Source organism: Pollicipes pollicipes, unplaced genomic scaffold (assembly GCF_011947565.3).
Source record: "Pollicipes pollicipes isolate AB1234 unplaced genomic scaffold, Ppol_2.1 Scaffold_7262;HRSCAF=8765_pilon_pilon_pilon, whole genome shotgun sequence".
Taxonomy (NCBI): domain Eukaryota; kingdom Metazoa; phylum Arthropoda; class Thecostraca; order Pollicipedomorpha; family Pollicipedidae; genus Pollicipes; species Pollicipes pollicipes.
In genome coordinates, this window is record NW_023597055.1 from 19,462,376 (window position 1) to 19,606,554 (window position 144,179).

Genomic DNA, 144,179 nt, shown 5'->3' on the forward strand with positions numbered 1-144,179 from the left:
ACGTTTAGTTACATTTGACGTAGTGGCAAGTACTAAGTACGCGGCATACTTGTCCCACGGCATAAACAGCTTGCCGTCACCTCACGAGAGAAGAGGGCAAAGCCAGCTCAGTTCTGAAGACATCGCGCTGGAGAAGGAGTCAACGCAACCACCGTATCTTGAAAATCTTAGGCTAAGGTGGACCAGGTGACACCCATTTTATAGCGCATTTTTAACTCTAACTCGTCAGGTAAACTAGAAGGCTGAATGAGTATCCCAGAACATTGGCACTTGCTTGGTTGTTTGTTTTATACCGTCCAGCTATGCCAAAACACCGCTCACAGTGGCAGGCCGGCTCGGAGTGTTCCATCACCAGTGCAAACACCAGGACCTTGGCTCGACTCTCAAGGAACGATTCCAGTTAATATTTCGATCTCAGAATCTGCTGGTGTCTGGAGAATCAGCGGATTGGATGAGGAGCTTCGGACGAGATCTGCCGAAGTGGAAGCCATCACATGCAGAAGGCACCAATCTGTTGCAGCTGCGTCGCGCCGCTGGATGACAGGGGCCTGAGGTCAGCACCAGGCGACAGTAGAGGTCTTCGAATGGAGATGACTCCAACTTTTTTCGGATTTACGCTCTGGCTGGTCGCATCATTGGTTAGGCATGGAAGAACATGCACGGCGTGAATGACCAGGTTGACACTAAATGCGATGCCTACGTTGAAATTAGATGGTAGGTGCCTCTCTCTCTTTCTCTCTCTCTCTCTCTCTCTCCCTCTCTCTCTCTCTCTCTCTCTCTCTCTCTCTCTCTCTCTCTCTCTCTCTCTCTGTCTTTGTTTTTGTCTTTGCCTTTGTCTTTCCGCTTCTTTTTCTCTTTCTCTGTCTCTTTCTCTTTCCTTCCCTATTCCCAATCTCACTGACTCTTTCCCAAACATAGTACCCATTTCCCTTTCCCTTTCCCCATCCCTCCCTCACTCACTCCTTCACTCCCTTTCTCCATCCATGGCGTCCCGCTACGTATGCGAAACTGGAGTTTCAAAATCAGAGTTCGGTAACGCATGATGGGAATACATTTCCAGTTCATAGGTTAATGTTCATATGCAGATTATGTAAGCTGCAGCTCAGAGGACGAACTTGTTCAACAATGAATACCACCTTGTCGGGAATCGGTCACCAAATATCATCATACATGACACTCCTTTTGTCTTTGTCTCTTTTCCTGTCTACAGACCGGTTTGGCAATGCGTGAAATTTCATTACTTCGCCAGCACATCTCCAGCGCCGCTGCGAGTCCAAACATTATCCCCCGGCTACTTCTCCACACATCCCCGCTCGCCAGTGCTACTTGGAAGTCACCAACAAGCCCTTGGAGCGTTTCTCCGAAGCGTTAGGCAATCTGGGCCGAGTGCCCGGCTGCGTCCCGGCGGCGCCTCTGTTGACGCCGGCGCGCAATCCCCGTCGCGACACTGCGCTGCGGCGTCATCACGGAGCGATGACGGCGCGACGCAGCGTGGTGCGTGTGTGTCATCACCACTGAAGCTGGTGCCAGCAGCCCTCAGCCGGTCGGTAACTGTTCCTATAATACACGTGATTTCGGAGTTCTTATGATAGCAGTACTCGAAGTTCAATATACCAGACAGTTCTAGTCAACAAGGATCTAGCTCAACAAGGTTCACCAGAATCGAGGCGAATTGGACTCCCTTACCTTACAAGTGTAGTCACGTACCTGGCGCACGCCCATGCGATGTGATGCGATGATGCAGCGGAGGCGGTGCTGAGCTGCAGCCAGGAGGCGTGGAGCGGCGGGAAGCGTCATAGTACGAAATTACGCGGACAATGCATGACAACTAAACCGGAAACGGCAATCACATATCATAATATAGCGATTGAATCGCGTGCTTTAAAGGAAAAAGTTCTGGTAGGGAAAATTCTCTATAAATAATGAAAAAAGAGTATTTGGGTGCCTATTGAATGTTTGTGTACAGTGTTAATTTTTTGTTTAAGGACGACCAGAACACTCAACTTTGCATTGCGTTTCTTCGCAACGTGTTCCTCCGTGCTTGAGGTATCGTACACCAGGTTTTGTACGCAGACGTTCACACACTAGCATTCGTTACGCATATCGGCGTTAACAAATATTCACATTCAATTAACTACATGCGCGAATCCTCGCGCCCACAAATCTCCATGTCCGCAGCATTTGGATACATGTCTCTTCGTATCGCAGTTCTTCGTAAGCGCCTTTCTTCGCATGCATCCCTTCGTACACGCATTTCTTTGTATCCCATTTATTGCTTCACGTATCTCTTCCTACTACCTTTTTCACGCACGCCCGTGTCGCATTTTGTGCATGTCATGCTTTGTATTGCATTTTTTCGTGTTCTTCTTCGCAGAGGTATTTATTCACATCTCACTTTCCGCGTACTCAGTTATTGGCATGTAATGCCTGTTATTGAGAAAACAACTTTTTATGCGTAAAAACTTAGTTATTGGACGAAGTTCACTTATCATTAACTTTTCCGCGATGACCCTTTCATGACCCTTGTGATGTGCACGCACACCGAAAATGACTCCACTCAGTGTTGTGATCGAGAGTTGGTGTGGAGTTCGGCGTTTCTGTTTCTGCCGTCGCTTCTGCATTCCACATCTCCCCTCATATCTAACTTGTTATACATGTCATACATATGTGGCCACATTACCCCACTGCGTCTAAAGTGATGTGCAATCCATAACTTGGCTGATTGGGATTTTCTAACACACCATTCCTACCAATTCCCATCAGCCCATGTTATGCATCACTTCTGACGCAATGGGGTAGGGAGGTCAGTGATGTATGCCATCTTGGACAAGCTAGACATTAGGAGTGATGTAGAATGCAAAAGAAACGGCAAGTCTCGCATACCAAGCATCAGCATGACCAAATGAGGGATGCATGAATTAATCCGTGCCACCAAGAGCAACGTTGGGATTTATCCTGATCCGAAACACAGGGTTTGTAAAGCAGTGTATTGGCCAAAGCTGTACATACATGCACAAAATCGCGGCTTAATGGTCCATCAAGTGCAATGAAAGAGTAAACGCCAGCTGATCTCCTCGAAGCAGCCACAAACAAAGTGAATGTGACTTTGACAGCTGCCTCGTTGCTTGCTGAGTGCCGGACCAGGCCAAGATGTAGTGAGTTGGTGAAGTGATGAAGCAGTGTAGTGACATAGCTGTGCATTGATGCAGCAGCACAGCAGCAGTGTAGTAAAGGACGGAAACCTCGTTATGCATGAAGAAGGTGACGGACAAGCTACCAGCGCCATACACTGGATTTTTTTTACTGCATTACCTGTCAGGAACATACCCCGATGGAGGATATGTGTTGTGGCCGCACCTAGCAGCCGCACGATGTGTCTGTGAGGTACTCCAGCTCATGGAAAAGTCTAGAGTCCTCCCCCAAAGAAACGACTCAGTTTCAGCCGTTCCAAAACTTCTAGGGCTTAGTATAACAGAAAATGGAGAGGGAATTTGCTTCGTCCGACAACGAGCTGAAGTGCCGAATTCGTCGGTTGCTGGCCGCCACTGACGAAGGGGTAGCGCGCGGCAGGAGGAGGGCAGGAGAGAGCGCGCGTACGGCACGGCACAACGGCACTGCAGCACGCTACTCCATGCCGCCGCGGCATCCAATGAACCGTGGTTTTGATGGTCTCATATCCTTGTTCTTGATGATGGCATCCAATGAATCGTGTTGCTGATGTGCGACACTCCATACTGTCAGGGCATGAAGTTCCCTGACGTTAAAAGGCAACGCAGCTCCTATTCTTTGAAGGTGATCCAAAGAGTAAGTACCTGCTTGATATTTGCATTTCCTCACCGTTGACCCGTTGCTTGTTTTCAATATTTCTGAATGTTTTGGTCTCCACCTGGTGGGTGTAGCTTGTGAGATCTTGGGAACATAACTCCCATTCGGACACAGGCGTATTGTCCGAATGGGCCAAAGCCTTTCGGACGCAGGCGTAGTGTTCAAAAACTAGGTTTGAGGGAAGAGTGCGCGGTGGTTACATCCCCAAAGTATAAAACGGACCTCTCCACCAAACTGGCCCATATTTACCTCAAAGTTCGTGGATAAGGCTAGAGCTACCCGCCCAGCCGTCCAGAAAACTAACATCCCTGATTTCAGGTTCGCCTGCCCCGGCGCGATCTCTGGGACCTGCTTACGCCAGTGCTTGACATATGACCTCGCGTGCCCAGTAAATGGTCAGTAAATGGTCAGTAAATGATCAGTAAATGGTCAGTAAATGATCAATAAATGGTCAGTAAATGGTCAGTAAATGATCAATAAATGGTCAGTAAATGGTCGGTAAATGGTCAGTAAATGACCAATAAATGGTCAGTAAATGGTCGGTAAATGGCCAGTAAATGATCAATAAATGGTCAGTAAATGGTCAGTCTGTCCTCTGATGTTTTCTGTCGCTGCAGCTCACCTCATAAAGCGTGAGGCACCCATTTGTGCCACACACTTGCATAAAAAATAAGGTTGTTCCCGCACGAACCGCACGACCTAAACGTTCGGTTGCCATGTCTAGACTTGCGCGCCAGCTTGCCCACTACCTGACCACACACATTTAAGCCTCTTCAGCCAAAGATATGCTTGAGATGGTAAAAGAATGGGCGCTCGAAAACATACGAGTAAGATATGAATGATAGCATATACGATGAGATGCAGTACGAAAAACCGCGAGCGTAAATTAATGTGACACGTAAAATGCGGGAAGAATACGTTAAACCTGTGCTTACGAGCATACTTGGTGGGATTAATTGCATGAGCGAATGTGTATGCGAAGAGATATGATATGAAACAGCGTGTGTGAGAAGAACAGCTTTGTTAATAATTAGCTCTGCGCGGTTTGCAGGTACGAAGTTTTCCGTTACGAAGATTTGCCCGTAAAATTATTACGTTTACGAAGATTCCCATCTGCGAAGATTTGCATACAAAACCATGTTATTCGACAAAATCCAATAACCTGGTTACAAAGTTTTGCTTACGAACAAAAATGTCAAAAAGTAATGTGATACGAAGGTATGTTGTAAGACCTGGCTTCCATTGCTGCTTATAAAAATGTCAATAACCTAAGCGAATCATGCCGGTCCAAGTATCATACCGAATGTGTACGCGGGCGTACGTTGAGGCTGATTCAAAGACCACATCGCCTATTTCAGGACAGAGACGGTGGAAGCGAGATAGGGCTGGAGGGATGACAAGGCAGCTGCTCCTTCTATGTAACAACAACATTGATTACATGACGTTAGATGGAAAGAACAGGCTGTGACCAAAGATACGAGAATGACATTTCCCGTGTTCCATTTTCCATTTTCCCATTTTCCCCTCCAATTTTCGAGAATATTTATGGCACCATGATGATCGGCTACATACCAAACAGAATCAAATTCACTGAGATTACTACGCCAGCGAATTGGTGCCGCAGGCGGAGGCCATCAACAAAAGAGGAACGGAAATATGTCAATGGGTGACCAGGTTCTTCCCAACGCGCCTGTTCGCAGGATTCGGGTGAAGCCGACCGTCATTCGCAGCTTCGGCTCTGAAGATCTGTTCTCGGCCATCTGGCCTGTAGTTCGGAATTGGCCCGATGGACTTCTTCTTTTTCGGATTCTAAAAAGCATCTCCAAGGATGGAGGTACACTGATGATAAGTCTTTGTGCGCGCAGCTTCCATGGAGCTGCTGAAGAGAGGCTAGGGAGCCAACCTGGGCAGTTATTTTCTAGAGGCATGAGAGGCATTAAGATCATTAAAGAGAAATGAAAGTAGTGAGGTACTCTCATGGATATCCCTCTCAAGTACATTGATCAATGAACAATTTTCTTCCGGTCCGTAAGTTTTTTCCGTACATTTCACTGTTCAACATGTTTGATCAACCCATGTACACATCCCGTTAACTCCACTCTCATTTGCTCAGGCGATCCGCTGTCACAGTTTTAGACACACTTGATGGTGATGGTTAACTGAGGGCAGATGCCATGGCTGATTGATTGATTGACTGATTACATGACATGGAATTAACCTGACTGACGGGGAACAGAGATATTCTATGCTTCTCGCTGTAGTCTGACAGTATTTTGTGGTCATTCTCTCTAGATTGAGAGCTCGAGCGCGCTGGCGAGCGGAGAGAGCGTAGCTAGAGCGAGACGAGAGACCTCAGCGGGAGGCGCAGAGCGAGATTCGAGAGCATGGCTCTCGCTAGAGGATCTCTCTCTCTCTTCCTCTATCTCTCTCTCTCTCTCTCTTCTCTCTATCTCTCTCTCTCTCTCTCTCTTCTCTTTCTCTCTCTCTCTCCCCTCTCTCTCTCTCTCCTCTCGGCATAAGATTGGTATCGTTTACAAATAACACGCGCCTGGTTGGCCGGCTGAATGCAACACGATAGAGTGCGGGTCAGTTTAACACCACCTGATGCATCAAAAAGTGAGAGAGCTAGATAACAAATGCACAGAGTAGGTAGATCTGCATTTAATCCCACTTTCTTCAAATTTTCAGAACCGAAGATAACGAAATTTGGGTGAAAAAGGCCAAACGAAAGCAAACACTGGATCGGTGTTCGAAGCGCCCGCATGCTTCCGCAGGCAACTGTCTGCAGCATGGATATCTCTTTGAAGCGAAATGCCACTAGTTTTCATTTTGGCTGGAGACCTGATTTGACCTCCACAAGGTCATAATTATCATAAGCCTTCGAGATGTTCTTATTTTTTGTTTCTGTTGGCGCCAAGGAGCGCGCTAGGAGATCACACATCTGTTGACATTCCTGTGATGAAGAAATTCGAAACGGTGTAAAAAAAAATACTGCAGAGAGCAAGGTCCGAGCAAACAAGTTCCACCTTCGATCGAAGGCCAAAAGAATAAGTCATAATCCTAATCCCAATGCTCTAGTTTTCGGAGAATTCGTCTCGATGATGTATGGCTTCGTCTACCGCTCCGTTGTCGCATGAGATTGAACCATTCTCAAGCAATTTCCTTCGCTGACAACCGTGGCCTGATCTTAAATCGGCATGTCTCAGTAATCCTACATGGCCCATCAAATTTTCTATGCCGAAAAAGTCGGCCCTTGGTGCCACTTCATCGTAAAACCAAAAGGCCGTTGACCAACATGCACGTAAGCGAGCGGCGAAACCGGCACCGAGTGGGGGCCTTTTGAGTTACACTGGTCGGGTATAGGTGGAGCTAGTTTCGCCGCCGGCTGGGGATCTAACCGGGATGCTCGAAGCGGACACCAAGTTCCCTACCTGAAAGTTGAAAAGTACTCTGAAGAGATAGTCAATTTACCCAAGCGCTGTGAGACGTATGCTATTATTGTGAACTATATGCACTTTACCTAAAGACATAGATTCGTTGAAGCTATACCATCATGCGACTGCCTCAGCATCAACATTTTCGAATGCATAAAACCAAAAAAAGAAGCGATTCTGCCATGGTTATTAATTATCGGCTCAACATGGAAAAGTTTCCACAGCGCACCCAATTGGACTTGGCATTAACATGCTGGCTTTGAATTACTTTTCCTTTCATTCAATTCATTCACTTTCAGATTTACAGCCCTCTTCCGTGGTTTTCCTTTACTAGAGACTTGAGCTCATGCATGCATAAGATAATGTGCCTGCAAACGCCTTAATGTAGTGGTGTCACCGGTCTTGAATTAATCTGGACTGCGCTTCCGACACAAATGTTTTTGGTGATTTTCGCCATCATGCCGAAGCTCCGTACGAAGATCCTTGATAAGTTCAACAACTATTTTTGCTCTCACAAAAACCATTACTCTTCATGTGTTCACATTGGTGGACAGACGTAGAAGACATCATCGCATTTGATAAACAAAGGTAAAACAGACCCACTCTCGTACCACTGAAAAGCATGCAGTGAGGCCGTGGCACGATGACCGATCGTCCTTGACTGCAACAGCCGATCACTTGGAATCAGCGGAACCTATACCATCAAAGAAAAACGCCGAGGACACCCATGTTACCATAAGTTTTTAGCGCTAATTTCACAAAAATCCCGGCATTCAGACAATTTAGAACCTTTTTCGTAGGAAAATGGCTACCCACTTCACTTTTACAGAGACATGACCCCGATCATGATGTCCATCTTACACCTGATGATCATTTATGTCATCTTATCATGATCATCTTACACCATCTCACACCTGTGCACCTGGGATGATCATTTATGTCGCTCGCTCGGGGACATCACGAATGCAATATTAATCGCTAGTCGTACATACTACTACCAGCAATGCAGACGATAATTTGTACCAATACTGCATGACAAAATAGCAGACGAATAGTAACAGTCCAAACAGTTATTCCAGTCATGGTACCAGACCTCTTCCCCATCCTTCCATACAGGCTCTTAGAGGTATCATTAACATCTGTAACGTAAGCGTAAGAGTGGCAAGCATCATCTGGGTATGAAACACACGCTTGCATCGGTGTACCTGCCAGTGTCTTTTCCTGAAACTGGGAAGCCCTGGCATACCTGTCAGGCAGGTTTGCGCTCGGGCTGCCACACCACAAATGAGATTGACACCATGGATTGCAAACTTTGCGACAAGTGCGAGTACAGGCATATTGGACAAGCTCGCCGAGAAGTCCGGCTCACGTGCGTACACTGAGCATATCAGAGTCGCACAAAACACAAAATGAACACATTCCTTCAGGGCCCCGGTTTCAGGTGCCATCGGCCTTCGTCAGAGGCAAGACTCTGGCGGATGTCACATTTTGGGTGTGGATCTACATATAGTAGCAAGATCACAATACAACCTTGGATCTTTCAAAACTTGACTAGGAGAGACACACGAATCCCGTTGCATTAGTGGCATTGGACCTATTCTCAACAATCAAGCCTCACTATAGTCGATCATTAATTGATTCGCCATCGGAGCCCTGCCCAACGTCGGTTTTTTTGGCTATCCACTGTTGCTCAGGTTTGCTTAATTACTCTGTTTCTTCACCGAGTTTGCAAATCAGATCGCTGGTGACTCCAGTCAGTGCATTTCAGTTTGAAGCGTTCTTGTGCGCTTCACGTGCCTACGTTTGCACACATTTTGAGTGTGGATCATTTGTGTGTAGAAACGCAAGGGTCCGTTGGATAGGTCGATGCGGGTTGCATAATGGCTCTACCAAATCAATTGCAGATACATGTTCAGTACATCTGATTCCGAATCACTGTTGAAGTCTTAAATCTGCAATGAAGTAGATAATTGTCCGCACACCTAATGCAACATTATCTTCCAGTCAATTGGTAGAGAATAAATTTGCATACCGTACACAGGGAAAACACTGTCAGCCTTCCTGGGAGCGCATTCGTATAATACCCCATCTGTACCGCATAAGAGAAGCAAAATTTGCCATGGTAATTAGCCGCTGTCACAACTGAGGAAGGGGCATGCCGGAATATCTAGTGCTTGAACTTCAAGACGCGCTCGGATAGGGGCTCAATTCGACCCCCAAAAGGCTTTCCCGCTATGGTTTTCGAACGGCAAGGCGTAGCCACACCACGTTTTGCACAGCTATAGAAAATTAAATGACGGATCATTTGGTGCACAAAATTTGTCTTGGAATATACATTGTACGGTCGCTGACCTACGGAATGTCAAAGCCAGACCATGAATTTAGTGATGTCGATTTTTAAGAAACCGTTTAGTCTGATGCAACAACGGAGTGTTAAACGAAGCCATACACCCCTGAGATGCTTTCTTAGGCCACACAACAGTTGAATAAACAAATTCCATTGGCTTAGGGTCAGGTGCGAAGGCCAGACCTAGGTCAAAGCTAGCCTGCTTTATTACTCCAGGTCTCTGGTGCTCATTTCAAATTTATCGACAACAGCAACCGCATTATGCATCTTCTATCGACTTAACACGCGCTCGGTTGAGGATCAAATTGATCCCCAAAAGTTTTCCGGATGGTTTCCAAAGGGCACGGCGTAGCCGCGCCAAATTTTGCAAAACTATAGACAGTTGAACAGTGGATCGTTCGGTGAAAATAATTAGATGTGCATTGTTAGTACACAATGTGATGTACACAGTTAGATGCTCATTTCGAGTTTATTGATAGCAGGAACCACATTCCACACCTTCCATGGACATCTTAGAGGTCAAAATAGGCCATTGACCTGAAATGACCCAGGTCAACATTTGATTTTAGGAGCATACTGCCTAGTGTGAACCTTGTCGCTTATTCAAATGCAAAACTCAGAGCAGTCTTGTATGATTTTGCTCACCATAACCTTCAAAGGGTCAAACAAGGTCACTGACATTAAATGAACATTTTAACTTTTGCTTAGAAATAGTTATCTAGCTTCTGGGGGCACTCTGGAGACCAGCCTGGAATTTGACTTATTTGACCCAAAGGTCATGACCTAGAAACCTCAAACTTTGATCTGGGTGAGATCACACACAGGTCAACATACCCTGTTAACCTGCTCTCCCCTAGCTCTCATAGTTCTCAAGATATCGAGGGGGGGCTCAAATTGACCCCCCCACCAGAGTGAAGGGCATCCAACCGGCCACCCTGGCGGGTGTTAAATGACCCAGTTCACTATTTGTTTTTAGTAGCATTCTGCGTACAATTATCTTTGCCGCGTATTCAAATGCAACACTCAAAGCAGCCTTGTATGATTTTGGTCACAGTGATCTTCGAAAGGTCGAGCAAGGTCATTGACCTTAACGAGCATGTGACCTCTTGCTTAGAACAGGTATCTAGCTTCTGGGGGCAGTTTGGAGGCCAATCTGGAGTCTGCCCTTGCTTGGCCCTATTTGCCCAAAAGGCCATGACCTAGGATCCTCAAGCTTTGACCTAAGTGAATTCACTGCACAGGCCAATCACGTCTGCGAATTTGGTGTATAGAAAGCTGTCTTAGTTCCTGAGATCTCAAGGAGGTCAAATTGACCCCGACCGGAGCAAATGGCATCCATACCGGTCTCTCGGGACGGATAAAAAGTACAAAATATTCTTCCCATTGATAAGAATAAGATTATACAACGCATCTTTATTACTAGCATACTGATGACTATTAAGAAAACGTTTAAATGCATTTCGAAATGGAGATACGAGCCATCTAATTGTGTCAGTCGCAGAACGATATCTCTGAGGTTAGTGAAGTGGCAAGGCCCCTATTCATCCCATTTGGTAAGGTCCTACCAAGTGTGCGTAATATGTCATGGTGGTGTAAGCGATGCTGTAAATTGGCAGATGGCGTGTAGCATTTGAGCAGAGAATTACCAGCAGCTATTTGAGTCCAGCATGACCGCTAGAAGAAAAAAAACAACCCGAAACAATTGTTTTCATTGTGTTGTGATGCAAATTTCATGGGCTGTCAGCTTAAGTCAGCTGCTGTCAGCTGACTGAGGCAGTCGTGTTTTGTGTAGCTCCTGCTTCTTCACCTTAAACAGTTCATGTTTCGGGGGCTTTACATTACCCGTAATAGGTTCGTGTGATTATGGCTAATATCCAGTGGTGTTTTGCGCGTTGGTTGGAGATCAGAACAACGACTGAATTGCGAGCACTGTATTTTTTTTCTGCAGAGATCTTATGACGTTGCAGCCATAGCTCCATTTACATTTATATTCAAATTAAGGATCATTACCCAGGCATCATACATATTTTTAGGGGACCTGTCGGCTTCCAAAATCAGATCAGCCTTCTAAAAAAAGAGAAAGTAAAAACTCAACATGACATGATAACGTGTCTGACCATGCCAATAGCTGAGATGGCTGTCGCGCTCAAACAAGCCCAAACAGATAAAGAGGCAGACATGCTCGACAACGCACGCGCTGATATAGCCGATCATAAAATGATCATGAGACGGTTTGACAGTGATCTCTTAGAGATGAAAAGCAACACGGGATTTGTCAAAATCACACAAACTTAGTCCAGGAATTAGGTACGTAATATGGAGTTGCCTATGAGTGCTGCTGAGAACAAACTGGATGCGGGGATGAATAAGAGGCTGGGTAGATTGAACCACGAGGAGGACTTTCAAGAGATAATGAAAGGACATTCTGTCGAGGAACCAGATGTAGTGGACTGAATGTGTCACGACATTAACAGAGCTAATGCAAGGGAAAGGTTCGACGAAATCAAATCAGCAAAGACAAGAAAAACGGAAAGTGAACGAAAAGATGGTGCCTGGACAGACACGATAACAACTCACGTGAAACACTTTAACGGGCGACCAGGAATGAAAGGTGGTAATCCCGATGAGCAGATAACCCAAGCTGAAGATGAAGAGGGCTGGGGTAAGGGATGGGTTCACGTAGAGAGGAAAAAGAACGACAACAGACAAAAACGCGGAGCGGTCCTGATTGGTGGCAGAAAAGTAAACCGGATCAAGGCTGTGGCCATGGATGAATTTGTCTTCGACCAAAATATGACATTTGTAGCAGCCACGACTGATGCTGAGGAGTGCCTGCAGAATGCAGCGAAGCGAAACAAAGGAAGACATATTGACGTGGTACTATATTTAGGAGCTTATAACGTGCTGGAGCATGGCGTGGATTATGTGCTAGAAAAATTAGGCAGTGGAGCAGAATTTGCACAACGGGTAAATAACACGAAACAAGTATCTGTATGTTTGTTTGAAGAGAGACGAGACGCTGGCTTCGTGGTGCATAAAACGACATACACATTTAGCTCAGAACTTAACCAGCTATGCGCCACGCATGGTGGCCAGTTCATAGCACTGCAGCCACCAATGCAATCCTGTCTTTTGCGTGGACATAACAAGACAAGCATACTCTACGCTTTTGAAGGTGCGAGAAGTGGATCCCAGTATATCCTCAGCCAGTCGGCCGGTTTCGTAGATTAAAGCAATCATTGACTTTTGACTATTCGGAAAAGTGCCGGAACATGAAAGCACCGGGACCGCCACATACATCCAATAACCTAAATTTTCTCCCTACCAACGTAAATGGTAGCTGTGCCAACACTAAACAAGCTGAAGTCAGCATGCTGTTGCATATCTATAAAGAAGATGCTTCAGGTATTACAGAAACTCACCTAAACGAAACCGTAGATGATGAGCAAGTATTCCAAGCAGGATTTCATGCATTGCGCCCGGACAGAAAGTTTTCGACGGTAAACAAAAGCAAGGGCGGGAGTATTATTACGCGTCTGAAGAATGGCTTGTGCATTGTGCCTAACATCCAAGTCCTAGATGAATTGGACTTTTGCTGGAACATCCTTCGACCGTCTCAAACAAAACATGATGCTAGCTGGGCTCTACCTTCCACCCGATGCAGTCGTGGCTCGCCGACAAGCACTGGCTAATCATCTTCTCGGCAGTGTCTACTTACTCAGATGTTTCCGGTCAAGAGCAGGGACTATCCTAGGGGATTTCACAGCGCATTTGATGTGAACTCACTGGCCGGATAGCTCAGCCGCTGACAACTAGTGCAGAGTCCATCAGAGGATCAGCGATTCTTGATAAAATATTAACTGGCGTTGATTCTCTACAGAAACCAATATATCTCCCCGCACTTGAAACGATGAATCACATTGCTGTAGTGTGGATCAATTGTAACCGGACAAAAGAGACTGGCCAAACACGTTTCGTAAGGACACTTACAGATTCATCTGTCACACAGTTTTGCAGATGAATTTGTTCCTAGGACTGGCAGCATGTCACCGACATGCATAATAAGCCTGCTGAGATGCTTGCAAAAAAACTTTAGCTGACTAATGAGTAGTGTTTCCCCGAATTACGTACCAGTGCAGAATAAATGAGCCCCTTTGATGACAAGGCGACTCAAAATGCTCACCGCTCATCAAAACAGGGCACACAACCGTCACCAGATCGACAAACTAAATAAGTTGAGAAATGTATGTCGGGAGATATACGCTGTAAAGATCATTTGGTACAAGCCACGGATGGCAAAAATTTCTAGGGACGGAAATGGGTCTTGAAACATACAAGCAAGACATTTAAGGAATGAACAGCACGCTCCTTAGTGCCTGGAATCACCTGAAACTGTAGATTGCAACACTAAAGCTGAGTTTGTCAGTCACAGAAGTATGTACAACATACCAGCCACTTCGTACTGAACAGCTGCCGTGTTTTTTTGCCAGCGGACGAAATTTCATTCAATCTACATTCATGGTAGATAGCCTATAAATTATCATACAACCGAGAGAACATGACTGTGCCGTCTGATGAACTACCACTGCAGCTGCTGAATGAATTTCGTGTTTTGTGTGAAGGGGCTTCTGTGGCACCACCTCCCACCCACGTATTTTCTCGACCGCTTAAGAAGGGTCAGGTCCCATCGGTTTGGAAGAAGGCAACCATTATTCCAGTTCCTAAAAAAGCGAGACCGAAGTTGTCAAGAGATCTGCGGCGTATGAACCTTACATCTATGTTTAGCAAACTCTTGAAACAGTCGTTGTTCCCCTTGTTCTGGCGGACAAAAGCCGCAAAGACATAAACGCCTATGCGGTAATGTAAAAGGCACCTCGACGCCCCACTTCTTGATAAGATTGCTGTACAATATACTCTGTGAGTTGGATAAGCCGGACTAGCTCTTTTCTGCAGCTCTCTATGATTTCAAGACGGGATTTGACCTCATTGGCTATGCACAGTGGTTGCCCTGATTTCTCCAGGACCGAAAGCAGAGGGTAGAGATGCCGCATGCAACGATTAGTGGCTGGAAATTAATAACTTGTGGCATGCCGCAGGTTATCCTGGTTAGACCGCCTACCTTCTTAGCTATGGTCAGCCGTGCGGTTTCTGAGCCAGAACACGTTTTGGAATATGCAGATGATCTCATGATATACCAAACACGTACAATAAACCGGATAGAAGGACACAGCCAGCTGCGAGACAAAGGTGACAAGATATGTGGGTGGGCAGCTGCAAATAAGATGACACTTAATGCTGAGAAGAGTGAGAACATGCATGTTTTTACTGCTAAGAAACCCCTGATGCTCCGAACATCGTAATAAATCGGATCAGCTTACCAATTGTTAGCAGTGCTAAGCTTTTAGGAGGAACATTATCTAGCGATACGACTTGGCAGGCACATGTCGGTAAAATTGCTAAGAGGAGTTTGAAGGCTTTATATATGTTTCACGTTACGCAGGAACTCCGTACACCACAAGATCAATGGTAGAAATTTACCTCACGTATGTGAACCACTGCTTCAATGATCTGCGACCGTTTTTAAGCCCAGGGCCCACCGGCCACCAAGCCCAACAACTTGAACAAGTACGGAAGCGGGTTCTCAAAATCATTGCCGGGTATGGCAAGGCTTATCAACGGCCTATACAGACTGAAAATGGAAATACTGGCAGACAGGGGGAAGACGCTGTATTCACGGTTTGGATAGCAAATCCTGAGACCTCCAGGGTGCTCCTCCAGGACCTCAAAAACGTGCTCCCGCCAACAAGAGAGGCGATCTCAGGAAGAAGCAGCCGATATGGTGACACGCTGCTGGCCTTTTGTTGTGGCGCAAGGCTGCGAAAATCAAGCGTACCTAGTAGTAACTAGCATCGAGTAGCCCTCTCTCTCTCTCTCTCTCTCTCTCTCTCTCTCTCTCTCTCTCTCTCTCTCTCTCTCTCTCTCTCTCTCTCTCTCTCTCTCTCCCCCCCCCTCTCTCTCTCTCTCTCTCTCTCTTTCTTTCTTTCTCTTTCCCTCCCTCTCTTTCTCTCTCCCCTTCTGTTTTTCCGTATTTTTTTATGGTTTCATCGAAAAAATTAATCCACCAAAGCAGTAACTGGTGAGAATACCGTGCTTTAACGAAGATAACTGTTCGCCAGCTAAGATAATTGCTGTCTTACTCTCTTCCACCTAAGGAGGGCAAACAAGCTCGGACGAAATCAGTTTTGGACAACAAAACCTTTTTAGCTGTGTTTTCGGCTGTAACACTATGGGCTGCAGGAATCCCTCAATGGAAGTACCTCATCGTCGGGCCACGCAAGTGCCAGCGCTTAGACCATCATGTCACATAATTTTTTTTGCGAAGCAAGGCGAATGCTCCTGGTAAAAGGAAAAAACACCGAGGAAACAGAAGTGCATGCATACACTTAGCACGCTTTTGTAAGTTTTCGATAAAGGCATGCTGCCGAATCCCAACTCTATCTATTCTCCTGATTCTTCTCAAAGGAATAAAGCTATTTCTACTGTCTTAGCACGCTTTTTACCTGAAATATCTTTTCGGTGGACCCAAGGCGATATTGACCTGGTGAAACCGTGTTGACAGCGCACTTCTCGGCAAATATCCCTGTTTGACATCACCGGTGATGCACCTTTGACGCTGAGAATGCCGCACGCGTGATAAAGGCCATGAGGGATTGCACGTATTACAGTGCGTTTGGTGGGCGGAATGATTCGTAAAGTCAAAGTAAATATGAGTGAATGAAAACACCTGACAGTTGTGCCTGATTATGATGGCGTTTCAAGGACCGAGACGGTAATATAGGACCCAGCAAGGAAGCTATTCGAGGACGATCCACCGCGTTTTACGCCAAAGAAGTGCTTGGCGGCAGAACTTACGTATGACTTTGGAAGCACCAGATGGAATAAAAACTGCATTTTCGGGTTACCAGTCTATTCGTGCATCAAAACTGCCACTTTGCGGGGTACCTTCCCCAGTCAAATCCATGGAACTTCTGAGCTCCTGTTGGAGTTTGGATTGGGCCCCGGTTTGGCATATCACGCGACAGAACACAACGTTCGCATTGATGTAACCTAAGCCGGCTTATCAGAGCACGCGCGGGCGTATCTCCCACCTCCCTGGCTGGAAGGCGTCTCAAGCTCATCGACCGGGGAACCCGACCCGGACCTGGCCAGGCACATTTGCGCAGCTCAAGCTAACGGGGATAGTCAAGTCAATGCACACTGGGGCGTAGTCATTCACTAGAGCTAGGCCCTGACGGTTGCTAGTTTCATAATGCAAGAGGTACCGCTGGTTTGCTCCACCTTTGCCTGGCAAATACTGGATGCGACTTGCTCAATCATTAATGAAATGTAGCCTAAGAGCGGATCTCAGTCCACGTCCATAACCTTCTGGCTATTCATAATGATAAGAGCGCATCGCAATCCACTCCCATAACCTTTAGGCTATTCATAATGATAAGAGCGCATCACAATCTACGTCCATGACCTTTTGGGTATTCATAATGAATGCAGTGAATCAACTAACAACGATATTCCTCGTTTGACAGCAGGCTTGAATTATATGACTGTCAGTGCAATGTTATTTCGCTGTCGCAGAAGCGGGATCTGATGCCCTCCAGCGGGTCTGTGGTCTTCACCGCCAGTTTCAGCACCCGGAGTGCCGCATGGGTGATGCCAACATCGAGCTGGAACTCTGTAGCCGCGCATCCACCTTGATAGTGTGCTGTTGGAATGTAGGGGGACGGCCATGACATGCTGGGCGGATGTATAGGTCTTCCCGCAGACGGAGCGTAGTGCGACGGTATTGGCGACGTCAAATCCCTCCATCGACCCCTGACCAGTCGATGCTGGCTGAGTTGCTGAGTTGAGTGACTGAGTTGCTGCCGGCTGAAGACGCCGTCGGTCTGAACGTGCTGCAGATTCCGAGTATTCCGCAGGAGCTGGCACACCTGGCGCAGTGAGCGAGCGATCCCCAGGACCAGCACAGACGGTAAGTTCGGTGCTGGGCATACGACTTCATCCAAACGCTAGTATGAGGGGTCCGTACTGTCCCACAGATTCCCTAATCGATTTGATGTCCCTCTGACTAGCCTTGGAGGCCACGGCGATCGGGCCCTTGATCTTTGGTTACGAGGGGCCATTGGGCCTTTTTTCTGCCCCCTCGAACAAAACCCGCGACGGACTCGGGAACATATACCGACACATCATCCACTGATAAGCACAGTGAACCCATGACCGACACAGGGGCCCAATCATTGATTCAGGCACCCAGAACAATGCAAATTGCCCCGCCCTGTTTTTACTCGGAGAATAGGATCGCAGGGTTCAGGCCGACACGTAGCCAACTGTTTGGTGTTACAATGCCTCGGGGGTCCTCAAACGGTAAAAAGGCCCCCTTTCTAATATTGCAGGCCACGGTCCTACGGACCGTGATCCTTAATGTGACCTACAGCCAGCCCTTCGGGCCCTTACGCCCTCCAATCAGGTTCTTGATTGCCAATTTCGGTGAGCCCCCGGGCCCCTCTTCGGACCTCATTGAACCCTGCTTTTGGTCGACTCGGGACCCCTTGCCAACACGTGAACCGTGTTGGCAAGGGGTCCCGTTTTCGTTTTGAAAGTGGGCCCTCATGCCCATACCAACACGGCGCCGACCGCACGGCACTGGCGGTGCCAGACTCAGGTAGCAGGGTCAGTGGCAAGGGCCAGTGCCAGACTCGGTGCCAGACCCTTATCGCCGCAGAAGTCCCCGTACGGCGCAAAGAATCCGCTGTCATCTGAGGGCCGGCCCCCACAGGTCGGGTCCCTGAAGACTTCGTCTAGCCCTTCGTGCCCTTGGGCCGTCCGACCAGATCCCTGGTCGTCGGCCCGATGGGCCCTCCTGGACCTTCAGAGGTCGAAACCTAAGGGGGGGGGGGGAGGGGGGGAGGGCTTGTTCCCCTCATACCCCCTTCCTTCTGCATGCGCCACTGGTGCTACATTTGGCTCGATTTACACATGCCATGATATTTGACACACAGAAAGGATAGAAAATGCAGGGTTTCGAGCAACAATGCTCCGCTCTTTCCTAAATGCAATCCGCCAGCCGGGAGCCAAGACACTAGTGGTTCCTCCTGCGGGCGGCGGATTGGAGGGGCAGACCCTTCACACTTAACTTCGGGAAACACTTAACATCTGAACATTAAACAACAGCTCTTTGACGGTGCGTGGATAGAAACGAGGTGCAAATCATTACGGTACGAATCGCAAGTGTAAATCGAGTCCCCCGCCCCCTTCATAAATATTCTACCGCTACTTCTTCTTTCCAAGGCAAAGATCGCGTTATACCTACAGCACACTGCATAATACATACCTGCCGTCGCCACGATAAAATGGCTGGAGATTCGAAACAACATTCCTCACGATGTGTTCAATACTAAATGAAATTTTCACTCACTATTCAGTTCTCAACCGTCCTTGGCATAGGCGTAAGCACGTTTCAAAAAGTGTGGGGGAGGGGCAGGCTCAGGGCATGTTTCAGGAGTTTTTCTGGAAAGCAAGCCCGACGACCGGGGGGAGGGGAGAGATATAGATGGAGGTTGATATCGCTCTTTATTCCAACGTCATGGCTGTTTTGCTAGATATGCACCTAGAGCTGTTTTTCATTCGTACACGATCTTGCCTGCTGGACTCATCGATGCCATTCGGAAAATGAGGCTGTCCAGCTTCCCAGATCTATTTGTCCATCATTTCAGCATTTTCTTTCCTGGGGAGACGAAATTCCACCCGCGAGTAGGCATTTTGGGTTATTGAGGAGCCATTTGCCTCCACAGGATAAATGCCAAAATATGGCCTGGGCATAGGTTGGTGAGAATTTGGAAAGCGAATCGATGGCTCACAGTGCGACGAATTTTGTATGCGCCTTCATTTCGCTGGCTGATTTTCAAAAGATAAGACTTGTTGCAGCATTTTAGGCGAAAAAAGTCGGCAGCTTGAAACTGTCAAAAAACAGGATGATAAAAGCCACAAAACTGAAAATTCTCCTCTAAAAACGAAGCCATAGAATGAAGACCCCTCTATCATATATTTCTTACCTGGGCCCAACTACCGTCCGCCGTCGGCGGCCACTGCTTTGGGCTGGCTGTCTCCCGCATGGCTGACTGCGAACTGATCGTATAGCTGCTTTGTTGCATACTTCTGGATCAGCATTACTACTAAGGGGTCTGTAAAACATATGTTAGGCGCCTGCAACAGCATCTTTTTCCGAATTATCTTCTCTTGCACCACACCACCGCAGAAGAAACCTCCGGGAAGCTGCCTGCCTCAGGTATAAATTGGCCCAACAGACATTTAATTGCCCATCATTCAACTGAGACGACATGATCTGCTTTTGTGTGTAGGCAGTGGTGTAGCCAGAGCCTACGCCTACACCAGAGCCTTAAAAATTCCCGGATATAGCTTCTTTGTTAGCAAGGGGCACAGTTTTCTTCGTTTTATTGCTCTTTTTACTTTGCAGGCAGAACAAGAAACAGAAACTACCGTGAGATCAATTCTGTTTATACTTTAAAGTGAATTAACTGTAAAAATCAATCGTTGAACGACCGCATGAAATAAATCACGGGAGCCCTTAATTTATAATTGTTTATTGGACTGTTTCTAAAACGATAGAAATCAGAAGCTTTGTCAGATTTTTTGTCTGTGTTCTGCAGACGTCAAGAACTTCTCAACGGTAGATTGTAGACCGATATGTTTGATCGAAATTTGAAGATGAAAATTTGATTGTAGATCGAGTGATCAACAACGTGTGTTAACATAACCAAGCCATATTTGGTTGGAAATGCCCAACGTTCAGTCAGAATCGATTAGTGATACAAGTTATGTAACGTGATTTTTTAACATGCGCGCTCGCAAATCTTGGCAACAAAAACCTCCACACCAGACGTTGCAGCCTTCATAGTCCACGGAACGTTAACCCAGTGACTAACTTTTAACCGTGGCCCATCGGTGGACGAAAATGATGACTCCTTATCTTTAGACACTTAAATCTATTAGTGATGCAGGTTATGTGACGTAATTTTGAGCATGCGCACTCGCAAGTCTTAGCAACAAAAACCTTGACGGCAGGCGTTGCAGTCTCCCCATGCCGCGCAGAGCCGGCCTAACAACCAATACCAAGCCGTGGCCAGCGGGTTTTCGGAAATGATGACGCTTCTGAAACAAGCACCTTTGAACGCTTGAGGACATCAAACCTTGCATTTAAAAGACCGTCTGGGCGCATACTTCACTTGCGCGATTTTTAGAATAATGATAAGAACGGATTGGCATTTGAGCACCACAAAGTGATACTGGAATCTGGTGGTAGAATGGGAAGAGTAAAGGTAGAATCTCTATTTTCCGCGTTTCCTTAACCTGTTCAGGAGACAGATTACCACGGCGCCGGTCGCCTGGTGACGCTTGCAGTGGCTGACGGCGTTCGGTTTTACGGAAGCTCCAACCCAGGCCATCGCTGTCCTCGCGCTCGAGGTTGTGGGTGGGTACGTTCAAGCATGTCGATGTAATTTGTTTTTCTAATCTATTCTGAAAAAAATGAACGCTTTCAGGCAAACATGGGGTGGCATTGTGTTTTTTATCATTCAAACCCACTCTATTCAACAATAATGAGACAACCATCTCTTTCCCTCCAGGCAAGGGACCCTTGAGTAGAACACCCGGGTCACATTAACGTTTCATGTCAAGGACTGGAGGGCCATTCCGTCCCATCGCAAAGTGCCTTCTTGCTGTCATTCTGACGACAGGGGGCGGGATCTCCTGGTTGATCCGGAGGCCATTAGAAGGATGTCTCATATCAAATTGTTCCCCTCCCTGACACGGAAGGCCTTCTGACCCGCGCAGTTAGCCCTGGCTCAGCACAGAAACCCCCACTAACGCAACAACATCCCTGATCGCCGCAGGAGGTCCAATAATTGTCACCTAGACTCTGGTTCCATTTTTTGTTGTTGCGTGTGTGTGTTTTTCAGAGATATTAAGAACTCCCTGAAGGTAGATTGTAGACGAAATGGGGTTCCAAACTCGTGTTAGCAGGGCTAATTCATGTTCGTCTTCAAATATTCGGGATTCAGTCAGGATTGATTGCTGATAAAAACTATGTAACATGGTTTGAACTTGTGCGCTTGCAAGTTATGGCAGCGACAGCCTCGATACCCAGCGCTGCAGTCTCCATTGGCCATCGGCGTTGAATTCAAATGAATGTCATACCCACATTTTTCACGAAGCCCTCAAAAAATTGTGTACTGCATCATAATGACAGCATGCATTCGCTGATAGCAGACAGTTCAGGATATTCCATGGGAAAATGGTAGACAAAACATCTCATCCTCGAACGCATGGAAGTTTGATAAAGGATCCGGGACGATTGGGCTAATAGCACTGACCATATCGCGAAAGTCGGAAAATTCAAGGCGTATCGTGCACAGAAGCTTTGACCCGGTACGCCCTGTGAGTTTGGTTTCTCTACACAAAAAAGGTCAATTGATCGCATGAAGAAAATTTGACAATATTCTTTGTGGTGCAAGGCTTGTCGAAATTGGTATGACAAATTCGGTAAACACGCAAACTCTGCGGGCTGGTGGGAAAAGTACGTCATAGAGCGGCTGTACTACCAACGTGCTTCGGTGGGGGAGGATAGCAATGGATGAGATCCGAGCAGTATGAGAAACGAAATAAGTAATATCCCTCCAAGTCATCCCGACAGTACAATGCTTCTGGATTCGTACAAATTACTTGCTTTTGTCAGTGCTTGGCGTAGGCAACTCCACTGTTTATTGACGTAGATATATATATATATATATATTTTAATTCTATATATATAATATATATATATATAATTCTATATTATATATGTAATATATATATATATATATATATATAATATATAATATATATATATATATATATATATATATATATATATATATATATATATATATATATATATATATATATATATATTGTTTACAGCTTGGCGTATCGTGGTGTGAGAAAGCCTTGAACCTTGGTGAGAAATCCTGAGGTTATAATTCCTTTCCCCTACAGCCAGTTCCCCATTAATTTGTCAGAAATCCCCAGGTAAAAATGTAGTTAGCATATTAGCATATTTTGCTATTACATATAACCATACAAAAAGGGGTTGAATGATGCTGACCATTCGTTTTTGGGGAAACTCAAACATTAACGCGCGGTGGGGTGGAGGTTAGCCAATTTGACCGCTGGGAAGATTTTGCAGAATGATTTCGAAAGACGCGGCATGGTCGTGCCAAACCGTGCATGGCTGTAGGCAACTGAATAGCGGATCCGTTGGTATGACAAAAGTAATGCACCTTGCAAGGTCCATGAACTTTGACCGGTCAAAATCAGGCCATAGCTGAAAGGAAAGGCAATTACTAAAGAATCATCCAATCTGATGCGACAACGAAGTGTTGAACGAGACCATACATTTCTGTTATAGTATATTTTACGTTATACCACACAAGAGAATCATCTGATAGGGTGTCTGATTCTGGTGATAGTTAAGACAATTTGATTCAAGACTGTGACAAATTCCACCGATCTTCGATCAAGTATAAAGGCCAGACCGAGCTCAAAACCAGCCTGCTTTTTACTGAAGAGCTTGTTTTATGAGATGGGTTCTAAAAGTAATATCGCTTTTATTGATGGCGGGGGCCACAGCAGACATCTTCCATGGACTTTTATAAAGTGAGGGTAGGTCACTGACTTGAAATGAGGCAGCTGAACATTTCATAATAAGAACATGCCACCCACCGCAATTCTTGACATTCAAATAAAAAACAATCTAGTTGGTTTTTGATCACCATTAACTTTTAAAAGGCGAAGCAAGGTCACAGACCTAAAAGTAACACGCGTAAACTTAGGCTTAGAACAGGTATCTAGGCTCAAGGCGGATGCATAAGGAGGTCTGGGTACTCTTTGAACACCAATTTGGAGGTTAGTCTCCAAAGGGCAAAGGGTTCTAGGCGTTTGAGGTCCAATGGAAGGGGGGGGGGGAAGGTAATCTTACTGGACCCGAATATTACTGTGGCCCAGGAGCTTTGAAATTTGGGCAAGAAAGCTTACCTACAGACCAGCCCTCCCCTGGCTATGGTGTTTCTAGCTTCCTAACTTTTAAAGATCTCAGCGGGTCAAATTGACGCGCATCCGAGTGTGTGGTATTTAACCAGCTACACGGCCGTGCGATAATCCTATGGTGGGGCATGGGAATAGCTAGATTGAAAATACCGTTCCATGGCAATAATTGACCATGGAATGTGGCATATCCACAGACCCACCTGACGTTCCGATGCATCTGCTCCGATTGCGCTGTATTTGGCTCCGCATTATCGAGATACGCGTTTGTAAACATTGAGCTTATGCCATTTAGCATGCATAATTTTTGTAACGTCAGGGCGTTAGTGGCATTACTGACATACTGATAAGTAAAGAATAATCCCAAACATGCCAATGATCGCGCTTTTACAGAAAAATATTTTGGTTTTGGTTTTTTTTTTGTTTGTTTGTTTTGATTTTGTTTGTCACCGACAAGGTTTTGGCCGCTGGCCATTATTTAGTCCATTGATATGCCACGAGGTTATTGCCACACGTCGAAAGCTTGCCAATTTTTGGCTTTTTTATTGTCTACATACAAACAAGTATTGGCTTGATAAAACACACTTTGCTTTACGTTTATCAAATTGTCAGTTCGTCTCACAACTATCTCGCAAGCATTTCGAGTACTGCATTTCATGTCAAAGTTGATGAGACACGTCACGGGGATGCATCCAAACTGATGCTGGGACAGCTGAAGGACACGAACAGCGGGAGCGCTGAAGCGGCTGGCACTTAAGTTCAGGCCAGGTCACGTGAGGGTGATCGCGGTGATTTTGCCGCTACGTATGACCGGTCTTCTTCGATTTCAGCTGCCGCTTCTAGCGCTGAATGCTGCAAACAACAGCACGTTTCTCCGACGCCCTCCTCCCCACTGTGGCGGCGCGTCGTCTCTCTGGGGCACGTAACCCCAAGCTTCAGTCGCCTCGGTTCAGCGACCTGAGCCGGCGGGATCGACCGACAAAACCCGGCCTTAGGCCCCCCCCCCCCCAGTGGGCTACAGCGCCTCCCAGTCCTGACAGACCGTCTGGTATGTATTGATCACCGCATACCGGCGGCCGTACATAAACCATGCTCTGTGACGAGCCAATACCGGCTAGTTGCATCAACAGGGGTGACAGCCGCGGACTCGGCGTCGCGCGTGTTTCGTTGTCTTGAAAATCCTTCCATTGAGACATCTGTGTATGACAACAGTAGAACAGTCTGCTGAGATCATTTGTATTTCTGTGAATAATGCACGAGGTTCAGTTGCAGGCAGCTCTGTAGCACTCGTCGCACTTTACCGGCTGGCAAGGTAGAGATGGCTATTCTCATAATGCGCTGCTTGGTACCTGCAATGCAATGTAATGTAAATCTAATTGTCATGACTAGATCAGACAATGCCCCCGACCATTGCCTGATATGGTCATTCTATGAATGTGACGACGCACAAGCTGATAAAAGGAAGCATTGTTATTTCGTGGGGGGGGGGGGGAGTCAAAAATCTGTGTTCTGTCTGTCGTATGGACGGCTCGGACATGAGCTCGTTTACGAGGTGAATGCCCGCCGCGCAGCCATCACCGCATGCTGTTGGCATGGGATCGCCATACAGCCAGACAGTCCGTGGCGTATTCCAGACCGGCAATGCTCGAGACGAGGTGCGAGAACCACGTGCTGATAGTCAGATCAGACGGAAGCAGCCGCAGACGGCCGACAGAAAAACAACTGTCAGCTGCTGGCAGGGCAGCCGTCGTGACACCCAGCCCATACGCCCTCCTCGCTCAGACACCGAGCCCGTACGCCCTCCTCGCTCAGACACCGAGCCCATACGCCCGCCTCTCTCAAATCCGGTCAGCCTGTACGTTCTGTTTGCTTTGATACCTGCTTCTATAAACGACCCCAGTTTTGCTGCACTAATCTGCCCGAAACCGCATTTTCCAAGCAGGCTCGGCAGAGCTAACGGCATCGACCGCGATGGAGCTTGGTAGGCGAGCTGTGGGCGCCTGCTGAACGTTGCGGGTCGCCGGGGAGCAGATCAATTTCCGAAGTCTTCCACGCCACCGCAGCCCTCCTCCCCTCCCCCCTCGGGGGCCAATGTCGATCGATAGCGCGCTGTGTGCCACGCTCGACATGTTCAGGGTGCTGCATTCCGCAGCACTAATTGGCCTATCGATGTCGTGATCATTGATTATGTAACTGGTCGGCTGGCTGCTCGCGTCCCGCAAATTTGATTGGCTTGCCGATACTTTGGGCAGCTTCCGGTGATTCGGCATGGGTGGGCCGTCATTCTGTCGACGATTAATGGGGTAGTCAGTATGCTGTGCGCTGATATCAACATATGTGTCAGTTCCGAGGTGAAAAATCCCAGCGGACGACGTACATTGATCATTTGCGTTTTAGCCCTCACTGGCTGATATGAGCATAATTGTGTTTAGGCTTTATCGTAGCGATCAATGACGACCAGATGATTTTGTTGCACAGCTTTGGCTAGTTCCCCACCTACTGACGGAATGTAGATTCGTAGGCGTCATCATTGGTTCTGGCACCATCGCTGACACCACAGCCACGCTTCCTTTCACCAATGGTGCCAGCTGGACCTCTGAGTCGACGTGCTATCGTTTCCCCGCACCCGGAGCTCCAACGGAACCCCGCATTTCCCTTGCTGAACATCGTATGCCTGATGTGCTTCAATATGCGTATGTATCGCACTGCGCTGGCTTTGTTGGGGCGGAGTTCGCAAGTGGCTGGGGCAGTCACACTCGGCACAACAAGTTGTAAGGAGTACTTCATCGCCACAAATTTTCGTGGCTGGTCAGTCAGCGTTTAAGCAGGTATCATTCCCATGACGTGTCATGTGCAGTTTTTATGCTGTATTATGTATCTGAAAAAAGAACAACAATCGCCCGATCCTGGTGCGTTTTTTTGTGTTTTGTTTGAGGGGAAGGTGGAGCAAGTGCCGACCACGAGACCTTCGACAGTTTCCAATCAGCCATGTATAGGCCAGCCTTTCCGTACATGGCCCGCCCTCAGTCGGCGGGGAGGGGTAGGGGGAGGGGAGTGACAGGTGAGAGGTATACATTTGCCAATATAATTGGGCCGGCTGCAGGCGCTGATTGTGTCGTCGTCGTCGTCGTTAACCGGATGATACGTCGCGACCGCAACTGGCCTTAGATATGCCCACACTCTGCTCATCCAGTCTATTTTGCTTACGCATTGTCCAACCGCTTATCAATTTGTAGAGTTTTAGCGCTGAACGTTACAACTGATGAACAATGAGAATGTGTTTTGCATCTTTTCTTCATGCCAGCAGTCGGTATTTTACACCTTCTAACGATACCCATATGCATTACGGGCGTACGCATTACACTCATGCAATTATCCACACCCATCATCCATCGGATATTTCCCACAAGCAATGCACTTCTCACCCCGCTCGGCCGTCGGCCGCCTCCGACCCATGGATCAGCCAGATCGTGGTCAGAGCGGTGGCGTGGGCAGCCGAGGCGGGGCGCACCAGCGGCCTGTTGACCGTTGTCCCGCCGACCAGCCCCGGCGGCGGCGAGGTCACAGGCAGCGGGGGCTGCACACCGCGCGGTCGATACTGCCCATCGGTACCGTGTCCCTCGCCATACCCCTCACCAAGCCTGCTCAGGCGCGTTCAGGGTGCTCAGGCTGCTCACTGGACGTTTTAAAGCGATTTTGCTTGTACCAGTTCTGTCTTTTTTTTGGGGGGGGGGGGACTTTCACTGTTGATGTTAGTCCAGCGGCGGATGATATAGCACTGGCGTGGATATATTTTTTAGAATTCTTTCCAATTCCGCCTGGCTTTCCAGACAAACACCCGCTCACCAGCTCGCGTTTTTTATTTGAGCCCAATCCTGTCCGGTCCGGGTTATATCTCTGAACATGTGGCATAAGCTAGGACGTCATTAAGAATTTCTGATAAAAATCACACGTGCAAGTTCTGAAGTTGTCCTTCAAATATCCCTGAACTCACAGAGCTGACAAGTCTTGAGGGGATTGGTACACGCACGATTTGTTCTCCACGCCCTGTTTCTCGTCTATAATATGTCATCGGGGTGCTGCAAATTTTTCGAACGTAGGAACTGGAGGCATCTGCCCCCTCCCCTTCTGTCCCTGTAAATCAAAATATCTGAAGTGGCCAGTAAGATAGATACTAATCTGACCTCAAATAGGCTCCCTGACGTGTGTTCTGTCCTCAGCATCTCAGCAGAATAAAGGGCCGAGATCGAGCTCCTTACCCCTGCTAGCTAAATGTAAGCTAATACAAAATTGGCTAAATTCCTGACTCGCAGCTGGCAATACCCGCATAGCCCATGACCTTCAAAATACATGGAATAAGCACAGAAAGCTGGAGAAAAAGACTTAAGTGCAATGGCTGCTGCAGAAGTTGCATCACTTTTGAATACCCCTCCCCCTCCCACACTCTGTGTACTTCAACGGCCACTCGGACGCGTGTTAACAAGACGCCCAACTGACGGCTTCCAGCGGCATGAAACTATTTTATTGATTTAAGTTTTAACTTCGTATCCTAATGCAAATTTCCCTGCAAATAACAACAGCGCACAAAAAAAAAAAACAAGTTGAACCGCAAAATATTGGAAAGGGTGCATACTGCATGCATATGATGCTTGCTGTTTGCAGCACTGGGTGAAATAGCATCAAAAACGCTGATAGATTACCTAATTTTACCAATCACGTTGCTACTGGTATGGCTGTGCATTATGCTTTCACTACGTGTCAAGGAGACCCTGCTAGCAGTCGGCTATGGCTCACCCTGCTATATGCATAAGTAAATCATATGACAGGATAATGACAGAATAACCATCTATCAAACTGCTGTCATTATCAGGTAGGAATATCCCACTCCTAATATCCCACTTCCACTCAGGGAATCCCCTGTTAGATACTGTAGGTCCTCATCCGACACAGGGTACTCCTCATTGTCTCAGGGATCTGGGTCGATGTAATTCAAGCGCGACCTTGTCCCAGTATAAGAAATGGGTTCTGAAGGCCCAGACAGACACGGAGCCGACTACACGGCGTTGGTGGCCTGTGACCGACATAAGGACTCATGATCCCAGGGGCCTCGATCTGCGTAGGAGATCTTCTGACTGACATGCTAGTGGCCTATCTTGCGGACCGGGGCCCCTGAAAACGGCCCTCAGCCGGCCTACCGTACCCTCCAATGGGACCCTTCGTCGTCGGCCCCGAGGTGCCTTTCACGTCTCTCGGGACATGAGGGAAGGGAAAGGCCATGCCCTTTTCCCTCTTCCTGCGCGGCTCCGAGGTGCCTTTCACGCCTCTCGGGACATGAGGGAAGGGAAAGGCCATGCCCTTTTCCCTCTTCCTGCGCCCAGTGCGTGGGCTGGCAAACGGCCTCGTCGAGAGAGGGTTAACATGCGTTTGGCTGTGGGACGAATTTGACTCCTGAAGGTTTTAACAAAAATAAATTAGAAAGGTGCGCTGCAGCTGCGCCAAACTTTGAATATCTGCACGCAGTTGAATAGCCAATCTTTTGGCGTAAAAACTAAATGAGTCTCGTTAGACCGATGACCTATGGAAGGTCAAAGTCAGACCGAGGCTGTCAGGGGATGTAATATCTGTTGAATCGCTCAATCTGATACGACAACGGAGCGTTATGCGAGTCCACGCCTCTTTGGGAGACAGTTTTTTAGGCAATAACACAATTGAATTTGGGATTACAGCGAATTCCATTGACCTGGGGTCAGATATAAAGGTTGGACCGAGATCAAAACAAACCTACTTTTCTACTGGAGTGCTTGCTTTATGGAGTAGCTTCTGATGATAATTTTGCATTTTTTGATGACTTCTGTTCAGATGGACTTCTCAAAGATGAGATCTCGTCACTGAACTAAAATTATCTATGCCAACCCCTTGCTTTTGAAACGATCCACCTATCTTTAAGCAATTTAAAAAATCAAAGCTTCCTCATAAACTTCTGGTCACCGTGATTGTTAAAGGTTAAGAAAGGTCACTAACCTAAAATGGACGTCAGTAACCTTTTACCATCTAAGTTCAAGGCGGTTGCATGAAGAGGTCTGGGGCAATTTGAACATCAATCTTGAGTTTGATCCTGTTTGACCTTATTAAACGCAAAGGTCATGATCTATAGGTATCAGATTTTGACGCAAGTGAGTTCATATGCAGACTTACCCACTCTGTGAATCCAGTATCTCTAACCCTCTCTCCGTGCATAAAGTTTTTGTTTGATGAGACGTATTTATCTTCTATACGAATCGTCAGGTTTGAAATAAATCCAAAAGCTAATGCATCAGTTCGTGACTGAGCTGGTTATTTTGAGTTTTCCCCGTTAACTTGGCTAGCACGCGGTCTGATCATGACTACGCCACCGGACGAAAGGCATACGTACAATTTTTTCCATCCCGAATGCATTTAGCTAACGTCATAGCAACCATTTCCTGTGAACTTGCAACATATTAGACGTTTGTTGGACAACGCAACAGCAAGAGCGTTGTGCGACACTACGATGCAATTTAGGCAACCGAAATTTATTTGAAGTGAAAGGCTACAACCAAAGAGGAAATCGGATTTCCAGGTCTGGGTTGAGGCACATACAAAGGCCCAGCCGATTCGACTCGGCGAAGCCCATGCCAGACGTCACCGTCAGCAACCGAGCGCATTACTTACCTGGCTTCACATTATAGTCTCGCATTTCCCATCATGCAAATCTAAGCATGTTTGGTGCCTCTACAGGGACTACACAATTATATGGTTGCCATATTGTGTACCGTGCCGTGTACCGTGTCGAAGTAATCCGATGCTTGCGAACGTCTTTGAGTAAGAAATGGCCGGACCTGGGATGGAACTAGATCGTGCACACATACCCATAATGCATATTGAGCAACCACCCCATTGGGCGCGGCGTCTGTGCGCATAAATCACATGCTTTGTATCGTTGCAACATATGCGGTTGACATTTTCTTTGAAACATTGCGACTTTTCATCTCACCAGTTACGAATGATATCATCAATGGCATCAATGAATGACAATGAGATCATCGCTGCCTGTATATGAGAAAAATCTGCTTACCGAGCTCATTGAGATGAAAACACATTGGATCTCACGAACCAGGGTATGCTTTTACCGCTGGAGCCTTGTTGCTTGGTTGCCCCAGCCCTGTTGCTTGGCTCGTTTTCGGAGATGTTCAGGGAGGGAACCCTAATCGCCGTTTCCAACCAAGGACACGGTCGTAAATGCCGGATTGACCAACAGTATGTGACCAGCTTAGCTAGCATCCCTTTGACTCTGGGGCTCTGTGAACTTCGTTTTGGAGGATGACCGACGATGTCCGTGATTGCCGGCGGAGATGAGTTTCCATAAGCACATTCACATGTGCTCGAGCTCGCCGCGAGCAATCGACTCTGCTCACCTGGCCCTCGGTCACGGCCACCTACAGCCGGCACCAGGCGGCCATGAATTCTGCAGCACTCATTCTGTTGACGCCAGGCGTCGCCATGACGACACGCCCTCAGAGGCCCGCTGGCGGTAACCAGGCCGTGGGCAGATCGATGGTGGAGTCCGCCGTGCGGCCACCTGGTCATATTGACGCTAACCGGTGCTTTGTCGGGTGTGTCGCGTCGGTGGCTGATCAGTGCGGACCGTGAGGCTGGCAGACGGCGAGTGGCCCTGATTTTCCGGGCGCGGCGCGAGGAGCGCAAGGGTGAGACCGCGGCGAGAGACTGTGTGCAGCCTCTGGAGAGACTAACTCGGCGCCCGCAGCCATGTCGAAGAAGAAGGAGGCGAAGGCTGACGACATGTCGTGGGTGTTCGACTCGCTGGTGGACTTTCTACGGGGGCCGATCTGGAACATCCCTATGATCAACTTCATCGAGCAAAAGTCGATGATCTTTGAGCCGGACGGCGACAACCAATGCGAATACCGACGCGTGCACGAGAATTACAAGAACCTGGTGGATCTCATGCTGGGTACCTACATGGAGGACATCGGCATTACACCGCTGCAGTTCGAGAAGGCCTGCAGCAAGTCCTCCAGCCGCCTGAAGTCGCAGTTTCACCAGATGCTGTTCGAGCAGCTTTGGGCGGCCGATGACTTTGACATGTTCCAGCGCATGATGGTGCGCACCAACATCGAGCTGCAGCTGCAGGCGCTGGAGCTGCTGCAGCAGCGCTATGGCCTCACGCCGGCCAGCTTCAAGGCGGAGGACACTGAGGTGAGCGAAGAAGAGCGGCGCGTGCTCGAGGAGGTCATCCGCCGCTCCATGCTGGAGCACCAGCAGGAGAAGGAGCGCATGGACCAGGAGACGCGCGACCTGGAGCGCACGATTGCCGAGACGGGCGCCGAGCGGCAGCGGCTAGAGGCTGAGCGCAGCCGTGAGCAGGAGCTCATCCGCGCCACCATGCAGCTGTCGGTGAACGAGAGGGCGTCCGACGCCGCGCCGGCCGCCGCCGACGACGGCAAGATCAGTGCCGGGGAGATCGCGAAGCGTCAGGCCTACTTGCGTCAGCAGCGCGACAAGCTGCTCGCCATGAAGCGCTGCGAGCGGCAGAAGCTGCTGGAAAGCTCGGAGAAGAAGGAGGCGACCAGCCGTCCCAAGTCGTCACGCGCCGCGCGCTCTGCGTTTGCTGGCAAGATTGACGCGAAGACGCTGGAGATGAGGAAACACCTGGCTGACGCCCTGCGGCGAGAGGTGGTAAACAAAAAGTAGCAGTACCGACGGTAGATGGCGGGAGTGGCTGTTCGTCGGGCCCAGGAGGCATGGCCGTGATTGATATTGGGATGATGGCTGAGAAGGGTTTGCTAGACTCTAGATTACTCGGTAGTTCTAGGCGGTAGTTTTCAGTTGTGTTTTTCTTATGGTGCTTTGCCTGAGCTGTGTGCGCGCGAGACACGATCCTCTTATAACTAATCAGTTTTTTAGCGCAATGGTGATTTGATGTCCATAGATGTTGACAAGCCAGAAGGCAGAGCAATGGTGGAACTTACATATCTTGTTTTTGATGGAGATATTCCTTCTCACGCTTGTCTCTGCTGAATCTTCAGGAAGTAATACACTATGCAAGTACATGTCAAAAAACAGTGGCATATTTATGCCACCTATTCTGCGGCGTGGCGTGTCAGAAGCCGTTGGTTGTCCATTCGTGTCGGTCATTCAAACACGTTGTGCACCACGTCTGTGATGTTTCGCTGCCGATTCCTGATTGTCGCTGCTGCTGTCACCGAGGCGACTAAAATCTTTATTTGATCTTGCCGCGAGTACTTCATGTTTGGCCGGGCGAGACGGTGCAGAGACACAAGAAGAAAAAAAAAACGCTGGATCGTCGTGTGCCGTATCCAGGCATTCGATCGCGGCAAATATGTGAAGCTTTCACCGTCTCACCACCTGCTCACACGAACTGACGTATATGGCGGGAGTGAGAAAAAGGCCAGGGGGGGGGGGGGAGGGGAGAACAGTCCGGCAACAATTCATGGCCCATTTTACCTGGGACGGAGAGGTGTCGCTAAAGCGAGATGATCAGACCCGTTTTTGAAGCCAATCCTTTTCATTCATCACCGGTAGATCAATGGTAAACTGAGCGACTATTGAGTGGCCTGACCCACGTGCTTGCAAGTTCTTAATCACGCACGCCAAGACAACATGTTCGAATCGGCCGGACGGTGCTGATTGTACGTGACGTCACAAGGGCTTCATGGCGCTCAGCTCGCTCAGCCTACACACAAGAAACCGGGCGGCGTTGATTGTGCGTGACCTCACAAGGGCTTCACGTCGCTCAGCTCGCTCAGCCCACACATGAGAAACCTCACGGCGAAGATCCCTACGTGGCATGTTATGAAGTACGTGCCGGATCTCTGGCTATATTTGGCACTAGAACGGACAGTCAGCACGCGATACCGAGGATCCGCATACGCAACCACCCCATCGGGTTTGAGCTTGCCCAAGGCAATCACGCAATCATCAGTGGAGAATGAATTATGGTGTACTTGTTAGCACTGCTAATGAAGCTAAGTGAAATCTACAGAGTTCCCCTTGTGACTGGAAGATGTTCGATTCGGCAGCGTTATCACGTAATATGCCATGAGCACTTTCATCACCTGTGCGCATGATCACGAGCGTCAAGCTCAGGAATGAAAAAGCTACCTATGTATAGGATATGGTCAGTGATAAAATGGACACATATACAAACAACTTCATGAAAAAGTCTGAAAATGGAGTCAGCCTACAATAGAACATCCCAGTTAGACGAAACTCGAAGCTAAGTATTGGTCTGTACTCACCGTATGTGTGTAAAGCATATGTCGAAGCATTGAAGGCTCGCTTCATGAGCAAGTTGGGCCACAAAATGTCGCCAAACGCAGTATCTTCGATAAGAGTACTTTTTAGACGGTGACTAACATGTACTCAAAACTATATTATATCAGCGCTGGTATCACAGATCAGTGGTGACACAGTGCTTTTCTTACGACACTCCGATCAGCGCCCTTCGTTGATTTTCCAACCAAGGCTCACTTCACATGGCCCAAACGGAATAAAATGCCAGATAACACTAGTCGTAAGAATCGTGGTATCAGCACGCTCCAACGGACGTGATCAGTCTGCTATGCGGCGTCTTAAAGCGTCGCGCCATTTGGGGCAGGTGGCCTCGGATGGTCCATACGCGTCCGTGAATCGGGTTCACTGCAAGGCTGTAGGCTGTCGTTAGTTGCGTTTGCGTCTTAAGAAGCTCACCGGATTGAAAGACATAGCTAACTGTCAGTTTTTAAGGCGCTGTTCGTCTCTTCTAAAGATCTCCTATGGAAGGTGTCCCTGGTAATGGCCTAAAAAGCTCTACCGATCTAGGAGGCTCGCTTTTGTGGATACCGTAACTGTAGCTTCAGAGGTCATCTTTGTGGATACCGTGCCTGTAGCTTCAGAGGTCATCTTTGTGGATACTGTAACTGTAGCTTCAGAGGTCATCTTTATGGATACTGTAACTGTAGCTTCAGAGGTCATCTTTGTGGATACTGTAACTGTAGCTTCATAGGTCATCTTTGTGGATACCGTAACTGTAGCTTCAGAGGTCATCTTTGTGGATACTGTAACTGTAGCTTCAGAGGTCATCTTTGTGGATACCGTAACTGTAGCTTCAGAGGTCATCTTTATGGATACTGTAACTGTAGCTTCAGAGGTCATCTTTGTGGATACCGTAACTGTAGCTTCAGAGGTCATCTTTGTGGATACTGTAACTGTAGCTTCATAGGTCATCTTTGTGGATACCGTAACTGTAGCTTCAGAGGTCTTTGTGGATGCTGTAACTGTAGCTTCAGAGGTCATCTTTGTGGATACCGTAACTGTAGCTTCAGAGGTCATCTTTGTGGATACTGTAACTGTAGCTTCATAGGTCATCTTTGTGGATACCGTAACTGTAGCTTCAGAGGTCATCTTTGTGGATGCTGTAACTGTAGCTTCAGAGGTCATCTTTGTGGATGCTGTAACTGTAGCTTCAGAGGTCATCTTTGTGGATACCGTAACTATAGCTTCAGAGGTCATCGGAAGATTTTAGATTGGCGCATGTTAAGCATTCATCCTACGGCTGCTACCGAGAGGGACATCGGCTTTGGAGCAGAAGGCCAACTATTACTGACATATGTCTCGTACTCTGGCCGCCGCACCTCTGATTTAGCGCGATGACCAGTTGACAGGCGTGAAATAAAATGCTTGTAATTATGTGGTCTATGGTGCCCAATAAATGTAACAGAAATGTTCAAAATTTCTTGAGCAACTGCTGATAACCACATTGCATGGATTTTGTACTAAATTCCGCTGAGGGAGACAATGTCAGAATGTACAAGGCATACGACAGTAATACCAGATATGTACATAGATAGCACAAGTCGCCAACACTGCCACTAATTGCACGATTTCGTCGCATTACCAAAAGTGATATAATTTTCACGTACTCTTAGAACCATGATAATCGGTAGTGGTATGGCTACAGTGGTATGGCTACAGTGATGCAGTTTTGCAAACTGCGTAGGGGTGTGGGAGGAAACCCAGCAAGAAAATGGCTAAGCCTGCCGCTGAAATGCAATTGAAACAGCTTTTTGTCCAGATTTGACCCACTTTCGTTTCATAGCTGCGAGCAGGGACATAGCCAGGGACAAGGACATCTTCCGTATGCCTTTAAGCGCCGAGTGGAGGAGCAGCTGTCGGCGGAAGCAGACGCGAATCCTGGAGCCGTTGAGGACATTGGACCAGGTCTACCAGATCGCGCCAGTGGTGGAGCCAGACGGGAAAATCCGTCGGAAACTGAGGGCAAACGGCAAAGCGCGCTATCCGTGTTGATAAGTATCCACTGCCTCGTGTTCAGGACTTATTCGCTCTGCTTGCTGGAGGTCTCACATTTGCCCAGCTCGACATGTCCTGTGCGTGCCAGCGGCTCACCACACCAGAGCACCAGCGCCATCTGTTGCCCGTCAGCACTTATACGAGTTAATACCGCCAAAGACGCTTACCATGTGGCGTTAATGCAGCTGTACGACTATTCCAGCGAGAAATGGAAAAACTGATGGTGGGGCCGCCGAACGTCTTCGTTTTTTTCTGGACGACGTCCTGGTATCTGACCGGGACGAGGAGGATTTGCTCAAGACAATAGAACAAGTGCTGTCTCGCCTCCGGAAAGCCAGTATGCGGGTAAGAACTGGCGAATGCAAATTGTTAGCACCGTCTGCTGAGTATTTGGGTCACGTAATTGACAAATATAGCATCCGACCTACCAAGGCCAAGATCGGAGCCATCGCTGGAGTGCAGGCGCCGAGAAACGTCAAGGACTTGCCATAACTCTTGGAAATGGTTAACTTCTACGCCGAGTTCATTCCAAGTCATTGCCATGTCTTCATCCCTGTTTTTGCACTCTTCAAGAAGATCATTTTGAGCAAAACGGCTTTGCTGAATGCAAACGGCTGTTAAACCCGGGCTTACTGCTGGCACATACTAGCAAGGCTTCGTCCTGAAATTCCCCACGCTAACTGTCTTAGCAAACTTCCAGTCAACGCTGGAAGATTTACGGAGTTGGCGGACGAAACCGAAATCTGCTTCTGCTCGCTTGCCACTTCGAGGACAGTCACAAAGCCTCAGTCCCAAAAAGCTGAGGATGATGACAGCGCGTCACCGAGTTCTTAGTCAAGTCCTACGCTGTGTTCTAATGGGCTGGCCACAAAATTCTGGCGAAGGCTTTCGATCGTACAGTTGTCACCAAATTAAGTCGCACGCGCTGGGCAACGGCACTATGTTGAGCATTAGTGTAGTTGTTTCCCTGAAAATTCGAAAAAAATCCCGAAAGCCTCTGAACTGCATGCATGACATTTTGGCGCAGTTAAGAAGAAGCACTTGGTGAGATCATCAGTTTGGTGGTCTGACGTAGACAAGGAGATCGGGAGTTTGCTATCTAGTTGTGACATCTGCCAGCTTCATCGTCAGGACACAGCGAAAGAAAGCCTTCTCCCATGACAGTGGCCACGACTGACGTTGGCGTCAGGACGAAAGACATCGGACGGAGCAGGCAACCGAATCAGCAATCCATGCGTCATCAAGTTCGCCGTCGCCGCCTGAGCCTCGGCAGAAGAACAAACCGCTGCCCTGCCAGTGACACCTGCCAAAAGAACGGGTGAGTCCAGAGCTGGCTGTTCTCATCATGCAAGCAGTTACCTCCAGTCTGGGTCCACACGCAAGTGAAGTATCTTACAGCCATGAGACGATTGGACGACCAGAATTGCAGCGTCTAGCAGAAGTCACCAACAAAATAAAGATGATGTCCGATCCCATTGTCCCACTTATCGTTCACTGGAACGGGAAAATTGTCTCCGACTTCAGCGCAAGACGGTCTATGATTTCACAATCCTCGAGTCCTGCGAACACATCGATAAGCCTTTCGCTGCGCAGAAGCTGCACGCCAAGCGGAAAGCTGCGCTGGACATGTTGGCCATCTGCGGCATTGCGGAGTGGGTCGTCAGGCTCAGCTTTGACCCTACGGCTTCCGACGTGTCTTCCAGGGAGCTTACGTCTTCATCGAGTGAGGCTTTCACCTCAAGCTGCTAAACTTGGTGTGCCGGCATCATGCGCGAACACCTAATTCGAGAAGCCTTTGAATGGCCAAGAAGGCTGTTACCGAGTGCCTGGTCTTCTCTCGCCCCGACATTCAGATACTAACACACCTGACGGAGCACTGCCAGCTCGTGTGCACCGGCCAGTTCTGCGCCATCTCCGAGAAGGACGGCATCAAGCCGCCGCTCGAGGCACGCGACCATCTGACCGCGAGTTTCCAGTGTCATATCAGCAAGGGCCAGCCGCGCACTGACTACCGAGGGGTCCTGAAGCTGGCGATCATCGCGCTTGTTTGAGTCCTCACCAATACGTGCGTGTCATGCCACCTTCTTCTTCCCACCTTCATGTTGATGTCCATCGATTAAAAAGGTATCCACATTGGGGATAGTATCACTCCAGTCAGGCGTACATTGCACAAACAAGTGACAGGTATCTACACAAACACAATAAAAACGGTCAAGGTTGCGATGCATGCAAACAAAAAACAGCATGGGTATCCGATGGCCATGCATACCGTGTGAGCCATGCCCATGACAGTTGGAAACATACGCGTGGTTGAAGATTTATTGGTGACGTTCAGAAGCCGAGTCCCGCAAAACACCAAAACGCTTATTCGCGGCATGCAGGGAGCGTCATCCGTACCGGCTGGCTTCGGTGACCTCATGCGTTCGATGGCCTGTGACAGTTCTAGCAGAGTTGCAGGGCACAGCATGAAGGGAGCGTCATCTGTACCGGCTGGCTTCGGTAACCTCACGCGTTCAATGGCCTGTGACAGTTCTAGCAGAGTTGCAGGGCACAGCATGAAGGGAGTGTTATCGGCACCTGCTGCCTTCGGTGACCTCATGCGTTCGATGGCCTGTGACAGTTCTAGCAGAGTTGCAGGGCACAGCATGAAGGGCTGTGACAGCTCTAGCAGAATTGCAGGGCACAGTACAAGCGCTGTTGACCAAAGACGGGATGGTCTCGGCCCGAGCGACCCCGGAACGCCGAGCGGCTTCGGCCCGAGCGACCCCGGAACGCCGAGCGGCTTCGGCCCGAGCGACCCCGGAACGCCGAGCGGCTTCGGTTCGGGCGACCCCGGGACATGGGATAGCCTTGGTTTGAGCGACCTGGGAACGCTGGTGCGCTCTTCGCAATGTTGCGCCGACACTGGTATTCGCAGTGACTCTCAGGGGCTCTGATGCGGCTCCAGGTTCGCCGGACCTCGTCGCGGTCCTCTGTCGCCGGCGTCAGCTCGGATTGTTGCGCAGCCACAAGCACCCCGGTCGACCTGCGGGTAGTGCTCGTCGGTCACTGCATCCCACACCGCCATCAACTCTTCGTCGGCCATCTGTGCGTTGTAGAGCGGTCAGCCGTCAGGAGGCTCAGAAACATGAGGAACCAGTTGACACGCTTCCAGCGCCTCCTCGTGACCAGCAGCGGTGGCGGGGGCGCTGTATGCACACTCTGGCGCGGAGTGATACCGGTTGGTGGGCAGCAGATGGACCCGGCAGCACGGCGACGGATTCAAGAGTCCGTCAGGCTGGTCATGACCGGTTTCAGCACCGAGAATGTCTGGTTGAGGTGCATCGGCTATCACACCAGCTGCGTGATGTCGAGGTCGCTCGGGATCCGCTGGGGGCCTCGTGAACCGATTTCATGCATTCTTGGTGTCCTGGAAGGGCGTTGGCGTTGCAGAAGCTGCACGTCGGTGCAGATGACTTGGTAGCGCCGCCGCCGGCCGCCGTCGGCTGCAATACCCGAAAGGAATAACTCTGGGTCAGACTTGCAGGTGACACTAGGTCACGTCTCGACAGGGGCGTCACGCAGCGCCTGAGACGCCCGGGCGTGCGTCTACTGCCTCACATTCAGAACCCCCGGGAACAGCGCCGAGTCTCGGGGGTTCCAAGTCACTCTCACTTCGCCGCGACCAGTGGACAGCTAAGGAGATCAACACCATTTTACTCGAATACCGCACTGAAAACATGTCACGTCATGGCAAAGCATAATAAGGTCAGAGTAGGTCACGCGAGGACGTACAAGGTCGTATGAGATCATTCAAGGACAATGATCGCCGTTGCCAGTAGCGGGAAGCCACGTGCAAGAGTGACACGCGAGACCACCCCTATATCGTGTTTGTAAAGTTTATGACTATAATTTCATATACCACCATACCCGTTCTCAGGTTGTTAAAATACATTGCCAGGCTTCGATAAGCCTATGTACACTCTATGGAACTATACAATCTTGAGTACCTGTAGATGCACGACACACGGTTTCTGACTGCACGAAAACAATGCCCTGGCCACTTAGACCAGGTTAGCACTGTAGATATTCATTTCATGGTTTATAAACCGACGTTGGTTGACCTCAAAGTCAGCCTAAACTGGTATTTGTGTGCTCGGGATGCTTTTTCATGCAGCTGCATCTAACAAAATAAAGTTAGCCGGATGCATATTGTGAATGAAAACAAACAAGGATCGCTTTTGAGCTGCTGGTAGACCATTCGTGAACGATGACCAAACACGACCTGCTCCTTTTGGGGGGTAGGAATAGTCGGAATGGACTATGGTTAAAGGACAGAGGGGCCCGCCTTCATAAAATGACTCAGATTAATATTGTGCTTTCAGGAACATACCGCGTAGTGTAAACCTCGGTCTTATTCAAATTCAAGAATGAAAACAATATTGTAGGCTTTTGGGCGCAACGGCCTTCTAAAAGCCAAATTCACTGGTTTAACTTGTACACCAGTGACTTTTTTTCTAGTAACAGGCATCAAGGTTCAAGGAGGTTCCATGAGGAGGTCAAGGGGCGATTTGAACACCAATCTTGATTTAGACCTTGCTTGACCTTATTTTTACTCCAAGGTCATGACCTACAAACCTTACGTGTTCACACAACTGTTTTTATATGCTGGTCAATATACCCGGTGAGTTTTGTCACTCTAGCTCTTTTATTTTTTAGATACGGGGATGGGTGTCAAATTCAGACCCTAACCAAACCAACCAATCAAGCCAAACCAAAATCTTAACTCACCTGTGTGGAATACAATCAGCCACCCAGGCGCCTGCGCTTGCGGGCCGGCTAAGCGGTGGTTTGTACAAATGAAGCGACCGGTTTTGGTCAACTTTACTCATGCGAAATGTGCAGCCTGGCGCACACAATATCGTTGTGGATGACGCATATTGTATTGTTGATGTCTTGTGTCTTCAGGAAATATTGTTCATGTCGGATTACGTAGACTTATAGGGTCGTCCATGCCTTAGCGATCGGCTGATGACAGTGTTCTAGAATTGCCGGCTTCGGGTGTAAAGCAACACCCTATGAGGAGAAATTTTCACTCCTTTTCTCATATTTTACGTGAATTTTTCACTCCTGCCTGACACTGTCTAATCGCACATGCAAAACACATAATTCCCTTTCTGAGGTTTTCAGATGTCATCCAAAACCGAGCTCACTTGAAGCCACCAAGCATAAACAAGGCTACACAGAACCTGGACACCTATGGCTATGTCCTGCCTCACCTTTATCTAAATCATGTCGATGTATGCACAGAGCAAGGGCGCCAGGTACCTTCAAGCCCAAGACCCCCAGCGACTCCAGCCGCTTGCACGCATCAACTTTGGTTTGTTTGCAAAATGCGTCACAATTGGCAGGAGTGTGCCAAATGCAAGGTTTTCCCGCATCCCCAATTTTTTGTTTCACCACCACACCGCGAAAGCAGAGCTTGGTGCAAACACAAGCAAGGCCTGGTAGGTAATTTTGCTCCAAGTAGTTCTTTTACCCGACCATTGACCATTAAATTGCATCACTCCCGAAATGCAGGAGTGAAAAATTTCAGAAATGTCTTTTAGATAAAATTTACAAATGAGTATCACCATTTGAGCACTTGTTTTAACAGGCTTTAAGTCAAATAAGCTGAAAACAAAATCTTTCCAAAGAGGCATCACTTTATATATATATATATATATATATATATATATATATATATATATATATATATATATATTTAACTACTTTTATTTTTCTTGGTGTCATGCGAGTGTGATACCACTTTATTCTTCCTTGCTTTCCCATTGCTTTTAGAGGTACCATCTGTTGCTTGAAATGTTGACAAATTTCTCTGCAAGATGCTCCAATTGTAAACTTGCACGATTTTATGCATAAAATGGATTAATTCGCCAGCCGCCCAAACATATTTGATATGCAACCAAGCGTTGACAATTCACGGGGAATGAAGGAGACAATTTGAAACACGGAACTTACTTTTAGCACCATTTTTGCCCTGTTAAACCCTGGGTTGGCCATTTTTTGGTTAATCACGGTGCTCGATAACAATGAATCTAAGCCTTTCGAGTGTCTAACTCACCAGGCCCTCCGACAAGGCTATCCTTATGCTGCCATATAGAGCTTTGAGGCAGACCTGACGCAGCTAATACAGAAATGTTTGATGGCGAAATTCTGTCGTCCAGCGATGTTTATCATGCACACCTCTTACTTGTTTCGCATTTTAATTTCGTAGGTTGGTGGACGTAATCGATATTTATGTTTGGGGTGTGAGTGGGATGGCTCTGTCTGTCAGCAAACTGTGCAAACTGTGGTTCTGACTTTTTGTTGTGGGGACCAGGAAGAAGTGTGTCCCGAAAAAGCCAGCAAATCTCCTGTGGACCAAATGAATGCTTACCTTACCTACTTTCGACCCATTATTTGTAACCAGAGTTAGCCATTTTCTGTTTTAATCTATCGAGTTTTGTCATAAGACAAATTATGCTACCACAAGGAACGCAATGGGCTCATTTTGTTCCATATTCTTGATTATTTGCCCCAAATTTTGTGGAGTGGCTCCCCCATGGACCACCTCTTATCACGCTTTAACCGGATGTTTCCCATAGTTTTGGTTTGGTCTAGTTTGCTGACTGGCAAATAACTGTACTGTATATCTGCACTATATTTTTAACACTGTGTTATTCTAAGCTGCATAGCAGTTATAATATGAGGCAAATATCAGCATTAAGCAAATCGTCAGACCATCCCATTTAAGATGTGAAGCCAACATCTCAAACTATGTCATTAGGTATGAATACGCAACCCTAAATAGACACCTTTGCTGCAGCTGAAAAGGCAAGCAGCAAAACTGGCATGGTCATCTAAAAGCTATGTCACTTTTGCAGACGAGTGACTGTTTTGTGGAGCATACTCATTATTGACCTTGACAGAGGTTAACCATGACAATCAGAATAAGCTGCTCAAAGTGATTTAAAGTGTTGTGTGTTGTCAACTTTGTCTGATGTCAACAAGCATACAAAAATGAACTGAATAAAAATGCAGGTTGAAACCAGCCAAAACATGACCTTTTTCATGTTATTATTACAAGTACTGCTGTCAACAGATAAGTGAGTTGAGATGATGTTCAACATATGGGCTACTCTAAGTTAGGTTAAGTTGGTTAAGTGCACAGCGAATGACAATAGGAATTGTGCGGGGATCAGTAACTCACAACTGCTGCTGTGATACCAACAGGTTAGACAGGATGAGATGAAGTAAGGCCTCTTAAGGTTAGGCATAGTGAGGCTACTTTCATGGAAATAAGCATTGGTATTTTGTAGGAAACAGTGACAAAATGTTTGTTTTCCCTGACCCCATCTTAACAGAAGCCAGAGGTATGTGTATTTTGTTTGGCTTGGTGATGGGCTGATGTGGAGGACTCCAAGGTTTTTCTGTTTGAGTTTTTCATGCTTGTTGAATTTTCTTTTGTTATTTTGTTGTTTAATTCCTTTGCTTTTTTTGTTAAAAATGCCGTGGAAGTGAAGTGCAAAGTGCGGCATCAAATTAGTAGTGTTAATGAATTTCTATGCTCACTACACTGTCATGAAGTTGCGATGCTTTAATGTATTCTGTTTCACTTTAATGGCCTAAGATGTTAACAAACCAAACAGTTTTGTCAGCTTTATGATACTATGTCCATGCCAACCCGAAATAGATGTCTTTGTTTGCTGAAGCATCAGTCACTAGCTCATAAGTTCCATCTTTTTTAAATTGAATTTTTCACTCCCGGACGGTCGTTTTGCGATGAAATTTTCACCCCACCCTAGTTAAAAAATGATTCTAGCTCACTGGCTGATGATCGGTTGCGGACCGTTGCCCTCGCCGGCAGAACATTTGCCATCATTTAAAATTGTCTCAACTAAGAACACAACGTGGTAGGCACACGTTTTTGTCTCAAAATGGCGAATTAAATGGCCGAGGGGCCGGTAAAATTTGAGCGAAATTAAACGACATACGGATGAAATATTGGCAAACACTATGCAGAGGGAGGAGGACGCGTGGGTTTACTTTGCTATCTGGTTGAGGGTTAGCGCACTAACAAATGAAACCACCCAAAGTGTTATCAATCAGCTTGCAGTGCTTTGGACTGAAGCCTGTCCAATCCTGCGTCCGACTCGATGATTTCTCCAAAGCAAGCATGGTTCTCCAATCGGTACTGAGTTAATCCGGGGCCCCAGGCAACGGCGTGGTGCGGTGATTGCTTGGTTCAACGCGCGTCTCAGTTGACCTGACGTGCCCTTCCTTGTTGTCGAGATGTCCTACATGTTTCGGTGAGTATGGCCTATGTTGACCTGGTCCACGCTTGACGCCCGAGGGCCCTGGAGCCGCAGGTGCACCAAGTGGCCGTGGCGCCACTCGGCGCACTACAGAGCCCTGGACACTTTGGAGCACTAAACTTGCAGGCAGCTGGCCGTATTGGCAGGAGACGAGTTAGTGACAATGGGAATGTATTACTTTGAGCAATTCGCAGGCTAAATAAAGTTGCCGACGGCTGGAGAGAGGAAGCCAGCTTGCTGACTCCGAGTCCTGCTTCATCCCATGTCACTACTGCACAATATATGGAATACTTATTGCACGACGACTTGTTCACCGGTTCTCACCGAATACTGCTGCTCGCGAGTCAATTATTTGCGCTCATTTGGTACCATAGACCAGCATTGCTGGTCGCTGAACCTTGTGTCCCTATGTGCATCACTCTGTGTTGACGGTTATGGCCAAGTAATCTCCGCACTGTTGTTCAAACCTTGCACTTCCGGGAATGAGCCCTTCCTTGCTCGCGTGTGATCGATGATGACGTGACCCAGAGTCACGTCATTTAATCGACGCTATGGAAACGGCAAATGCAAGCAGTCAACAGCGCATCGCCGAGCTCGGCGCTGCAGCGTGCCGCACTCGGCTGGAAAAGCTGGTCGACGTAAGCCGCCCGGATCAAGCAGCGGAATCGATCGTCGTCCGACAAACAGCGTAAAATAGAATAACGCGTCGTCAAACGAGTTGGGTAAGTTTCCTCTGAAACGAGCTCTGCTCCAAAGGCGTGGCAATGTGCTGAGTGTACACGTTGTACTAAAGGCGTGGCAATGTGCTGAGTGTACACGTTGTACCAAAGGCGTGGCAATGTGCTGAGTGTACATGTTGTTCCAAAGGCATGGCAATGTGCTGAGTGTACACGTTGTACCAAAGGCATGACAATGTGCTGCGTGTACACGTTGTACCAAAGGCGTGGCAATGTGCTGAGTGTACATGTTGTTCCAAAGGCATGGCAATGTGCTGAGTGTACACGTTGTACCAAAGGCATGGCAATGTGCTGAGTGTACATGTTGTTCCAAAGGCATGGCAATGTGCTGCGTGTACACGTTGTACCAAAGGCATGACAATGTGCTGAGTGTACACGTTATACCAAAGGCGTGGCAATGCGCTTTCCATTCCAATTTACCTCTCCTTTGACCTTGTAGTGCTCATCAAACTTCGAAAGCTAGCAAATGCCCTGTGACTATTTTTTACGAGGGTTTGGTGTGTATGGAGGTGTGTGTGTGTGTGTGTGTGTGTGTGTGTGTGTGTGTGTGTGTGTGTGTGTGTGTGTGTGTGTGTGTGTGTGTGTGTGTGTGTGTGTGTGTGTGTGTGTGTGTGTGTGTGTGTGTGTGTGTGTGTGTGTGTGTGTGTGTGTGTGTATGTGCGTGTGCGTGCGCATGTGTGTGTGTGTGTGTGTGCGCGCGCGTGTAAGGTGATTAGTGATTCCGTCGGCCGGGCGGTGATCTCGCGTCCGCGAGCACATAGCAGATGCATTAGTAGCCGCGTTAAACTATTCGCTCGATTATGCATGATTTTATAGAGGTGGCGTATTCCCGTCAACAGCTTGCTTCCATGTGGCCTGTGACGTCATTTGTGATATCAACAGATTCCCTAAGATAAAAAAACAACAAAAAACAATGGTGACCTGAGACAAAGTCTAGGTGACAATTATTTGCGCTGCACTAACGAACACGGAGCATTTTTGCTCCGCTATAACTAATGGAGTGAAATGGTGACTGGTGGCCATTAGACCACTGGCGGCCATTAGGCCACTGGTGGCCTGAGCCGATTCTCTGATAACCCACCGTCATGACGACAGGCCGTTTGGCAGGCGCCATATGTAAATGCAAAGTGCCGACTGGCTGGCAGCACCCGTTTGGGGCTGAAATTTGCCCCCTGCCTTTGGAGCGCTGTTTTACTGTCTTTGTGAGCTAGTGTCAAACCTGGAGTACTTATGTTGACACGTGAGAATTGTGTGGTAGGTATGGCGGCAAATGCACCACAATGGTAAAGTCGCATTTCCGAAATAATATCAAGCGATGCTGAAATATCGTAACTTGTATTTTGGAGAGCCCATGCCGTCTTTCCGCGTCTCAAAACTCCCGTTACGTGGTGGTTTATGCTGTCTTGTCTGGCAAAGGCTAATGCCGGTAACTTCTTGGGATTGGGGGTGGCTGATAAAGAGCTGCAACGTAGATGAATTTTGTATACCTTAAGCTCACTTATTAGAGACATTCACGGGTAATATCTTGTTAGCCAATCTATCCGACATCAAAGTCAACCCACCGTGTACCAGTCGTGACATCAAACAGGCATATATTTATCTTCATGCCGATCGACTTCCTTGCTGCATGTAATGACCCGTGAATCATTGAATGTTGGCTAAGCCCCTCAGTGAATCTCTCATGAATACTTAAGCCGCGCCTGGGTGGCCGGTTGAAAACCACACACTCGGTTGGCGGGTTAATTTGACCCCTCCCCTAGGATCACAAAAATTAAGTAAGCTGGAGGCATCAAATTTACAGGGTGAGTTTATTTTCACGCGCACCCACTTGTCACTTGCGCCAAAATTCAAGATTTCTATACTAGGAAGTTTTGACAGCCTGTCAGGTGCAATGGGTGGCCGTGGATTCAGCTGTTGTTTGATATGCCTTCAGAATGAAGGATAAGTTTAAGAAAGCCAGATTGTCGAATGTAGTATCTCCTAATTCAGCAAAGAACCAAGCGTATAATGAACAAAATTTTGGGAGCAAAAGTATTCAAGGGTAAGAAATGTGAAGTAAACAATAACATCTGAATAAAGGCCTAAGACGGAGGCTATAATTTCCTGGACCTGTCTAAGAATGAGGTTGTTCGTTGGTTTCAGGAGTATGGAAGGACTGGGACTAAATTATAACCACACAAATCAGGAGGAGCGTTGAAAATGCCTCATTATCCTACGGATTGTTGCCAGAACATCCTGCCAAGGCAAGCTAAAACTGGATTGTGTGACATGCCATGTACATCAGTACGCTCCGATCCCTATGATCTGCCAAAAATGTAGAATGTTTTGCCACCCAGAAAGTCGATGTCAAAACGAACAAAGTTTTCTACATGGAAACCCATACATGAGGAAGAGCGCCAACCAATGAGGAGGAATTGCGGCACAGCTGGGCATACATGCCCTGCTTTGCCGTAATTTTACACTGTTTACTACCCGTTTTTACACTACTTGTGGTATACTGTGTGGACGAAAGCGAGCGAAATATGACAGATCAGAACTGAACAGGAAATGTAGGACGCAGCATGAAAAGCACTGTGATCCTCCTGGCTTGCAGATATACTCGAGCATGATGGTTTTTCCGAGCATTCGTGCTACGTTGCAATGCGCACTCCCTGTTTTCACTCGCAGACCGGGCTAGTGACCGTTGAGACGTGCGGGCTTGGCTCGTAAGACCAGGCGGTACAGCATACATATCAGGGGCAAAACCGCGGTGAACGTGGGAGGGTGAGGCCCGGCGCGAGGCGTTTAGAATGCAGTGGATGAGATAATAGAAGGCGGCGTCTACATAAGTACGGTGGCAGCACAGCCGCTTTACGACGTGCATTTCCTACTAGCCCGTAGGGTTCATGTGCTTGAGGCCTGCTTTCACAGAGCTGGGCGCCGACTTCCACTACGCCAATTTCGGTGAGCCCGGAGCCAAACGAAAGCTTGTTTGATTGTCTTGAACCGATGATTTGACTGTTTTCTTTTATCTAGGGATACCAAGCTCTTACTGTGTACCGGATCGTAGTTGTGCACATTATCCCACGAATTTTCCGACTTTTGCGGTGTGGTCGGAGGTCTCAGTAGCTCAATCGTGCCAAGTCCATAATCAGAACGTTGTGTGTTCGAAGACGAGGCGTTCTAGGAATTATCCTTTAGTTGCATATGGAATGTGTTGAATCATTTTCTGTCAGCAAATACATGCTGTCAATATAATGTTGTCTACAACCCAAGGGTGTCACTTTTTAAAATCGGTTAGATCGGGGAATCGCATTTCAGCCGGAAAGGTTGATCTCACATGCCTCTAAAACCTGATTTCTCTCCGAATTTCTGCCACCTGAATTTGGTTCCTTGATGACGGAATTAAAAATCTACATGGTATTGCGTAAATTCAAACCTATTTTCATGCGGATGAATTACTTATTATTTCAAGTTAATGAGAGCTACATTTTTGTGCAATGCTTAGAATGGAGTGTCATTCACAGACAGCCATCTTACTAACACTGAGGACTACCGTTGTAGCTGGTCGTGCGCCGCAGGCACGACCATGCGACAAACGCTCTTACCACTGTCGGATGAAAACATGCGTTAACTTTCCTTGGGGCCATCCTGTGCCTTAAAAGTTACCATTGTAGTCTATTGCTCTTTATCCCAACCTGAGCTATCATTTGAAAAGTGATCAAGCATTTGCGGACTGGCTTAACATATGGGGAGTTAGCAAGACAAAAAACATTAGGTATCCGCAGGATACTGTTTGATATAAAATATACATGATACTGACAGTGAGGTGTTTAGCTACTTACCGCCCAGCTAACCAATAGTCAAGATAATCGTCTGAAGTTATTTGGTCCAGTCCTCCCTCTTTACTCATGTGGACTGAGGGACTCAGAGGAGTATTGGGGAGGAGGGGGGGGGGGGGGGCGGGGTCTAGCCAGCATTGGGAAGGGGCTCAAACCTTCCTGGAAGTAGGGAAGCCCTCCTGAAAGTAGTGACGCGCATGGACTACACGACCCGTTGAGAGTTCTGGCAACGATCATGAGCATAACATCAATTGCAACTCGCTTTCGTTTTCTCGGTACCAAGTTTCCAAAGTATCCAGCAACATCATTAGGCATTAGGTGGGCATTTAAATGGATGTAATGGGTACGACAATATGAAAGGTCTTGCAGGCTTCCTAGGTCCTAGGATTGCAACCATACCTCAACAGTTTGGCAATCTTCAGCAATAGTGTTGGCCCGAAGCCGTTGCTTGGCTCAAACACTGAGTGCTGGGTGAGAGTCAATAGTTATATTTTAGCATACTCAGCTTAAACAGCCACACAGAGAGGTAGCTGCGTATTCAGTTGGGGAGACTGTGCCCTCCATCCGGTGGTGCAGCTTCCTTTTCAGATGTCCCCTACCCTTCCATGTGGGTTCCACTCAGGCCCCAAGTTTCAGAAGAAAGAGGGGCCAATCCGGACAGTGTCGGCGTCATTTGTAGGAAGGTTGGACTATTTTACAGGACTCAAACTCCCCCTTCCTCTCCTAACTCGCTTTGTGGAACTTCGCCGCTGCTTCCAATTATGAAAAGAATGAGGGCAAAATATGGGTATAGGTCGGTTTAGAGGTAGCTTTGCCATTTTGTCTTGCTGCCGCCTCCTCCACCCACCTTTTAGATATATTTTCAAGAGTTTACTTCCAGCTGCGTATCTTTCAATCGACGTGCTCTTTCAATCACCTGATAGCATTATCACACTCAAATTTAAACAGCATCCTGTGTTTAAGCTAATAGTTCCAGCATTCCACTGCCAGTTAAACCAGCGATTTACCATTTCAAAATCTTTGCTCTTCGCAGCAGCGGGAAGCTCCGGATGAATCCTTGGTATGCGTTGCTTCGACATCCTCCGCTGTCGTATGAAGTCTTAGCAGCAGCGGGAAGCTCCGGATGAATCCTTGGTATGTGTTGCTTCGACATCCTCCGCTGTCGTATGAAGTCTTAGCAGCAGCGGGAAGCTCCGGATGAATCCTTGGTATGTGTTGCTTCGACATCCTCCGCTGTCGTGTGAAATTACAGCTCGGATATCTGCAAGCAACTGCCTCCTGCCTATCTGCCTCCTGTCTAACTTTCTTGTTTTCTCACGCTGCTACCAGAATCGTCCTCCGTGGTAGATCAACGTAAGAACTGCGCTGATAATAAGCTACTCCCATGAAGCCGTCAAGCTTTTCCCGATACGAACACAACCAGCGGCGGCTTACACAGCGACGCTTACGGCCTTGCACTGAACCCAGTTCACTACCGCGTCGCCAGCTTTCGAAGCCATCAGTCTCAAATGGCACGACAGTTTAAGACATCGCGTAGTAGACTCATCACGTCCGCCGCAAGATACTGAGACAAACCAATATTCCCACGATTGGTAATCGGTCTAGGCGTCTGGTACTTCATGCTGTTTAGTCCCTGAAATGTGTTTGGGCTGAAACGCATGTGAAAACATTGATCCAACGGGCATCGCTAAAGCACTGTATCATCACCAGTCTGTGATGTTAGCGCTGATATACTGCAATTTGTAGCGTATTTCTAATCACGTGCTAGAAACTACCTGGATAAAAAAATATTATGTCGGGAAGCATTCAGTGACTTAACTTGTTCATGCCACAGCTCTCACATAAGCTCGACACGAGGCCATGCTGTAAATGTCGCCGAGTGCGGACCAATACCGAGCCTTAAAGGCCGTCTGACTAGATTGGTCTGTTATAGTTTTTCGCTTTTCGCGGTTTTGTCACCAAATAGCACGCAAATTATCAATTTTTGTCACCGACGCTGTCCGGTAAGTCTTTTCCTCCCATGTACTGCGCTGCGCGATAGATAGATGGCAGCCTCGTTCGGGCTTTGCGGAGCGCCGCTGCTCGCCGACGAGGAAAACCGCTGCTCAGTGATATCTCAGCAACGAAAGATGAGAGGCGTGCCAGCCAGTAATTACCCTTTAAATGTGTCTGCTTCTTGTTTACACAGATGTTCGTAGTTGCAAGGTTTGACCGCGTGCACCGGCGGCATGGACAGTTTGCAGACTGATACCTTTAGCGTCGGAGGATGACCAGCCATTCTCGCTGGTGCGATATGGTTCTCAAGCTAACAGATGACGGCTGAGAATGTTGTCAGAGTTACGAATAAGACCTATCGGAGCGCAAAAGGGTGATTCACGGGGAGAGCGGCCCATTGCCTTATATTGGGGCTTTGCTTGGAGCGACGAACTCTTGCTACGTATATAGGCGAAAATGTACACTACCAGTAGGAGATTCAACAGCATCAGTATTAGTAACCGAAAAAACCTTATCTTTTCTGGCGCCGGGGGCTTCGCCGGCTAGAGTTTTGAAGAGCAAGAAAAAGCTACGCCAACAAGATACACACGGTGCCGCCGACCCATGATGGGCGACCGGTGTTTTAAGACCACCATCTCTCCTCAAGGAAAATTAACAATGTGCGCGCTGTCATAAGTCACGTGAACCTAAAACTGCGTCTTGTCATTTCCCGCCCTACCGTCGTTGTCGCCGCCGCCATTCCACTGCTCCTGCCAGACAGACGCAATCATGTATACGTTGTCCTGGGTCTGGCGACCGTCCAATCCAGGCTGACGCCGTCCTGGAGACCTTGAGCCACTGCGGAGGGCCGGGGCTACCGCAGGCGGTCCTCCGCACACCGCCAGGGCACTCCGCGCCGGGAGCTCGGCCGTCGTCAGCGGTGAGCAGTGCAGCGGCGTGCTGCCGTCGGCGGTGAGCAGGAAAACGGCGTGCTGCCGTCAGAGGTAGGCAGTACAGCGGCGCGCTGCCGCTACACGTACGAGACGCCCTCCTACCTGCTCTCTAGGGAAGCTCGACCACTTTGCCGCATATGCGGAGCACCTATGTCCGTGGCCCATGTGCTAGATGAGTGTCGGAACTTTGAGATTGAGAGAAACCGATATATTGACCAGAATTACATTCCCCTGGCCTGGCTGATGGGTGATCCGTTGTCAAGCAATGTTTGATCAGTATCTGCCTTTTCAAAGACATTGACTTCAAGCTTTCGTGCTCACCGACCTAGACAACTGAAAAGTTGGACCGCATGGCCTTCATGCGATTTGTCATTCACGCCGTGCAGTTCTGGCACGCGGCTGATGAGCTTTCTGAGAGAGCAAGACTTTGATGACAATCTGCTGACGTGGTTGTGGTTAAGGTTCCGTTGAAATAGGCTCTGAAAAAACAAAACACGGGCGCAGATGACCAATGCAGTTGACACGCCCTTAAAAGCAAATCATTAACTAACTAGCAAGAGCAGCTTTGCGCTATGTCAAACGAAGAACTTCGTCAGCGTTTACCAACAGCTAGGGGTTTCGAAACTTCAGACCGATCGTGACCAAAGACGGTTTTAGCTGGATGATGCTTTGCGATCCGGGGTTTGATAGGTGCATATTTGCAGGCCGAATTGATCTGATGTCATGTCAACTATAACGTGATTCCGGAGGTGAATACTCATCATCTCCGCTGACAACAGTGCTGATGTCGGTCGTCAGGCACCAGAACAGCGGCCAGCAGCGAAGCCGGAGGAGGAGGCACCAGAACAGCTGCCAGCAGCGAAGCCGGACAGCGAGACTGCACCACGAAGCTGACGACGCGCGCCGCCAGCAACTGTCTTCCGGCATGAGGGTGAGCAACCACAAAACGCCGCGGGCTGACGGCGGCTGCGGCGTCCCCTCAGCCGTCTGACGACCGCTAGTGAGGCCATGTGAGCTTTCAGATGCATTAATATCAATGTCCCGTGAACATACTCCCCAGGCTGTTCTGCTCAGTGGTAGTTGGCGCAGGTTTGATGGCAGACACCGATGAGATATGGACATTTCGTGCACTAGATATGCTGTTTTTTTGTGTGGCAGAGTGCAGTTTGACTTGGCTTCCATCAACATTGATACATTTATTGGCAGCTGTCTTGCTAAAGTGTTCCGAGTCCGGCCGCGCCGACCCAACTTGACACGTGCGCGGGTGCCCAGGTGGTCGACCTGCGCAGTGACACGGTCACCAGACCGACCGATGCTATGAGGCGCGCCATGGCGGAGGCCGAGGTTGGAGATGACGTCATGGGTGACGACCCAACCGTTCAAGGTTAGCACCAGCGCACTCGCATCATTAATTTATGACGTCACGCACTACTTATTTCCGAGGTGTGTTGCACATGTGCATTTTAAAAAGGCCTTTCATCAAACTTTGGTTTACGTTGATTAAAGTCCATGTGATGTTGCGCGATGCTTAGTAGTTACCAAAATGTTGTGGTCCAAGTTTTTACCGATGAAACAATGCCAGGAACATCGAGTCTTTGATCAAGTTTAGTGAAGATATTGTTCTATCGATCGTTGTTTAACTTTGCTCCTTCAAGCACGAAGTGAAAATTATGACGAAGTGAACATGCCATCCCCAACCGAGACAGAACAACGAAAATATAAGCACTTCAACGCCGATATCTAGTTTTCGTTTCGATCGTCCAGCGGACGGTGCCATAACGCTACGTAACATAACGTAACTGCCCAACGTTACACTCATGAGTATTGCTATTTCAGTCGACACCAGGCGGTGGAATCATGACATTGAAGAAACAGTAACTTACTTAGTACCTAGCCTTGATGAAAGAAGAAAGCACCCTGTCGCCGTCTGTGTAACGTCTCATACCGGCTGTTCTTCCGTCACAGTTTGAGGAACGATGCTGAACTTTCGCCAATATTTTGAAGCTATGCATTAACTGGTCATGTTAACCTGTCATGCCCACGTGATGGCCAGGGCACACGTGGCACGTGGAAACGCAATTCATTAACCTCCCACGGAAGTCTCAAAATTCGCGCATTGGTAAAGCTTTCTTATGGCGGCCGGAAACCTGGCGTAAATCCTGGTCACAGGGCGCCGTAGTGAAAAGAGCATCGGTATATTTCGACTTCGAAAAGAAAAGTCTATGAAAATTGCAAAAATACCAATTGGTGTCTGCAGCTGCTCAAGTGTGCGCGCGCAAAAACGATGTTGTAAGCGTCTTTATGAAGTTGGTTTTATATATTGCTGTTAGATCTTGCTCAACTTAATTATAATCGTATTCTGATGTAATGCCATTTCGTTTCGCTTATCTTCAGGCTAATCAATTAATTTTCGACTTTCCAGACACTTAAGTGAAGTCGCTATCTCTAGAATATACCATTTAGATAATTAGGTATCAATATTATTAATAACGCCAATTACTTCGCCGATTCCTCGAAATCCAGAGACAACCAAATTTTGTTTGATTTATTCTCTTTAAAGGCACCTATCCTATGCCTCTGGTGATCTCAGCACTGGCTTGTGACGATATGTCTGCAATCAATCGTCACATTAAGTCGAATGTCTGTTTTCAGCCCTTCAGAGGAAGGTGGCCGACATGCTGGGTTTTGAGTCAGCGCTCTTTGTGCCCTCGGGCACAATGGCCAATCTGATATCCAGTGAGTATTAACACTAATGGATGCTGCCACACGGCTTCACACTTTGCAGGATGCCTTTGTTTTTGAATGGATGGTGGCTAAGTGTGACGCGGCTGCAGACACTGGGTACAAGTCTCAGACCGCTCTCCGTGTATCACAAGGCACCAGTTGCCGATATTTTCCACCAATCACCTGCCAAGAATTGCACCGGTCCCGTGCAACCGCACAGGCCAATGACCAGCAGCCGTATCCCAGACTCTCCGCCAGTCAAGTCCCGCACATTTGTACCGCCGCCCAGCCGGCACCCAATCACACACCTCCAAACGCCAGTTGCAGGTGGTAGCCAACAGTGCAGCCTGATACGTTTCCTCTTGTTGCCTAACATTCTCAACGAGAGATCACGTGAACTGCGTGAGTCAGTGGGGGTATGCTGGTCTCGTCGCACGGCTGTTGAGGGGTCAAATCCCAGGGTGTCTGTGGTGTTCCGGACTACTTTTTGCTGCTTGGCTCGGGCCGGAAACGTTTAGTGTATTATCACTCATTGGAAATGCTAACTACAGTTGCGGGATGCTGGTCTCGTAGTACGGTTCCTGGAGAGTCAAATCTCAGGGTGTCTGTGGTTTTCCAGGGTGCTTTCTGCTTCTTGGTTCGGGCAGGACAATTATCGTTTGCTATCATTTATTGGAGACGTAAATCGTGAATTACATTCGTTGGCTAGAAGCTAATTAGTCGACATACAAATGATCTCACCACCTGAAAAGGTACCTAGGCACATTCAAACCTTTGACCATTTTGGTCAACTATCGTCCTTGTCATGTCCGTCGTCCTAGCAATCTGACTGATACAGTCACCTTTCATGGCTTCACTATGAGCCCCTGCATTGTCATCTGTCTATCACGTCTTTGGTAAGGCATCACAACCATCGCTAGCGGCCCTCTGACACTCGGGGTCCCTCGCAACGGTTTCTGTCCAGCAAAGCCCCCAGCCGACTTCAGAACCCTGGCTGACACAGAATCTCCTGTAGGCACTGTCGGCCCCTGGCTGACACAGAATCTCCTGTAGGCACTATCGGCCCCTGGCTGACACGGAATCTCCTGTAGGCACTGTCGGCTCCTGGCTGACACAGAATCTCCTGTAGGCACTGTCGGCTCCTGGCTGACACAGAATCTCCTGTAGGCACTGTCGGCCCCTGGCCGACACAGAATCTCCTGTAGGCACTGTCGGCTCCTGGCTGACGCAGAATTTCCTGTGGGCATTGTCGACCACTGGCTGATGCAATAAATATATATTGTTCCAATGGTCCCGACCGATACAAAAGGTTTTTTAGGCGATCACGGACTACGGCTTTGTCCCTACCTGGGCCCCACACCTCACGCCAACGGGAGACTGGCTTAGTATTGGTGGTCTCTGACCGTCCTCATCGTTCCAGCCTCCCCGCTGTATCGACGCAAGAGGCCCTCAGACTGACGCGTGAGGGCCCTGCCCTGCCGACCGGAGTCCCTTACTATGGCCTCCAGCGGGCCCACTTGAGCTTTTCGGGCCCTCCAGTCAGGCCCTGGTTGTGGCCAGACATCCGCTGTATCGCGTCTGCACCTCTGATTGGGTCTTGCTTTTAATATTTGGGGAGGTCTAAGATTTATTTGTTCCGGGACCCTGTCCTGTGAGATGCTGTTGACGAAGACAAAAGAATAGTCCGATAATGCAGAAGGACCCGATACAGCACAACACTAAACAATGCGATACAATACAATTCAGCTACACTTGCTTCTGGTAAGGGAAACATGAGTTAACCTTTATCTGGCTCACCTTGTACTTTAAAAAGCTGCCGCGTACTGCAGTACCTTGCTTTTTTCTGTTTTAGTCCAGGTGCTATCACGCAAAAACAACTTTTCAAACGTTTGCCCACCGGCCTGACACGTGAATGCGTTAGCAGGACCAACACTTGGTACCTGCCGGATGCCATTTGATGCACAATAAAATCCGCGACAGCTGGACATATAAGACCCTGGCAAAAGCGCAAAGCCCTCTGAACAAAGGGAAACAGCCCAAGACCAATGTACATAAATCAATGTTCTTGAACAATCATGAGTGCCTTGGGATATGAAGGTACAGGGTCCCGGACAGCTGCTTAGCGCGCTTTTAGCAAACAGGAAGTGTCCAAGACCATTATAGACAGCACTGTGCGATCACAAGTGCCCGGGCAGGTTAGCAGAAAGGTCCCCGACAGGAGTAAAGGGTTCTACGCAATCGAAATAAAAATAAAAATGCCCTAGATCAGTATAGGCTGCCCCTGAGCATCGAGTTCCTCGGTGCGTTGACTTATATGGGCCCCAGCAACAGCGCAGGTCCCCCAAACCAAGCGGAAAGAGCCCGAAACCAATATGAAGACCCTTCGAGCAACCAAGAACAGTGCGGCAGCTTGAAAGGAATGTCTCACGTTTGAAAATATGGAGGCTAGCATCAGGCATGATGAAATAAGCTCGCTTGTAACTATTGATATGCTTTTAAATCCAACAGACCCTTCCAGACAACACAATTTCTCTATTGAATGGCTATGCTCCACAATGGTCATCGTTTCATTGCGCCATGGAGCGTATATGTGTGGTCAGAGTGGCTTCCAATCTGGCCGTGTGAGATTGCCACCAGGGTGGTGGAGCTGACTCACTTGTAGTACACCAGCCTGTCGATAGTTGCCGTTCTATTCGGTGCGCGACTTACACAACCAAAATATGATCATGTGCGCGCGTGTTGGAACTTTCTCGTGATGCTCTTGCATTCTTGTTATTTTTAGCGTTTACCTGCATTCACAGGCTCAGTTAAAGCGTATTTCTCAACCTTTTCAACTTCGAGCCTTATTGCCGCCATAACTCGTATTGTTGTCCAACTTCCTGTATGAGTAGCACGCAACATGATTCATGTTCGAAGCTTGCACTGAACGTATCTGGTTGAGAGCCAGAGACAATTCGTTGATGTCATAAATGATGCTGACGTACGACACACCGACACACAGTCTGAAATCGGACAGGACTGTGATCGGCACTAAATGATCTTCAAGATCGCCATCTTAGTTCAACCCCCCAGCCCACATGAAAGTAGGGATTACTCATGCTAACATATAGGGCTCCGGCTATGACATGTTAAGCTTTTCGGGCCGATGGGAAGAATCCGTGAAGGTCTCCTGATCAAAACGAGTGCCCTGGCATGCTAGTAGATAAGGCCCCAACAACAGCGTAGAGCCCTCCGAGCAAAGACAAATAAATCAAGGACAAGGTGGAAGGCCTCTTCACCATCGGTTTTCCCTGCATATGGGCATATAGCCCCCCCCCCCCCAGCAAGAACGCAAGACCTCTGAACGGTGCAATGAGCCTTAAAATGTTCCCAGTCACCACTCTCTTAGCAAGCGAAAAATTGCCTGCTCGTGGTCCGCTCACTTTCGCTTGTGACTGTTCTTGGTCGCCTGGAGACCCAAAGCGTCCAGTTTTGTTGCGTCTTGTATTAAAAGCTGCTTCTCTTCTGCCGGCTAGAGGACCTCTTCAAAGCCATTATAGGCTCCTTCGGGGCCCAAGGGGGCATGACCCCAGTGACTCCTCTAGATTCTGATCCTGGTCATGTCGCATATTGCCATCACATCTGAAAATCACCCGTTCACACAATGGCCCGCCCCGTACACCCTGTCGCAAAGAAAATGAACGGAAGTGTGGGATTGAGGTGCCTGATTATTGGATGCAGTTGTAGGTGAGTTACCAGGCCGGAACAACGAACGAAGCGCTTGCATTCAATCTTGCCCTGTGATGCAGCTAACGAAACTAAGTCATATCATATATGGTACCAGAACCGTTATACTATCATAAACTGTATTAAAGGCAATTTGCCCGAATTCATGCGCTCTTGCTCACTGGACCTGGGTATGTATATTGTGACTGTCAAGTGTTATGCTTCACTATTCTCTTGACCTGAGCCTGCGACTGTGGGATATTTCTGTCTGCAGTCATGCACCACTGAATTTTGTGCGTTTTCTCCGCCCATAGTCATGTGTCACTGCACGGCCAGAGACAGCGAGATGATCGTGGGAGACAAGACTCACATCCATCTGTACGAGCAGGGCGGCTGCGCTACCGTGGCAGGTAAGGTTAGCGTATGGGCGTCTTCAGGCCCGTCGCCACTGCCTCACCCACAACAGCATGTGGGTGTCTTCACGCCTGTCGCCACCGCTTCACCCCAACAACGTGTGGGCGTCTTAAGGTCTGTCGCCACCGCCTCACCCCAACGGCGTGTGGGTGTCTTAAGGTCCGTCGCGACCGCCCCACCCCCAACAGCATGTGGACATCTTCACGCCTGTCGCCACCGCCCCACCCAAACGGCTGGGTCGGCAGCATTTTTTTTATTGGTTTTGATAGCACAGTCTGACGGCTGGTTGGATGTCTGTCCTTGACCGCGTTTACAGCCACCCCGAAATTTCTCTCTCAAAATATCAAAGCGCCCTCTTGAGCAATTACTAAGCGCCTACTACGTTGGAAGTGCCTTTCCGCGGGCTTGATGGACGAAAGCATTGCCAAATTGAGGGTGTTGCGGTGGGCTCACCTCTAGCACCTTATTCAGTAATTTTTTCTGGGGCATGTAGAAGCCAACACACTACAAAATGACAGCATAAGGCCGGACATTTACTGCCGCTACGTAGACGATATGTTTGTGGAAGTTAGGGACATTGACCAACTAGGGTGCCTCAAGAACAATTCTCGGCGCCAAAGATGTATTCAATGGTAGTACACAATTTTTATCCCTTAACACTCAGAACCTTTTTCTTATGCCATTTAGTCTTCTCCAACGATGAGATAAGTTGTATGTAAAACGTTAGAATGCAAAGAGCGACGAATGTATATATATATATATATATATATAATATAATATATATATATATACTTAATGTTTCATATTGAAGCCGACGACACGCTGAACCAGAACGCAGATAGTTCTGGAAAGCATAACCAGGCACTGCCAACCACGCACAGTCCCTGAAAATATCAAACGAGGCTTCATTTGCTCGCTCGAAGAGAGGCGGTACACTGACATCACGGCTCATAAAACAGCAAAAACCGTTAACAGTGAACACAGCCAGAGTTGAACTCTCTCTCCCCTCTCCCTCTCTCCCCCTCTCTCTCCCCCCCTCTCTCTCTCTCTCCCTCTCTATCTCTATCTCTCTTAGTGCGAATGGGCAGTGTGCAAGTGCAAGTAGTGCAAGTTGTTGAAAACCTTGACATAAAAACATTTATTAACCCTTTTCCGCTTACTTAAGTTTTCGCATTACCACTTTCTGCCCATCGTTAAGGGTGGACAGGTGCCTCACCAATGTTGGGTAATTTTAGCTTGATTATTTTGATTTTTATATGATTTTTATGACTATATTTTTATATGATTTTGTATACTTGATTTGATTAGCTGATATACATTAGCCTGACCTCTCAAAATCACATATTCCATTCTCAAAGGCACACACAACATACAAGGACGAATCAATTATGACATCAGTTATGCCCAAATAAGGTGAATGATGACTGAGAGATTACTTTACAATGTTGAGTCCGCACATAATGCTTTGATCATGACAATCTGCAGAACATAAGCTTTTTATGGGTCATTAGACGATGATGGTGTTCCTAGGGAAATACTTTCGAGTGCATTTCGGCGGTGTTCTCGTCTGATATGCTAATTGGGATAATTGTCAGATTTGGCCGTGCGGCTATTTTTTTCATGACGAGTTGAATAACAGGCTCTCGTAATATGCGAATCAGTTCTTATCTTGTCATCCTGGCTGACTGCTCTGTTTTGTCAGATTTCTTTTTCTTCAGGACATCCTTGGCTGTTCAATAGTTGTCAGGCATTTTATTCTGGTAAGATAGTTTAATTTTATTTTATTGATGCTGGACGCGATCTGTTCTTTTCTGATTTCGTGACATCAAACTTCATAACTACGCTGTCGATGATTTTGTTGGAAAAACTTCAAAACATTTAACCCAATTTCTGAAGGACTCGCGACATTCATTTACTAATTATGATTTGTTCTTGTCAGCATTAGCGGGCAGCTTTTTACCGTTCATGATGAACAAGAGGTACCAATGCCAGAACTTCACGGAATGTCTCAGATTTAAAGATATTGAGGCAAACATTAGATATAATGAAACAAGCTCACTTATAACTATTGACATGCTTTTTCAAGCGAAAACCTGCACCTGGCAGCAAAATTCTCTGTTAAGCAAATATGCTCCTTGGTATTTTATTGCTTGATGTCCAACCGCGGCATGACCTCTGAAATCACAGGTTTTGAATGGCGTTATTATGAAGTTTTGAATGCCAAGGTGAGCTTAAAACGCTGTACCCGAGATACACTTCCCCTTTTCGTCTGGCTCATGAATTGGAGGGGTTTAGGTCTTTTGAAGAGCAGGGATATGAGCTGCGCCGAATGGTCTTCAAGATGGCTATTTCAATTCTAACTCCATATAAATGTGGAACACAACCCTAAACACCCATACCGACTCACGCAATAAGCGACATATTTCGGCCGTCTTGTCAGAAAATCCCGCCTTTCGCACGAATGAACTACGATATTCTTCGTGCGTTATATTGTGCACTAAATCACAGATGGGATACGCAAAAGCTCTCGTGGAGAACGTGATCTCCCCCCCCCCCCCGTCTTGAACGGGTTTCCTTGCCGCTACAGGAGTACACGCGCGCGTGGCGCCGAACAGGCCAGACGGCACCATTGACCTGGATCTGCTGCGCGCCATGGTGCGCTCTGAGAACGTCCACTACCCGGTCACGAAGCTCATCTGCCTGGAGAACACGCACAACTGCTGCGGTGGCAAGGTGCTGCCGCTGGACTACCTGGATCAGGTCCGTGTCATGTGTGCGGCAGGTGATGAAGCGCAGGGCAGATGGCTGAGTATGTGGTACGGCCTAGGGACGCGGCCTCTACTGATGTGGTGTCGCGAGAGATGCCACCATGTCGACGTGCATCGGGAGCCGACACTGACGACGGCTCTGATGCTGCGCGCCTCTCATATGGCCTGGTGACAAACTTTGGTACTTGCGGCGGTCTCGTGCAGGAAGTTTCGTTGACTTGTGGCCTCGTAAGGTGATGACTACTATCTTGCTACATTTGCGTCGATCTGTCAGTCATTGCTGACCTTCATTTGGCATCGCTTGTCATCCGCTACACTGACGGTCGTTAGAGTGGCAATGTGACGCTGGTTAGAGCAATGGCTCACCGGCGGCAATCCGTGCACCTTGCCTGGCGACGACGGACAGCTGTGCTAGGTGCCTGTCCGACGCTGTAGCGACTGCGTTGTTGTCCGTTGATGACTGGCCGCCGTAGTGTAGTGACTGATTACAGTCTGGTGTGTTGTTGTTTTCCGTTAATGACTGACCGCCGTAGTGCAGTCACTGATTGCTGTCTGGTGTGTTCGTTTCCGTTGATGACTGACCGCCGTAAAGTCAGTGTGTGACGTCTGCTGCAGGCCGCGGAACTCTCCCGCGAACTGGGAGTACCTCTGCACATGGACGGGGCCAGACTGCCCAATGCTGCCGTGGCGCTCGGTGAGGACATCGTCATGCACACAATACTACATATTGTGCTCTGTAGTATGGCATGCAATGCTGGCCTCGGGTGATAATTTCAGTATGGTATTTTGCGTCTCAAAGACGTAATATTAACACACGCTAGGATGAGTGGTTGGTTGCACCGCGCTTGGATGTGGAGGTAGTGTGCAATTTTACCCCTGAGATTTCAAAAACTAAGTGAGTTGGAGGCAAACAAATTATCGGGTAGTTGGGGGTCTAAGTCAACCGTCTAATTTCGAAATCCACAGGCGCCTTTTACGTTAATTATGATCCCTTCGACCTCTTAAGCGCAGAAATAACCAAAAACCTTCGGAGTTTTTGTTTTACATCGTAAGATATGATCGACGCCATTTACTATACTAGGTGGCATACTTCCCACAGCAAAAGGTCGATCAAAATGTTTTAAGATCAGTGACCTCCCTGACATTTATTACGTCAGAATTATACACTTTTCGATGTTGTTATCCAGAGGCTCGAAATGAACGTCAAAGACCACCTGATAAAGCAAACATTTTGCTGAGAAAAAGTTTGGTTTGACTTTGACCTGGTCTTCGCACCTAATTCAAGATCAATGGATCTGCCCTAAACCTATTTTCAGCAGCCCTCTGTCTTTCAGGAACAGGAGCAAATTGACCTCCGAACGTATATTAACGTCCCCGATGGTCTGTGATGTATCTGTATCGTACGGTACGACAACGCTGCAGCAAATATCGCTCCATGCTCGTCTTGAAATATCCATGCTTAGACAGAGGTAGGGCCGAAGGAAGGAAAATTAAAAGAATGCTCGAAAAGTACGAAATCAAGCCCACATTTAAAATCGGTCTGTTCCATGCTTAACCAGGGAATGGAGCTACACGAAAAGCTTTCTGTGATGATGTAGGGACCATGTCCCCCTGTTAATGTGGCAATGCATATCTGAAAAAGTTCAGTTTGATCGTGCATCTCCACTAGCCGTTTCTGGATAGATGGGCCGAAGCGCCATCTATAACATTACCTGGTATTAGTTGCCACTTTTGCCGCCAGGTGTGCCCATGTCGCGAATCCTCCGCGGATTTGCATCCAGCACGCTGTGTCTGAGCAAGGCGCTGTCGGCCCCAGCGGGCGCGCTGATCGTCGGCTCAGCGCAGTTCATCAAACAGTGAGAGCTCGATGATGGGAGGTCGGAGCTGACTTTGGGTGGAAATGTGTCATCTAACTTTCATTACCTCAGCCGTCTCATAAATCAAGCCTCCTCTCCGGAAATGAAATGGCCGATTCGATCGTGGATCAAATCAATGACGCCGAGTTAAGGTACAGATCAACGGCTGGTTGTATCCTGGTAGAGAGGAACGCAAAATGTAGCACAAAATTCCATATTCCCATATTGCATGTGTCGATACTTTATTGCACTTCGACCTCACAGAATGGAGATGGTTATGTCAGTTTGTCCGATCATGCGCAATAAATCCCCTGGCACAACCCGCTGTAACATTTCAACGGCAAAGATAGTGCACCTTCCACTTGCCGGAAGTCCACCTTCCACTTGGTAAACATGCCGGGTCTCCGACCCGGCATGTCTTGTGTGCATATCCTGGCCGTGACCTAACCCACCACTGATCTGGTGTGTGACCTGGCGGTGACCTCAATGCTTACACCGTATGTGACCTGACCCCTGATCCGGTGTGTGACCTAGCCGTGACCTTAATGTCGACCCCGTGTGTGACCTGACCCTTGACCCGGTGTGTGAACTGGCCGCTCCCTAAGCCTGTCATCTAACTGCTGTAATTATTTGTGACCTGAATGCTGACCTTGTGTATGGTCCATGAACTCATGTGTGAACCCAGTGATGACCTCACCTGAGCTGACCTTAGATTCCATATGCGATCTCAACACAAGCCTCACGTTTGAGTCTTATCTCTGATATTACATGATCTGACCTCGTGTTGGACCTGATCGATAACGGTACCCTCGATTTTATGTGAGATCAGACCGCTGACCTTCAGAGAGTCTGACCCCTGGTGTCATGTGCGACATAACGATTGATAACGTCTACGTTCGGCATGATCAACCTCTCAGCATTTAATTTAAACTCTGACCTTGTATGTGACCTGATGGCTGACGCGTGCGTGACCCGGCAGGGCGCGCCGCACCCGGAAGGTTCTGGGCGGCGACATGCACCAGGTGGGTGTGCTGGCCGCTGCTGGCCTGGTGGGCGTGGAAGTCATGTGTGACCGCCTGGCGGACGATCATCGGCGGGCCCGCACGCTGGCCCAAGGTGAGGGCACCTGCAGCCGGCAGCGCAGGGCACGGACCATCAACTGTCACCAGGCGGCAGTCAACGCTCTTGGCGTTGGTCTGACCACTGATATCCAATGGCCCCGAAAGGTACCTAATTTTATTCAGCTAAATGACAGTTAAGACAGTCATCCAATCATTGATGTTGCTTTGAGTATTCTCCACCGAAATTTACGATTCTTCTCATGCTATTGCCGTAAGAAATGGGAGTGTTTTGTCGCAGTCGGCAAAATCCGGATGCCTGAAATATGGGCCGTTACTTCTGAGGCGGAAGGTGTGCACCAACATACTGTTTACCCAGCCAGCAATTAGCCTAGGGGAAAGGTCGGGCGGACCAGGGAAAGCTTGGATGCCTCTCATTTCCCCAACCGGCATGGGGAAAATGATTAGGGTTTCCTAGGCCCCTCCCTATCCATCGCCTGCCATCGGCCTTTGCTTGGGAAAACTTAGGATCTCCTCAAGCTTTTCCAACCATCAGATTCAAGATTTGCTTGGGGTGGTCTTTTTCAGGCGACGAACGCTCCGGACACCCCGCGTAGAATGATATTGGAAAATGGTCCGGAACAGGCTGAGAATCCCCATCAAAGTATCTTACTCTTGGAGCTTATTCCCCACGGCGGGGGGGGGACATTGGAGAGTTGGTGAGCGGTCGGGATATCCGTCTCGCAAGACAGTTTCTCGCGTTTGTGGTAGTCCGGCCATGGGAGAATCGCTCTCGCCATGCTTCTAATCGGAAACGTCGCACTGCCCACATGCGTCAACTGTATCTTTTGACTTGGCTAAGCGCTTATGATTTCATAGTGCCAACGTGAGTTTCCATACAAAGAGGACTCTCCTGGAGCTGACGGGTGTCCACAGTTGCCAGCCCGGTTCTTCGAGTTACGCCCCGTCTGCTCGGTGCTCGCAGCGATCAACAGCTGTGGCCAGCCCGGCGCCTCCGTGGACCTGGAGAACCTGCACAGCAACATCGTGTTGCTGGAGCTGGACCCGGCTGTTATACTGCCCCGCCAGTTCTGCCAGAGGATGCGAGAGGTTAGGTCGCGCAGCCGGCCGGCGTCCGCTTCAGAAACCATGGGAAGCGTACCGGCCTGGAATGTGTATACGGGACGCCAGTGAACAGTCATACGCTTTTAGTAATCAATTTCGAAGATTTGTTTCCACATCAACTGTTTTAAAATGCGCCGGCTGCTACTTTCGAATTCAGCAATGCCTTGTAGATGTGCTTGTAAAAGAAGAGAGGAAGCTCGTCCTCATCACTGCTTATTAAAACGATTTTTTGGCGTGTAGAAAGGCATGATCGTGCCGCCTTCATTCTTTTGCATAGTACGCGCATAAAATGTCGACTATCGAAGGACACAACCGTAACAAGCTAGCGGCCTTTATTTCATTTACCGCATGCATGGAACCCCTTCCAGGGCTGGATACCTCCTGTAGTTGTGTACGCTCTTTACTGGCCGGACATTGATCCAACTGACGGCTATCGGGCAGGTGCCACCTGAGGAGCTCCAGGCGCTGGGGGAGCAGGTGGTGGTGCGCATGTCCCCTCTGTCCGCCTCAAACGTGCGCATGGTGCTGCACGCCGACGTGAGCGACGCAGACGTGACGATCGTAGCGCAGAAGCTGGCGTTGGTCATTCGAGGTCTGGGCGATGGCCGCCAGACGCCGGAGAGCGTGACGCCGCCGCAGCAGACCGCCAGCGTCATCGCAGAGTAGCCGCGGCCAGAGCGGAGCACTTCGCACTGGATATAGCACTAGATAGCTGCGCAGAAGCCTGGTACAACCCTGGAATACGTCATGAAAGGAAAAATGAAAGGAGAAGTTATAATGTGCAAATGACGAAGAATGAAGCGACGGAAACTAGAAGCGGAAATGCAGAAGCAGTGGAAACGAAAACCCGGGACCGACGAGAAGCGAAAACACGGGAGCAGCGTGCAATGAAAACGCGGGATTAACGAAGGGTGAAAAGTAGAAGAGTATCATTACGAGGCAGCGATGAACAGTATGTGTGCTGCTGTTGTGGAGCATGTCATGGCTTGATTATGATGCAATGATTGTTTTGATATGATCGCGTGATAGCGAGGCTTTCCCATAATATCGCTCGCCGGCTTTGACGATGCGGTACCATCCTGACCGTACTGCCGAGTATGTCAGAATGTCAGGATTGTCCCAGCAATACAGAGCGTGCAGCCAGTGATCATGAGAGGCAATAGCATATCAATGCGATTTCCATAATTAGTGCTAGCGGCCAGCATATCGCAAACACACCATTGTGTTTTTGGACATCGAACAACAGTTTTGTGAATCACTGGTATCCACGCGCTCCGGGGTTAACTTTGTGAATTATGAAGAACATGTGCTTGTGAAAAACTTAAAATGGCAAAGACTTCAGTACTTTTACAGGTTTGGCGATATTTTACCTGCGTACCCAGGGCGCGGCGGTGCTATGCACGTGTGAAACTTGGTTGCCTGAAGCAGGATGTCACGTTATCTAGTGTTGGTAAGGCCGTGTCCCCAATTTCCAACATACGGCGCGCCTTTACGAAACAAATGCATATCAAAACTTTCAAACTACTTCTGGACAGGGAGCTAGAATCGCTTTTGAACTAGGGTGGGAGTGAAAAATTCTGTCGCAAAAAGACCGTGCGGGAGGGAAAAAGTAATTTCACAAAAGATGGAACTTATGAGCTCGTGACTGATGCCTCAGCAAACAAAGCTGTCTATTTCAAGTTGGCATGGACGTAATGTCAGAAACCTGACAAAACTGCTTTGTTTTTAAACATCTTAGGCAATTAAAGTGAAAGAGAAGACATGAAAGCATAGTAATTTCATGACAATGTAATAAGCATACAAATTATTAGACTCCTACACATCAGCCCATCCCCAAGTCAAACACAATATACATACTTCTGGCTTCTGTTAAGATGGGGTCAGGGAAAACAAACGTTTAATCACTGTTTCTTACAAAACACCAATGCGTATTTCCATGAAGGTAGTCTAGCTGTGCCTAACTTAAAGATGCCTTACTTCATCTCATCCTGTCTAACCTGTTTGTATCACGGCAACAGCCGTGAGTTACTGATTCTTGCACAATTCCTATTGCCAATTGCCATGCACTTAACCAACTTAACCTAACTTAGAGTGGCCCATATGTTGAACATCATCTCAACTCACCTGTCTGTTGACGGCAATACTTATGATATAAACATGATAAAGCTAATTTTTGGCTGGTTTCAACCTGCATTTTTATTCAGTTTATTTGTGTATGCTTGTTGATATCAGACAAAGTTGACAACACACAAATCAAAACACTTTAAATCACTTTGAACATTTTTTTAAATTGCCATGGTTAACCTACGTCAAGGGCAATAATGGATATGGCCCACAAAACAATATCTCTTCTCCAAAAGTAACATGAGTTTTAGATGACCATATCAGTATTGCTGCTTGCCTTTTCAGCTGCAGCAAAGGCATCTATTTGGGCTTGTTTATTCATATTAAATAGCAAAGTTTGAGATGTTGGCTTCGAATTTCAAATTGGATGGTCTGACTATTTGTCACATGCTAATATTTAACTCTTATTATAATTGCTATGCAGCTTAGAGCATCCCTGTGTCAAAAATAGAGTACATTTCTACAGTACAGCCATTTGCCAGTCAGTAAACCATGACAAGTACAGAAAACATCTGGTTAAAGCAGCCATGAGGGACCGCTTCAAGAAATTTGGGGCAAATAATCAAGAAATTGGAACTAAATAAGCCCATTGCATGCCTTGTGGCATCATAATTTGTCTTACGACAAAACTCGATGGATTAAACCAGAAAATGGCTTACTCTGGCTACCAATCATGTGTTGGAAGCAGGTAAGGTAAGCAATTACTTGGTCCACAGGAGATTTACTGGCTTTTTCTGCTCCCTCACAACAAAAAGTCGATATCTTTTATATGGTCTGCTGGCAGACAGAGTCATCCCACTCAACCCCCTTGCATATCCCCCCAAATATAAATATTAATCATGCCCACCAACCTACGACATTAAAATGCGAAACAAGTAAGAGATGTGCACGATAAACATCTCCAGTGGGCAGAATTTCTCCATCAAACACTTCTGTTTTAGCTGCGTCAGGTCTGTCCCAAAGCTCTGCATGGCAGCATTAGGATAACCTTGTCAGGTAGCCTGGTGAGTTAGACGCTCGAATGGTTTATATATATATATATATATATATATATATATATATATATATATATATATTATCATTAAGCACGGCCATGAACCAAGAAAACGTTTAGCCAAGGGTTTAACAGGACAAAAATGGCGATAAAGATAAGCTCCGTGCTTCAAATTGTCTCCTTTATTCCCTGTGAATTTTCACTCTTGGGTGCATATCAAACATGTTCGGGCGGGTGGGGAATTAATCCAATTTGTGTATGAAATACATAAGAGTTTGCAGTTGGAGCATCTTGCAGAGAAAATGGTCAACATTTTAAGCAGCAGGTGGTACCTCTGAAGGCAATCGAAAAGGAAGAAAGAATAAAGTGGTGTCACTCTCTTATGATACCAAGAAAAACAAAGAAGCTAAGTAAATATAAAGACTGATACTTTTCCGGAAACATTTTGTGATCAGCTGGTTTGAGTTAAAATCTGTTGACATAAGTGCTCAAATGGTGATATTCATCTAGTGAATTTAATTTAGAAGATATTTCTTGAATTTTTCACTTTTGAATTTCGGGAGTGATGCAATTTAGTGCTCAAGTTTCCTCGGGAAAAAAGAAATACGCGGAGTAAAATTCTCTACCAGGCCTTGCTGGTGCTTGCGCCAGACTCTGCTTTCGTGGTGTGGTGGTGAGACAAAAAAAAGGAAACGCGTGAAAACCTTGCACTTGGCACACAGCTACCGATTGTGATGCATTTTGTAAACAAACCAAACTTAATGCGTCCAAACGGTTGGAGTCGCTGGGGTTTTTGGGCTTGGAGGCACCTGGCGCCCTTGCTCTGTGCATACATAGACATGATTCAGATGTAGGTGAGGCATGACATAGGCATAGGTGTCCAGGTTCTGTGGAGCCTCGTTTGTGCTCGGTGGTTTCAAGTGAGCTCGGTTTTGGATGACATCTGAAAACCTCAGAAAAGGAAATAGAGGTTTGGCATGTGCAATTAGACAATGTCAGGCCGGAGTGAAAAATTCACATAAAATATGGGGAAAAGGAGTGAAAAAAATTCCTCCTCATTGGGTGTTGCTTTACACCCAAAGTCGGCAATTCTAGGACACTGCTTCTGGAACGCGCGATCATTTTTGGAAAGTGTTGCCTCTGGCTTGTGCGGTGGGCTGTGGCATGAAGACCACCGTTCGCGACGTGGCACCCTGCCATTGGCCGGCGTCGGAGGTGCGGTCCGCGACCGGTCAGCTGATGTCCTCGAATACAGCCTGTACCGAAAGTACGTCTACGACAATGGCGCGAGGCGGGCTGTGCGCGTACGTGATGACGGGGGTTCGTGGAACCGCGCCTTTGACTTTGACTGGTCATCAAAATCGTTTACGTCGTTTGTGTGGCGACTGGAACAGTTTTTTCTGGCCAGTGACGTTCCGGCAGGTACAGCAGTGAAGCGTCGCGCGATTTTCACCAGCGTGATGTGTTCGAGTACCTTCAGACTGCTGAAAGACCTGGCGTCGCCGCGGAACCACTCCGAGCTCGAGTGCAGCGCGTTGGTGCAGATACTATCTGGCCATTTGAGGCTGAGAAGTCGGTCCTAACCGAACGATTCCGGTTCAATCCGTGCTCTCGGGCAAACGGCCAATCAGTGAGTGATTCTGCGGCCCGGCTGCGCGAGCTGTCTAAGCACCGCTTGTTTCTGGCAAACGTGGGAGAGGAGGACCTGCAGGACAGGCTTGTGTGTCACGTTCGGGACACAAGGTTGCAGACCCGTTTGCTGAGTGAGACAGGCCTGACGCTGGGGTCAGCGTTGGTGGTGGCGTGTATTCTTAAGTCAGCCAAGGCTCAAACGCAGGAGATGGGTCGCTACGCGCCGATGGCCTCCGGCGAGGGGCGGCTCGCGACCTCTGACGTCACGCGTCACGTGGACGACCGGGTGGAGCCGTGCGCCGGCCACCAGCCAATCGCGGGGCGACCCGGCTCAATCATCTCCATTGAACTATGAACAAGTGTAATGATCAGGCACAGGTCACGACTAACAAGTTTTTTATTGAAGAACTTGGCTTAGGGGTTAGCTTCTGGTGCTCATCTTGAATTTGTTAATGACAGGGACCGCAACATACATGTCCCATGAACTTTTTAAAGGTCAGAGTAGGTCGCTGACACCATTTACACCAACGACATCAAGACCTGGGCCGCGATCTTGTGTTATCTGATATAGACAGAGCTTTGCGTATTAAGATAGCATTAGTTGTCAATAAGTAAATTGGCACGTTCGTATAGCCGTGACAAGACCAGAATATTTTGAAACACAATGTAATTATTTAGATCGACTTTCTCGCAATCTGTACGTCCACCCAGCAAGCAAATTTGTAATGCAAGCATGTCGGCTTTGAAAGGCAAGTGACTGACATTTGGTGTTGTGTACTGTGATGAGTGTTTGATATGTGAGGGTAGTGCTGAAGTTTATCACATGTCGGTGTATCAAAGATATCAATTTGGCTACAGTTTAGTGAGAACGTCCTGGACGAAAAAACCCTCCTGAGACTACAATTGGTAATAATTTTCTTTCTGCCCACCAAAACCATGACATTCAGCGTAATGAGGACCCCTTGGCTGTGAGCATTTTGAAAACGGGAAAGATAACTCCCATCGCGAAGCATGTGAATCAGTTCATCTACGCAAACCGAAGCCACTACCAAATGTACTTATTTCACTATGGACAAAAATGTGGTCTTTATTTGTACAAAGCTGACACATTTTATCACCTGTGATTTATTGCCATTTGTTTGTTTAAGTATGGAAAATGTACATCATTTCATCACGTGTGTGCTGGGTAGAGAATGCTGTCAGCAGTAGCTAGCATCTGGCGTCGTTTTCTGCTTGGATTTTTCGATTCTGTTAAGAAAGTCCGTGATTGAAATTGATGAAGAAAAGCAATTCACTTGATTGGAACGTATGTAATGATTTAAACATCTTTATCCTGATTCTCTTAAACAAGATGTGAGTTATATCGGATGTGAAATATGTGTTATCGATTACTTAACTCGAAAAAGGTGTTTTCGAGATTAAATTTTAAAAGCTTTCTGGAAATTGCCCGTGTCTTCCTCTGCGGTGTCATGAATCTACTGGCCGAACGCTGCTGTTTTCTGGCGGCACTCTCCATTTCCAAACCGGCGTTAGAACGAAAACAAATCGAGAAAGTGCGCAAAAAAGAGCTCCGAAATAGCCCTGTATCTCTCAAATCACGGAAGCTGCAGCTCTGAAATACGCCGTGTGCAAAGAAAACAAGATTTGACTTCAGCACATAAAAACAGAAACACGCGCCACGCGGGGTAGTTTTTACAACAGCTAAGCAAACATTATTTTCGGAGGGTACCTTTTAAAAGGACTCAGATTTCACACTTAACACGGTCTCGGGTGAAGGTCAATTTGGCCGCCCCCAAAGGTTTTTCCAGAATGATTTTCGAACTGCGTAGTGAAGCCGCACCAAACGTTGCATGACTGCGGGGAATTGAACAGCGGATCTTTCGATGTTAAAATCGCAGACATACTTTTAACGTCGTTCACTTAACGCAGGTCAAGTCAGGCCATGGTAATCAGCGAAAGTCATTTTTAAGAAATCGTTCAACTTCATGCAACAAGGGGTGTTACGTGAAGCCATACATATCTGGGATAGTTTCTGTGGGAAATTAACCAATTCAATTTATAACAACAATAAATCCCGTTGACCTATGGTCAGACATAAAGGTCAGAACGAAGTCAAAACTATCCTGCGTTTTTACTCGAGGCCCAGGTTTCATGGGGAGGTTTCTGGTGTTTATTTCGGATTTATTACTGGCAGAGACCGCGGCAGACATGTTCAATGAGCTGTTTAAAGCTCAGTGTACATCACTGAACCGAAATGACCCAGGTCAGCACTTTGTTTTTAAAAATATTCCGCCTAGCGTAATTTCTGGCACTTAGTCGAATGGCAAAACGAAAGCGGTCTTGCAGGAATTTGGTCAAATTGGCCTTATCAAAGTCGGAAGAGGTCACTAACCTAAGTGACATCTTGCTTATGACAGACATCTAGCTTAACGGCTGTTGTATTAGGATTTCTGGGGGCGTTTGGGCATACATCTGGTGTTTGACCTTGTTTGACCTTATTTACTCCCAAGGTCATGATCTAAGAGCCTCAAATTCTGACACGTGTGAGTGCACATACAAATAAGTCTGCCATGTGCGCTTGGAGTCTATAACTGTCTTAGTTTTTGAGATTTCAGGGGGCCAAATTGATCCCCCACCCGAGCGAAGGGTGTTCAGTCGGCCACCCGGGCGCTTGTTAATGGGAGTGCCCCGACTTCAGGGCTGCTTTCAAAAGTATACTCGATGAAACCCCAGGACCAGTTGCGTTTAATGGTAGCGCTAGGCAGTGCCACTGCGGTATCTTCAGGATACGATAAGAACACTTACTTTCATTATCTTTGAATCCATATCACACGGTCAACGTTTTGCCACAGGACTACACTTTCTTCCTTTGTAGCACCAACGCGTGTACATTCCTGTATATTTAAGAACTTCACTCGTGGAGAAACCTGCTGCAAAGCTACCAAATAAAAAATTGTTTTTGCTTGGCTGCTAAGTGCTCGAAAAGCCAAAAGTAACCAACATACACCGCTGCGGGTGTGCGGCTGAGTGGCAGGGTAGTCGTGAGAACTCTTGAAGTCAGCTCGAAAATTAGAAGGCAGCGATGCTGGCGAGGTGAGCGAGTTGCGAACAGTGTAACTTCAGATATTTCCAATTGTGCAACTCCGGTCAGATTATCACCACTGGATTCCCTCAAGCTAAGTGCTTTGAGTTTGACATAACATGCGCTCTTTTTGGCCCATCACGGCCGATAATGAGTAACAGTGAAGAATTTAGATGCAAAATGGCACTTCCTAAAAGACTCATCCTTAAAGGCTCCTAAAGACTTATAAAAAATAAACGTGCACAGACTAGGGGTGCAGTTTCACAACATGAGTTCGGAGCAGGGGGGGGGGGGGGGAAGGCTGGGCAGTGAAGAAGTGTCGAGTGGTTTCCCGGGTGTTGTCATGCCTCGAGGCGCGTATTAAGCATACTCAAACACAAACGCACATGCCTCATATGCGATGCTAAGTGTGCGCTGAACAATGTGCATGTCGACCTGCGGAAGTTGTGGAACAGAAAGAGATGCAGCATACAACGACGGTGTACAGTGAATTGGGCGCTACATGTACAAAACCACTGGCGACAGCGTTTGGTTGTCGACAGGTGTAAACCGCCCCCCCCCCTCCCCGCTATCCCTTAGAGTGGAGAGAGGGCTTATGACTCGGGGCAGGACGTTCGGTGCGGGTGCTCCGTGCACAGCTCAGTTTTGAAGCGGTACAAGCTGTGCTGCTATGGATCGACCAAACAACATCAAGTAGCAGTGTTCAAAACATACAGTTTTGACCTGTTTGGTAAGGTTTGGCGTTTATTAATTTGTGGGACCAATTGTCACCACCTTGAACAAAATTAACGCCTATATCTGGCCAAAAATCCAGGACAGATCTTACAACAGAGCCTCCTAACAGCTCCATGGTGTGGTAGCGTTTTTTACTGGTTGTGGTTTGTTATATTAGTCAGGGCAGAAAAACCTTTTCTCGATTTTGGTGATATTCTGAACAGAGGGCTCTTTACCTCCTTGCGTCATTTAAGCACGCTATCCTTGAGCATAGTTTTTGCAAGACTTCAGTCGTTCCATTTGCTGCATGATTTATCTTCTTCAGTGCATTGAGTTATCATTCAGTTTTGGTTGTTTTTTGTTTGTGTTACTGAGGATTGTCTTTTTTATTTGTAGTAACTTACATCACACTCATAGTTTCTGCAGTTCACGACCTTCAGCTTCATGAGGAAAAATAATTGCAAGCCATTTCAACTTGGCTCATAAGGATTCGAAGTTCGTAGGTTCAAGATTCAGAATTTTTTACTCAAATTTCAGCAGTAAGGTAACGGACCCACACCCACGAAGCGCAAGCACTGATAAGACAAATCCAAGAGACAGCTTATGAGAAAGGTAAGAGAAAGCATGTGATCCATCGGGGATAAATCGTCTTTCGTTGAAGAGAAACGAATGGATGCTATTGCTTCATGTTTTGCGAGCGGATGCAACACTGTACGGTGAATGGTGGCACGACAGCACATTACCATGGACAAGATTGCAGTTGGACTTGAGACACTCTCTTGAGAAAATACCATTATGTTCAGAAGTGCGCAAAGCCAGGCTTGTTAAGTGGGCTCTAAGCATTAAGACTAAACTGCTCCGTCCAGCTCAACAGACAACATTGATTCCCATTTTCACAAGGCACGACCCCCAGAGTGTTCCACGTGCCGCGCAATGCTGTGGTATAGCTGCCCAGAACACGGGCTTACCCTCGTCTGCCAGTTGTCAACTGACCTTCACAAATGAACAAAGCAGGACAGACCAATTTATCATAACCATACGCCACCCGTGCTGCCATGTGGTACCATACCAAACCATACACCACGCCGTGCTGCCATGCCATATCATGCTACACCATACACCATGTTATGCCTACCATGCACCACGTACCACAGGATGCCGCCGTGTTCACTGACCACCGCTGTCCGGTCGGCACGCCTGGTTCTCAGGCTGAGTGGTCTCCGAGCGGCTCAATCCAGCAAGGACAGGCTGAAGTACCGCTCAGGGTACAGGCCCCTCGCGCGTGGTCCAGAGCTAGGCGTTATCTCCCCCCCCCCCGGGGTCACACGCTGGAGCCGCCCCTCCCGGGACACCCCGTTCCTCTGGACGGTGCACGCCTGGTGAGCGCGGCCAGACAGACAGGTGTACCGGTGCCGTTACAGGAGGGGGGGGGGGGGGGAGCGGTGCAACAGTGTTCCGAGCTGACGCTCGGTGTGGGAGGCGGTGCATGCGCGGACCCGAGCGAACTGACGACAGGTGAGGAGGCAGCTCACGACAGGTCAGCGGGTAGCTCACGACAGGTCAGCAGACAGCTCACGACAGGTCAACAGGTAGCTCACGACGGGTCAGTAGAAAGCTCACGACAGGCCAGCAGGCAGCTTACGACAGGTCAGCAGGTAGTTCACAACAGGTAAGCAGGTCGCTCATGACAGGTCAGTAGGTAGCTCACGACAGGTCAGCAGGTATTTCACGACAGGTCAGCAGGCAGCTTACGACAGGTCAGCAGGTAGTTCACGACAGGTCAGCAGGTAGTTCATGACAGGTCAGTAGGTAGCTCACGACGGGTCAGCAGGTATTGCACGACAGGTCAGCAGGCAGCTTACAACAGGTCAGCAGGTAGCTCACGACATGTGAGCAGGCAGCTCACGACAGGTGGACAGGAGCTGCCCGACGCCGACGCGCGCGGATGGGAGACACCAGGGAGCTGTCGACATGCGAGCGATGGGAGCCCCGGGGGCCATAACATGCGATAATAAATTGACATTTCACCAAATTAGTGCATGGTATCAGACTTCTCACCAATGGGGAGACTAGTGGCAACCGCATATTAATAGAGGACTCTGGTGAGTCAGGTCCTGATGCTACCACCGTTTAGCAACGGCACATCGGTGATCATTGCAAGTGAATATTCGATGCAACAGCGAGCCCTTCAGGGGGCTTATGGGGGAGCTCATCCCCATGAAGTAACAGCATGTAAATGGGCCCTGCCATCAAATTCTATTCGACGGTTTCAACCGCTTCCATATGGGATATTAGACATTAGACATCTTGAACAATAGCCCACGATCACCACACCGCCGTTCATCTCACGGCACGTATCAATGAGAAGGCGCGACACATTAATCTCACAAACTTATTCTAAATAAACATTCATGATCATCACTGATTATAACGCCTACATGGATCTTTGCATGAACACATCAACTTTTAAGATATAACATCTCTGGAGGTGCTCGGGGTGGGGTTGCTCTGGGGTGCTCTGCATCTGGTAAACCAGTTGCCACTCAGCCGTCGGCACTCGTCGATGAGGAAACGCACCATTTGAATGAAATAGAGGTAATGGTCGCAATGGAATAGTCACCTATCGGCGCGGACGTAAGGACGAGTCGTGTCTGGTCGTCTATCAGCGAGACACTGGCAGATTAAGCTCTCATTCTTCTCCTCTTGTTCTGTAACATCGAAATGAACGTCCTAATCCAAAATGAGGGTTCTTATCAAATCGGACTCATCCACGCAGGCGCAGCGTGTGTAACTTTCTCTCTGGACTCAGGTTTACCCCTTATAAGAATTCATAAGCAAATCGCACGTTTGTTGTCACCCACGCCTCTGCCTGCATTATTCCACAAGCGAGCTGCCTCACGCACTGGCCATCAGCGCCAGAGGCGCGCTCAGGCAGCGTCAGGCAGAGGCGTCGACAGAGGCGCCATCAGGATAAAGGGGAAAGACGAAAATAACAATCACGGCGGGTTATCTATGATGGAGATGTCCTTTAACCCGTTTCGTCCACCGCAGGTCACTGCACTATTTCCATTGATTTGGGTTTATTTATCAATCTTCAGAGGTCACGTAAGATCATGCCATGAAGAGTAAGGCTTGTCATAACGCTTGGTCTGACGCGTGCAATTGGCGCTGTACATTGCCCTCCTCCACACCATTCGCTCCCTGATCGACGGGACGTTGCGCCCCAGCGTCACTTCATCCGACGCCCTACGCCAATAATGGAATCTGCGTTTGAACTTGCAGTGCACATCTGCATGGGACCTTTAGTGTACGTACCTTGCCAATTGAGCTTGACTTGTGAGGAAAGTTTACGTGCAACATCTGCGTACTTACATCCGGATTCAGCATGCAAACATTTACGTGGGTACTTTTGTCGCAGGAGCAAAATCCCCAAGAACATTTGCGAACGAACGTTCGCGTGCGAAAATTTTCGTTACGAATTTATTTCCGATGCGACGTTTACCACGTGTGTGTCATTCACAATCTTTTACATCATCAATTTTGATGTTACAAAGCTCATAGCGTACGTACTTCATCCTGACGAAATTAAGGCCGGCGAACTTCTACAGCCAATTGACATCCCAGCATTTCTATTCGTACGTGTATTGATAACCCCCTTCTGGGGTTCCACGAGGCTGCGCCTCATCTTCACAAAAGTCATGCGGCTGCGCTCATCCCCCGTAGGTGTGGTCTTCCGTCCAAAGCTGAGGGAAAAGTTTTGATCACTGGCCAACTGCACGCTTGAGTGCAGTCGTCACCCGCCCAAGGTCAAATGCTCGGCCCGAAATTTTAATAACAAATTGTATTGTAGTGGATCTCTGACCTACCCACATGTGGCACTCACCCAAGGTCAAATGCTCAGCCCGGAATTTACATGACAAGTTGTGTTGAAGTAAATCTTTGACCCACCCACAGCTGGCACCCGCCCAAGGTCAAATGTTCAGCCCGGAATTTACATGACAAGTTGTGTTGAAGTGAATCTTTGACCCATCCGCATCTGGCACCCGCCCAAGGTCAAATGCTCTGCCCAGAATTTACGTGACAAGTTGTCTTGTAGTGGATCTTCAGCTCTTTCACGCAGTATGACTTTTCAGGACTGGCGTTATCATGTGCAAGATATAAAACAAAAGGTAAGGTAAAGATACAAGGTAAAGGTAAGACAGACGAGAATCAGGAAAAAGAGTGACAACAGTGGTGGGAGCAATCCATAAGCACATACAAACTTCGCAGTAAAAATTTTTTGTCAGTGGAGTTTTCCAAAAGCAAATGCAGACAAGCACATAGCGAGCTGCTCTCAGACCTCAGCGTTCTCAGTGACTCACGAAACGCAGGCAGTGCAGGACGCCCAGTGACGGCCGGAGGCAGCTGGTTCCACGCGGCGGCAGCGCGGTAGTAGAACCCCTCTGGGTGGCCGAGAGTTTACACCTCTGCAGCTCCAGAGCTGCGGCCTCGGATGAGCGGGTGGCCGGGCGAGACACCGCGGATCACCGAACCGACAGAGCTTAATCCAATCACAATTTAAGCGATTTCCTGGCGGTTTCGCACGATTAATGATTGCCAGTTCCATCGGGTTAGTTGGTGAGAGCGCACGCATTCCGATACAGCGGGCCGCTGCGGGGCGGACGGACGGACGTGACCTGCGGCCGGTGGCAGCAGCCGCGCCGGTGGTCACGTGACGTCAGAGGTCATGATGGCCATGTGACGTCGGAGGCCATGATGGTCACGTGACGTCAGAGGCCATGATGGCCATGTGACGCCAGAGGCCATGATGGCCATGTGACGTCAGAGGGAGGACGAACCGCGCCGAGCATTGCGGCACGTTCACCTTTCGGCACCGAATTCTGCCTCTGGGCTGGTATGTTACGATCGCATGGTAGGGGGCAGGGTTCAGCATCTGACTCCACAAGCCAAAGCTCACTCCGCAAGCTCAGTTCCACCACCGCAAGCAGTTCTCTACCCTGGCCAGGTCTGGAAACGACTAAAAGCTTGAGATGTACGAAATACTATGCAAGCACAAGAGTACGATTATCAAATGTAGACGAGAATGTATGTAAGTATGCTGACATATATATATCTGAAATGAATCTGGCAATATGTTCAAACCCAAAGTGGTGGGACTGCTTCAGTAACCCGTGCAGGCTTAAACGGTGCGCTTCTAGACTGGTGCTTGCCTCATGGACCACAAGTCCATGCGTCACGCGGCACGAACAATTAGGAGCTCCGCACCACTAATGAAAACAAAGATTTTGCTCCCCCGAACTTTATCCTTGGAATACGCATTGGCTCGGCCTCAAAGTGTAGTGCTCGTGACACCAGTAATTGGCGCCTGAAGGCTCCTATCTTTGATCTGAGTGGGCTGAACTGCTCTCTGGGGAGGGGCGGGGGAAGGGGGAGTGGGGGGGGGGGGGGGGAACTCGTCCCCACAGTCTGAGTGGCCTGACCTGACTGACGTCTTTCACGAATAACACATTTGTCGGAACATGAAATAATCGATAGCGGTAGAAACGTCTGGACAAAGACGCCCCACATCTGGCGCAGCTGTGACACTTTCGGCGCGTCATCCGGCGCTCCCCGCGCTCAGTGTGCTTTGACTGGCTCCGCGGCTGGCACGCCGGCATGCCCTCCATTTATCACACCCTCTGCCCTCACTTAATCACATTCCGCCTATTGATCTGGGATGAGTCTTCTCCGGCTGGTGTCGATATTGGTATGTATATATATATATATATATATATATATATATATATATATATATATATACACCTATATATATATATACACACCTATATATATATATATATATATATATATATATATGTCTATATATATATATGTCTTTGTCTATATTGGGGCTAATCAACGCACCTATATACATATACACCTATATATATATATATATATATATATATATATATATATATATATATTACATGGATATATATGGATACATATGTAGATCATGTCTATATTTATAGATATGCATATATAGATGATGAAATTACTACCGCATCTCGATAAATTGGTGCTCCAAGATCTAACAAATGATGATGGCGCGGCGGATGGCACGGTCGTTCCGCAAGTGTCGTTATGACTAATTTGTGGTCTTTTGCATCATTACGACCATTGATAAATCGCTACTCTTTCGCGACTGCACACGATGTGGGCTGACGTGTGACGGACAGGGGCTCCGGCGGTGGTCAGCACTGTCATGCGGGAGGGGGGAGGGGGGGGGGGCGGTCTTCCCCGCTGACCTTCGTCAGCTTCGCTCCGAGCCATTTGAGCTGGCGTTATGAGAGGTTGTGACCTCTCCCCAAAATCTGCGCGAATTGTAGTCGGTTTAAGCTCCATACATTGTCCCGAGGAATATGAACGAATGTTTTTTGGGAGATGCAGGATAAATGACGGTGTGTTGGGCCGCCTATGACAGCGGCTGCCCCATTACTGCACCAAACCGATGACTGTAGTGAGATATAGCTGGTGGTATTTCATCAAGACTTATCACAATATGTGATGCCCGGCGCATGAGAACTAGCGTAGACGGATTTAGGCTTTGTAATGAGCGGGCAGTTTGGGAGTTAGCTGCCAACCTTTGCTACGCTGAAATACGTGGGAAAATAATGTAGCCATTCTTGTATCGGTTGTGAATTTGGGCCAATTATAATGCATGCAGCAACAGGCTGAATAATAAAAGTAGCACAATTGTGTGTTCATGAGTGACGATTGCAAATCCGGTCCACCTGGTGAGAAATGTGCTTATCTTTTGACAGATATTTGGTTACATCGACAATGGCAATGCCGAGGCGTGTATAGTCTAATGTAAGCACCGGCATTAGTCATATATAAACAATGCTGGTGACGGAAATACGAGTGGGAGACAAGCATATAGCCATGAACTTTATGCGGCTATTGCAGCCTGTCTAGACTACAATCGATTGATGTTATAAACATGATTATGCCTATAGCAACCACAAACTTCGACGAGGGTGAAGTTACCTGTCACACTTTATGACATACAAGCAACAGCAATCAGTAATAATCAATTTCATCCTCAAATGAGGTGACAGAAATCCCATTTTGAGTCTAGCATTCTAAACGAGTCAAATCATTCCAAAGAAGCGAGCTCTTTGGCATAATAAACGAGAGGATAGGATTTCGACAAAGCGCAGTGTAGAAACGTACCACTGCAGCATTGTCCTTCCTGCGTTACGAGTATACGCGGTGTAGGAACGTACCAATGCAGCGTTGTTCGCCCTGCATCATGAACATGCGCTTCCAGTGACACTCAGCCTGCTGTTCAAGGATGGGCAAGCCTGTGTCGAGGCTTCTGGATAAATTTGGCAGTGCCCATCCATGACAGACGGAAACGAATGTTTTCTTTTTAAGATGATAGCCTTTATGCTCTAACGGAAATGTAAGAAAATCGCCCAAAATTACCGCGCCCCAGTGGACATTGAGGTATGTTTTTCCATTTCTCAAGCGACGGTTATTACGCTCTTCCCTTTGGTACAAATCAACATCAATTCTGTTCTGACCAATGGCGGGCTTGGCTTCAAGGAAGTTAGCGTCTCACTTTCCGGGACGTTTTAACACAATGGAACATGTGACATTTGTTTCTCTTCCGAAGCCAGCCATCTGATGAGCGAGACAGTGTTTATGGGCTTTTGTTCGCAAATATGTGGTGGACCTCTTTTGACAACGCTTTGTCTATATTGGGGCTTATCAACGCATCCAACAGCTAACGTCATGCAGCATCAAAATATCTCCGCCGATTTCGGTGCGCGGGGAGGATGAAAACTTCCAGCCGGGTAGGCAGCCACTCCTAGACGGGTAGTCACTCTTAGCCCCGGGTAGTCAGCCCGAGTCCGCACCATGCGGTGAACGCGGTCGCCTAAACACCACGCCCCGGGCACCCTCCGCTGCAGCAGCGGGAGCCAAGCTCCGTCAAGCAGGGAGCCCTGTCTCGGGACTCACGGACAGCGTCTACCAAGCGTAGTGAGATAGGCTGCCGCCGGCTCCCCTTCTTTCTCCTCCTCCTCCTCCTCCTCCTCCTCCTTTCCTCCTCCTCCACGGCCGCCGCCGGCTCCTCCTCCACTGCCACCGCCAGCCCCCTCTCCTCCACGGCGGCCGCCGGCTCCTCCCCGCCGCCGCCGCCGCCTCCGCCGCTGTCAGTACGCCGCAGGCTGCCTGAGACTACAGCAGGAATCGCGCGCCACCAGTGGGAGCCGAGCACGGGAGCTGTGCACGGCGTGGCCGGCCCAGCGTGCTACACGAGGTGGTGAACTGAGCTCCACCAGGAGTGGTGCTCTGAGGAGTGCGCTGGGTAGCGGTGCGGGTGGTGCGCGTGAGTGAAGTGAAAGAAAGGTCGGAGGGGAGTGGCGTCGTCAAAGTTGGAGCAGAGGAGCGTCATGCGCTGGTTCAGATCCTGCTCTGCTGAGGTGAATCTTGATTATCGGAGGCGTGTATGGCTCTCTGTATGTCTGGTGCTGCATGGTGAACCTTGTGCTGCTCTGCTTGTTATACCCGCTGATCTCATCTGGGGAAAGAGCCATGCTCATTTCCCTATCGCGGGGAAGGGCTGTGGACGCGGTACGGTAATCTCAGCAGTGCTCAAATTGCATTCCATTTTTCAGTTCATTTGCCATGCTTTGATCAAGGTCAAAAATGTAATTGTCGATTCGTCTAGACCTGGTGTTCGTATGTACCATTTACAGACATGACGGCCATTAATTTACTCCTAATCAATGCTGTGCAAGGTACGATGACATGATCAAACAGTGACGCATTGTAGAGCATGTTTAACTAACAGCAAAAAAATATTGTGCTGTGTGGAGCTGTCGTTTCCACTTAAACTATATCCATAGTTATAAGCGAGCTTATGACATCATATCTGATAATTGATGCAATATCCTCCAATGTGGAACATTCCTTTTAACACGCGCCTGGCTGGCCGTTTGAATACTACGCTCTCGGCTGGGGTTAATTTGACACCCTGAGATTCCCAAACTAGGAAAGCAAGTTATCCCAAATGCACGGGTTTCGTAGTTGTGTATGTGATTTCTTTTTTGCCAAAGTTTTAGGTTCCCAGATAATGACCTTAAGTGAAATAGGGCCAAACAAGGTCAAGCTCCGGATTGATGCTAAAAATGTCCTCAGATCTCATCATGTCAAAGCCTGGAGCCTATATACCTGTTGTAGGCAACATGTCATTTCAAAACAAAATACTGACTTAATAATTTTAGATCAGTGACCTAAGGTGAATTTAAAAACGCCAATGAAACATGCCTGTTGTGGATTGTCCTGAATACATTTGAAATGAAATGAAAAAATGACAAAAATGAAAACACCACAAACTACCCCACAAAACCCTGCTCTTGAGTAAAAACGCAGGTCAGTTCTGACCTCGCAGTGTACCTGACCCTAAGTCAATGACATTGGTGATAATGATAAGCTAGGATATTTAATTGCATCGAAACTATCTGAGATATGTATGTCTTCATCTAACACCCCGTTGTTGCACCCCGTTGAACGATTCCCTAGAAATGCCCTCCGTTGACTACCATGGCCTGACTTTGACCTGCCGTAGGTCAGTAACCTTACGATGTACACTGAAAGTTTTTACATAACAAAGACTATTTGATTTTCTACAGCTATGCAAAGTTTGCTACGGCAGCACCGTGCAAAACTGAAAACAAATTTCAACAGACCGGACCGTATTTCAATAGATCATTCCAGCTGTAGGGAAGTTTATGCTTGGTATTGGCCTGTACTCCCTAACGATTGCAGCGTGAGAATGCTTAGAGCACATGTCGAAACGTTGGTGTTTCGCTGCATGAGCAAATTGAACCATAAGGTGCTGCTAAGCATAGTAGCGTTAATCGCGATAATTTTTAGCAGGTGACAGAAACATACCACAAGCTATGCTATATCAGCGCTAACGTCACGCGTCAGTGGTGGCACAATGCTTTTCCAATGCCCCTCAGATCAGTGTTTTTCACATATTTTTCGGTCAAGAGTTACTTCACATAATAGATGGTATAAAATACCAAATAGCTAGGTTTATTACTAGTCGTAAAAGTCGTGGCTCGTGCCATTTGAGGCAGATGGCCTCGATTGCGCGGTAATGTGTTAAGTTCAGCGCACGGCTGTGGGCTGCTGTTGGTTGTGTCATGTCGCGAGAAGCTGACTGGTTGGAAAAACGCAGCTAATCGTCGGTTTTTAAGGGTAATAGCGTTGGAAACCCTGCCGATTAAGAATTGTTGTTTGCGGATAACTGAGCTGTACCTTCAGAGGTTGAAGGAGAACGTTGGAGTGGCACACGTTAAACATTAATCTGGGACTTCTTGCTGCTGGAAGGGGCAGCGGCTTTAAGGTAATAAGCGGAGCATCGCTGGTGTAGGTCTCTCCACTGCCCATTGCATAGTCAGACTTATCGCACTGATCGGTAGACATGTGTGAGATCAAACCCTTAAATTGTCATCATATTGCAAATAAAACTAAATAAAGATCTTGAAGGTGTTCAAAAATGTCGTGTGCATCTAGTGATACCAATATTGCATGGGTTTTGCTCTAAGCGACTTGAATCATGTTGAGAAGTGCGAGTCCTGAACTGATAATTGTCGTGGGAAAGAAGTGAAGGTCACCAGCGCTTCCAGCTAATGCTTCTATGACGTCATAAAACCAACAGTGATATTGATTCAGGTGCTTTTAGGACCATGTTATCGGTGAATGTGGGACGGCAGGGATGCGGTTTTGCAAAAAAGGGGTGAGGGAGGGAAGGGTAAGGAGTACATCAATAAAAACGGCTGAGGCTGCCTCCGAAATACACTCAGAACAGCTTTCTTCACAGATTTGCTGCACTTTCTTTTCACAGTTAGGAGCGGTGGTTTAGTTTTTCAAAGTTGGTTTTCTTAGGGGCTGAACCCCCAAGTTTGGGAGAAATGAGAATGTATGGATACAAATAATACATAAAAATAGCAAACTGCATCCCTGGTTAGGAGGTACAATTCCGCCCTCTCCAACTAAAAAGAGAACTACGCGCATTTAGCCAGTTATATCATCATTTCTTTACCCGACTATTCCAATACTGTAGTCTCAACTATAATTTAATGTTTGACGGCCAGCAAATGGCACTTAAGTGCAATAAACTCCCGAAAGAGAAATTTTTGATGGTTACACCGCATTGCTTTCTTGTCTTGTTTTTGTGCTTTGTCGCCTTTTTAAAATTTGATCCGAACCCTTTGAATGGATGGATTTCCGGGGTCAGAGCTCACGCTAAGCAGTGCTTGTTGTGTGAGCCCTGACCCCTACCATCCGATCGCACAATTCCATATCAACGCCAGAATTTGGTGGCGAAAGCTTAACGTGCCACAATGCTCGGCACGGTCCGTCCTGCCCTCTGACGTCAACTGACCTTTAGCGCGACCGCTGCCACCTACCGCAGGCCATGCCTGTCAAGGGCAAATAGCGAGCGCCCTAAAGCGACTCGAACCCACCCCGCCACGGGTGGGTGGATCGGAAGGCAGGCGCTCTAATCAATTGAGCCACCGGGACGGACCGAGGCATTTAGAGATATATTGCAACAGTTTCTGAAATACTTGACTCCAGATGACAATCTAGACGGTTCTGAATTTGGTCGGTGAAAGAAAAGGCACGTTTTTACCCCTGGTCATTTTGGAAAACCTTGGGGGGGGGGGGCAAGTTAACCGGCCACCAGAAGGCGTGCTCAGTGTGAAATCAGTGCCCTTTTAAGAAGTGTGTTTCAGCAGAAAGGTTCGCTTAGCTGTTGTGAAAAATGAGCTACGTGACGAGGAGTGTGGTTCTGTTTTCCGCGCTAAATTCAATCTATTTTCCTTGCACACGGGATATTTCGGTGCTGTATCTCCCGTAATTTGAGAGAAACAGGGCTATTTCGGCGGTTTTTGCAACACTACCACATTTTCTTTTCGTCTCAACGCTGGTTTGCAAATTGCAAGTGCCGCCAGAAAACAGCAGGGTTCGGCTAGCAGATTCAAGACATTGCAGAAGAAGAAAGGCGAAATTCCCAAAGAGCTTTAAAAAATGCATTACGATGGCGCCTTTCCCAGATAGTTAATGGATCAGCAATACCTTTCATGTGATTTAAGTCGCATGTTATTAAAGCGAATTAACATAACCTCTTTGCAATAATTATATACGCTCTATGTAAGTGGCTGTATTTCTCAAAAAGCGTTCAGTCACGGACTGTACTCATAGGATGGCAAAGTTCAAATATGAAACGGACACCAGATGCTAGCAAGTGTTGACAGCGTTTTTCTCCTAGCACACACGTGATGAAGCGGCACACATTTGGCATATTGCACTCGAACCAATTACAACAAATCACGAAGCGTAAAATGAACGAGATTTGTGCAGATGAAGACTACAATAGTCCTCAGGATAATATATTTTCTATTTAGTAGTGGTTTCAGTTTGCGTATGTGAATTGATCCACATATGCTGTGATGACAGTTATCTTTGGGTTTTCAAAATTATCATCCAAGGGTTCCTCATTACGCCGAATCTCATAGTTTTGGAGCGCATAACACAAGAAGCTAACAGTCAAAGTTTCTCTTTTTTGTTGATCATTGGAAAGAAGTAGTACTACAATAGTTGTGTAGATTGAACATAGGACGCCTAACAAGCCGTATAGGTTGAAAACCGTATATATTAAATGCTATGTATACCATGTATATGCGGTATAGATCGAGACCTATCTGTCCGACATTTCTGAAACGTCTTATCCATAAACGCACCTACATGTAACTTTCCCAAAATAAGCACCCAACCAATCCCGTTGCCGATTGGGTACGCCTAGTCCGTGGAGTCCTCTGCAGCACCCGGCTGGTGACGGCAGCGGGCCCAGTCCGCGCGGTCAGCCTCGCCGGGTGACGGGGTCAGAGCTGGGGCCGGGCGGCGCCAGAGAGGACTGCAGTCTTCCTCCCGCCCCGAGAACCGGCGCCAGGAGAGCCCGCGCAGAAGCGCCTGCACGCCGCGTGATGCATCAGATCACTGGGCGAACCAAATAACGTGAAGAGCGCCTTCTCCGGCACGTCAAAGCGATCACGGACCGCTCTTGCCTGTCGGATGACCGAGCACCTCCTGTAACCGCAACTCACTCGGATCAATCATTCTGGTGTGGTCAGGTGTGTCATCGGCTTCGGTCTGGTTTGGTCAGGTGTGTCATCGGCTTCGGTCTGGTGCGGTCAGGTCTATCATCGGCGTCGCTCCAGTCTGGTGCGGTCAGGTCTGTCATCGGCGCCACTTCGGTCTGGTGCGGTCAGGTCTGTCATCGGCTTCGGTCTGGTGCAGTCAGGTCTATCATCGGCGCCACTTCGGTCTGGTGCGGTCAGGTCTGTCATTGGCTTCGGTCTGGTGCAGTCAGGTCCGTCATCGGCGCCACTTCGGTCTGGTGCGGTCAGGTCTGTCATCGGCGCCACTTCGGCCCAGTGCGGCCAAGTCTGTCATTAGCGTCGCTTCGGTCTGGTGCGGCCAGCTGGCTGTCGTCGCCAGCTGGCTCCGTGCCCGGCAGGTCGGCGTTGGTGGGCACGGAGCCATCCGTGTCCCGGGCTGGAGCCGAGCCGGGACAGGCTGTGATCCCCGGTGCGGGGTCCACGTTGTCCGCAGCGTCCGGCCCCCGTTGAGGGTGTTGATCACTCGCGGGCTGACGCCCTGCACGTGGGTCGTTGCAGGGACGCCTGGCTGCGGTGCTGATGAGACGTGCCCTGACAGTGGGTCTGCTGGTCGCCGGCCTGCTGGTTCTGCTGATGCTGCTGCTGCTCGCCAGCGACCAGCGGACCAGCCACGCCTACAGGTGGGCAGGGGCACGGCCAGGCGCCAGCACAGGGAGGACACTTGTTGATTGAGCAGTGGTGTGCCCAGGGAGGGGACTAGGGAGAACATATGCACACGTGCTGGACGTTTTCGCTTGCTGGTTAGAGACCGGTGTTACCGCGAGAAGCGACAAAGCTCACAAGTCTTTCAATTACCGTGTCCTAAAGGCTGACAGCATGCAATGTTTAATTCAGAAATTTTCCGAAAAAGCTGGCATTGGGTTTTATTTGGACATCATTTTGAGCATGCCTTTGTAGATGATCTCTGTATATGCCGCAAGGTCTCCGTATATGCCGCTGTATAAACGATTATCATGAGCCTGTTGCTGGCGGGGGTAACGATGCTGCTGTTGCGGCCGTTGCGGCGGCAGGCCGTTGCGGCAAGGCAGCTGAGGCGGACATCTGTCACTTAAACAATACCGAGATGGCGTCTGTTTTGGGAAAAGTCGGCTGGTTGTTGCAACATCTGTCATATCTCGATTCACACCGAAGGTTCTGGTGGATGGAAATGATGGAATGAAATTATCCGAGTGAAAGATTGCCGGGAGTAGGAAAGGAACAAAGTTAAACTTTTGCTCCGTTAGCATAGGCACGATTACAATTTGTTCAATGGACTAATACTAGTGAAGACAACTAAGGCTTTGGCTGTGGACACAGTTCACATATTCGGAAGTAAATTTCGACGATTATCCGTCACTCAAGAAGAATCACGATGCGTGTGTAGAAAATGGCGTGCGGAAAGTAAAACACAATATTTTCATTTATTTTTATTATCGTTAGGCTGCGTGCTAAGAGCTTCTCACCTTTCTTTTCTGTTCGGCCTTTCTCTCCTTAGCTCGTTTCGACACACCACTGTCTCCACATTTCCTCCCCATCATTACCACTAACGGTGACCTATCATCGCCTCCATCATGTCCCCATCATCGACCCGATCATCGACTCCATCACTGACCCCATCGATGACCCCCACCACTGATCCCATCATGCCCTCACCATGGCCCCGATCATCGACCCCATCACTGACCCCATCGCTGACCCCATCACTGATCCCATCATGCCCTCACCATGGCCCCGACCAGCGTCACACTCCCTTCAGCACATTGACGCGTGGTGCTAACCGCGCTTGTCACACCGCACACCGCACACCGCACTTGTCAGCTGGCCGAGCCACGCCGGCGGACCACCACAGCTGGCGCGTGTCCAGACAGAAGGCGACGCGCGGCTGCCGTGTAGGTTCTGCCGCAACACCTCAGCGGCGGGGAATATGACGCAGCACCCCAAAGCATTACGAAGCTACCGCCCCAAAGCGGCTGTGGCCGGGAGGCAGGGGAGGGGGAGGGGCGTGTCACAACCCCAGCGCGAGGGCGCTACCACCGGCTGTCGGCCTGGCTGACGGAACCCCCTTGATCCGATTCCAGGCGAGCTCTCCGCTAACACCAATCATAGGCATGGCAGGGGGGAGGGGGGGGGGGGGGAGGAGGAGAGCCGACTCGCCCAAGGTACGGCGGAAGCTATTTTGCCGATTATGAAAACCAAGTGGCGTTGAAGTGCCCTCGGTGAGATATACGTTTTCAAGAAGAAATTCTCGATGATATTCAATAATTATTTTAATTATTGTTAACAAATGTTGTAGCGGATGGAAAAGAGCCAAAAATGCAAACTGTTGTAAAAAAAAAATCACAAAGTCAAGTTTGGCCGGACAAAGCTGGTGCGTTTAGCGACCCATTTCTACGCAAGCAATGCAGATCGATGTATTTACAGAGTGCAGATTGCGGCAACATTTGAATACTGCTGATTCAAGGGCGTATAAAGGTAATGGAAACCAACCTGTTTTATCACTCTAGGGCTTGCTGTATGGATAGTCTCTGGTGCTCATTTCGAAATTATTGATAACGGAAACCGCATTATGCATCTTCCGTGAACTTCTAAAGGTTGGAATAGACCACTGACCTAATGGCCACCATGGCCTTTAAGAGGTCAAGCAAGGTCACTGACCTTAAATGAGCATGTGACCTTCTGCTTAAAACAGCTATCTAGGTTCTAGGGGCCCTAAGGATACCAGCCTGGGTATTAACTTTTTAACCTCATTTGACCCGAAGGTCATACCAGGAACCTCAAACTTCCCATCTATTCTGCTTCCGCTTGCATAAAGTATGCACAGATTGGACGCCAGCAATGCATTTGCGTGCCTGTGATTTTCTGTATTACTTGAGATGTCCCACACAGTTCACGCAGAAAGTCGCGAAATAGATGTGGTTAAACATGCCACCCCAGAGAGTCCATTCACACCTCGAATAAAGATATGGTAAGATTTGGAGTAGCCTGTGCGATCACCAAAGCGTTTGCCAAAGGGCCAGTATGTAGATATGAGGTTGAAGCGCCGACAGCTCATCACATGTGTAGGACAATAAGCAAGTACTTTATTCTGGCACCACTTTTTGGGAAGATGGGAGGACTCTCTGTCTGTATGTGAAGCATTTACAGCACACGAGCAGATTGATTAAAACGCGGCGCCATCTAAATAATTTTATGGTGCCTCTCCTAGCGTGCTAGTTAGCTACAGCTGCAAGGTGCCATACTATTGTCAATAGGGACGCAACATTTGCTTTTGACTATACAGATGTAAGTTGTTGCAGCTGGGCGATGCACGATTACAAATAAAAATATCTTTGGCACATTTTCCAGCATGAGTGAATGGGAAAATCAGAGAGCAACTGGCATTTTAGCAACGAGATTAAAAAAATGCAGTTAATTAATTCACATGAACGAAAGAGCACGCGCCGTCGGCACTCCTCAGTGGAAAGTCGCATGCGTGCATGATAATTTTGAAAAAGCCGATAATCTGATGATGAAGCAAATTTTCCGTAAAAATGCAAAACGCTGTCATGTGGAAGCGGATTGCCATGAACTCATTTGATAAATATTTCGAGTAAGTCAGACTGAACCGGACAATATTGAAAAGCCTGTGGAAAGAGTAATGGCGGGCGGATTGGATTTAGATTAGGTGGACTGGACTGGAACAGATCCCAAGAATTTGATAAGTGAAGTGCTCCATTGTCTTCTCTGAGTCACGGCACATTGTACATGCTTGAATTTTTACTAATTCCAAACAACATCTTTGGTTTGTCGAAGCATGTCAAGTTCCGTCCACTTTTAAACATGTTGGAATTGTCCGGAAGACGTGTATTCTTCAGACAATGGTAATCCGATTGAGTCCATGTTGTGGTTTCACAATGTTGCTGACAAAAATGGTACAAAGTCAGGTCTGCTTCTTTTTGCATCTCACCGTGTTTATTCGTAAAATAGCATGCAAACATTTATATTCCACCTGACTGTTTCCCACCGCATCCAGACCTCCATGAACGAAATAAATATTTTACTTGTCTGACCACTCCTACTGGCCAAAGTTTAAGGAATATTCTAATGCCAGCCATCAATGTAAATCGTTCACTTAACTGCGACTTCACCAGATCGACACAAAATCGTTTCCAACGATCTGTCTCAATGTCCACGGTGCGCAATCAAACAGAAAGCCCTTAAAGTTCTTCCATACCCCAGCCTCGCTCATATCCGGGGCTAATCGGGTCCTTCCCCTCGTCAGGGCCCGTTACAGCTACCATCTGTCACCTGTGGCCTAGCTCCTGCCTAGCGTTTGTACGATTTCGCGAGTGGTTGCTAGACAGCGTGCAACAGTGTCGCTACTTTTGCGCGTCTTCCGTCACTCCTTGCCAGCCATACGTCATGCTTGATAAGAGTGTTTACGTATGTGCATGCGTATGTACGTCGCAAGGCAAGGCGACGACGCCAATGCCACAATGATATGCATTCCACAAGCATTGTTAACCAGGCCGTCATCCAAGCGTCACCAACACATTTCGCCGCCATTTTCCTAAGCTTCTCTATGCAGCAGTAGTAGTTGGATGCTTCGGATGCCAACAAAAATGCCAGCAAGCGAACACCTGTACCACAAAAGATTCAATCTGTTAATGGGCTTCACGACTGCTATGACGTTTATCCTACATCGCCGCACTGCCATCAAAAAGAGTTTCATAATGATAGCTCTGCGGAATTTCTAGCCTCGAACGAGCCGTTTTACCTAAGTGGTAGAGATAAGTTGTCAACCTCTAGTGACGTTAGCTGGAAGAAGTTGCTGTACATCTAGCTGTGCATGGAATAATGTGACAGCTTTGCTTGAAGCCTGTGGGAGGCTTAATTTATTTTTGCCCGAACTGGCCATCGTAACTGACGAAGGTTACAGCTGACAAAGTCGCAATACATTTAACTGTGATAAAAAGCTTAGTTCACTGTTCGGTTCAGTACATACTCGGTCTCCGCTGGTTTAAGTTAACACTGAAATTTGACTTGCTTATCTTAGTCCTTATATGTTTATATAAGTTAACACGCGTTCTGGTGGCCGGTTGAATTCCCTCCTTTCAGGTGGGGATCAGTTGGACCCCCTCCTGAGATCTGAAAACCAAGAGAGCTAGAAACCTGAGACTTCACAGGGTAGTTTGACGTAAATGTGAACACACTTGTTTCTAAATTTCAGGTCCTTTGGTCGTGACCTTAAGGTCCAAATCGGCCAAACCAGGTCAAATTATAGATTGATGTCCCAAAGTACCACCGACCTCCTCATACAGCCGTTTTTAACCTAGATACCTGTTTTAAGCAAGCGGTCGTTGGTTTAAAGTTAAGTTCAGTGACCTTGTTTACCTTTTGAAAGTCAAGGTGACCAAAAAATTACGAGATTGCTAATATTTTGTAAGTTCAATAAGCATGAGGGCATATGAGAGGCGGTATACTCATAACACGAAATGTTGACTTTGGTCACTTTAAGGAAATGTACTACTCTGACTTAATGAAGTTTATGAGCTATGTATAGTGCGGTCCCTGTTATCAATAACTTCGAAATGACAATAGAAACTACCCCATAAAACAAGTTCTGGAGTAAAAAAGAACAGGCCAGCTTTGACCTTGGTGTGACCTTGATACCTGACCCCAGGTCAATGTAACTTGTAATTCTAAATTCAATTGTGTTGCCTACAAAAATACCTGAGAGATGTATGGCTTTGTCCAACCCTCCGTTGTCGCATCAGAACGAACAATTCCTCGGAAATGGCCTTCGCTGACAGCCATGGCCTGAATTTGACCTGGTATAATTCCGTGACCTTACAACGTACATCCAATATTCAGCGCGAAAATGTTGTCCATTTAATTGCCCACAACTAGGCAAATGTTGGCACGGCCACGCCGCGACATTCAAAAGTCATTCTGAAACATGGATATATGCGACATTATAAATTACATCCAATTTTTTGATTCCACACGATCCGCTATTCAGTTGTCTACAGCTATGCAAAATGTGGCGCCGCTACGCCGTGCCGTTCATCTTCGCAAAATTCTGCCTTTGACCTGAAATTTTACGATCGGATGACGGGGTCAAGGTTCCCCGCAATACGTGCTGCCTAAAGTTGCACTAGTCCCAGAAATCTCTCCACTCATTAAGCCGGGATAAAATGACAAAATGCTGAAAACGTCCATAATTACTGAAATGGGAGCGTTGTAATTCATGTGGCATACGTTGTGCATTGATCACTGAATTCGTAAGTACAATTACCTCCTCCATTGTTCAGTCTTGTCCCAGAAAGATGCACGTCGCGTCACTACATTTGTCGAAGGCGGCCTATGCTTCATATCTGCTAACTTGCGCGCCAGATTGCAGCCAGCCACAGCCTTTTCTCGTTCTCGATGCGTTTCTTCCCGGCGCGAGTCGATCGTTCAGCGACGGCTGGATCCGCTGGTGATCCTGTCAAGTCGGCCATTCGCCGCAGCCGCGACCCGTGACAACCATTCCTGCAAGTATCCACGGCCGCTGCGGCGAAACACCGGATGACGCCCCGCAGGCCACCGACTGGTGGGGCTTGTAAACAGCCCTAGCCGCTAGTCGAACGAGAGAACGAAAGCAGACAGGTGTACAGTTAGCCGCGCTGCGTGTCGCATGGGTGCTCATGAGGCCGCTGCGTCGGCGCCGCTCGACGTCTGGTAGCCGCCGGGTGTGTTCCCATCCCGCTGTCACACCAGCACGGCTACGGTCATCCTTCGTATGGGACCTGCCATCCCTTTACCGATTACCCGGTCACTGACGCCGCTGCTTATCGTGCCCTGGTCCGGACCATATCGGTCGTGAGAGGACCGCAAGTAAAAGATGAGGCTGTGACGCTGCGTTCAAGCTCACGGGCACTGAGCTCACGAACTTCGCTTCGCGGCCGAGCTAACTCAGAGCCCGCGACACGCCTGTGACTCACATCTGCACGACACCAGTCAGCGACGGGCAGTGTAGGTGACGACGGGCAGTGTGGGTGACGACGGGCAGTGTGGGTGACGACGGGCAGTGTGGGTGACGAAGGGCAGTGTGGGTGACGGCGGGCAATGTGGGTGACAACGGTTTCCACGCCAGAAAAGTATGCTATTCTGCAGCCAAAACTCTTAACGTTATGTCAGCGGTGCTTGGCTTTGCCATGGCCCGCCACCGGGACCGCCTAATGGGTGTGACACCACCACCCTGCCGCTTCAGCCACGTGAGCTCTCTCCCCCACGCCCTGTCTGCCCCGGCAGGGCTCTCCTGCCCCCGCCCCCACAGCAACTCCTGTCGATGGCTGGGGACGACGGACCGAAAATGGCTGGGGACGACAGCGACAACTGCGTGCCGCGGGACTCTATCTTCTTTCTGAAGACGCACAAATGCGCCAGCTCCACTGTGCAGAACATCCTGATGCGCTACGGCGAAAAGCACTCGCTCAACTTCGTCCTGGGAAGCACGGGCAACTACGTCGGATCACCGGTGAGGCTCGCACTGCATCGTGTCGGCGCGCATCGCACTGCATCATGTCGGCAGGCGTCGCACTGCATCGTGTCGGCAGGCATCGCACTGCATCATGTCGGCAGGCGTCGCACTGCATCGTGTCGGCATGCATCGCACTGCGTCATGTCGGCAGACATCGCACTGCATCATGTCGGCAGGCATCGCATGGTACTGGTCTACTTTGCATGTTTGGCCGCGGGACAATGCGTGGGTGGTTGACTTGCATGTACATCTTTAAAATGTCGCGTGCTGCCCTCGAGTTGTTTCATTTTTTTCAGCTACGTTTTTTTTAAAATGTGTGCGCAGCCATGGGTAGCTGTAAAATGGGATGTAATACGTTTCGCACGTGTGTAAAATGATGCGGACAGTCAAACTTTAAAAGGCTTGTTTCCAACAAAGGCAAGTCAGCAGCAACCGTGCTTTCAAAGATATTTTTTCCTGAAACATGAATACCTTCAACACAAAAACACGCCCTTGTGAGACTTCACCCACTCACACCATGACAGTAACTGGAGACGTGCCTCTTTGGGTAAACAAGTGAAAGCCATACCTGAGCCATGATGCCCGCTTCGGACTGCAGGCTACCAGACGGTGAACAAGGAAACACCGCGCTTGCTTTGGTGCGTGGGTTTGTGTGTTTTAGCCCAATTTGTTTCAGTAACGTCCCAGCGTTTCTTTGGAATATTCGCCACAATATGGCACGATTCTTCGTGAGCTCAACAAACAGGTGCACCTTGCAGCGCCGTCAATGTAACACATAATATGAAGTATATTCACATGATTGCTTTCAAAAGATCCCGTATCGGAATTGCTGCACAACTGTTGGCGGCCATTGTTTTCGCTTTTACGATTTTAAGGACTATCCAAAAAATTCGTTTTGCAATCTGCTGGACGCGAAACCATTGCATGAACACTTAAAAGAGAGGGAAAATAGCATCATGAATTAAAGGCGCAGCGTACCAGAGTGTCGCGACAGTCACGTGTCAAGCATCATTCTCAGGCTGCACACTGCGCCGCTTGCGTAGCAGCCGCCACTCTCCGCCAACTGCCGAGCAAAAACAAACCGGTTTTATATCGTGCCATGCGGTAGTCCGGCCGGCCGGCGGGCTGTAATGAATACTGACTCGCCAGCGCCCAAGTGAAGCCTGGGGATGCGTACGGTGAGCGCGAGCCGGGCGGCGGCAGTGCACAGCCAGCTCTGCTGGCAGACGGACGGCGGGCGGGTCAGCCAGACCTGGGTGCAGTCAGCGCCTGGCGCAGCAGACGTGGGGACAGTCAGCACTTGGCACAGGAGACGTGGGAACAGTCAGCACCTGCTGTAGCAGACGTGGGCGCAGCCAGCGCATGGTGCAGGTGACGTGGATGCACTCAGCGCTTGGCACAGGAGACGTGGGCGCAGCCAGCGCATGGTGCAGGTGACGTGGATGCACTCAGCGCTTGGCACAGGAGACGTGGGTGCACTCAGCACCTGGTGCAGCAGACGTGGGTGCAGTCGGCGTCTGGTGCAACAAATGTGGGTGCAGTCGCGCTGGGACTAGCACTGGGCAGCGCTGAGAAGCGAGGAGGCCGGTGGGACCCTACGACGTGTCCTTGGAAGCTGCTTGTAAGCGGCTCTGATAACCGCCCGGCGGTACTGCTGGTCGGTAGTGCTTACCTGCATAGAAGTACGTAGTCAGCGCCAGGCAGGTGTCATGGAGACCGACAACTTGCTGTTGCGGAGGACCGATTCAGGTTCAGAATCGGACGGGCATGTCGGCTATGAATCCATTTCTAGTCCAGATAACACCAATGGATCTCCTGCCAATGAAGGCGGCAAGCAGCGTGCCGCAAACAACTCAGGCATGACGTCGGCTCAGAAGAAGCTGTTGGCCAGCCTGCTGATCGTGAGGATGTTGAACGGCTCGCTGATTGCTGTCATGATCCCATTCTTCCCCGTAGAGGCCGCTTCGAGAGGCGTGTCGCAGACGGTCATCAGTTCCCTCTTCAGCGTTTTCGCTGTGGCAAAGATGATCATGAGCCCGTTCATTGGTCGGTTGGCGCCCGTTGTCGGCATCACTCGACTCTACAACTTCGGCATAGCAGCTGCGGGTGTCTCTACCGTCGTCTTTGGCACGCTCAACTACATCGCGGACACATCTACCTTCATGGCGGCCTGTTTCTTAGTGAGGTTGCTGGAGGCGGCTGGTTCAGCAGCCATTGCCGTATGCGGTTACACTATCGCTGGCAGCCAGTTCCCCGGTAAAGTGAACAGGGTCGTGGCGCTGCTGGGCTCTGCTCTAACGATCGGGCTGGCGTTGACGCCGGCGATCTGGGGCGGCCTGTTCGCGCTCGGTGGCTTCGGCACCCCCTTCTATACGCTCGGCGTCATCATGCTACTGATGGCGGCCGTCAACCAGCACGTGATGCCGACGGTGCAGAAGATCACCAGTGGACCGCAGACGAGCTTCTTCAAGAATTTCCGGGTGTTTATTGGATCCACCGGAAACTGGATCTGCATGGCGACCGTACTGATATTTTCTGCAGACGTGAGCACCGTTAGTTCGGCCATCGCTCCATACGCCAATGATGTGCTCGGCGTCTCGCCGTCGACGGTAGGTTTGTTCTACTTAGCTAGCACCACGATGTACGCCATCATTAACTTTCTCTGGGGATGGCTGGCTGAGCAAATGTGGAACCGTTACAAGATGATGTCACCATGCCTCCTTGTTGCGAGCTTTGGAATTTTGTTGGTGGCTCCTTCTCCGTTATTGGGCTTAGAGCCGGCTTGGTGGATAACAGGTCTGGGTATGACCATTGAAGAAATGTTTATTGGTGGTGCCATAACCCCATGTTTTAAGCTCATGCTTGACTGTAGCGTCCAGAACGGGCTCGAATTCGGCTTGGGTACACAATCCTTTGTTGCCGGAGTGTACCAAATGGTGTTTTCCATGGGCATAGCAATTGGACCGATTTCCGGAGGCATTATGGTGGATGCCTACGGTTTTCCTTGGATGATAACCGTGCTGGCTTTTGTGACGGCATCTGTTGGGCTGTTGATTGGCATCAAAGCGATTTCCACAATGCTGGATCAGAGACGTGACAGGACAACGAGCTATTAATGCTCAGCAGCAACGGGGGCTTCATCTTTGTCGCATCATGTGAAGTTTCGTGAGTCGAAACGCGGTCAGCATTGAAAATTTGTGTGCTGCAAGCTACCTAAGCACAAGCATTCAAAAACCAGCGCAAACTCCGGACTGCCATGGTTATGAAGCACCCGTTTGGCGTGAGTGCACCCAGCTCCGGTGATGAACTTCACCGCACAGATCAGCTTCCCGATTGGTCAAATGAGACACACCTGTGTAGTCCGAGGTCCGCCAATGGCTCGTGCGCACCAGGGTCTCCAGGATCCTGCTACGGGCGCTGAAAACGCCGCGCGAGTGCGGATCGGACAAAGTGCGGCTATCTCACCAAATCCGCAGACGGGCGAGAGGACGACGGCCGGACGGACGTGGGTCGTCGAGCGGAGCGGTGATGTTACCAGGGTTGACGGTAGGTCATCAGGAAGCGTCAGTGCGGGCACCGTGTGTGCGGCGCTGAGCGCTCTTCTGCACTGATTATATCGTGCAATGGCTTGCAACGGGATCACACAACTGCCTGCAAGTAAGAGGCTAGGCAACATGGAGGCAGATATGTTATTTACACCGAACCCCAGATTGGTCTCGGAATCTGACAGCTATCCGAGTACGAGTCAATCTAACATGCAGAAGACACAGATGCGCCATCTGACGGCAACCACGGAGTCAGTATTAATCAACATGTGGCAAGGGACGATCGTATGACAGCTGCTCAGAAGAAATTGCTGGCCTGCCTGGTGATGGTGAGGATCCTGAACGGCTCACTGGAGTCTTCATGATCTTGTTCTTCCCTGTAGAAGACGTGTCGAGAGGCATGTCTCAAAGTCTCAAAGTCTCAGTCATCAGCTCCCTGTTCACCGTCTTCGCGCTGGCGAAAGCGACCCTGAGCGGCTGGCGCCATTGCTGGAAATCAACTGGCTCTACAACTTTGACGTCGCAGCTTCCGGTCTTGCCACCATCGTCTTTGGCACGCTCAACAACATCGCGGACACATCTACCTTTGTGGCGGCCTGCTTCTTGGTGAGGCTGTTGGAGGTGGTGGGTTCGGCAGCCATTACCATCTGTAGCTTTACCGTCGTCGACAGCCTATTCTGCGACAAGGTGAACAGGATCGTGGCGCTCCTGAACTCAGCTCTGACCATCGGCTTAGCCTTGACGCCGGCCATTTGGGGTGGCTTGTTCGCCCTCGGTGCCTTCGGCATCCCCTTCTACAGGCTTGACGTCATCATGCTGCTGATGGCTGCCATCAACCAGCGCCTGATGCCGACCATCGAGCAGACCAACAGTGGATCTCAGACACATTTGCTGGGGTCTCTGCGGCTGCTGGCCGGATCGGCGGGCAACTGGGTGTGTATGATGATCGTGTTTGTGTATGCTGGAAATGTGAGCACAGTGGATTCAACCCTCGTTCCTTACGCCAATGATGTGCTCGGTGTTTCCTCGTCACAGGTTGGTCTCTTCTACATCGTCAGCACTACGCTATATGCCGGTATGAACTTTTTCTGGGGATCGCTGGCTGAGCTTGTGCAAAATCGTTACAAGGTGATGTCGCCATGCCTCCTTGTCGCCAGCCTAGCAATCTTGTTAGTGGCTCCTTCTTCGTCATTTGGCTTGGACCCTGGCTGGTGGGCTACAGGTCTAGGGATGACGATCGAGCCCATATTTATTGGAGGCCAAATTAGTTTGCCATTGGGAATAGCAGTTGGTCGCCTTTCGGGGGCATTGTTGTGGATACGTACGGATTTCCTTGGATGATTATCGCGCTCGCTTTGGCCACAACCCTTGTTAGGGTTTTCGTTGGTGTTAAGGCCGTTTTAGTAAGTTTAAGGCACATGCCAGCATCCAGATGCAGAACATGGATCAGCTGAGAGACAGGAATAATTGGAATGGAGTCCGTGCCATGTGTTGCGCTTTTTGGCCCAGTCGTTAGCTCGGTCCGTGTCGAGGTAGTCTTGTGTTTGAAACATGATGATCAGTTTCTTGATGTGTTCCAACTGTAAGCAATACATTTACCTCACCTACCAGAAGTGATTGCTGTGCAGGTGGCGGGTGACGAGTGACGGTGTGAGAGCGTGCACGGTTAGGGGTTAACTCGACACAGATGATATCGTCACAAGTTGGGACAGCGGCGTCTTACGTTTATCCTGTGGCTCAAGTAACACAGCATGGTAGTGCACCATAACGGCTAGTGGATAACAAATAGCGCCAGCAAACCATGGCTATGGTAAATCACCCGTGCGTCATGCCTCGACTCAGCATCACCCCGACACTCTGCCGTTTGTGCCGTGGATCAAATGGACGCGCGACGCAGTGCCAGGTCGTCGTGTTTGTCAGCCGAAGTTATCGCATGCCCTACAGCTCATAGGTCATCAAAGGTGTGCGTAGGGGATCACTTCATTTTCACGGACCTCACACATTCCTCTCAGTACACTGGAGTGAGTATGGTCAGGGCAAGGCGTAACCGCGCAACTACTGTTTTGGCCGCACAAGCACACACTTCACAAGGGTTCTTCTTTGCAGCCGCTGATCGCGGCTCTTAGCTTTAGCCAGTGCTTCTCTGAAAACGTCGCTTAATCGGCATCCCCCAGTATACTGAAGATGGGCTATTCTCAGAGTAAGATAACCCGACTCATAACGCTCCGCATAAGGCAGAAGTTTGAAACTGCGGCAGCTAAGTCCGTTGACCTTGTCAGCTGACATTTTACTTGCAGTTGCTCCACGGCTGCTTGCATCTCCGGAATGGAGGACCACACTTCAGCTGACCTGGCATTGCTTTGATCCAGGCTCACGGCACCGCCCTGAATGTGATTACCCACTGTCTCCTGCCTCTTGGAGACTCATACCACCATCTCCTACCACCTGATCCTAGTTGCCTGCACGCGTTTCGAAGGGGTGGCACAAGCCGTGTAGATCCACGCGAATGCCTACGTCTGCCAAAATGAGCCGATCGACAACGCCAGCGAAATATTCATTCTGGAGCCCGGCGCTCTTGCGGTCAGCAGAATAGCTTCAGATGCCGACCCGCTCCACCAGCGAGCAGATGTGAAGCGTCGTCTGCCTCGCCAGAGTGCCATACCAGAGGACTGCAGAATGTCGTCCGCCTCGCCGGACAGCGATGCCAGAGAACTGCGGATGTCGTCCGCCTCGCCAGACAACCATGCCAGAGAACTGCGGAATGTCGCCCGCCTCGCCAGACAGCCATGCCAGAGAACTGCGGAATGTCGCCCGCCTCGCCAGACAGCCATACCAGAGAGGAGCTCTGCGGAAGATCCCGGTTAATCTGTCGGAGGGTGCAAACCTGTCGGATACTTGATGAGTTTGTGAACATGACCCTCTACATGCTGAGAGGTAGTGTTCTGACTAGCTGATGATGATGCTGTCAAACTGTCATGCTGTGACTTATCTGGAGTGGTCAGCCCCACCAGAGCGTTTACTTAAGTCAATAAATTAAGGAAAGAAAGTTTTACCTCATTCACGGCCGGTACATTTCGGTCTGATATCTTGAAGAGAGATTTTCGATGGATTGGAGGCACCGAAACCATTTAGTTTGAGAAGAAGGCGATGGTTAAAAGACAATTAGAGGTAGACTTGGTTTTTAGAATCTTCTGAACTGCCTTGTAATGACAGAAAGGATAGAGATTGCACATAATTTGGGGGTTGAGAGCTTAACCGGACCTCAAAATAAATACTTCAGTTGTATTTTTCTATAGTACAGACGCTTCGTGCTGCGTCCGTTAGGTGCGTACCATGTACAAAAATGTGTGAACATTGCAGCTAAAATACACATCAAAAGGGCTTATGCACAGCCCGTCATCGACGCAGACGAAGGGCTCATTCAGATAAACACGGTGCTTTGAACGCTGCGAACATTCGAAGCACCATATTGAAGGCTGCATGTCAAGGCTACGGAGGCCAGCCGCGTCGAGCGTCGCGACGCCCGAAAACCTCGTAAAGTAATCTCTGCCCGGCATTGGCAATCCCGCTCTGAGAACACCCGGCCCTACAGACGACACCTCGCTGTGGTTATGCGTGCTATGTAGTTTATGATGCACGATGCCTGCATGATGTGCGGCACAGCGGCACACACAGAGCCTGCTTTATGCTTATCAGCTTTATCGGCGATGCCATGTTTGTGACGCGCCAGATCGTAGATCCCGATCTGTGGGTAACACTTGCGTCGTGACGCGGCTCTGACCCTCGGTTGTGACACGGGTCTGAGCCGGGCTCTGACACGGGTCCGAGCCCCAGCTGTGACACGGGTCTGAGCCCCGGTTGTGACACGGATCTGTGCCCGAGCTGTGACACGGGTCTGATACCCGGTTGTAACACGGGTATGAGCCCAGTTGTGACACGGATTTGAGCCCCAGCTATGACAAGGGTCTGAGCCCCGGCTGTGACACGGGTCTGAGCCCCAGCTGTGACACGGGTCTGATACTCGGTTGTAACACGGACCTGAGCCCAGTTGCGACACGGATCTGAGCCCCAGCTGTGACAGGGGTCTGAGCCCCGGTTGTAACACGGACCTGAGCACAGTTGTGACATTGATCTGAGCCCGGTTGTGACACGGATCTGTGCCCCAGCTGTAGCACAGGTCTGCGCCCAGCCGTGACACGGGTCTGAGCCCGGCTGTTACACGGTTCTGAGCCTCGGCTGTAACACGGGTCTGAGTCAAGTCTGTCCGATCTCCGAGCCGCGGCTCAGCCAGCGGTGAGAGCACGTGGTGTTTCGGAGATAGGTGGCACTCATCTGTTTCGGATCTCTATGCCGGTAAAGAGGGCGTGTCGGTCAGGCCCCGCTGGCACGTTTGAGGAAGTGTCGCCCACTTGTTGTCAATATTGGCGGAGTTAAACACCACCCTCCAGTCACATGGGACGCGGTCACGGCGGTATATCATTGTATCGGTGCGAAGTAGCGGTGTGGACCTCGGAACATAAGACTTCTGCCACGGTCTGAGAACACCACACATTGATATATATTTGATAAGCCGAAATAAACGAGCTCAGTACAAGCGCATTTTACAAAATTTCAGCTAACAGCAAATGTATGCAGAAACGAGGATACCCAGTAGTCAAGAACCCAGTACCCAGTAGTCGAGTAGTAAGGTAGTCAGGCTCGGACATGGGGGCAAATCTCAACAAGCGACGTGGTTGACATGAGCAGCCATCATGTGGGATTTTTGCTTCACGACGTGCTCTTGCCCGCGTCTCACCCTAGCAGGAATGGCAAACATCTCAGGGAATCGAACTCCTTGCCTCTGGTTTCCCAGATGTACGACTTAACCACTTCGTTGTCGTTACCCCGAGGAGCCATTATGTTACAGTTCCATCACTGGTGATGTCACTTGCACAAGCTGTATAGCTACTACGAACGTGCTAGCGTCACGGATATCACGGATCACAGGTCAAATGGCCCGTCACCTACGCGACCCAACTGACCCTAGGTCTTGTGACCAATCCAACCTGGGATCTCTGTGACCCATCTGATCCGTGACCCCTGTGACCCATCTGACCCGTGACTCCTGGCTGACTCGTGACACCTGTGACCTATCTGACCTGGGACCACCTTGATCCACCTGGCCATCTAGCCCTGTGACCTTATTGGCCCATGCGACCCAACTGACCCATGACCTCTGTGCCTGCAGACGCCGTTCAACAGGCTATTCATTCCGGATTGGCTTTGGCCCCGCTCTGGCAAGTTTGACGTGTTCGCGCACCACACGCGGCTGCACGTGGCCGAGACGCGCCGCGTGATGCAAGATCACGCTGCGTGGGTCACGATCCTGCGCGATCCCGTGGCACAGTTCGAGTCGGCCTTCGACTACTACCACTTCGCGATTCCGCAACACTGGAATATGACGCTGAGACAATTCATCGCTCTGCCGCTGGAGAGGAAGCAGGCTCTGGCGAGGATCGGCCATGGGTGAGAGGGCACGAGGGCAGTTCGGGATTGGGGTAGGCCCAGCACCGGTTGTTCTTGTTTTCAATGAGCCCTAGCCTGAGCCCAGCATTAGAAAATTGCTCGGGAAATGAATCTGAAGCGGAGGGAGGTAAAAAGAGGTTCCGTTCTTTTTTTCGCTGTTTTGAGCGGCAGGGTCCTGTTTCCTGTCCTGGCAGCACATCGAGGAGGTGGGAACTAGAATAGCACCGGCAGGCCCATGCTGCTGCCATGTTTGGTCCGTGGAGCCTTGGCCCAATCCCAGCTGCGGCACTACTCGTTCCAAAAACAGATGAGACGCAGTTATCATGACAGGAAACGCTGGCCCTGACGTTATGCTTAGTAAAAGGACACCCTCTGTTACAAACGCAATGCAACGTGATCTACGGTAGGAGATAATGCAAGTGGTTAAGTATTATTTCTTTCCTTGTATATTCTTTGTTTGTTTCGTCTACACATTGTGACCGTCATCGCCCCTCTCGACATGCGTGCTGCTCGCCACGTGACCCTGCCACCGCCAACCTTGTTGACCTACGCGCCCCCGCCACAGGCGCTTCGGCGGCAGCCAGATGGCCTTTGACCTCGGATACGACCCAGCCATCGTCAGCGAACCGCGCCTCGTGCAGGCCATGCTCGACGACCTCGACAAGGCCTTCGACCTTGTGATGATAGCCGAGATGATGGACGAGTCGCTGGTGCTGCTGCGTCAGTTGATGTGCTGGTCGACTGATGACGTCATCTACCTCACCAAGAACGCGCGCTTCGACGCGCTGCGAACCCCGATGAGTCGCGCCGACCGGGCGGCGCTGGAGGAGTTCCTGGAGCTGGACATGATTCTGTACCGCCACTTCCGGCAGCGCCTGGCCCAGCAGATCGCCGCCGTGCCAATCGCGACGTTTCTGGCGCGCACGGAGGCGCTCGTGGCGCGCTGCCTGCACTACAAGCAGCGCTGCGTGGCCTCCGAGGCTAAGGGCAGCGAGCTGCAAGGGCAGCAGCACGAGATCACCGACCGGGTCAAGGGCTACCGGCTGATAGACTCTTCCGACTGGATGTGTTCCCGCCTCGGCATGGCGGAGATCGGGTACACGGACCTCCTCCGCGACGGCCAGCGCCAGCGGATGGCCATCTGGCGCCGGGTGTACGGTCTCCTGGGCATGGACGTTGGCGCGCCTCAGCAGCCGGAGGAGAGGACATAGTGGCAGGCGCGGGCGTGTGCGGGGCACGGCTGTGCGCTGGAAGGAAAGGGCGTGGAGAGTCAGATCAGCTGATTGGCGTGACGCTTATTGGGATGTGGGGGTGCCTGCTGTTTAGGTGATGTGGCACATGAGCTGTGATGCTTTTGTTTTTGCTTTGAAGCACTGACGTATGGAGCGGTTTCCTATGTTGCGTTTGGCTTGTTTTACATGGGTGTCAGTTGATAGCTGATGACTTATGAATTGTGGTTTTGTTAGACATGAAGTGCTATTTTGCGATACGTCGCCGAAATCATGGGATATGCATGATCGCATTCTTGCGAAACTGCAGCTTACGGTTATCTTCTCGGAATCTGAAATGAAGTCAGGCAGAGCATCAGGTTACATAAGCGTAGTTTTGTTCCCCGCATGACCTCCAGGGGCCCACTGTCCTGCTTCAAAGGTGTGCGGCAGTTCGGCCGAAGCAGTTATCTTTCGCGCGGACATTACTGATGTCCCTCGTTGACCAACGAAATACGAGGCTAGTCTGGTGTCAGCGTGCAGTTGGACCTGACCTGATTTTGTATTACTTCACCTGTCACCGAGACTGCAGACCCCACGAAACGGGACTGATTCGAGCTCCTTCGTAGTCAATGCCTCATGGATGTCTTGCCAATGCTGGAAGCCTTCGGGGACAGTGCGTGGTTCGTGCTTGGCACCAGCTGCTCATGAAAATACACCCTGTACTGCAGCAGCGTGTCTGGCGTGTAAAGCGTAGAGTTCAACGCTAGGCAAACATTGTCAAACGTCTGGCAGTTTGAGGCTGCACTGTATAAACTTTAAAACTGTTAACGTCAGCCAGTAAGCCCTTAACTCTTAAGCCCAACTCTTACGGGGCAAGTGAAAAAACAGCCGTGGTGCTGAAAATCTTTCTTTAAAAACAGCTTGGTGCGGCCTCAGCCACTCTAAAATTTGCCGCTTCCATCAACAAAGGCAACAGTAGCGCCGCCACTCGGATAAACGTAAGCTGACCGATTCGTTCGGCTTTCGGGTTGCAAATTGAAAAAAGGGCTGCTTATTGGTTTGCACGAACTGCTATTGCTTTTAAAGATCTGACGGTCATTTTGAGTAGCTCATGTATCATCTTGTTCTACTTTTCATCCTACCTTAGCCATCCTACCTTCCTACCTTCCAGGAAATTATCATATTATTTCCATTATTTGTTTTTGTTTTATATCAACGGAGTCGAAACCCGACAAAGCCCATTTGGTACCTAAATGAATCTGCTCTCACCGAGGGCCTGTTCTCGGTGACCCAAATGACTCTGCGTTTACAATAAACTCTGTGCGCCTAAACGCATTGACTCTGGAGACTCTTCATTCGCCGTCAAGAGGCATTCGGGCTGTCCACGCCAGACACACTCCGGCCCAATGCGTCCAATGTTTAGAGGTGCGAGGAGGCGGGTGCACAATGTAGCACCACCGGCAACAGATATGGCTGTAATTGTTATTTCTGCGATTGGCCGTTGTTATCCGTCTGCGGGTTGCAGGGAGAGGAGCGGGCATTGTGCGCTGCTCTCAGTGCTGGCTTATCAGTATGCGAGTTGGGAAAGGGGATGGGACATCCAAAGTCATTGCAAACAAACGTCGATATATACAAGAGTGTGACCACGCCTCTAAATCTGGGGATAAAGCAGGATGGAGGGGTCAAATTGAAATCTGGTGGAAAGCGTGGCCTAAAAATGACATAATGAATGTTGAAACGTAAACAACGTGCATTCGCCGTAAACAATGGGTGGGGAAAAATCCCATTTGGGGCAAATTTGGGAAGATGACCCCAGGCCCCAAGTGGTTTGATCAAAACCAGTATGTCGTCCGACCAGCTAAACACAATTTTGACATTAAATCATGTCATGTGTGTGTGTTTGTGTGTGTGTGTGTGTGTGTGTGTGTGTGTGTGTGTGTGTGTGTGTGTGTGTGTGTGTGTGTGTGTGTGTGTGTGTGTGTGTGTATGTGTGTGTGTGTGTGTGTGTGTGTGTGTGTGTGTGTGTGTGTGTGTGTGTGTGTGTGTGTGTGTGTGTGTGTGTGTGTGTGTATGTGTGTGTGTGCGTGTGTCATGTGTCGTGTCATGTGCGTGTCATGTGTCCAACCTTGCAAGTGGCCGATCCCTGGAAGACCTAACTGATGGCCTGACCCAAACTGCGCGCGCAGCCGACCGCTTGGGTCCAGTCGAGCGGCTGACGGCATTTGTGATTGTTTCCAGATGGACATCGGGCGTATCGGGGGGGGGGGGGGGGGAGATGACGAACCCGTTGTGATCGTTTCCGGGAAAATATGGCGAACTAGCAGCGGAGCGCAGAGCACAGCAAGAAGCTAGCGAACGGACAAACATAGTATTTGACGATGAGACGCGCGGCTTTGTTTGTTTGCTGTTTTTGAAATGTTAGAGCGATTTTGGGACACCTAAGACGAAACGATGTGAGCTGAGTCACACTATACAAAACTGTATTTGGTCTTGGCTGGCATGGACTGCGGCCAGTAGCAGCCGGTGCGGTTAAGGTCAGGTGACGTTAGAGCGCCTTACCTTCACGAGAAGAGTAGTAGTGCCAGGCGTTGCGGCAAGATACGCTTTCGCCACAAATTCTACCGTTGCCTCGGAGTTGGCCGATGGCATGGTGACGTCAGGGCTCACGCGTCAAGCAACACTGCGTAGGCGCGGACCCCAGAAGTATATCGAATTTATCCAAGGTTTGGTTGGAAACCTTAAAACGATGATGACTTTGCTGACTTTAACGAATACTTATCACTCATTCGCCTGATACGCGAACAGAACCGACTGTATGGCAGACTCTTCAGCTCCCTTCGACTCCGGTCAAGCTTCACAACCACACTGTTGAACAAATGGGCCTGTTATCAATGACTCCACCCCTCTGACATACCTGCTGCCATGGCTTGCATCTGCGTTTAGTCTGTTACGCACAGCTGCTTTGTACTACATTGCAGTCTAAGGTGCCAGAATTGAGCTCTAAGAAACAGCACGTACTGAAGCCTAAGGGGACTTAAAGAGGATTTTTCCAAGAGGATGAAACCTCAGAGGATTTTTGATATGATTATACCTACTTACTCTTTTCTTTTACAATTTGCATGCAAACGAGTCAGAGGTAGCAGTCCTGAGGCCGCATGCTTCCCAGGTAGGAATCAATTAGTTTCATAGACTGATATGGATCGGAAATGCCCAAGGCGCCTAAACTCGGTTTTCAAATCCGGTGTTGTGTTCATAGAAATCGTAACGCACAGTGCACGCCCATAATATAATTGCTATTTCATTGCTGTTCGCTACCGACATAGCTGAAGACTGCGCTATCTGTTCTTAGCTGCGAATAAACTGTAGATAGCTACGCTATTATCAAAAGAGAAGTAAGAGTAAGCAAGGAGCAAGTAAGGATCAACTTACTCCCTCTACCGGGGTAGGCTATGACATATCGTCAGCACATCGCACCAGTGAGAGACCGTGCCGACGGGTGCGCATCTCGAGACGAACGAGGTCCCGCATCCGGCGCGAGTTTTTCTTTTTCGAAGTTTATTATATTTTAGTTTTAGCCATGCGGACAAGCATTCAACTTCGGCACATTTACGGCCCATGGACAGCCAATATAACACGTCACATCCGACTACAACACGATTAACATCAAACTAACACCACAATAGCAGCACATTTAATCCAACTGACGACCCATCTCCTTTCATGCACCCCTCTCCCACACACACCACACCCTAACTCCCAGCCTACTCTCCTACCCTCCCATTCCCCACGACGGTCAGCTACTCTGCCTCTCCACGAGCCGACAAGAAGCAGATAATTTCGTCACCAAGATGTCCAGGGGCATTTGACGGCCAATGCGAGTGAAATAGCGGCAGCCAGTCCGTTGTCATGCCGTGCGCCTCATGAGACGCTGGACAGTTTAAGGCGGCCTCTCACTGTTCAGCTCAGTCAAGCGAGTCCACTTGTCGCAAAATATGTTCATCTCGTTTGTGACGGTAGATATGTATTTTTCAACTCTGATGTAACTCTGTGTAGTGCGGACTTAACAAAGCACTGCAGTTCTGTGCGAGAGCCAGAGCTCCTACCAAGCCATATGTATGATTTGCCTAAAATAATGCTCACAAACATCGCTCCGGAGTGCAGGGAGTGATTATCCTCGTGGTGACCCAGGATCACGGACTGCGTGGTAAGCCGAATTTGCAAGGCGCGCTGTAGGTCAACCCAAAACCTTCTAGCCTCAGGACAGTGCCAACATATGTGTGAAAAGGTCTCGCAACGTTCTGGACATTACTCACATGCGTCTGAGCCGTGTTTTCGTACAAAGCAAGGCGTCTGTTCGTTGGCGGCATGCGGTGCAAAATACTATGTGTTTTTGTATAGGAATGAAAACATTTGGCTCCAGTTAAACGCCTCTGGGAGAGTTTGCTCTCTTCCCCACTTTCTCTACGCCTTCTCAGGATAAGTCCACTTAGTCCGTTTTAGCAGGATACCGAAGACCACTTCGCGCTTCTGGGTGTCTTAATAATCTGCTCAAAACAAACCGGCAGCTTTGATGTTTGTGGTCTGTTTCGTATGAGCTATGCTTTCCAATCTCCAAGCAGCTTTGATAATTGTGTATGCCATAGAAGAAAGCTGAGTTATGTTGGCGTCGTAGCTCAATTCCTTCTTTAATCCTTCGTCGCTCAAGATCGTACAAGTCAGCCACTGTTACAACACCGTGTCTGATCAGGGTCTGTTTTTGAAAGTTATTGTTACCTTCGAGGTGCATATGTTTATTAAACCAAAGTGGCTTTGGCAATACCTCGCTACCGGAGAATTTTTCTACGTAGCTTATTTTGTACCAGGCGGCTACTGCCTCGAACCGAAATTTGTCTTTGTACAGTTCGCGCACCATGTAAGGTCCTCACCGCAGTGAAAAATTGTGACATCGTTGTCAACAAATAATTTTGTTTGCACTAAAGCTTTCCACTTGGTTCTACATTCCGTGTCGAGCACTCTTCTTACCCACGCCATGTTCTGCTGTCCGCCTGAACGCTCAAGTCTGGAACTGAAGCCCTCTGTGCTGCCAAGCGTTTTTAACTTTAGATCGTTTTATCTTATCTGCTTTGCCGCAGACAAAATGAAGCATCAACGATTTGATTTGTTTTATTTGCTGCCATGTTGGCTTTTCGAAAACTGACATGACGTAAATAATCTGCGACAGTACCTCAGACTTCAAGACGTGAGCCTTTCCCTACGGTGTGAGCCCGCGAAAAAGCCAGAGAGAGAGAGGGGTTGAGTTTATCCCTCAGGTGGTCTATTTTGGCATCGTAGTTAATTGCGGCCAATTTTGCACTGTTTGAACCGATTTTAAGGCCCAGATATTGCTCTGAACCGAATTCCCACGCAAGACCTAGATCTGGACATATGCCATACGAGTACGCCGGTTGCTTCCAATCCACATGACTCGCGTTTTTGTGCATCTAATTTTAGGCCAGACACGCTGTGAAAATTAGTTAACAGGCTAATGGACTCTCTCAGCGGTTCTGCTCGGCCATTAATCACTATCAATGTGTCGTTCGCGTAAGCAGATACTTTCATTTCTGTTCCCCGAAGGTAGAGCTTCGAATCCGGACTTAATCGGATTTGTTCCAGTTTAGGATCTATGCACAACAGGGACAGGCTACAACTTAAAGGGCGTTCCTGTTTCAGGCCTCGCATAATTTGACACGGTTTTGACATCTCATCGTTAATTTGTAACTGCGCTGCGCTAGAGGAGTGATCTTCCCGATAAATTATATCGATCCGTTTACGCATGAATGCACAAAAACCAAATCGTTGAACAACCGCTTTTAAGTATCCCCAGGCCTCAGAGTCATATACTTTTTGCCAGTCGCCAAACAAAAGAAGTCCTGGAATCTCGGTTTCCTGTGCGGTTTTCAGTAATTCCAGCACGGCTTGGGCATTTTCTCCGATTCATCTCGCTTTTATGAATCCCGCGTGGTCTTCGTTGATAAGTCCACGAAACACTTTCCCAATGCACCTGACTAGTGTTTTTGTCAAAATTTTAAAGACCACGTTGAGGAGGCTTATAGGTCGTAATGATTCCTTCAGCACCTTAGTTTTGCCTTTCTTCGGGACCAGAATTGTCACGTTCTTCTGCAGCTCTGGTGGAATGTGGGCATACTCATGTATTTCTCTAACAGCCGCACAGACCATTGTGCCCAGTTCCTGCCAAAAAACATTGCAAAAAAATACCGTGCAACCGTCCGGACCAGGACTAGTCGAGATTTCCATGGACGCCAGAGTTGCAAGGAGTTCTTGTTCTGTAAGAGACCCTTCCAGCTCCTCCGCTTCCGCCTTTGTCATGCCATGGATACATGAAATGAATTCGCTCGAAGCGTTGGATGCCGATCGCTTGTATAGTGTTTCAAAATAGAGGCGGAATTCTTCTAATATATCCAAAGTGGATTATGTGGTGTGCCCGGCTTTAGTATGGTACAATATCATTCACCTAAACATTGTTTGTCCAGGCCCGTGGAGGCGTTTGTTCAGCCCGTAAAAGTAAACAGTACCTCGCTCCGCGAAGTGTCGGCACCGACCCTGACAACGTAACACACCCCGACAAATTATGCTTCTTAGAATGTCGTCTCTTTCTTTTTTAGCTCTGGCAAGCTTTGGACTTGCGTCAGAATCGACTGGTGTGCATAAGTTAGGCCTTTGGAACGTACTTATAGCATTCTCTAAATCCTTTGACCACTTCTCCTTCTCTTTCTTTTTGCGGGACGAATATTGCATGATCCACCCCAGGATTACGTGAAATGCTGTCTGCAAGAGCAAACACGTTGATTTTCCTGTCGAATTATCTCAGCTAATTTCAGCCATTTTTGGCCTGGCCGACTGCAGGCAAACATCGTCGAGCAACAACGAATTATTAAACTTCCAATGTGATTTGCCCAGTCAAGTTTTGTGGATGCTCAGCTCGACAACGACCGCGCTATTATCGGACAGAAATCCGTCCACAATTTCTGCTTTAGGTGCTTCAGCCTGGTAAAGAAAGTTGTCACTAATCAGAAGGAAATTAATCCTAGGTTTACTCAGCGGGTTTCTCGATTCATATGTGTACACACGAACGTCAGATTTCAATGACCTCCAAATGTCTATTACGAAGTTTGCTCGCATGAATTCTTGGACATTCCGTTTTGATTTGTCGTTGTTGCAACACCTAGCTGCAGCTGTAAACCTATCGATCTCCACGTCTAAGCAGAAGTTAAAATCCCCGCCCCATATGGTGTCCCTAGCTCGTACTTCTTCGCACTGTCAAGTAAAGTGCGAAAGTGACCCGGGCTGTCTGCATTCGGACCTTATGTGTTTACTAACGTAACGGTGTTGCTGGTGATGTCGACAACGAGACTAACAAGACAACCTGATGGACACTTCACGATTGTTTGGATGAAAATTTTCATGTCCGGTTTGATAAGGATGGCGACCCCTCCGCTCCTGTTGTCGTGAGAAAAACACCCCGTCCTCCCCATTCGCTTAGCCACATATTTTCAGTTGTGATGTCTGAACGTGTCTCCTGCATAAACACTATATCTGATGTCCGTTTTTTTAAATCAGCAAAAAAACAACAACTGTATTTGCTTGCTCGTGTGCCCATTGGATCGGAGTCCACTGACATTTAATGATGCAATCTTAACAAGCCTCTTGATTCAAGAGGAGAGCCGTCATTGAATGGAAAAGAGAGACCCCCAAACAGTCAGGCCTCTGCACAGGGCACGGGCGAACCAAAGGCCCAGATAATTTCACTCTCCCTCCTATTTTGGCCCCTTCTCAGCTGACCAGCTGGGTCCGTCGCTTTCCCACCCAGTACATCCTCCCACCCCCCCAAACATTGCTGCGCTCCAGCCGGCCCCTGGTCGTGGCACGATTCGAGCGACCAGGAGCGCGCGTCAGGAGACCAGGAGCGTGCGTCAGGAGACCAGGCCGGACCACGGTCAGTTCCCTCTAAACTACCGTAATGTGCCCCGACCGACCGGTCAACAGCAGCACTACGCCGCTTATGGTGAACCGCACACAAGCACAGTGATGCACCCTTCGTGACACACGAAGGCACGGCGACGTCATATAATCCAGCATAATACGACGTCCTGCAAAACAGCCAAAATTTAGAACGTCTCGAAAAAGGAACGCCGTGAAATCACGCGAAGAAAACACACACACACACAAAGGCATGCGAGTGATGAGGAGTGAGCACGTGCAGCTGCCACGTTCACAGAACCGGATGCAATTGTATGCTCTTACGCGATACCTGCTCTGCCCGACATCTGGTCGTTCGCGACGCGAGACTCACCCCTAATGAGGCGGACCACGACCAAAGCGCCCGCAGGTCGAGCGTCCTATCTCAGAGGCTGCCGCTCAGCACTTCAGGGGCGCGGCCCGATGTTTACCGAGCTCTGGTGCTCCGCGCGACCGGCATCCGGTGCGATTAGCTGCAGGCTGAGCTCGGCGCGATCTTCTGCCCGCGTGCGCGAATTTAACGGGCTGGCGAGGTCATGTTCAACACGTGCGTCACCCCAGGGACCACCACAGAGCGGCCGCCAGTCGGCAGGCGGGGCAGCTGGACGCCTGGTCGGTCACGTGCAGTGCTGCTTAACTTGCAGGCGACGGCGAGGGCGACGCCAGGCTAAACGGCTTATTTGCCGGAAGGTTGGCCAGCATGGAGTCCGAAAGGCTGTTGTCAAAGGAGAAGGGCAAGAGGAGGTTCGAATTGTACACCGATCCTGAGCACCAGTCCGCCCAGCTCCCAAGCAACGGAAGCGGGCCTTCGGATGGCGAGCACCGCGTCGAGGGAGAGCAGCATGCGACGCAGAAATCTGGCAGTGACGTCGGTTCAGAAGAAACTGTTGGCCAGCCTGGCGGTGGTGAGGATGTTGAACGGCTCTCTGATAGCCGTCATGATCCCGTTCTTTCCCGTTGAGGCCGCTTCGAGAGGCGTCTCACAAACTGTCATCAGTGGTCTATTCAGCTGTTTCTCGGTAGCGAGGATGGTCACGAATCCGTTTATTGGTCATGTTGGTGCCTTTGGTTGGCCTTAACCGGCTGTACAATTTTGGCCTGGTTACTGCCGGCCTTACTACCATCGTCTTCGGCACGCTCAATTACATCGCAGACACTTCTACGTTCGTGGCGGCTTGCTACTTGGTGAGGCTGGTGGAAGCCATTGGCTCGGAAGCTATTACCATCTGCGGCTTCACCATCGCTGGCAGCCAGTTCCCCAGCAGAGTGAACAGGGTCGTGGCGCTGATGATCTCATCTCTGACAATCGGCCTAGCGTTGACGCCGGCGATCTGGGGCGGCTTGTTCGCCCTCGGTGGCTTCGGCACACCCTTCTACACGCTTGGCGTCATCATGCTGCTGATGGCGGCTCTCAACCTGCGCCTCATGCCGACCATCCAGCAAGCAGCCAACGGATCTAGCACGAACTTCTCGAAGACTCTACGTCTTTTTGCCAAGTCGACCGGCAACTGGGCCTGCATGGTGACCGTGTTCGCGTACGCATTATATGTAAGCACGGTAGCGGCAGCCTTCTCTCCTTACGCCAATGACGTCCTTGGCGTACCACCATCGCAAGTTGGCTTCTACTATCTGGTTAGCACCTCTTGTTGCTCCATCATGAACCTTTTTTTCGGGATGGCTAGCTGACCGTCAGCAAAATCGCTATAAAATTATGTCGCCATGTCTCATTGTCTCCAGCGCTGGTATTCTACTGCTGTCGCCATCTCCCCTGCTAGGTTTGAAACCAGCTTGGTGGCTAACCGGTCTGGGTATGGCCATTGCACAAGCGTTTTCTGGCGGTGCCTTGACTCCCTGTTTTAAGACAATGCTTGATTCGAGCATCGAGATTGGCCTCGAAGACAACTTGTCTACACGGTCACTCGTCTCCAGCGCATATCAAATGGCATTTTTGATTGGCCTAGCTGTCGGACCTCTCTCAGGGGGTATTCTTGTGGACATCTACGGCTTCCCCTGGATGACCACTATGCTGGCTTTCCTCATGGCCTCTTTCGGGCTACTGGTCGGGGCAAAGGCCATATCTGCCAGCCAAGCTCAACGGCATGACAGAAAGCAGAGTTGCGGACCCAATAACAGCACCCCGGCACTAAATCGACCCAGGAAGTATCCGGGCTGAGACGTCATCTGGAGCGATCGGAACCGAGGTGAATGCGTCCAGTACAAGAGCATGCAACAGTGGTGGACTTTCAGAAACTGGTCACACTCGTTAGCTGTGCTGTTACAATTTTAAACGCATTTGTGGCTTGTGTGAAATAGCGCACATAACAAAACATGCTGCAGCCTTGGTTATGTGCTTGGGAGAATCATGAAAGTTTACTCAGTTACCGAATGTTGGTGATTTAGTGCAACCATGTTTTTTAATGTCTACAGCACATGATATTTCCGTTAACACACACACACACACACACACACACACACACACACACACACACACACACACACACACACACACACACACACACACACACACACACATATATATATATATATATATATATATATATATATATATATATGGATATGCACATGTATGTGTGTATATATGATCAGTCTCATGAAAACGTTAACCTGATATAAGACACCAAAAGTCTTCAGCTTCTGGTTTTTCCTTCACTTTTGAGGATGAGAACAGCCCAATATATTCAGTACCTTTAATGTAATCGTTACTTAGCACAACAACGTCGCTAACTCAGCACTTCCTGGTACATTTAAAGCCGTTAAATCAACGTCAGGTCTATCAACTCATGATTACATCTCAACTTTTTGCTCTTCCCCCTGCTGAAATGTACCAAAGCTTATAATAAATTAAGACATACATTGTTATGTCACATGACCTGGCATTTGTTAGCTTCTCTACGTTTCGTCCTGCATGAGAAAATCTCAAGAGGAGCCGTTTTGGGCACAGTCAATTAAGTCTCATCATTGAAAAAAATCAAAGTTTTCCAGCAGCTGTTTAAACACGGACCTCATGCCTAGGGACATCATCTGTTTTGATACAGGCGTCGGACAAACATGCCACGCATATATATATACGCATATATATAATTGGCGACACACAAAACACCGATTTCCCCGGTGCTTTACGCTCTAAAGGTGTCCCTCCATACAGATTGAGGGCTTCACGTACATTTGTTTCATGATAAATTTAAGGTGCTATTTGCAAAAGTATATTGCTTCAGGAGCGATGGGTCTCCGTCTCTGTGTAGAACGTGCGATGACTGTTGGGCATTTGGCATTTTAAGCTTGATTGTGTTGGGTCTACATGCGCTTGCTTGTGTCTATATGTGTTTGCTTGTGTCTGTATGCGATTGCTTGTAGATGCATAGTCAGACGCCTAAGAGTGTTGTTGTTTGGACAATATATGAACTATTTGGTTAGAGCGCACAGTCTTCTATGCCGCATTTATCATGATATACGGTGCCATTTATTTGCGTGGAGCCGAATTATTTGGAGAGGTATTTTCCACGATCAGGGATCGTGCAGAGAATGTGATGCCCAATAAGCTCACACACGTTTTCGGGGTTCTAGATTTGGAGGGCTGAGCGCCGAGTGCTCGAGCAGCTGGCTGTCGCCAGTGTATCAGTGCTGAAGTTGTCAGTGTCAGTGTACTAACACTCGGCAGCCCAGCAACTGAGAGGAGAGGTCACATGCGAACAGACTGAAGAGGTTACTCGTGAACAGACTGAAGAGGTCACCTGTGAACAGACTGAAGAGGAAGATACCGATGCGAAACGCTGGCCAGTAGTACACCGAGGGCGCCCTGTTGTCCTGCATCTTATCATGGCCAGAGTCACTGGCCTCACAGGTGTTATGTGCTGATCATGCTAATGAAGCAGTCCTGTATGACGTCTCTTTGCACGGCCGGCACGCCTGATCCCGTCCGATGACGGTGGGCCATCAGTGCTGTTTCTTGACCAGCATGTATGGTGCTCACAATAATAGACATAAAGGCTTGTCTTTACAAATCATCGGGTAGCACAGGAATGGCGCACCATGCGATGCTCCATGGCGGTGTGTAGCGGCGCTGCCGCGGATTTCGGGTTGAGGGGTGGAACTTCTTTGTGGAGGGGGACGGAAAAATGGGTTCCGGGAAAACTGGGTCCTTATCACACGGGGTCTCTCCATTCGAAAACAGTATCTCTTGTTCCATACAAGGGCCTTCTGATGTATGCAGGCGTCTCCCTATTCAGAATAAGACCGTTCAGGTTTGCAAACAGAGCCCCCAGATTCAGGAGCGCCCCATTATCCCAAAAGCCATCTTGATCCGGGCCAGCGGCCTTCTGGTACGTGGGATAGAATGGAATAGGGGCATTCTGGTCAAGAATAGGGGCATTCTGATGAATAAGAGGGTGTCTCCTAATCGGGGTAGATCCGGGATTTCGTCAATGGTAGAACCACGGCATTACTGTGGCGTCTTCTTGAGCCTGGTTTCATCCCCTCACGAAAAAAGTCCCTGCATTTAGGCCACTTGAACACGGCCTAGATAAGTCCTAAATATTCTTGTTTTGTAATCGGCAAACTATCTTCAGCCGGAATGATGCACCCGACTTGGCCCACTTTATTTCAAAGGTCAATTTTCTTCTTTTAGTTTTTAACATTGACTGAAAAAGAAGCGAAAAGCCACCCGAACATACAATTTAGCATAAACTTAGAAGTAAATTAACTCAAATTAAGCAGGTACAAAATGATGCTATCAAATACACCGTAGAATCTCAGCACCTTACACGGCTCAGTCGTACCTTTCTATAACAGAATGGTAGTCCGAGGCGTCACCGGGTATTATCGAAAGTTTGGGAGGATACTGAGGGGTTCTTGTATCGAGCAACAGCGTGGGGAAGTTCATCCTTCCTTCCTCGGAATCCACCAGCGAAAAGCAGGCATAGGATAGTTTAAAAGTGCATGTGCCCGCGCGCCTGAGGAAAAAACTGACGTATGGCGTTGCAGTCTCCATTAGCTGGGCGCTGTTGGCTTTGCAGCTAACACTCTGCGGCGGTCAACAGGCGGCGAAAACGATCACGCATCGAAGTCTCTCTCTCGCTCTCTCCAGTGCCTTGTGAAAAAAAAACTGGTACAAGTGTAGCAGGTATCCCGGGCCGTAGGCTTCATCTGCATTATTTTCAGACTGACTTCCGCGACAGATTGGCACGCACGGCGCCACAAACTCATGACGAAACGGCGTGCCCTCATTTGCCTGTGTTGCTGAAGTTGTGGCTGAGGATCACCTTCAACATGCAAAGGTCGGATGTTCTGGTCAGGAGCTGTCAGGAGCTGGAGGGCATTCAATCTCAGTTTGGGATCAGTAGCGATTATCACCGGTCGATTGTACCCAGCAAAACCAAAATGTCTTTGCAAAAGGTTTGGGGCTGTGAAACCTTTTGTAAAAACCGAATTCGGTATGGTGGGCAGTGCTTTGTCATTGCAAACGCTCAAATGTGTACGTCTCTTACCTTAGGTTTGGGCTCAGTTCGGATTTTCAAGGCGCTTTGCATCAAACTCAGATTTACCTTGATATGATTTGAGTATCATTTGGAATCACTTCCACATACGCAGACTCAAGCACAAGCGCTATCCTGGTTGTTAGCATGGTCCATACTTCCATCACATCTGTTGTGCATGCATTTTAGGGCCTACCCCACATTTTTTCCAAATATGATCGCTTCGTTCACCCTCGCCCGTATAGAGAAGGGGGTTCGGTGCCCTTCCCCTGAGGTATTTTGAGCATTTTTTCGGCTTGTTGTGAAATTGATCCCACATTTTGGCCAGTCTATGCGGCTTTATTGCACGCCCACTGGTGACCCAAGGCACGCGTCTTTAGGGTTTAGTTTTCGAAAAGGGAAGGTATTTGAGAACCACTGCACGGCGATGTATGGCCGGCGCGGGTAGCACTCGAGGGATCCGCCGATGGCGCATGACGGACCGATGCAGTCACATTTACGGATCCGCACATAATGTGTAATATAGGCTTCACCTCACCGCTTTAACTTAACTATTGCTACATCTTTTTCCGAGCTCATAAGTGTTCCCATGCGGCAAAGCTACATGAAAAATTGTCATGCAGTTGACCCGGCATGGGCCGGGTTTCTCAGTGGCACACTATTGACCGGAGGGGCAGATTTAACCCCCTGCTTATCCCAAGAATGGGTGAGCAGATTCAAAAAATCAAACTGCATTCGATGGCGTTGTAGAATGATGTATTGGACCACACAACGAATATAAGTTTAAGTGTGAGCGAAGGTATGATGTAAAGTTAAATACAGTGCGAAGTGAAAAGAAGCAAAGTGAAGGTAAAGTGCGAAGGTTAAGTGTGTTTGATGATTACAAGGTCAAATGATATGAATTTTACCTTGGAGCATCTGACACCTCCCACAACGCATTTAATTTCAAAGCGTATCTCACGATGCAAAATCTTTGCGCCCTACTTAAACATGCTGCATAGGAGGGTATGCAATGCTACTCGCCCCGCACTTGGTACAGTACCGCACAGTACCAAGGTACCCCGCACAGTACCAAGATCAAGTGCCGTGCAAATGAGGGCTGAAGCCTTGGCCTGAATGTTCATTTACGTCAATTTATTTTCAGCATATCTGAGCCATCTAAAGGCGAAGTGGAAGGGCTTAGCCTCAAATATGGGCATCAGACGCATGGTCAAAAGCTGCCATTTGTTTATATACAGCCCAATGTCAAGGTTAAATGCATAACTACGATGGCGAAAAAGCGGTCTGATCAATCTTTGCGCTGTTTTCAAAGGTTCAGTCTTGCCGACAGTGCAGCCTGACAGGGGTAGATTCAGGATTTCGTCAGGGAGGGGGCACACAACGTTGTGGAGCCCCCTGGAGTTTGGGGCCCTCCTCCAAAAAGATATCCTTGCATTTCGGTCATCACATTTTAAGACAAGACGCATCTAACATACATACATACATATATATATATATATATATATATACATATATATATATATATATATGTATATATGTAGGTACATATACATGCATATATGTGTTTACTAATTCATTTATTTCATAAATACAGAAACCCATCTTACTGTGCGCGGCCTTATAAAGCTAGGCGTGGTACGCATGCATGGACACATAACTCACCCACTTTCTACAGATCATGTTAAATGCTGTGATTTTGAGGCCAAGTGTTTCGGAACAGCAGGCAAAATAGCCTTGAGTTAGCTGCTAATAACCATCAGAGCTAAGCATGGACTTGATTCCCAGCTTAGGCCTTTGGCGCTAGCGGGCTAGGCCATGTAATCAGTTGATGGCTGATGACTAGTGTAGATTCGTTCCTCTGTTATAAAGGAGTACAACATATACCAGCATTCGAAATATGTTAAGAACGTGATGCACTGGTATAATAAGTGTCACACATTCAACAGCTAGTGAAAATGACACATATGACGTCGACGGCATGTAAAATTACGTTCTGCAATTGCGCGTAAAAATTCATCGGTGCGTATTGGACCGCTGCTCTGAGGCGAATGCACCAAGGCCAATAGGGACGCAGCCTGAGCGATCATGGGCGCCGCAGGAGGCCAACAAAGTGGCTCCCGTCAACAAGTAAAGGGTCTGCAGAGCAAGCAAAAAGAACCCAAGACCAACGTGGTGGGCCCATGAACGACCAGTAGTGTCTCGGCAGGCTAACATATAAAGCCCAGGCCAGAGCACAAAACTCTCCGAACGAAGGGGAATTATCCAAGACCATGAATTCATACCCCTTATGCGATCAAGAGTGCGCGGGCGGGTTAACAACACGAGCCTCGATAAGAGTGAAGAGTCTTCCGCAAATGAGACCCAGGGGAGACAGTCCTCGATCAAAGAAGGTGGCCCGTGAGCATCGAGTGTCTCCGTGCATTACCTTCTAAAAGGCTTAGCAACAGCATAAGACCCTCCAAGCGAGTAGGAAGAGCCCAAGACTTAAATGAGGGTCCCCTGAGCAACTGAGCGCACCCTGGCATCTGGTGCCTGGAAAAAGTGTAAAGAGCCTTTCGGGCGAATGGGGAGAATCCGCGGAGGAAAACGTGATCGATCAACAGTGCTCGGGCATGGGGCAGATAGCGTCCCAACAGCGCATTGGGGCCCACGAAAAAATGCAAAGAGATCAAAGGCAACGTGGAAAGCCCCTTAACCACCAGAACGACCCAGCAAGTGGACATATAGGGCCAGGAAACCAACATCGCAATGACTCCGGACAGCGCAATGATCTCCAAAATTTCCCCAAGCGACACTCCCGGAGATCCCCGAAAGGTGGAGGATTCCCGAGCAGATTATCAAGTGGCCCAGACAGGAGTGTAAGGCCCTAAATTCAAACACCAAGACCCAATGTGCAGGGCCCCGGGGCAATGCAGTGTGGCCAGAACGGCGAACAGATGGGGTCCCCGACAAGTACTTAGGTTCTCCCATTCAGATGGGAAGTGTCCAAGATACTATGTGGAGGGCCCCCGGATATTCGAGTGTGCCCGAGTAGGTTAACAGATGGGGTCCCAGCAAGAGCGTATGGCCTTTCCTTCAAATATGAAATACCCACGACATGAAATGGAGAGCCCGAATAATCGAGTGCGCCAGAGCAGGTTAACAGATAGGGTCCCCCAAAAGCACGGGGCCCTCCATTCAAAATGGAAGTACCCAAAACCACATATAGAGGCCGTCACGACCGAATAGGCCCGAGCATCTCATCAGAATGGGCCCCGGCAGGAGCGCAAAGCCCTCCATTCAACTATGAATTACCCAAAACCAGGTGCGGAGGGCCCACGAAAGATGAATTGTTCCCGAACAGGTTATCATATGACCCCAATAGGAGCAGAGGGCCCCAAATTCAGACACCAAGAGCCAATGTACAGGGCCCCCTGAGCAGTCCAGTGTGGCCGAAGAGGTGAACAGAAGGGCCCCGACAAGTGCGTAGCGCCCCATTCAAATAGCACGTGCCCAGGGCCCAGTGTAGAGGGCCCCAAGCGTTTGAGGGTGCCCGAGCAGGTTATCGGATAGGCCCCGCCCCAAAAGCGTAGGGCTTCCCATTAAGAAAAGAAGTTCCCAAGACCCGGTGAAGGGTCCCCGAACGACTGTTGTGCCCAAGCAGACCATCAGATGGGCCCCCGACAGGAGTGCAGGGCCCTAAGCAAGTGACAGAGAATTGGAAGCGCCCTAGACCAATGAAGAGGGCCCATGAGCATATCTCAAGTGTGTCGGTAGGCTAACTGAGACCCACGTAAAGGACGCCTGAGCAAACGAGAATACCCCGGCAGGTTAAAATATGGGATCACGGCTATAGCCCACAGAAGGTTTCTGGCGAATAGAAAGAACACGTGGAAGGGCCCATGATCGACAAGAGTACCCGGGCACGCTAGTAGGAAAGACCCCAGCAACAGCGCAGCCCCCCCCCCCCCCGCGAGCAAATGCAACGAAATAAAGGGCAACGTGGAATGCTCCTTAACTATCGAAATGGTCCTGCAAGTGGGCATATAGGTCTCCCAGAAACACCATGGGGTCCTAGACAGTGTAATTAGGCTTAAAATCTCTAGTTAACAGCTTTTCAATCGTTAATTCTTTCACTTCTCATCGGCCCTTCTCGTTCACTTACAACTGCTCTCGGTCGTCTGGAAGTCCAGATATATACAGTTTTGTGCGTTTTGTGTTAAAAAAATCGCATCCGTTCGGCTGGCTATGGGCCCCTCGGAGCCAATGGGCCACTTCGGGGCTCAAGGGGGGGGGGGGGGCATGCCCCCCTGGATCCACCCTGCAGCCTGATACCCTTCAACTCCGCTGCAACTCACGTGGTAGTCGGTTTGCATATGAAACTGCTGAACCGTTTTCGACGCCCCCTCACCGCGCCGCTGCGGCAGATCTGAGCCTCATTGCCCGGCGCCGCTGCGGCAGATCTGAGCCTCATTGCCCGGCGCCGCTGCGGCAGATCTGAGCCCCATTGCCCGGCGCCCGCTGCGGCAGCTGAGCCCATTGCCGGCGCCCGCCGCCGCGAGCCTGGGCCTACCTGAGTAAGGGCATCATGCATTGTGATAAATTTTAAGCCATAACCCAGTCATTGCTGCAGATCATTGTTTTGAACCTTGCATAGACATCATGTATGCATAGTCTGTATCCATGATCCTATCCGTGCGATCTATGATATAATCACATCTGTCTGTTTATCTATCTATGATATGATCTATAAAATGTAAGTATAATCTGACACACACACACATGTATACATATATATAAATAAATAAATATATATATATATATGTATATATATATGTATATACATATATATACATATGTATATATATATATATATATATATATATATATATATATACATACCATCTACTTTATGCCTTCATAATTTTGAGCCTGAGACCAAAAAATTTGAGCGTAATTCTATAATGTTTGTTGTTTGCCATCCCAGTATTTCAATGTGCAAAATGAAGCAGCACAGCGCCGAGACATATGAATGGCAGACTAATTGGCTAATATTTACCGTTAGCTGATGTTCAATATATCGTGTCTTTCTGCTTCAGTGTTAATTTCTCCACAGCTGTGCGTTTTGTAAAAAAAATTTGGCAAACATGACGTCAATCTGACATTACGCTTGATCTGTCATGGTATCATAGGTGTTAACGTTTTTGACTCATCGCAAACATTGGACAGGAAGCAGATTTGATCCCCACCCAGTCAATGCCGGCTTAAGTGCATTGAGGACGTCAGTATCACATCACCACGCCGTGATCTCCCGTCATGGACCCAGCCAGGGGAGGTCACGGGTGCAGCCACTGATGGCGGGCCCTGTCATGGACCCAGCCAGGGGAGGTCACGGGTGCCCCTCCCCCAGGGGAGGTCACGGGTGCAGCCACTGAAGGCGGGCCCTGTCATGGACCCAGCCAGGGGAGGTCACGGGTGCAGCCACTGAAGGCGGGCCCTGTCATGGACCCAGCCAGGGGAGGTCACGGGTGCAGCCACTGAAGGCGGGCCCTGCCGCCCCAGCCGGGCCCGGGCGGCGCGTCCGCTGGCGCCGCCGGTGTCGGCGTACTCGGCGCCGAGCGAGCTGGCCGTCCCCGGAAACTGTTGTGCAGCGCACAGCTACAGCCGCAGCGGCGGCACCAGCAGCCGACAGGCCTGGTGTAGCCGCTTAGCCGCGAACTGCAGCCTCCCTGACACCTGGCCCGGCGCCGAGCCGCGGCAGTCCACAGCAGCCTTCCAGTCCGTGCACACACACAGCGTTCAGCTACATCTGAGAGAAATGCCAACGGCTTCGGCACATGCACAGAACTTTGGCGCCTGGGGCAGCATGGGACTGACAAATGCACTTCGTTTCAGGATTCTTGCGCATTGTTTAAAGCATTCGGGTTTCATGTAAATCGAAGTCAGGACGATCGATGGGTTAAAGTTGATCACTGCGACGCTGGAAGCCAAGGTGGCAATATGCCCATATCGCAAACCAAGGTGGCAATCCGCCCATATCACATACAGAGGAACCGTCCATACATTGCGTTGCTCATTTTACCCATTATTCGACCTCTCCCTCCCTGGTTTCGCACTGGCTACGCCGAGCGATGCGAGCCCACGTCATATGAGCCCATACAGGTGTGAGCCCGCGTCCTGCGAGCCCATGCAAATGTGAGCCACGTCCTATGAGCTCATGCAGATGTGAGCCCACGCACTGGTGCAACTGTCCAATATTACTCGTCCCGTCTCAGCCGGCACGAAGGTGGCACACACAAGGTGGCCCTGAGACAGTGGCGGTCACCGCTGCGGCTCATGGCCTATGACGTAATACCCTAGCGGCTGACGCTAGCGGAAAGCCTTTTACTATAGTATGTAGTACGAACAGGGCTAGGACTCGCTCCCAAAAAATCAAGCTCTTCCTCTCCCGCTATCCTCGCAAATTCTAAAAGCCCTCTTCGTCCCAGATCATGGTTGTGCCCCTGAAATAAACACGGCTGCATAACCAGGCTGCAATAAACAGAAGTCTAAATTAGCACGTACTGAGCAAGTTCGGCTGGGATGACCCGAGAGGGTTGGCTAGGCTTACCGACTTAGTGGATAAGGTCGGCGACACAGCTGCATATATTCACTCCAAGTCTAACGCCAAAGATGTTTTTGACACAATTTTGGTGACAGCCGCGACGAAATAATGCAGTACACGCTGCAAAACCCAACATGGGAATTCCGTACATGGATGTTATGCATCCATGGTAATGCGTTTCGTCACACAACCCAAGCAAACCTTTCCGTAAAGACTCCTAACCGTACCCTACGGCAACATGATATCTTTTATAGGTGTCATCCAAACCCGGAGATAAAACTATCCTGCAGTTTATAGTTGGTCTCTCGACTCAGTGACAGACAGGCGACTAATCAGTGTCTTTCCTTTGACAGGGCAGGTAGCCGATTCACTGTTTTTACAGGCCGACTTTTAGAGTCCCAAATTAGACAGCATAAAATACTGAAAAATATCTAGATGTGGGGATTCATCCGGCCGCAAAGGCATGTTTTAACCGGTGCGACGCGACTGACATGAGGTGAGCGGTGACTTTAAATGCGCTGCGGCTTTTCAAGTGGCATTCGCATTGCAGTGTCATGAATACCTACCTAGGGTTTAATTGTTGGGCCTTGTTTACTTCGTTGGCGATGCTGCGGTTCAGCATCCTGTCCTCGGCGACGAGAGGCATCGACAGTTCAGGGTGAAGTGGTGAAATGATCTGATCGCGGTAAAAATTAGCCTGTGATTATCCAGACCGCCTTTTCGGATGCCGAAAAGGCTGTTGGCTCACTGTAGCGGTCATAAGCGACCAAATTGAAAAAGAACCGTGGATTTGATGTCTGAAATCTGATGGCACTCCTAAACAAAGGGAATGAAAGAAGGTGACAATAGTTCTGAAGTGCCAAGTTATGCCATTTTTGCTCTTGACCTGATTGAGCATGGCTACCAGGCACATATATCTACACATCAGGGGTGCACCTAGTTTCCTTTTCAGTTCAGGGCCCCAATACGGCCCTAAGTTTGTGAAGAAGTGTGCCAATCTGGGAGACGTCTATGTTTTGGACGTAGTTTGCATAGCTTTCCACTGCTACCCCGGTCTACTTTTTTTTAAAACAAAAACTGCATCCCTGCATGAAACACAATTATCTCATCGACGTTTTGTTAGCAATTTTAACACTCCTTCACAGCTCAACCTTTTGCTGCTGTGAATCTTGGTCGCTGGAAGTACATAAAATAGCCAATAATGATATGAGTGATGAGAAGGCACTGCAAAGGGAGGCATGATATGGTGTAGCAAGTGTAGGCAATGAGGAGGGGAGGGGGTACAGGTTTCATTGCCATCTACCGCTCTGCCAAGAGTTTTACTTCAAATATCTTGGCCCAACTGTACTAAGAGTTTAGTGAATTATTGATGTTTGATCGCCTCTGGAGACATTGTTGGCTGTATGCAGACGATAGCATCTTCTGGGAGTGATTCATTCTGCAGTGATCATTCATATGCATGTTTTCTTTGCACTTGCGAGCATGGCACTGGCATGGGTGCAAGTATAACACATTTTATCACTGTTTTTGCGAACATCAAATTGAAAATTGTCCTGATGGAACTCCCTAGCATAATCACCGTGTGCATTCCAACAAAAATGTGAAGGTCGACAGGCTACCTTACATTCAGCCTAACTTGCTAATATAAATCAACATAGTTTGTGTGATGGCGGCATAATGACAAGAGTGACAATTGGCATGCGTTTGTAGGATAAGGTAGCAGCCCATGGGTCATAGTCAACGCAAAAAGTCCAGGGAAGATGGTTTTGTGTTATGGTTTGCTTTTTCTCATGCATTTTTTAAAAAAAAAATTCCAGTTAGAAGTGTTAGGGGAAGGAACCCAAAATGAGGACGCCCAACCCAACATGGGAGTTGGGTTGGGCCCCAGAAATTAATTTGAATTGACACTGCTACTTTATACATGGCAAGTATTGCAGGTAACCTTAGAATTGCGTGCTACTCAGCAGGAAAGGGCAGTTTTGGACGGCTGAATGAACTTTTAACAACGCCTGTATGTTGGCAACAAAATGTGTCATTCTGCTGCACCAGCTGGTGTTTTCATGATCTAGAATGCAGAATTTACATAAGCGTATGTCAAATATCTTAAAAAAGGATGGAAGCCAACAATTTTATCCCTTACCATGACTCGCTGGTCTTCATAACCCGGACTGATAGGAGGACTCGTGATGATGACACTCGCAAATAAAATAACACTGAAACTGTCTCTAACGAGGTATCATGACTCGTTGAAGTCTCATGTTACTAACTGACCCCACTAGACGAATTCTAAGGTCAAATTTCATGAAAATCAAGCTATTTCAGCTTTATTCTTCATATGCACGAAACAATCAAGCGTAGAGGCACGAGGCTTAAAGAGGATGTTCCTTGTTTGATTACAAGCATGCGATGATTATGATATGCAATTGTATCTGTTTCGAGCCTTTATTTATGATGCAGGACTTCGTAAATGTAACAGCCCTCTGCGCGCGGTCCGCAAAATCGTCGCTTGCCGCGTGCCGCCCTTGCCAGCCTTGGAACGTCTTGCAGTACTTTAAAACACATCGCTTCTCCGAAGCCAGGATTGCTGGGGGCACGCTTCTAACGCCAACACTGGTATGTCCCAGAGGCTACCAAAGAGCTGAGCGCAAGTGCACAACATGCCGGACTGGCATCCTCAGAAAACATGAGGGGTGGGGGTGTTGCATGACCTCACCTCCGCTCGATCAAGGCGAATATGTTGTCCAGAAAGAACTTACAGTGATGTGACTGTCATTGATATTGACTAACTGATGTGAGGTTATTAACGCATTTCAATACAACTTACTCGTTGGGGAACGGAGAAAAGCGCCCACCGGGCAACACGTGTCATGCCAGACTTGGAGCATGCCTAAGATGTAGTGGACAGTTTGATGAAGGTTGAGATAGGGCTCGAAGGGCACGTATGATCCTCATAAGGAGGCATGTCCAGGAACCCGCATATCGGACTTCATCCCTGGTTCTGCCTGCCGCTGACTCGAATTCTGCCATATATTCTGGTGCCCGTGCTATTGAGGTCCTTCGTTGCTTTGTGCGGTCGAGGAAACCGAATTCAGCCGTACATCAAATTTAAACGTGAGGCCCCGGCAGGTCTGGAGGGTAGAAAACTAGTTGAAGGATGCTGTATAATCGAGCGGCTTGGTTGTGTGCATCATATTGCAAATTGCGGTTATCAAAAATGTTCTCGGTACTAGGATGATTCCTGATGACGCTGCTGGGCATAGACTTCATTACAGTATTTTGCCATATGGTATTGTGTTACGCTGTTGGTGACAATTTTGCCTGCAGGAATCGGTCGGGTGATAAGAAGGACACTTTTAGTACACCTGAGCCCGATTTTGAATACATTCCATGATAACGGGGCAGAATCTGAATACGTTTGATGCTGAAAACCCCGACCGGAATAAGCCCAATTCAACATTTAGCAGATGAACTCGCATCCGACCGGGGGAAGTTGACCATCCCCTACAGCTAACTCGCGCCCGATCGGGGAGTTGACATTCCCCCTCAGTTAACTCGCGCCCGGCCGGAGAAAACTGACATTCCCCTACAGCTGTTTCGGGCGCAGGTCAAAAGCGAGAGCTTGCAGCAACATCAGATTTTCACTGCGTCTTAATCTATTAATTCACCACGATTTCTACAAAGTTGAAGTCTTAACTTACCGATGTCAGTGACCTAGGGCAAGGTAAAGAGGTTAATTTCTAAACAAATTGACCACGCATAACGTTTTGTGCGTCGTTTGCAATTGTCCAAGTTTGGTATAGTGATAGAGCCTGATATTGCTTACAGTTTAAATCTGTCAGCTTTTCTGGAAACAGGCCAGGACAGTGATCTGAACCGGAGTAAATTTGTCTTATTTTCGTTAATGGTGCAAATTTTCCATATTTTTGTGCAGTTTTGGTGTTATTAGATGAGGAAAACAGTACTAACTCACATAAACAACCACCATATGACCACGGAGCGCATGATATCGGCATAGATCATGACCTATTTCTATGGGTGCGTTCGGCATAACACATGCGGAGGTTAGACTAAGTAGTTGCATTATATAATTTTGGGCATATAATTTTGATATTTCGATAGAACGGTAGGGATAGTCTTATTCCCCGTAAAAGAAATCAGGAGAATGGAGAGATAGATGCTTTGATATTTTGGTACCATGCCTTTTGGAAAGACAGACAAACATTTCTATATAATTGGCGCTTTCGGTCGATCAAAAGGGGATGCATACCATCTTTCAGAACAGGGTGTCCAGAATAATGGGTTGTCTTTAAAAGATGACTAATATCACAAGAAATGGGGCGTAACAATGGGGGAGCCTATGCGCTCCTTCCCTGCGGACACCCAATCTCCCATCCGGATAATATGTTTAGAACAATTTGAAATGAATACCCTGACCGGTGGCCCATTAAACCCAACTGTCTTAGCTAGACGCATCGCTGATTATGCTGGTGCATAGACACACGGAAACCGTGCCCTTGAAGAATATTTATAGCTTATGAAACCGTTTTATCTTTGCATTCCTCGTGCGGCGTATCGAGGTTGGAGCTCCCAGCGGGAGGGGGGAATCAACTTCCCCGGGCGGGCGCGATGGTCTCTGACCCCCGGCCGGGCGGGCGCGATGGTCTCTGACCCTCGGCCGGGCGAGTATTAAGGTGCACCAGGCAATGGCGCGGATAGATGTAGGTGCCAACTTTGCAAAACACACACTTGGTGCCCCACTTACCCGTCAGGCGCCCTGGGGGCTGATGACACCGCAACCTCCACTCCTTCCAGATCCGCCCCTGCCTTTCGGCACCAGAAACACAGCTTTTCAACCGACCAATCTGTCACATCTGACCCGTAAAGGCCGCAAGGCTCTAAGCAGGGTTGCCGATAATGCGTGGCGGGCTTTTGCCGACAAAAATTTTGCAAGCAAAATAAGGCATGCTTTGACATTTGTGAAGCTTTAAAGCCATAAAACTAGATATGCTGTCAAGCACAATACAATTATGAAGAAACAGTTTTGATTCTCATGGCGAAAGCATCAGAGGCAAAACAACTCATTGCAGACATGACACCAGTAAATCAGGACACACAAATCGAAGAGCCTTGAGCAAACATCTTAACGACAATCTCAACAACAGCGAAACAAAATATCAAATATCAAACAAAATATCAAACAAAATATCAAATATCAAACAAATATCAAATATCAACAAAATATCAAATATCAAACAAAATATCAAACAAAATATCAAATATCAAACAAAATATCAAACAAAATATCAAACAAAAAATCAAATATCAAACAAAATATCAAAACAAAATATCAAAGCTTGGCCTGAATTCACAATTTTGATGACAATTAGTTTATGGGAGATTAACAAAACACAGTTACCTTCCGCACTTGGCTGATACTTTAACCTGATGGCTGACTTGGCTGATACTTTAAGCTGCACTTGGCTGATACTTAGAGAGTGAACCGTACGTAAGCCTAATCGTTTCTTACGACGATCATGCCTCATTTCTAATGTGAATGATCAGTGAAAACAAACGGGACTTTGTGTGCTTTACATTGCCCTAGCCGCACCCACTTGTCAACACATCCCATAGTTGTTGGTGTACGATATGCGCAACAATTATCGAAATGGGAATAGTTACAACGTAAAGCATTTCTAGATATGCGAGAACAGCATACGATTTACCACAACGATAATGGGACTGTTACGATGTGTTCTATCATTATTTCCGTCGCCATTTGTTTTCATCATACACATAATGTTAAATTTTGTTCGGTTTGGTTTCCATCTCTTCTAATAGTTGCACCTGCGTCCAAGTCTGTCAACAATTTCCGTTCAGCATATAGCGCCAATCAAACATTTGATGCAGGTCCGAAAGTTGCAGTCAGCAAACTAGGCGAAATGTGGACGGAGGTCAAAGCCATGACTTGTTCAGTGTGCATTGTCCTAAAAATTTGTTCAATTATGATCATGCACCACAGCTCTCTGTGTGGCAGTGCTTTATGTAAATTATGCTACTTGAAGGGCCAAAATTCTTGGGTGCTTTTGCTGCCTGTTTGTGCGTAGGGTCGCAAGCGGCGAGGTAACGGCCATTGCACGTGCGATGAAATGTAAATAGTGGTTAAAGTAACTGTGGATCATCTCAGAGCTGTCAGGTATAATTTATTCCATGCTCTTGCATGATGTATCCACTTAGGGACAGACAAGGCCATATACAAGCGTACATTCTTTTCTTCAATATGGGTTATGACCTTGCGGCTATTATGACGCCTTTGAATGATGTTTGTGACCGTGTGTAGTGCAATGAAGTGAGAAAGCTTCCCAGTTCCAATGATTATGTTGCTGTATGTGATTTTAAAGGCCCAGCCGGCGGCTTATTTAATTATATCCAAGCGTAAAATCTCTAGTATATTTCGATAATTGGATGGCTAAATTTCCACCCGTCTTTTCATTTGGAGATGAAAAAGGAAAATTTGGAATAGGTGCCATAATTTGAAACACGTTTCTCTAAAAGGGACGGATGGCACCTATTGCGGGCACTCATATACTGCTACCAGCGTGGTGAAAGTCCAGTTCTAAAATACGAGAATAGGTGACACTTACCGGTAGGACAATACTTGTAAGGTCTGACAATAGAAACAACCAATCCAAGTAAAGACACAGCGCCAGGAGGACCAGAAACTGCTGCGAACTTTCAGCAGTTAGTTCAGTACAGTCAGCAATAAGCTACTGCGGAAAACAATTGATCTGTGTATTTCTTGCCTGTTTTACGGCTATACGCTTTTCCAGTTACCAGCTACCCAGCTGGGCTCAATTTCCTTGTTCCATGCATAAAACACCTGTCAAAAGCTATCAAGCCCGCGCTCACGCGCACGCCCTCGCGCGCGCACACACGCACGCACGCACACAGGGTCTGGCATCACCACACAACAGAGGAAGATCGCAATAACAGTAAGATCTCGAGCGCTCGTCCAGAAATGCTCGTAACGGCTGTCTCGGGGGACGGCGGCAGCTGGGCGCCGGACGGTGAGGCCGGCGAAGCCCGCGGGCCCCGGCCGCACTGAACGACCGCCCATCCCTCCCCCTCCGCCGGCGCGTCAGATGATGCTGCTGGGGTCGGCACCAGGGCGAGCACCGGGCGCTCCGGCACCGGGGGGTGGTCGCGGGCTCCACCCGGCTCACGGGCGCCCGCTGCGCTGATGCGATGGCCACCGCGGCCGCAGCGGAGCTGGCCGCAGATAGAGGCGGCGATTCTGCCGGCTGTGTCGCGGTGTCCGGAGGAGAAGCCGAATGCGGGACAGAAGGCGATGCCACTACAGGCAACCCAAACGTCTTAAGTAGCTGAATAGGCTGTGGGGCAGTTCATCTGGTCCACCCGATTGCTCTGTGGGGCTTGCAGTTTGGTGTTTGAGGCGTAACTGACCTTCGAATGGCTCTCCTCGTACAACTCTCTTGCCTCATGGAATGATACTTGTTTAATGAATTTGAGCGTGATAGTCTGATCAAACGTGGAGTGGGGGAACTGCTCTTTACCACAGTTTACACACCATGGTTGGTCTGCGGTGCAGTCGTCTTTGGCATGGTCTGGTGAGGAACACTTACCCCAAACAGCCTGGTTGCGACAGGTGGTCCTCGTATGCCCAAACCGCTGACAACCAAAACACATCATAGGGTTGGGAACAAGACGACGCACTTTGACGCTCACATAGCCCACTCTGATGTCCTGCAGTAGGTCGGTTCTATCAAAGGTAAGGACAAAGTTGTTGGTGGGAATCAGGTCAGCAGCACGTCGCACCTTGATCCGACGAGCATCAGTAACCTCAAACTCGGCCAATCCTTCGACAATTTCCTTTTCATTCAAACCCTTTAGGACAAAACATTTGATGATACCCTTAACCGAATTGCGTTGTCTGATGCATCTCTACAGTCTGGGCGAGAGCTTACTTACTCTCTGCGTCCCGCACGCTGTACACGAAGCGTGTAGCATCCATTGCTCGCTTTGGATCCTCTCCGTTGCTAAATTCCACCCCTATTCTGGCACCTCGAAGTCTATCACATCGCACTACAATGCCGTCCATCAATTCGCTCTCAATCAAAATTGCGCGATGTCCGATTGCGTAATAACAAATGACGTATCGAGGAGCACATTTATTAAGCAGAGATAAACTATTTTCTAAAGCAGTATTTTTCACTTAAAACCACACCAATGGTTCTAAATGAGCTTGTTTCATGATATCTGATACTTTCTTCAATATCGTCAAATGTGAAACACTCCCTTTAGTCAGTTCGTACCATTCAACAATAAGGTTTGAGTGTGTATTTCACCTGCATAGTTTGAGGGTGTTCTCTGAGCGGAAAATAGCGACAGCAACACGAATATAGAGATTCTACCTCTACCAGTCCAGTTCCGCTGCCAAATTCCAGCGCCTGTCTGCTGTGCTGTAAATGGTAGCGCGTTCCTACTACAAGTCTGAAAACTGCTTACGTGAGGCGCAATCACATATTACGTTCTAAACGTACGATTTGGCGTCCTCAAGAGTTCCAAGGTACTCTTTCGAAAACGATATCGTTTTTGTCCGCTCGCTGCCCAACGTCTACTAATAACCACGAGATCAGCGCTACGCGGCCTACGGAGACTGCAACGCCGGGAAACAGGATTTTTCTGAGACTTGCGAGCGTACATTATCAAAAGCAGGCAATGCGATTCTTTCACAATTCGATTTTGGAAAAAGGCTGTATATGCCGAGAAAAGATCGGCTGGGTATGCCAAAACAAGTCTAGGGCCTCATTTTGATCTGCAGTTTCCATTCTTTATCATGTACTTTCACTGTCATCCACGCTCACAATATCTCCTCAAAACATACGCAAATTCCATCACAGTCCCTGGGTATTATCGCTAACAATGAGTAGACTGGACAATTACAAAATAGACGGTGACGGTGGTTTATTCTACAGTCATTAAAGGCCTGATTCCTTTTGTTCGTTGACCTCAAAATACAAAACAGCATCGTATCTTTCGGTGCCTTCTGACTTGTTTTGTTTCAAGATACATCTTAAAATAAAACGGAGCAAATAACGGCCCTTGAAGTCAAGTGGCCAACATCTGGTGGTGTTTTTAGTTGGCCCTCTCACCAAGAGGGGCCTTTGTCAACCTGTGCCTCTCGCCCCCCCCCCCCCCACACCAAGATTCTGGCTGCGCATCTGCGTGGTCGCGCTCATCAGGCACCGAGTATGGGTACATCAGTATAATCGCATGTGGTTAGTGAAGAGCCAGCTTAGCTCACGTCGCTTTTTAACTCAACATGCGTTGCGCATGATATTGATATTACGGGGTTTCATTTGCCATACTTTCTAACTGAAGTGGGTTAGAGTCCCTTCCCACGTGTGTCCCCTTACACATGTGACGTCATCAGCCAGCAGATCAGTATTTATAATCAACAGAAATCGACGACCCGTTCGAATTTAACGAAACTTACAACAAAGATAGCCCAAGGTGCTCTGACGTCTTACGTGAAGAACTTCTGTGGGTCATCCTGCGGTTTATTCTGCAGGGCCATAGAAGGACAGCTGTCATGGGTCATTCAGGCAGTGGGAGGACAATGACAGAAATTTAGGTAGTAAGTGGTAAGCGCCAAGTGCGTTTAGAAGTGGACAAGTGGATACTACGGGTAGCATCATCATCGACATCCTAAGTTATATGCTTTTTAGGGATGGGTTGGTTGCCTTTGTCAATGAAGTGGTTGTCTCTTGCTGGGCTTAATGGTTTTAAGTCTTGACACGAAATACGTGTCCTCAATTGTCATTTGCCACTGATTACTTGTTCATAAATACACAAATCCTAAAATGCACCGATTTACATTTGCAAAAACGTTTTGGGCCGGCGAAACAGCCGCTGACTGTTGTGACGTCAGCAGCTGGAAACCCCAGCCGATGGTCAGCCTGTCGGCGCCAGGCTCAATCGCGCATAGTGCTTTGTATGCCCTGACTGTGTGCATGCTAAGCGCCGGCGTATGTCTGCTTCGGAGTTGAAGTCAGGAGTGGAACATGCTGGGAGAAGTTGGCGCGATGAGGCTGCCAGAGCGGATGTCGGGTTCGATGCGGGACTGATATTCGCTCTCGAGTGGGTTCAGTAGGTGGATCACAAGACAACAGAGGTATCAGTGGCAATTGGTTTGGGTGTCGCATCACAGCACCTTTCATCCATGGTTCCAGGGCGGTAAATCTGAAGAGAGAGAACTGCGCGTGGCTGTCCAGTAAAATGACATCGTTGCTCTTATGCTCCTTTATGTCAAAGCACTGATCTAAAGGCAAACGGCATAAGGCACTTCAATTGCAAAAACTTTTTGCCGTCAGGATCACTGAATTGTTGGCATTTTGCATGCGATTGATGCATCACTTGCTGATGCGCCGCCGCTGTAAAATATCTGCATCATATTTTGACGCTGAAATTTACCAAAGAAGTCCGAAAAGCGACATGCATGATGTTGGATCGCATTCATGGCAGGTTGTGTCGTTTTCCCGGACCATTGCAATAATTTAATGCTGACTTATGAAGCCTTTTGGGGGATTACACAGGCGCGATGGCTTATCAAGCTGACTTGCCATCGTTTCTTGTCATCCGAAAATGAAAAAAGCTTCAGAACACTTCTTGTTGGTGGTGGTCTTGGTGGACGTTCTCTGGTGGGGGTCAAATTGACCCCTTGAAGGTTTTTCCAGAATGGTTTCGGAACGGCGCGGCGAAGCGGCGCCAGATTTTGCAAAGCTGTAGACAATTCAATAGAGGATCGTTTGGCGTCAACAATTTAAATGAAACTTGTAAGGTCGCTGACCTATGGAAGGTCGCAGTCAGACCATGGTTTCAGCGAAGGCAATTTCTAAGGAACCGTTCAATCTGATCCAACAACGGAATGTTAGACAAGGCCATGCATATCGGAGATGCTTTCTTAGACAAAAAAGCAGTTAAATGAGCAAATTAAATTGACCAAAGGTCAGGTATGAAGGTCACACCAAGGTCAAAACCAACCTGTTTTGTTACTCTAGGGTTTGCTGTATGGGCTGGTTTCTGGTGCTCGTTTCGAGTTTATTGATGGCAGGAACCGCACTATACATCTTCCATGGACTTTTTAAAGGTCAGAATAGGTCATTGACCTAAAATGACCCAGGTTAACATTTCGTTTTTGGAACATACTGCTTGGCATTATCTTTGTCGCTTTATCAAAACACGCAACGCTTAGCTGCTTAATCAAGGCAATCTTGCATGATTTGGTTCACCTTGACCTTCAAAAGGTCAAAAAGGTCACTGACCTTGAGTGAGAATGCGACCTTTTGCTTAGAAACGATTATCTAGGTTCTGGGGGCACTTTGGAGACCAACCTGGAACTTGGCCTTGTTTGACTTTTTTGACCCGAAGGTCATGACCAGGGGACCGGAAACCTTGACCTGAGTGAGTTCACGTACAGGTCAACACACCCTGTAAATTAAGTGCCTAGCTTTCTTAGTCCCCAAGATTTCAGGGGGTCAAACTGACCCCCCACCTCCACCCAAGCGAGGGGTATCTAGGCGGCCACCCGGGCGTGCTAATTGTTGAGATATTGGTATGAGCGTGGCATCAGCTTCAGCAGGGGCGGCACGCCATCGATCCTGAACCCTATCGGCGCTCAGGGAGAGCGCCGATTGATAGATGGCACCACATGCACGTTCGGCGTACATGCGAGGGCCGGCCGATCACCGCAGACTGACTGTCATCAGTCCGTCGCATTAGGAGAGCAGCCGCGAGTTTCTCAACCGTGTCCAGTCAGGTATGATCTGTGTGCACCAACATGCACCGACTCCCTTCGCGGGCCCTCGAATGAATGCCTTCCGAGCTTTTCGCGAGATGGAGCTTTCCGCGGATTTGATCATCCATGGCTTTGGGCTGCATACGTGGCTTGGACCGGACCGGATGGGAGATTTCTTCGAAATGCTGTTAAAGATCGGAATAGCATTCTACCTACTTTCTATTTATCCCAACACGAGTACAGAGTCAATTGGCCCGATATTGGCCGGGAGGAGGAGGCGAGGGGAGGGGAGGTTGTCAAATCTGCCCTCCCTGTCCAATGTTCATAATAAATTTTTAAAATAATTTATATGTCGCGGTAAAATTGTCACTAGCTGGTAACTGATGAATTCTACTCCCTGTATCGAGATAAACATTATGAGACCATGAAAGATCATGCGCGTGTGACGTCAGATTGACGTCGTAGCTTGCGATTTTTTTTACAAAAGCGCTTAGCCGTAGATAAATTGGCACAGAAGCCGAACGAAACAGCAAATGCTATACCTGTGAACGGAAGGCGTGAGCCACTAAGTCGTTCATTCATAAGCCTTGTCGTGTTGTTTTAAAATTGCACATGGACGTGTTAGCATGCTAAGTCACAAAAAAGGTTTTAAAAAGTTTCTTTAACATTTCTTGCCTGAGACTCAAAATTATGAAGGCATGCGGTCATTTATCCTAGGCACAGTTACAAAAAAAATACCTGTACAAAGTTTCAAGCAATCATCTGCTACAACGACCGAGTTATGGCTTGAAATCGACCAAATAACTTCAAAATCAAGTCATAATCGACCTAGTCAAATCAAAGGTCACGGCTCCGATTTCATCAAGGATCACGAAAATCGCATCTAGTGATCGACAAAGGTCGTGTGTTCTCCTCTCGTACTCATTATAAGGGTATCACTCGCAGCAGCTGCATGCGTCATATCACATGATAGTATGAACACATGCTACACGCACAACACATGCACTACAGGACCTGCTTTCCACTTGCTTGGGTACGTAGGTCTCCTTATTAACTCACGCTCGGGCGGGGGTGGGAAGTTGATTTCCTCTGCATGTTTCGAGCACACGTCAAAAACAAACGCAGGCAGCTGAAAGGAAAATATTGGTACCTGTTCTTCAATCAGACTTTCATACTAAGTGCAAACTTCAAATTTTGATGTACAAAAATCACTGACTTAGGTGAGGTCAAATAGAAAACAAACCTTGAAAACAAAGTTGAGCACGTATAACTTTTTGCATACTTTCACATTGTTCAAGCTTGCCATAGTAGCAAAACATGATAGTGCCTACAAATTGTGTCTTTCATATTTTGGGGGCAAAAGGTGAGATGATTGACCAGAAGTCAGATCCGATTTTGCTATTTTTCGTACATAGTGCAAATTTGTACGTATTTTTGTGTAGTTTTGGTGTTGCATATTGAAAGAGAGTGCTTACTCACAAGAACAACCACCATGTTACCACAAAGAAAATGCCCTTAGCCCAGGTTTTAACCTATCTCTTTGGGTGCTTTCTGCAAAACATACGCTGAGCTCAACATAGACAGCTTTCATCGGTAATTGTGGACTTATAATTTGAATGCACTATAGAAAACATGTTTCAATAACATTCCAGTGCGTAATGAGGCCACAATAGGTCATATCAGGATATTCAAGGTCATATAAGGTCACTCAGGGTCAATGACCTGTATTGCCAGCAGCGGAGAGGCTAGATGAACGAGTGTGACGCGTGCAGTCACCTCCTCATCGTGTTTATGAGGCTGATAGCTTCTTATTTCATGCACTAGCGTACTTGTTCTCAAGTTGTTACAGGTACATTGCCAAGCATCGAGGGGACCATGCATAATGTATGCGACTGGTATGCGATCTTCAGTGCCAGTAGACGTGCAATGCACCACCTCTAACCGCAGAAAAATCATTGTACTTGTCACATATTGTCGGCTAGCAATTCAAATTTTTCACTTGGATGATTTTAGAAATTAAAACTTAAATGATCTCAGATGGCCCTTGGGTCAGCCTAGATTGTGGGTTTGTTTTCAGTATACTTTTTCCACAACTGCACCTGATAAAATAAACTTAGGAGCACATTGTGGAGCAAAGTATCGCTTTGTAGGCTAATCTTAGATGAATTTTGAACGGTGACCTGATCTGACCTGCCAAACATGGGTAGCGGAAATTGTCGGAATGGACTCCCCACAGTCTTAACGCCTACTATTGCGCTTTCAATATCCTCTTGACGGGTTAACATAGGCTTTGACTGCACCTGTCGGATCGGTCGGTTTTGACCTTTCGCGACCTCTGTTATCTTACATTTGACCCGAGGTCAAGAATTCGGTGTACATTCTTCATAATTTGATGAGTCTTTCAAAACCATGTCTTTATCCTTGTGCAACGTATGAAAGTTGGAGATTCCAAGGGGAAATCAACTTCGCGACCGGGCGCGGTTGTCTTAGACCCCTGGCCGGGCGCGGGCAAAAGAGAGTGCTCCACATTTATAGGGGGGTTTGAAACTGAAATAAACGTCTTGGACACATTTCGGTGTTGTTTTTTTTTACAATCCAGCAGTTCTTAGGACCTAAGTCGCTCTAATTTATGAGCTGCAAGGTCGCGAAAATGAGGAAAGGTATACCGGGAGAGTTTTCCAAGGTCACCTTGACATTCATCACGTCATGTTAATGCCATTCAAATCCAACCATTCCATTAGCCTTGCGGTGATCAAGGCCAATAAAAAATATCGTTGTTAAGGCTTCATATCTGGCATTCGTGAGCACGGCTTTCAGATGTAACGGCCGTCAATCTCAGTCAATGTTGTACACGCAACGACGACGTAATTATACCATGATGCACTGAGGAGCATGTTTACTACAAAAGGAGCTGTGCTGTCTGTAGCAGTTTTTCCAATTAAAAAGTGTATAAGTGAGCTTTGTCCATCGTATATGATGCTTCTCTTGATATGTTAAAATGTGAAACGTTCTCTTGAAGTTCTTGGGGACACAGCAGTCGGCGTGATCATCTCAGTATCAATACTACGATGCTTCATACCCTCATACCCTCATACCTTGTGGTGAAAAGGAAGCGCCTCTTCAATTCGTTTGATTCGAAGGTAGCCTTACGGGCATTCAGGTATGTGTCCGTTTGGAAACTCGCCACTGCAAAGTGAAACGTTATGAGTGATGTACAACTCTGCCAGGACGTGATTTTTTGTTTTCTAAGACTAAGAATCACCAGAACGTGGTTCTCAGATGAGTCTCCGCGGGCTTCACATCGGTGTTCCGAAAAGCTGCCGTAATCCAATGCAGTAATTTAATTTGAAGGGAGGCAGCCTGCTGTCAGGGGAGTACAACATGTTGATATCTAATGTGGTCTGCATTGGACAAGGCATGCATTCTGATACGGCTGGAGGTCGGCTGTGAGATGGGTGTGCTTCATCCCGAGAGTATTTAGAGTATTTTCGATACATACAAGCATATACAGAAAAGTGTCTGGGCGTGGGACGTTTAGAAAGGAAAAAAGTCAGAAGAGCAGCGAACTCGAACGGCATACAACAGCAATGGCATGCCAGTGACACGTGGACGGTTGGCAATTACAAATTGTATTCAGTAGAGAAAAGAAGATGGAGGGAGCTCAGTGCTTTCACGACTTGAGATTATGAAGCATTGGGAAATCAGGCGACGATGGCGACATAGATGTCCACAGAATTCACTGCGATTAAAATAAGAGCGATGGCGTTTCACCGGGCCGGCTGAGAAAAAGTTTCCATATGGGGTGAGCGACGCTTCACCTAAGCCTCCAATATTGTGGTCAGTTACGCTTGCCTACGCCCTGATTTACTGATGGGGATTGCGAGTGAATTTCAATGGCTCCTCTAGTGATGCGTCCAGACCAGCTGGGCGCTAGGGCTAAAGTATTGGCTTTGGACAAGCCGAAGTGCATTCGGCACTGCATCCAATGCTCCCGCAAGGACGCGGTCTTCCCCCGTCATGTCTCAGTGCAGCATCATGTTCTGGCAGTCTGACACATCTCAACCGGCCATGTTTCAGTGCAGCGTCATGTTCGGCAGTCTGACAGATCTCAACCGGCCATGTTTCAGTGCAGCGTCATGTTCTGGCAGTCTGACATATCTCAACCGGCCATGTTTCAGTGCAGCGTCATGTTCTGGCAGTCTGACGTATCTCAACCGGCCATGTTTCAGTGCGCGTCATGTTCTGGCAGTCTGACATATCTCAACCGGCCATGTTTCAGTGCAGCATCATGTTCTGGCAGTCTGGCATATCTCAACCGGCCATGTTTCAGTGCAGCGTCATGTTCTGACAGTCTGACATATCTCAACCGGCCATGTTTCAGTGCAGCGTCATGTTCTGACAGTCGACATATCTCAACCGGCCATGTTTCAGTGCAGCATCATGTTCTAGCAGTCTGGCATATCTCAACCGGCCATGTTTCAGTGCAGCGTCATGTTCTGACAGTCTGCATATCTCAACCGGCCATATTTCAGTGCAGCATCATGTTCTGGCAGTCTGACATATCTCAACCGGCCATGTTTCAGTGCAGCGTCATGTTCTGGCAGTCTGGCATATCTCAACCGGCCATGTTTCAGTGTGCAGCGTCATGTTCTGGCAGTCGACATATCTCAACCGGCCATATTTCAGTGCAGCGCATGTTCTGGCAGTCTGACATATCTCAACCGGCCATGTTTCAGTGCAGCGTCATGTTCTGGCAGTATGACATATCTCAAACGGCCATGTTCAGTCAGCGTCATGTTCTGACAGTCTGACATATCTCAACCGGCCATGTTTCAGTGCAGCGTCATGTTCTGACAGTCTGACATATCTCAACCGGCCATGTTTCAGTGCAGCGTCATGTTCTGACAGTCTGACATATCTCAACCGGCCATGTTTCAGTGCAGCGTTCTGTCTGGCAGTCTGACATATCTCACCGGCCTGTTTCAGTGCAGCGTCATGTTCTGGCAGTCTGACACATCTCAGCCGGCCTTATTTCTCCGATGTGTGCTGCACCACACTCTCATGCCGTCTTGTGCACCACACCCTATCGCTATTGCTTGGGTATGCCGTTTTCTTCTACATGAATATGTCGTTCTCTTAGTGTAGGTTTGGAGTCGTGTGCCACCTTATTTTTCTCATAAGAAGGAAAAAGGCAATGAATCAGCGCCAAAGACATGAATATCCAGCCGCACAGGCGATATTCCTGAATCACTCGTCAGCTTTGTAACATCATTAATTCGATACGACCTTAATTACACTTGGTTGGCCGAGTGTCACCAAATGTCAAGACCAAATTCTTGTTTCAAATGCATGAATGTAGATTCGACCCAGGTCACTTCCGTTAAGGAGATGTGTCTGTTTCAGATTTTTAAACAAGAACTATTGGTATGTGGTTAATCACGTTGTTCTTATTGCAATGTCTACAACAATATCAGACACCTGACGCGTACTGAACACTCAATCCTCATTGTAGCGTGATGTGCACAAATCGTGGGTGCATTCAAATATGACCATGGCCCGCATGAAATTTAACGGCATGATAATAATTTTTCAGTCTTAAGACGCAAGAAACGCGAAAACATCCCCGAGAAAAGTTACCGAAGACGCGAGTTTTCCCCGACTGTCCACGAACACGCGCACCCCGCAACAGGAAGCTGACAACGGTGTCGCCACACCACCCGCGGCCAGGGGTCACATTCCAAGCAGGGGTGGGGGCGGCGTGGGGGAAGGGGTGCCGTCGGACCGCTGACCGGTCCAGAGGGGAACCGTTAATCGGGCTCGTCCCCCTCCCGTCGGGGAGGGTCCCCCCGCAACCCCGCCGCCGCCGCCGTCAAAATATCGTCCGAACTCGCAGATTGCCAGGAGCGCACGCAGTCCACCGGTGTTTGGACGACCCTTGCGGCGCTGCAAGAAGTGTTCAAGAACTGTTCTGAACAAGAGCTGTTCATGCGTGGCATCGTGGCAGCTGAGTTCGTTTGGTCTAGGCTGTGCGGTAATTCCCCCTTAATTCCCCCTTGACACCCTTCCTCTGTTGACTGGCACCGCCCCTGCTGGCGTGCCCTCGGGCGGGTGCAGGGGGTCCTGTCCCCGTGTGGACGGGCAGCGCGCGGGCCGTCAAAGCTGACCTGTGCCGGTCCAGCGCCCGAGACGGCTGGTGATCAGGCAAGGCACAGCGCGCAGCGATGAGCGACACGCTCCCAGCGCCGCCGGGGACGCGGAGGAGGCAGACACAGTCGCGGCGGGCCGGCGGCAGCGACGCCACAGGTGAGAGAAAGATGTATATATACATGTCGTCGCAGCTAGCTATTGTGCCATGTTTTCACTCTGCACGACACCCTGCGAGAGCCCGGCGGTGGGGCGTGACCAGCGGTGACATTTTTATGTATTGGACCAGAGATGTAGCTTCTTATTCAGGTACGGGCGGCTGAAAGGGGAGAGCTCCAGTCCAGGGCGTAGTCAAGAGGTGGGCAGCGCTTTTGGAGTCATGTCTGGAGATGGCGGGGCCCACTTCTAAGACACAAAAGGAGTCGCCGAGGCGTCGCAATAGGATTCCCGGGGGTGCCGGTACCGTAGTGGTTAGCGCGTCTGCGTTAACCACTGCGCGTCTGGGAAACCGGAGGTAAGGGGTTCGATTCCTTGCGATGCTCTCCCTTCCTGCCAGGGTGAGGGGCAGGCGACATCATATGGCCTTACCAGCTGAGTGCGTCGTAAAGCCACAGTAACACACAATAGGATTCCTGTTTCTGACCGGCTCACTCATTACCGGCCGATTACAGGCGAAGGTATTGGCCGGCAGGCTCGACATCTATCAGGGCCTTATAGCCGGTGTGCGCGCCTTCACCTGCAGCTGTTTTTACGTCTTCATCCGCCCTCATTGCTTAGATCTTACTTCAGCCCTGAAAAACGCTCCTAAGCGATTGTATCTGTGGTTTGCGCTTGAGAACGCTCGGCCGACTTGCGCACTCGCTCGGCGTAACGCCCTGCTCGTCACATTATTTTTCACTAAGCGTTACAACTATAGCGTGTCGTGCGCCGCCGTGATGCGTCGATCACAACGCTCGAGCAACGGCCGCCCACCAGCTGCAGATGCCGCGTGTCTGCACTGAGTTGGGCACCTCTCT

At 48.6% G+C, this 144,179-nt stretch overlaps 3 protein-coding genes across 5 annotated transcripts; all 3 read left to right on the forward strand.

Moving 5' to 3' along the window:
• The first annotated feature begins 31,359 nt into the window (after window positions 1–31,359).
• On the forward strand, window positions 31,360–33,002 carry LOC119113932 (cilia- and flagella-associated protein 36). Its single transcript, XM_037238165.1, has one exon. It carries the CDS (start codon window positions 31,543–31,545, stop codon window positions 32,485–32,487), a length of 945 nt encoding a protein of 314 aa, XP_037094060.1. The 5' UTR covers window positions 31,360–31,542; the 3' UTR covers window positions 32,488–33,002.
• Window positions 33,003–37,904: 4,902 nt separating this feature from the next.
• On the forward strand, window positions 37,905–66,242 carry LOC119113534 (putative low-specificity L-threonine aldolase 2). The gene is made up of 12 exons (XM_037237835.1): window positions 37,905–38,150; window positions 38,834–38,925; window positions 52,725–52,857; window positions 53,199–53,310; window positions 54,579–54,662; window positions 58,670–58,765; window positions 61,357–61,529; window positions 62,153–62,231; window positions 63,279–63,393; window positions 64,373–64,509; window positions 65,437–65,561; window positions 66,018–66,242. Exons 1-12 carry the CDS (start codon window positions 37,905–37,907, stop codon window positions 66,240–66,242), a joined length of 1,617 nt encoding a protein of 538 aa, XP_037093730.1.
• Window positions 66,243–74,538: 8,296 nt separating this feature from the next.
• Window positions 74,539–105,840, forward strand: LOC119114225 (galactosylceramide sulfotransferase). Of its 3 annotated transcripts, none has more exons than XM_037238424.1 (5): window positions 74,539–74,734; window positions 87,868–87,989; window positions 94,624–94,849; window positions 103,625–103,902; window positions 104,468–105,840. In XM_037238424.1, exons 1-5 carry the CDS (start codon window positions 74,726–74,728, stop codon window positions 105,111–105,113), a joined length of 1,281 nt encoding a protein of 426 aa, XP_037094319.1. In that variant the 5' UTR covers window positions 74,539–74,725; the 3' UTR covers window positions 105,114–105,840. The 3 variants fall into 3 exon arrangements, with proteins under 3 accessions (XP_037094319.1, XP_037094320.1, XP_037094318.1); XM_037238423.1 differs by lacking the exon at window positions 74,539–74,734 and adding an exon at window positions 82,364–82,596; XM_037238425.1 differs by lacking the exon at window positions 87,868–87,989.
• The last annotated feature ends 38,339 nt before the right edge of the window (window positions 105,841–144,179 follow it).

Excerpts from the sequence above, each read along its gene's own strand:
- LOC119113932 (XM_037238165.1), top strand. The coding sequence starts at position 31,543 with ATGTCGAAGAAGAAGGAGGCGAAGGCTGACGACATGTCGTGGGTGTTC.
- LOC119114225 (XM_037238423.1), top strand. The coding sequence starts at position 82,567 with ATGCGCTGGTTCAGATCCTGCTCTGCTGAG. Across the intron at positions 82,597-87,867 it reads TCAGATCCTGCTCTGCTGAG|GGACGCCTGGCTGCGGTGCT; the intron begins GTGAATCTTGAT and ends GGGTCGTTGCAG. Across the intron at positions 94,850-103,624 it reads GCAACTACGTCGGATCACCG|ACGCCGTTCAACAGGCTATT; the intron begins GTGAGGCTCGCA and ends CTGTGCCTGCAG.
- LOC119113534 (XM_037237835.1), top strand. The coding sequence starts at position 37,905 with ATGGCCAAGAAGGCTGTTACCGAGTGCCTGGTCTTCTCTCGCCCCGAC. Across the intron at positions 38,151-38,833 it reads AGCTGGCGATCATCGCGCTT|CGACCCCGGAACGCCGAGCG; the intron begins GTTTGAGTCCTC and ends TCTCGGCCCGAG. Across the intron at positions 54,663-58,669 it reads AATGGCCAATCTGATATCCA|TCATGTGTCACTGCACGGCC; the intron begins GTGAGTATTAAC and ends CTCCGCCCATAG.